Source organism: Ambystoma mexicanum, chromosome 7p (assembly GCF_040938575.1).
Source record: "Ambystoma mexicanum isolate Mex_15411 chromosome 7p, UKY_AmexF1_1, whole genome shotgun sequence".
Taxonomy (NCBI): domain Eukaryota; kingdom Metazoa; phylum Chordata; class Amphibia; order Caudata; family Ambystomatidae; genus Ambystoma; species Ambystoma mexicanum.
Window position 1 is genome coordinate 794,352,765 of NC_090939.1, and position 144,179 is coordinate 794,496,943.

The window sequence follows — 144,179 nt, forward strand, 5'->3', positions numbered from 1 at the left end:
CATGGGGTCTTGGATCAAAGACTGTGTGCCGGAGACAGCAACATGTTCTACTAACATAGTGGCAACAAGTATGTTACAGTTTGAGGGGCTGCAAGGCCTGAGAATGAGAGAGTTGCCAAGATGACAGGTTTCATGGAGAAGTTTTTTGCCACAGGGGGTTGGTTTCACATTTTCTGCTGATTATGCAGATGGGGGTCTTCAATGGGATGCACTCATTATGTCACTAAAATTCTTCTACCCAATAAAACATGATAATGTATGTTGTGTTTAGGAACTGATATGGGTGGGAGCCAATGGGGATGAAGGGATTATACTACAACTGATATTTTGTAATGTATGTTAATCTTGTAGTTTTTGTCTTTACATTCTGTAATGTGAGCATGTCGAGTTTTCAGTTTTTCAGTTCCACATAACTGACTGACTCTCCTGGCCATGCATTAAAACTGATTTCCTTGCAACCCGTGCCTCTCAGTTTTGTTTCCTTGGATTGATATTTAGGGTGTTAAACCACATTTCTAGTGATCCTGACATGATCTCCAGTCCTCCTGAAGGAAATCGGGGTTGCTCCTGTCACCCTCCTTCGACTGGGATACCCCACCTCCTGAGAGGAGTTTGAGTAGACAACCAATGGAGAGGTGAGCAGACACTGTGTTTGTCTAAACATCTATCTTATCCCTGGAGGGGTACCGCCAGCCTGGGCTGTGCAGGTGCTTTGAGGGTGCCACAGCATCAAGGGGACTCGGAGCACATAGTAAGTTGAGAACACGCTCTTTCTGGAAATATGCTATTTTTCATTTGCTGTTTTGCAGTTTTTCTTGTTGCTATTCTCTTGATTGCTAAGCTATATGGTGATTTTGATATTTTAATGAATTAATGAGCAGGATTGGAATTCTCCTCTAAAAGCGGAAAGAAAAAGCTGTGAAAACTGATAACTGGGTTAGCCCTCAGTTCTAGAGAGAAGGCAACTTGGGGGTGTTTTGAGTACCCTCGTCCTGAGGTAAGGGGACATGGGAAGAATCTAAATTATTGTGTATATACATGCATATTTTATGGTGTGAAGGCAGAGGGGTGAACATTGTGTAAATATATGTGTTTGCTTGCAGGATTTAATTCAGGCCACTGCATAAATACAAATGTTTATTTACCTCTTTTTCTTCTCTCCTCTATCTCTTTCCCTGTCCCTGCAGGTGTCGTTAGTAATATTGTATATACAAGTTGTTTTGTTATCAGCTTTGCCGCCCAGAGTTTAGATAACTATTGTTGGCCATTGTGGATATAGGTGACTCTAGCAGTTGTGCAAGTGCCAGAGTTTGATTATACAGCATTGTGATGAGGTGAAAGCCAAAAGTGGCTGGTGTTGTAAATTGTTGACAGGTGTGAAGAGAGCAACCCCTAAGTGGAGGGGGAACTTTGGTGGAGGTTACTGTGTTTTTATTTAATTTTTATTTTTTTAGAATGGCCACAGAGACTGAGCTATTGATACTTTATTTTTGAAGATTTTTCTGCTCAAACTATTGTGGTAATATAGACACACCATTAGAGCATATGTGTAAAGCGTTACCAGAGTAGAAGGAAATAATTTTAAAATGTAATCGTGAGTGGGTTCAAGGAACTACAGGGAGAATGTTTTCACCATGGCCCGAAGAGGGCACCTATGATAAGAGTACATTGGAACATTTGCATAGCTATGTATTGTCAATGTATAAGGGAAAGCAACTGAAAAAGCTTCAGAGTATCTTAGATCTATGGTAAGTGTTTGTAGAAGAAGGGAATGTCTCCAAGAATGGGAGAGAGGGGCCTGCCACCACAAGTACACAAGCCATTGCCACTCCGACCATTATGAGTGCTTCCCATTGCAGCCCACAGTTTGATACTGTAATGGTGCAGAATAAGGACTCTGACAAAAAGGTGGCATATATGGGGCTATAGACTTGTATTAGTAACATAAAGCAAGAGGAAACCTATCTTTCCTTGTCTCTTTGAGGGATTTCCCTGCCTCAACTAAAGATCTAAGTTGCCTGTCAGGATGTCGTTTGAAGTGAAAGTGTCCACTGTCCTGTGTGAAGAAAACCCTACTTCTGCCCTCACACTATACACTAATAAGGAAAGCAGCATTGTGCCGATCGCAGGAGATTGCCTCCCTTCTCTTGGGTTATACTCAAAGTTCCAAACAATGTCTCCTTGGTGAGCCAGGAAAATGATTCCCTTCTACTGGTGTTCAGTCTCAAGCTACCTGGTGGAATGACTTACCCAGATCACCAAATTTCCAAATAAAGTTCCAAATAATAGGCCTGGTCAGACAAATACCTTCCTCAGGTCACAAAGCTCCAAATAATAGACAATGCATCCTTGTTGGGCTAGGAGAATGCCTCCCTTCTCTTGGCATTTAGTCTCAGTCTCAAATTAGCCCTGGGGAATGACTACCTTCCCCAGGATTGTTGGACCTTCCTCCCAGTCCATGTGACCAGGAGAATGACTCCCTTCTCCTGGTCAACTCCTGATTAGATTTCACACTTACAAATCCCAACTCTGAGTCTTGTGAGGGTCCACAATCCTCATTTCTCTCTTCCTCTTTGGTTTGGCACACTTGGTCCACTTCACTGAAAAGTACTGCCACAAGGAAGATAACTTGTATTGTTCTCTTGGGTCATTGACACTTGTCTCTCTTCTTCTTTGGTTTGGCCCACTTGGTTCACTTCGCTGTCAAGTACTGCCACAGGAATGTTACTCGTATCACTCTCCTGGGCCATCAACCTTGTTTTCCCGGCCCTCTCTTTATGTTCCATTGACTGCCTCGCTTGCCAAGTACTGACAAAAGTAAAATAGTCCTTCTTGTGATCGCGGTACAGGATTTGTGCCTCCCATACCTTTTGACCCCTACTGGTCCCTGAGCCTCTGCTGTTAACTTGTCTGCACCTGGGCTCTGTGGTCGCTGCATCATGGGCTCCTTCTCCTGCTTGGAGTGATGAACATGCTTCTTTGCATCCCATTTCCTTTGCCATGTCAACCTCCTGCCCGGCCCTTAGAGTGGTGGCTGCTTCTTGTATTCACATCACTATCTACAAACCTCCTGTTACTCTCTGGATGCTGGCGGATTAAGGAGTCCCCTTGTCCTCTTGACTCCAGGAGCAGAGTGCTCTCGGCTCCATCCTGGCCTTCTGTGTGTGTCCTTCATGGTTCCTGGGCTTCACGTTCTCTCATTCTGGTTGGCTGTGTCTCTCCAATAGACAGTCCGTCTTTGGTCTTCATCACATAAGCAGGACCACACCTCCGCGGGAGTTTATACCACTGCAGTTCCTTTTTAGTATTGTTCTTTATTGCTCCTGTGTCCCACCTCATCCCAATATTTGGATTTGCTAAGTTCCTGATCTTGTTCTTTGTCTCAGTTCTTTCCAGGATGTTTAGGTAGTCTACCTTACGACAGAATAAAGGCCTAGTGTGATGAATCTGCTGGAGTCATCAGTGACCTACCGGGGGTAATCTCCTGTCATGTGGCCAGGGGATGGCAGCCACTACCTGATCCTCACCTTGGGGGTGGCAATATAAGGGAGGATCACATGGGAGGTGACGACCTCCAGGGAGATGATAGGACTCCACCTGGAGAGGCATATTTTCCAAAAAGGAACCAGCCCATGCCTGAAATCCTCATGGATTATTGCCATGTTTCCACTCCCTTTCCCATGAAGATCAGGAAACTCCCTTTTACTATAATATCTGAAACCTCCTTGTCATTCTGGTGAAATTTCCTTTTTCAATTCCACTTATCAATCCATCAAAATGGATTTACCATGAAAACTTTTATTTTACTGATGTAGAATCCCGAAATCAACCACTGGACATCTATTCCCTGAGTGCATCAAGTACTGAGACAAGGAAGAAGAGAGATTGAGCAATGTGAAAGAGGAAAGACTTTGAACCTATGGAGAATTCTAGTGTTCCCGGACACACACCTGTGCACAGAAAATGTAAGTATCCCAGACTGAGAATGAGGGGGAGCTGCTGTGGCGACTGGCGAGAGACCATTGCATGTCCCTGTATGGTGCAGAGAGAGAGAAGACAGAACCGGTGGTGGAGCGAAGCGTTGCCCCTCCGGAGGAAGAAGAAACTGCTAAACTCTGAAATGCTGTGAGAATGCCATGAGCTGGTAAAGACCTGCAAAAGGCAAAGAACAGTCTTCTACTGACCAGAACTGAGAGAAGAGTAGGCAAACCAGGTGTTAGGTACAGAGGTCTGCCGAACGAAGGAAAGCAGACCATGAGAGAAAAACTGAAGAGATCCCTGTACCGGCCTACCATGGGAGAAGAAACCAACACCGCCAGGTCAGAGAAAACAATTGAATGTTACTTACATAAGGAAAAGCAGGATTGTGGACATATTGAGAAATAAAGGTATTTGTATCAAAAATAAACCCTTTTCTTTGTGTATTGTAAATGTACGCAGTGCTGATACGAAGCCAGCAGAACAAGGATTATACATCGGAAGGATACATGATCAAATCATATATATAAAGATCTTTTGGATTGGGCAAGAAACCCGAATAAACAGATGTCCTAGCAGAGGATTATACTAGGCAGTCACAAGTGTGTGGACATTAGATGTCCAAGCAGGAGAGTATACCAGGCAGTCTCAAGTGTGGAAAGCAGAAGCCGTGGCAGTAGAGTTCACCAGGCAATCTCAAGTGTGGAAAGCATAAGCCTTGACAGCAGAATATTCCAGGCAGTATTATTTGTTTGAAACAAAAGTCCTGTTAGGGAAGTGTTACAGGCAATTGGGAAAAGGATTATGTGAAATAAAGAACTGTTCGGAAAGAAGCCAACATTGTGAAGCCAACAAAGGTCCACGTGGAAGTATTGAATTTGGTCAAGAGAGACCCAAAGGAGTGGTTATGAAAGAAACAATCATTGTTAAAACCAAACAAATTTTGATTTGTAAATTGTATCCTTGGCACAGGAAAACCAAAGGAATTATGTGGAGAGAAATTGCAATTGTGAAGTTCAACAGTTTATATGCAAGTGTTGTGCTTGGCCAAGAGAGGCCCAAAGAACCGTTTTGTAGAGAAACCAAGATTGTGAAACCAGACAGTTTTTGTAGAAGTATTATACCTGTGCAAGAGCGGGCCCAAACAACTGTTATGTGTTAAAACACCTCAAGGAGTAAAAGAAGAATGCAGGTGAAGGGATATACCCTCTGGAGTCAAAGAAATTGAGTTTTGAAGAACCATTTGTTTGAGATATGTTTCCTTTATGAAAACGTTTTCAAACCACTGAAGGTTAAAGACATTTCCCCTTTTGCGTGAGGGTCAGAATAGAAGTTTGTACACTGGACAGGTTTTGTTTTGACACCCTGCTGCAGACAGATCCTTTTGTTTGTAGTCTTGGGTAGGGAAAATCCTCTTAGTGCAGGGACAGAGAGGTCTTTTCTGAACCCCATTTCTTTTAATGAAAGCATTTATTCCCAAATTATGGGTGCCTTGTGGCCGTCTCTCATTTCTGATATCTCACACTAGTGTCTACAACGAGATTAGCAGAGGAAGAAGGGACTAGAATGTGTGGGTTTATGATGTTCCTTTAAGGGCTACACCCTAGTTGGTTATCTTTCTCCCTAGGAGAGGAGTTGACCCCAATGAGATCCTCCCTCATTATACTATGCCCAAGGGGACTATCGGGTAGCAGCCTCACCTCCCTGGCCTAATGAGAAAGGGTTCCCTCTTGGGAGAAGTGACGATATCTAATGGCTTATCACAATACACAAACCCAAAGTGTTCTCCCCTGGAGGAAAGGATAGGGAAGCCAGGAAAGTCACAAGGTGCCCCCGAGGAGGCAGCAATCCTAGCCATTGGGAGCAGTGCATACAGGCAGGTATAGGAAGCATTACAGGAAGCGGAACTGGAATTAAGTGAAACATTGCAGAATGACAGCAACAGTCAAAAGCACAATACACCCATGGGGACCGACAAATGTAGAGTGGGCAGATATTCTTTAAAATAGACATTCAGTCAGGTGGTCCAAGTCCCTCTAATAGGGACAGGGAGAGTCAGGATGAGGTCCATACAAACAAGGACAGAGGGGACGGATGTGAGGAAGAGGGCAGTGAGGAGGAGTCAGATGGCTCGGGGAAGCTTACCCTTTAGAGCAACAGACCATGGTGAGGGCAACTAGCTTTAGCTAAAACCAAGAGACTAAGAAGAGCATTACAATCTAGAAAGCGATGAACACAGTTCCCACTGCTAAAGAAGGTTGGGGGGCACTACAGTCTGCAGTCTGACCCCAAAAGGATTGGACATTCTAATGAACACCTTGACCTCTGTGAGGGGTCCAAAATGAGAGACCGACACAAAGATGTATCATTTTAAACATCATATATTTTCCTTTCAAAATGGGCCAATTTTGCCTCCTCTCTCCTGATTTCTTCCTCTAAAAACCTCCTTCTGGGTGACTTCAACATCGATCTGGATTCTTCAGTCAAGGCCTCCATTCTCTTCCATGACCGCTGAACATGTCTCTCCCTCTCTATTCTCCCCTCTGGTCCTACCCACTCGGAAGGACACACTCTCTTTGCCTTCCTCCATATTGATCTTTTGTTCGCTACCCCTCTCTCCAACCCACTCTCCTGGTCTGACCACCCCCTCCTCTCCTCCCACCTGGGACCTCTAGGTCTTCTGACTCTACCTTCAATGACTCTGCCAGTCTCCTTTGCGGGCATCTGACCGATGACATTAGTGTCATTTGCTGCATTTGCTTCCACCTTCATCTCCGCCCTCCTCCCAATGCCGACTGAACTATTGACTCTGCTCTAAAAAATGTCCATCTCACTATCACTAACACTAAAGACAATCTTCCTCCGTCATGAGGATCCGCCTGAAACCCGTCACCAATCGTAACACTTGGTATGATTCTGATCTAGCAACCCTGAAACACAAGTGCCGAGCTGCTTAACACAAGTGGCAGACCTCAAGCTCATCCTCTAATAAACTGGCCTATCGCCTTCTCCAAGGGCAATATGGTCTCTCTATTCGTTCCACAAAGGGGGCTCACATCCAGGCCCAAGTCTTGGGAGCTTGTAACAACGTGACTGAACTCTTTAAAATATGCACACAACTAGCCAACCCATCTGCAGTCTCTACATCGCCTCTTCCTTCCCAGGCCCTCTGCACTGCACAGACCACCCACTAAACTGTTAAAACTCAGGACTCAGGACAATCCTGAGTTCTCTATCTTTCACCCCCTCCCTCCTCCCATCCCCCTGACATCTTCACCCCCTCTTTCTCCCTCATCCACTCTTATCTCCTTCTCTCCTATCACATTGGGAAAGGTTACCAGAGTTGTCTGCTCTATGAAGGTCTCTTCCAAACAGGTCTCCCCCTGCTCTTACAGAACTATTAAGGACAACATCAGCTCCCTTGATCCTGCACTCACTGATTTATGTAATCACTCTCTTGCTACTGGGTCTTTCCCCTCTTCCCTCAAACTCTCCCTTGTGCACCCCCTAATGATAAATCCTTCTGCCAACCCCTTTTCCTGGAAACTAGTGCCCTATCTCTATCACTCCCTTCTTTGGGAAACTCCTGGAGAAGTCAATCTTGACCTAACTGACCCAGCATACTGAGATTGTTGGTTGCCTGCAAAACCATCAATCTGTATTCTGAGCATCCAGCGGCATGGAAACTGCTCTCCTGAACACCCGTGAAGAATTGCTCACATCTCTTGACTCTTACTCACCCACTGTTCGCATTCTACTCGATCTCTCCACTGCTTATCACATGGTCAACCACTCCATCCTCATAAAGCAGCTCTGTGATACCCTTGGTATCTCGGAGCAGGCACTGGAGTGGTTAACCACCTTCTTCACTGACCATCCCTCTGAGGTTATCCTGGTGTGTTTCTCCTCACCCACCTCTAACTCCACTTGTGGCATTCTCCAGGGCTCCACTCTTTCACCATGGCTCTTTAACATCTATCTTGCCCCTCTTGCTTACCTTATCTCCACTTTCTCCCCACTCTTCCAGTGTTATGCAGATGACAACCAATCTTCTTCAGACTTCCCTCTGCATCTCTTCTGACTCCCTAAGTCATTCCTGATTGCTTGTCCTCCATCCAGTCTTGGTGCACTTCCAATGATCTCTGTTTCAATGCTGGAAAGACTGAGATCCTTCCTATCGGGACTCCGGTTTCTTCTTTTCTCCCTTCACTCTGGCCACCCTCTATGGGCTCTCCACCCTCTCTATCCCTGAAACCAGAAACCTAGGAGTTATCTTGAACTGCTACATCTCTTTCATTCCTCACATCTTGGACCTTGCCAAGAAGGCCCATTTCCAACTCTACCTCCTCAGAGGCATCCTCCCTTTTCCTCACTTTTCCCCAGAAGCTTAATGTATTAAGAGCACTGTTACTCTCCAGGCCGGACTATTGCACAGCTTCTTCCTGTAAAAATACTCACACAAGCTGTAACACCCATGCTCTCAAGAAACAGTGATGATCTGGTATGGATCAGATGTGGAGTAGCCCAGTATGGGCCTTGTCTGAGAGGGTGACCTTCCCTATGAAATACCAACCTGCCCGAGCATATAAGGTACAGACAGGATAGAGGTTCATCTGGAAGAGGGAAAAATACCACCAGGTATTCAAAAGGCTGAAAAGAAATGAAGGAGAGGAGAAGAATAGGATGAGGTAAAAATAACAGGGAAGTTAAAAAAAGAAACTAACCGGAATATGCTGAGAATAGACTTTAAATGAAAGATCAGGTAGATGTGGTAAAAGGGTTCTTATTAATGATGTTTTTTTATAGGATTCCTGCATTAGGGTAGTAGCAAAACAATAAGTATAATAAGTGGAGGCAGGGCAAATGGAGGGAGTAGTTAATTTGGTTAGTAAGGACCTTATTTCCCACACAGAACAAGGGCGTGCTAATGGAAAATAGAGAAACAGTGATTATAGCAAAGCGTCCAAAGTTCACAGCTCTCTGTAGATAGAAAGGTAAGTAATCCAGTAAGAAATCTGTTGTGCAAAAATGTGTCAAAATCCAGGTAATCAGCAAGTAAGCAAGTACAAAAGGGAAATCCAAAATCAGGGTTATTTTACCATAGCCAGAGTCTAAGTGCCACAGAAGAATTCCAATATCAGAAGGTGTTAGGAAAGATTTCAAAATTGTGGGTAATTTTCCTTCCATGTGGCAACCCCTAAACTTTTTGCTGTTGTTTTCACCATGATCTAGACTTTTCCAGAGAAGTGCGGCCTTCTGCCGCACTCCTCTGGGCTTTCGCTCCATTCTTACGGGGAAACTGACATGCCCTTAAGACAGTCAGTACCGGGAAACGCTGTTTTCCGTAGTTTCTTTATCATGTTGCGGCTTTCGTGCAACATGACACAAGAGGGCACTGTAAGCTAAGTTACTGCTCTCTTGGGTCTCTAGCCTTCTACAGACCCTAGATACTCTTTTTGGATTGTAACTGATCGGTGCAAGTGAATCACGGACGGGAATGGTGGCAGCGATCGTTTCTTGTGTTTTGAGCTCCTTTTGGCATTTTAAGCGCGTTTCTCGCGCTTAGCCCAAAATGGTGGCCTGGCTCCCAAAATGGCCAGACCACGAGACTCCATTGTCCTGTCCGCTGACCGTCTTGCTCCCTTCACCTTCCCCAGGTCGAGCCAACCCAGGGACTTCCTTATTTGGGCATGTACTTTCCCGCGAAACACGGATGCTTTCGCTGGCTTCTACAGGCCTTGTGTGTGCCTCCAGGATGTGGGCTGGGATGTCTGTTCCCAATACACATCCTGGGTGCCAGAGAGTCTAGGGTGGTGTGAATGCCTGGGACCACCGTGGTCCGTGACAGGTCCACGTATGGTGTGAGTGTTGATGAGCGGATCTCCCATTGGGTCCCCTCCGTTTTGGCGCGAAAGGAACTGTGGATAAGATGGGGCTGGAAACGCCACTACCATGTCGATCTCCTGAGTTCTCACGAACGAAGGAATACAGGAGCCAAGTATCCTGCAACCACGAGGCTGAACCGAGGAATCGCTGGTGACCCGCTGAAGGACTGCTCCTCTGCACTGCTGTCGCCTTGTGAAACCCTTTTTACCTCTGATCGAACCAGAAGGCCTGTACTGGTACTTCGACCCTTGGAATAGCGGGGACAGCTATTCTCGGCATCTTCACCATCTCCTGCACGTAAGCCTTCGGAAGTGTCTCTGGGCCATCCAGCAGACTGACCAGCCTACACAGGAGTCTTGCTCTGTAACCGCCGCCAGGTTGTGTTGTATTTCGAGTCCTTGTCACTCTCACACGATTCGTACACTAGGCATTCCCAGGTCTGAAGTGAGTAGTGCACATTTGGCTGAGATACACACGGCCGCTCCGTTGCCCTGCTGTGGTAGCAAACTGTGCGGGTTCACTTCGTTTGGGACATCTTTAACTCAACTCTGCCGCTGCAGAATCTACACGACGACGAGACATCCCCTGCTCTCCTGAACCTGCCAGCACTGAAACTGACGCGGAGAAGCCTGGGTCTGCTTGCATCGGGGACCGGTGAGTAGCATAGCTAGGAACTGGTCGCCCTCCTGCAGGAACCCATAGCTTTTCCCCGCTTTGTCAAAACAGCACGCCTTTCCGTACACGCGCTCTGCTTCTGCCCACAGTGGAGGCTGCGCTTGAGTCACGGAACTCTGTTCTTCTTCATTTGTGCACTAAACTGAACTGCCTGTTTCCTTCGAAGAGACTCCCCTTTTTGCCCGTTGGCACCAGCGTGTGCAGGTACTTTTGAGCACAAGGCTCCACTCTTCGTAGGGCTCGGACTTCCTTTTAGTTAGGTGCCTCTGAAGGCGGACTGGGTCTAAGCATTATTTTGCACTGCCTGTTTTCCTTCCCTTCTAGGTGGACTACACATTTCGTGCATCTAACGCTTTAGACTCGTTTGTATTTGTATATATATTGTATTGATTTAGTATGTGTTGGTTTACTAGAGTTGTATTGTGATTTCTCGCTACGGTCATTGTTTTAAAGGCCTTGGAATAAATGTGTATATATTTTTAATATAACACCTGTTTGGAGTAGTTTGTAAGTGTCCTTGCTTTGTGTGCTCATTGCGGGCTTTCAGTCACCCTCACCCCTCTTGAGACCTAGTCTTGACCGCCGCGATCGCTACCCTGATTGGTCTGGCTTGTCCAGAGGTTACCCTGTTCCAAGTAATTAGGTTGGCCTTCTGAACTTCTGCGCCGCCAGGACAGAGTTCAGAAATCCGTCTTAACAAATTGGTGTACAGCGGTGGGATACGACTGAAGGTATCCAGTGTTGCGCACGAATTAAGGCATTTCAAGTTATTCCTACCAGGACACGTAGTGAATTGTTATAGTATAACTTTAAAAAGGCCATAGTCCTATCTAGCAGTATGGAAACAAATACCTTGTTAACTTTAAATGCTTGCAAATCAGAAACATTGAAAAAGATGTGTGCGGAGAGAGGTGTTTCCTCCCAAGGCACGAAATTGGATTGGATCCAAAGAATCGTGGCGTGGCAAGAAGCGCAGCTTGACGCTATAACTTCTGAGGACAGTGCGGAAGGAGGTGGGGCTGCTCTCACTGGTAGAACTGACGGTTCTGCCACTGCACTGATCCACCGCGTCCACGAGGACAGGGAGGATGAGATGTCTAATGTTTCCTCTGCCAGTGCTGATGGGGAGGCTATGCTTGAATTCAAGAAGCAAGAGCTGCGGTTTAGGCAGAAGGAGCTTGAGTTCAGCATAGCCAAACTAAAAATCGAACAGGCGGAAAAACAGAAAGACAGGGATCACCAGTTGGAACTGGCCAAGCTTCAGGTTGCAAATGGGTCCAAGGGTCCTGGACATGGGTCTGGGGCCTCCTCTCATCAACGGTTTCCGAAAGATCTGCTCAGTGTGTATGAGGAAAGGAATGACATTATGGACTGGCTGAATACGTTTGAGTATGCATGTGAAGTTCAAGAAGTTGACAATGCTGATAAGATTGCCTGGTTACTCAGCAGACTGCCCCATTCTGGCTGTAGTGCCATTATGGAATGCCGAAGGCTGAGCGAGCTGATTTCGCAATGTTAAAGCAAACCCTCATTTTAAAGTTTGGAAAGACTCCGGCCCAATATTTAAAACGATTCCGAGAGTACAAGAAAAAAGAAGGTGGTACTTGGGTATCTTATGTAACCGAATCCTTAAAAAACTTGACTGGCTGGGTCGAAGGTTATAAGGTTTCTACCTTTGAAGGCATGATAAATCTTGTCATGCTGGAACACATTTTTGCATCTTCTTCCCCGGAGCTTAAGCAGCATTTGGCCGATTCGAAGGAGATAGATCCTAAGAAGCTGGCCATTGCAGCTGACTTATGGGTGTCACACCGAGTGTCCCATAAGGACAAAACTCATCCTGGTAAGCAGGAGGAAGGGAAAAAATCCAAAGATAAGGAGGGTGGAGAATCTGATAAATCTTCTTCTCAAAAGGGCCACAAAAAGAAAAATAAGGGCAAGACACAAGAGAACTCACAGGGTAGTGGAGGTCAGCCTCCGAAACAGAACTCTGGTTACAATAAGCCTCCCTATGTAAACAGACCCAATGGATCTTGTTTTGCTTGTGGAGCAACTGACCACGTGAAGGGGGATCCCCGGTGTAAGGTTAAACCTTTGGGGGTCCACTCCGCTAATCTGGCCTTCTCCTCCTACGAGGAAGAAGAGATTACAGGAGCATCCTTCTCCTCAGACTCATTTCCCAGCGGGATAGAAGCTGAGGTAGTTTTAGTTTCCCTGGGTTCCTGGGAGCCTAAAGTCGCAGAGGCTTATGCTAGGATTCCAGATAATACCAAGCACTACTTTAAAGACAGTGTGCTGATCAATGGAGTAGATACTACAGCTCTTAAGGATAGTGGGTGCAGTCGAACTGTAGTGGATTCTACCTTGGTAGACTCAAAGGAAGTTGCCAGAGCTACTCTGATGCCCACTAAGTTGGCTGACGGCCCACTCTGTATGTTCCCAGTAATACCTGTAAATCTTACTTTAAATGGTATAGCAGTCAGGATTCCAGTGAGCATTCAGAGAAACGTCCCAGGAAAGGTCTTGTTAGGTAATGATCTCAGAGCTTTAGGGCTCGTAGGAGACACTGCCGAAAGACCCTACACACGGTCTCAAGCACGGGCAGCATTGGCCAAGACCAATACGCCGCCCCAGCCGATGGGGAAACCCAAGGCGAAAGGAGTAAACAAGTCAAGACGAGGGAAAGAGAACATTCCCCCGAGCTCGCCTACCACTGCGGTGGAGGAAGTTGGTCAATCGCCCGGGCCTGACGAGGAGTTGGCGATGCCTGAAGTATTTGACCCCAACGACCATCCTGAACTAAAAGACTTGTTAGTAGAAGGTGGTCCTGATAGGGACGAATTCAGTAAAGGCCAACGTGAGTGCCCATCTCTGGAAGGCCTAAGGAGACAGGCCTGCTCCCAGCTTGAGGGTGAACCTCCTGGGACGCATCGGATTTATTGGGAAGGTGGACTCCTGTATAGTGAGCCCACAGAGTCTACAGAAGGAGACCATAGGAGGTTGGTGGTTCCCCTTGCTGTAAGACCCTTCCCCCTGCAGTTGGCGCATGAAGTCCCCCTTGCTGGTCACCTTGGTATTAAGAGGACCAAGCAAAGGTTATCCAGGCACTTCTACTGGCCCAAGATGGGGGTGAAAGTAGAAAGTCACTGCAGGAGTTGTGCCTCCTGCCAGTTATCTGGGAAGGTTGGCTCGACAATCCAAGCTCCATTGGTACCACTCCCAGTTGTGGGAATACCATTCGAAAGGGTAGTGATCGACATCGTTGGTCCCCTTGACCCACAAACATCCTCAGGCAATAGGTTTATCCTGGTACTGGTCGACCATGCAACCAGATATCCTGAGGCCATCCCATTGAAAACTGCAACTGCCAAGTCAGTTGCAAAAGCGTTACTTGGCATATTTACTAGGGTTGGCTTCCCTAAAGAAGTTGTGTCAGATCGTGGCAGCAACTTTATGTCGAAGTATATGCAGGCTATGCGGAAAGAATGTGGGGTCACCTACAAGTTCTCTTCTGCATACCACCCCCAGACCAATGGTCTGGTGGAACGTTTCAACAGAACGCTAAAGAGCATGATTGGGGCTCTGGAAGAACCTCAGAGAAGAAAATGGGATCTTCTTTTACCATGCTTACTGTTTGCCTACCAAGAGGTACTACAGGAGGGTGTTGGCTTCTGCCCCTTCGAACTTCTGTTCGGTCATCCTGTACGGGGACCCTTAGCCATAGTCAAAGAGGGATGGGAGATGCCCACTCCCCCTGTTACTACCAATGTAGTAGATTATGTGCTGGGGCTCAGAAAACGGATGGTACTTCTGATGGGCTTGCCTAGTGATAAATTGAAGGCAGGACAAGCGCTGGTGAAACATTGGTATGACCAGAAAGCTTCCCTCATCAACTTTACACCTAGTCAGCAAGTCCCGATCATGAATCCCATAAGGCCTCGAGCTTTACAGGACAAATGGTCAGGCCCTTACACAGTGGTGGAGCCCCTGGGTGAGGTTAACTATTTAGTGGACCTTGGAAGGCTTGGACAGGCTCCAAAAGTGTTCCACGTAAATAGGCTGAAGGCTTTCGTCCCAAGAGTCGAAATCGCAGCACTGCTACTGGCTTCAGATGTTGAGGAAGAGGAGTCTGAACCTCTCCCCGACCTGTTCCAAAGCGGTCCTTCAGATAGCTCCTTTGAGGGTGTCCGAGTGGCCCCTCACCTGACTTCTGATCAGCAGGCTGAGGTGAAAAGTTTGCTTAGGCAGTTTTCCCCCCTGTTTTCACAGTTGCCTGGTTTGACACCTTGGTGCAAACATAACATAGACACAGGAGACAGTGTACCTACCAAAAGTAGGGGATACAGGATGTCAGACAAAGTACGGTCTTATATTAAGACTGAGGTCAACAAGATGTTAGACCTTGGGGTGATTGAACCCTCTAGTAGTCCTTGGTCCAGCCATGTGGTTTTGGTTCCAAAGGCAGGCACTTCTGAATTGAGGTTCTGCGTGGATTACAGGGCTCTGAATGCTGTCACCAAGACAGATGCACACCCCTTGCCTCGAACAGATGAGCTGGTGGATACTTTGGGTGCCTCCAAGTACCTCAGCACGTTTCACCTCACTGCTGGCTATTGGCAAATAGCTTTAGCAGAACATGCCAAGGAGAAGACAGCGTTTTCTACTCCAGACGGCCTTTACCAATTCAGGGTAATGCCGTTCGGGTTGAAAAATGCACCTGCCACTTTCCAGAGGCTTGTGAATCATGTTTTGAATGGGTTGGACGAATTCTGTCTTGCATATCTGGACGATATAGCAGTTTTCAGTGCCACCTGGGAAGACCATGTGAAACACCTCAGGATTGTGCTCCAGGCTCTTCAGAAAGCACAGTTGACCATAAAGGCTAGTAAATGCCAGATTGGACAAGGCTCAGTGGTTTACCTTGGACATGAAGTAGGTGGAGGGAGGATACAGCCTCTTCCCAGTAAAGTACAAGCAATACAAGACTGGCCTACCCCCACTACACAAACCCAAGTGAGAGCCTTCTTAGGACTCACGGGGTATTACCGCAACTTTGTGGCAGACTATGGCACCATAGCTGCCCCTCTGACTGCCCTCACCACTCTGAAGAAACCCAAGAAGGTAACTTGGACCGACGAGTAGGAGAAGGCCTTCAATGGCTTAAAAGACTCCTTGTGCCAGGCCCCTGTCCTCAGGGCCCCTGATTATCAAAGACCTTTTATTGTGCAGACGGACGCCTCTGACACTGGGATAAGAGCTGTACTATCGCAAGTAGATGAGAAGGGTAAGGAACACCCTATTGGTTTTATTAGTCGCCAGCTTAAGGACCGAGAGCTCAGATGGTCCACAGTGGAGAAAGAATGTTTCTCTGTTGTGTGGGCCCTACGGAAGCTGAGGCCCTACCTCTATGGGACCCACTTCACTGTGCAAACTGACCATAAGCCCTTAAAGTGGCTAATGAACATGAAGGGGGAGAATCCAAAGTTGCTTAGGTGGTCCATAAGTCTTCAAGGCTTCGACTTCACTATTGAGCATAGGCCAGGTGTCCAACATAGCAATGCTGATGGGTTGTCCAGAATGTTTAACCGACCTGAACAAGAGACTCATCCAGGGGTGGATTAGTTCCCCCTGTCCATAGTCTGGGAGGGGCGAGTGTTAGGAAAGATTTCGTAATTGTGGGTAATTTTCCTTCCATGTGGCAACCCCTAAACTTTTTGCTGTTGTTTTCACCATGATCTAGACTTTGCCAGAGAAGTGCAGCCTTCTGCCGCACTCCTCTGGGCTTTCGCTCCATTCTTACGGGGAAACTGAAATGCCCTTAAGACAGTCAGTACCGGGAAACGCTGTTTTCCGTAGTTTCTTTATCATGTTGCGGCTTTCGTGCAACATGACACAAGAGGGCACTGTAAGCTAAGTTACTGCTCTCTTGGGTCTCTAGCCTTCTACAGGCCCTAGATACTCTTTTTGGATTGTAACTGATCGGTGCAAGTGAATCACGGACGGGAATGGTGGCAGCGATCGTTTCTTGTGTTTTGAGCTCCTTTTGGCGTTTTAAGCACGTTTCTCGCGCTTAGCCCAAAATGGTGGCCTGGCTCCCAAAATGGCCAGACCACGAGGTTCCTTTGTCCTGTCCGCTGACCGTCTTGCTCCCTTCACCTTCCCCAGTTCGAGCCGACCCGGGGCCTTCCTTATTTGGGCATGTACTTTCTCGCGAAACACGGATGCTTTCGCAGGCTTCTACAGGCCTTGTGTGTGCCTCCAGGATGTGGGCTGGGATGTCTGGTCCCAATACACATCCTGGGTGCCAGAGAGTCTAGGGTGGTGTGAATGCCTGGGACCACCGTGGTCCGTGATAGGTCCACGTATGGTGTGAGTGTTGATGAGCGGATCTCCCATTGGGTCCCCTCCGTTTTGGCGCGAAGGGAACCGTGGATAAGAGGGGGCTGGAAACGCCACTACCATGTCGATCTCCTGAGTTCTCACGAACGAAGGAATACAGGAGCCAAGTATCCTGCAACCATGAGGCTGAACCGAGGAATCGCTGGTGACCCGCTGAAGAACTGCTCCTCTGCACTGCTGTCGCCTTGTGAAACCCTTTTTACCTCTGATCGAACCAGAAGGCCTGTACTGGTACTTCGACCCTTGGAATAGCGGGGACAGCTATTGTCAGCATCTTCACCATCTCCTGCACGTAAGCCTTCGGAAGTGTCTCTGGGCCATCCAGCAGACTGACCAGCCTACACAGGAGTCTTGCTCTGTAACCGCCGCCAGGTTGTGTTGTATTTCGAGTCCTTGTCACTCTCACACGATTCGTACACTTGGCATTCCCAGGTCTGAAGTGAGCAGTGCACATTTGGCTGATATACACACGGCCGCTCCGTTGCCCTGCTGTGGTAACAAACTGTGCGGGTTCACTTCGTTTGGGACATCTTTAACTCAACTCTGCCGCTGCAGAATCTACACGACGACGAGACGTCCCCTGCTCTCCTGAACCTGCCAGCACTGAAACTGACGCGGAGAAGCCTGGGTCTGCTTGCATCGGGGACCGGTGAGTAGCATAGCTAGGAACTGTTCGCCCTCCTGCAGGAGCCCATAGCTTTTCCCCGCTGTGTCAAAACAGCACGCCTTTCCGTACTCGCGCTCTACTTCTGCCCACAGTGGAGGCTGCGCTTGAGTCGCAGAACTCTGTTCTTCTTCATTTGTGCACTAAACTGAACTGCCTGATTCCCTCGAAGAGACTCCCCTTTTTGCCCGTTGGCACCAGCGTGTGCAGGTACTTTTGAGCACAAGGCTCCACTCTTCGTAGGGCTCGGACTTCCTTTTAGTTAGGTGCCTCTGAAGGCGGACTGGGTCTAAGCATTATTTCGCACTGCCTGTTTTCCTTCCCTTGTAGGTGGACTACACATTTCGTGCATCTAATGCTTTAGACTCGTTTGTATTTGTATATATATTGTATTGATTTGGTATGTGTTGGTTTACTAGAGTTGTATTGTGATTTCTCGCTACGGTCATTGTTTTAAAGGCCTTGGAATAAATGTGTATATATTTTAACATAACACCTGTTTGGAGTAGTTTGTAAGTGTCCTTGCTTTGTGTGCTCATTGCGGGATTTCAGTCACCCTCACCCCTCTTGAGACCTAGTCTTGACCGCCGCGATAGCTACCCTGATTGGTCTGGCTTGTCCAGAGGTTACCCTGTTCCAAATAATTAGGTTGGCCTTCTGAACTTCTGCGCCGCCAGGACAGAGTTCAGAAATCCGTCTTAACAGAAGGCAAGTCACAGCACTGCAGGAAGTTGGCAACCATGAAACAGAAAGCAGAACATTGAAGAACGAAGAAGCAAGAAGCGTGGAAGTAACTTCAATCAGAAACACTTGCTGAGTGAAATGCATGCATTCTTATGCTTTCGGGCTGAGTGCCTCCTTTGATTACATCGGTACATGTGCGAGGTTGGAGAGCATCACGTGACAATGGCAATCGAAAAAGGGCGTGATTGTTTTGGAAAGTTGGGCAACGACGGTCCTGCAAGAGCCATGACAACTGCCAGGAGCGTCTAACGCATATCACGTGTGTCTTCCATTTCAGCAGACGGTGGCGAGAAAGGCTAGGAACCTCCTTCTTCTCTCTGCCCCCTCAGCTAATCCAGAATAGGGCTGCAAGACTTATCCTTGGCATCAAGCTCATGGACGTATCTCTCCACCCCTAAAATGTCTCCACTGGCTCCCGGGGACCACGCTATCTGCAACTTGCTCTCAGAAAATATTCACCTTCCAGATCCCTCAGATCCTCTGGATTTAACTCTCTGCTTGTCAAGTGCTTCTCTAAGCATAGCGCGGGTGGCCATTCTCTTTCCTCAGCTGGATCCCTCTTCTGTAATAGCCTCCCTCTCTCTGTCTCTGTCTTGAGCTGGATCTCCTCAAGTTCCACAAGCACCTCAAGACTTTCCTCTTCTCCTCCTCCTTCCCTCTCTCCCTCCCATGCTAAGCCCCACAGTTGCTGAGATTGGTGGTCTGGACCGTTATGTATCCTTCTGGGTCCTGGCCTTCTGTCCAATCTCCTGCAGCATCCACCCTCCCCTGGACTTGGCTTCGGACACTAACTAGCCTGCAATTTCTCACAGGCCTGCACTTATTGTATTTGCTACTGATCCCTCTTCTGCCAAGTTTCGGGAGGATAGCTCAGGGGCAGCACACTACCATTGGATTCAAGATGACATGGAGCAATACAGGTTTGATCCCCGGGTCCACGCTTAGAAATCTCTGGGTATTAACTGCGTTTAAATAATCAGTGGTCACTACCTGCACTTGCCTGTTGCCTTTGCAACTGGCTCGCTGGCACTCCACTTTAGGGAACCTCTAGCATTTACCCCTTACTCTCTCCCTTCTCTTTCTCTGCACCTATATGCTATGAATAATCACAAGACCTACTAGGACCGCTTTTGTTTTTTGATCATCATTGTTATTTTATTCCATTGTCTTCCATTGTTCCTGTGTTCCCTTCCCTTTGCTCCGTGGGCACTTTGAAATACAATTTCTTGATCTATAAGCTCCTTACAAATGCCCAATAAATATATACATCTTTATTGAAATAAAAGAGGTTGAATGAAGGCATTTCTGTCCCTATCGAAAAGAGAGTTACCCTACCTAGGAAACTAAAACTAAAGATCAGTCTCTGCCTTGTCATCAACATTATACTAGGCATCCCTGTGTCCAAAAGGTTTCTGACCCTCACACTGTAAATTAACAATTAAAGGTGTGTGGCAAAGGTTTCTGTTTGTACTGAGTAAAAAGTGAAAAAATCAAATATAAAAATTCAACAAATAGTCTCTGCATTCACTTTCCCTGGACTATTTCAAGAAGGATGGTGAGCATTTCTCTCTCAGTCAATGAATCTTGAGAATAAATGAAATGTGTTTTCCTTAATGATTCATTCTTCAGGATGGCAAAAATATATCTCACTGAGCTTGTAAGAGAAGGTGAACTGTCTCTTTCCTAATGATTCTTTATTCAGGATGGCAAAAGAATATCCCATTGAGCTTTTAAGAACACATTAAATGTCTCTTTCTTAATGAGTCTTCTTCTTCCACAAAGTTTGAAACTCCTAGTATGATCCCCTGCCAGGAAATCCCTTTATGGGTCTTGTAGATACCCTGGTATACTCTCCTGTCAGCCATTGTTTCACCAAAAGGAGTTTTCCTGATGGTCCTTTTCACCAGAACTTCCAACAATGTTCACAATATTTTCCTCCCCTTCTGGATTTTGTAGATCCCTGGTTTACTCCCCTGCCAGGTATGGATTCCCAGAAGTATATGTTTGCCCCATGGTTCCTCTCACTAGGACTTTTTAGAATGTTTACCTTCCTTCTTGGTACAATACAGTTATTACTTTTCACAGTACCAACCATTTTCGCTAGTAAATTACTTTTTCCAATCTTCTTCAAACTGACCCCTAAGTAGGGAGGCTTGTACAAATTCTTCCCATCAACTTCCTTCTCAATGTTCATATGAATACACTTTAGCTTGTGACAATGCTTGTTCCAGTCTTCTCCAAACTGACCTTGCATGTAAGGTGATTTGTGCAAATGTGTCACTTTTATTTCCTTCTCAAGTTTATCTTCGATGAATAACATTTACTTGCTCTGTATTGAAAAGTTTCATGTGTTTGTCCATATGCCTGTCCACATGCCCTTGGGTCCCCAGCACCTTTGGGCAGATTCACTGGTGTTGACTGGTATCTCTGGACCTCGGTACACTGCTGCAGTGAAGCAGAAACTTCCAGAGGGCTCCCTAGGCCTTGCTGACCCTAGTTTGGTTCCAACATCTGCTCCACGTTCGTTTGTCAGTGAAAGTGATGGTATTTTGCCACACTGCACCTACACCAGCCTTTCGATTGCTGCTGCACACCCATTGGGTCCCTTTGAGCATCTGCAGCAGCTCACCCGGTCTCGTGTCTCTTCAGGTAAGTGGGCTTCCAAGAAAATGCTTCGAAGCATTTGCTTTGCCAAAACACAATTCACTTCTTCATGTGCTCTTTTGGTGCCTGCACTGCTTCTCGCTCTGCTCGCTCTGCATCCAGCTTCTCCTTTCCTCACCTGAAGATGCTCAGCAGGTTTAAATGTCCCGCACAGCTGAGTTCCTTCACAAAAACTAGTCTGCACATTTGGATTAAGGTATCCTTTATACCTCACAAACTCCTTCCTCTTCCTCATCTCAGTACTTGAGGGCTTTTGGGATTTGAAGTACCTAGTGGTGTTATGCTCTTTAAAGTTGGATTGCTTCAAAATATGAAGACCATTAGAAGTAGGAAATGTAAAATGTATGTTAGGTAAAATTGTATTTTGTTCATTTTAGCAGCATGCCATTAGTTAGAGGATATACCTTCAGTACGGGAGAAGAAATATTGTGTCTTTTCCAGTGGATAAATCACTTCCCCCTGATGTGTGTCCCCTCCCACATGATTGTCCATCATAATACCACCAAGAATCAGGTAGCGGCTGCCGTTCCCAGGCCATATGAGAGGAGACTATCCCCTGGGAATCAGCAATGACTCTGTAGGATTCATCATACCTCCATCTCAGCAGGTGCGGATAAGTGGATCTATATCCTAGAAAAACTCACAGGAGTCACATTAACGGTGGAGGATATGAATAGCTTGCTCACTTCCCTGCCCGGGGAGCAGGCAGACAAGATTTGGAGAAAGGTATGTTTCAAGAGAGTGAACCTGCATGACACTGCACACAATGGCACTCTCTTTGGCAACTGTCGAACACATGTGTGGAGGGTGTTGATGGATATATACCCTGACAGCACAGATATGAACTTTATTATGGCCCAAACAAGGAAGGCAGGGGAGGACCCTGAAGCTTACATACAACAGATTCAAGAGCTGTGTGATTAGAGACTGGGGAATTGTGGGACAAAAAAATACTCATTTTCTATCACCTGTTAAGTAAGGGTCTCCCCACAGAAGTACAAGCATATCTGAGTATGGTGGTTGGGATAGAAGTAAAACCATGGGCTGAGATACAGGAACACATTGTACGCCATTGTCTACAGAAGAAGGAAAAGAATAAGGATCAGGCAGAACAGACACAGAGGGCAGAAGCAAAGTTAGAATAGAATTATGCAGTAATAATCACCACCACGGATGGACAACCAGAGCCCACCCCTGGACACGGAGGGCACCAGGACTTAGAATGGACATGGGAGGATTTCAGATAGTACAAGGATGTTTTCAGAGGGGTAGAGTGGGAGGGCTTGCAGGGAGGGGATCATTAGTGTCTCAGCAATGTTGGGCATGTGGGAAGATGGGCCATTTTGCATGACAATGCAGGAGCAGTCCAACCAAGCCCTTTAACCTTTATGCCACAACATATTATCCTGTCTACCATCCCCAGAAGAAGGACAATGCCCCAACCCCTTTACCCTGGCACTACTCCAACAAGTGCATCCCCAGCAATTGCAGCCATAGCAAATGCAGCCCCATAAAATGCAGCCCCAGGCTCAGACTTTCACCCTGGCACCCACACCAGTATGCAACAAGAACACTCTTGGGTGAGGGTGTCAGTGGGCAACCCTTTCCAGTTCCCAGGGTCTGCCACCACTGCACAATCGGACAGCCCACAGAGTGCTTTAGCATGCTCAGTGTTTTCTGTAACTGCCGATCCGGAAGAGGAACCCTGAGTGAGAGTGAAGATTGGGAATAGAAAATGTTATTTTCTGGTCAACACAGGGGCCACAAAATCTTGCATTAGGGAGGAGTTGTGCTTGCGGTCAAGCAAGATAATGGGCACACAGGGATTCTCTGGGGATATTACCGTGGTTCCTTTCATAGAAGATTTACCGATCACCATAGGCACACATTACATGTCAGATCCACTGCTGTACTCATGAGACACACTATTAAATCTCCTGGGCAGGGATATCATGAGTAAGCTAAACATGACCATTTTGTTTACAAAAGAGGGAATAATGTGCTCCACACCAGGCACATACTACACCAGTGTGGTTGCAGTTCTCCAGGTGTTGTGTGCACACAGCACTCTGAGAGGGATGCCACTTCACCCAGAGATATTCCGCTGTAGCGTAACAGTACTGCTAGTGAAGGTGCCAGGGATTAGAGGAAATATTTGTATGCATACCCTCTAAATTAGTATTTATACCAGCAGTTCAAAAAGAAAGAGAAACAGGTTCCGCTGGTATGCTGCATTTAGCAACAGTTATCAGCAGGGCTGGCCATGTAATTGCATGTGGTACCGGAGAGGATTACCTTGAGTGGCACAACATCATCTGCATTGATCCCACACAAAGGCTGAGGGATGTGTCTGATGAACACCTGTATGAAGACACCCAGGGGGAAGGGGAAATAATGTTCGAGACAGGTATATTTTGCCAGATACGGGTGGAAAAAAGGCAAGTGTTCCTCACCTTGCTTCTAGACAGCGATCTACCATTGCACTTACAGGAGGATTTGGAGAGAGTACCTAGCTATCTGTGGACCAGTGGCCCTCCTGATATTAGACTATTGAAGAGCACAGGAGTAGTGTGCATCTGGTTAAAGCCAGACACAGTCCTACCCCAAGTAAAACAGTACCCCATGTCAAAGAAAGCAGAGGAAGGCATCTACCCTACCATTGAAGCCTTTTGTCAGCAAGGGGTCATGCAGTTATAAGAGTCCCCATGTAACACAGCTGTGTACCCAGTTTAAAAAGCAAAAGGATCATCTTGGAGGGTCGCTAAAGATGTGCGCCTGTTGAACAACATTGTAGAAGCAGAATTCCCATTGGTGCCCAATCCCACCAACATCCTTTGCAATCTTCCCACTGAAGCAACTCACTTCACAATGGTAAACTTTAAGAATGCATTCTTCTCTATTGCACTGCACCCCGACTCCCAGCCCCTTATTGCATTCACCTACAGATGCCAGAGATTCCAACACACTTGTTTGCCTCAAGGGTACAGTGAATCCCCAAGCATCTTTAACAGGGTCCAACAGATGGGCATATGAAACATACAAACACAGAGCATAGTAATACAAAATGAAGATGACATTTTAGTGTGCAGAACCACAGAGGAGCAGCGCAGAAATGACTCATGAAGCTCTTGACATTACTGGCAGAAAAGCGCAATACGGTGGACAAGGAGAAGTTGAAGTACTGTCAAAAGGAGGTAGTACACCTGAGACAGATAATATTATCAACAGGGAAAATAGTAACACAGGAGAAAGCCACAGCAGTAGAAAGCACATCAACACCTATCACGATAAAGTAGTTGCAACAGTTTTCACATTTATGCAATTAATGCCGAGCATGGGATTTGATTATTCATTGTACACCAAACCACTGCTGCAATGCTTAAAGAAGCACAGAAGGTAAAAGGGTCAATGGTATGGACAGAAAAAATGACAGAGGCATTATAGGAACTAAAAAAGCAATCAGTAATGCCCCTGTTCTAGCCACACCAGATTACAAAAAGCAATTCTATGTATTCTCACATTCAAATGGACAGGTAATGATGGCAGCTTTCACACAGAATACATCAATGGGACACATGCCCCTAGATTATTACAGTGGTCTACCGGACCCCATCATGCAAACTCTAGCACCCACAGCTTTCACCATAGAGAAATCAGACACCATCACTATGGTATGCCCAGTGACACTCTATGTATAACAGGCTGTTTTGCAATACTAGAAAGATCAAAATCCACACTCAAGCATGTCAGGATATGAAGTCATTTTGATAAACACCTCCATACAAATAGTGAGATATCACACTTTCAATCCACCTACATTCATTGCAGAACCAGAACAAGAGAACAACATGGGCAATGCTACAGACAAGGACACCACGAACGACATGGCCCATGCAAGTGAGGACCCACTTGAGGAAGGCATGGTACTCTTCAAAGAAGGGTAATCAACAGTAGACCAGAACTCAGGAGTGAGGCACAAGGTAGCAGCGGTAGTAAGCTTGGAGGATGGGGAGTGCCATTTGGAAGCCAGAGTTCCACTGCCTCACTATGATTTATTCTAATTCTGCATAAGTTACCTCTAAGGTACACTGAAGCCTTTCTAGATGGCACAGGAGGGAGTCCAGAAAATCAGATGGCAGACAGGTATAGCGCACAGAATTACTCTGCCACTTGAAGACATGTTGCACTTCCCCACAGCAGCAGCTGTGGTATAGCACATACACAAGCAGCCAACACAGACCCACTAGCAGAGGGAAACCTCAGAGCAAATTTAGCAGCCAAAGAGCTGCATATTTAGATAATAAATCTGACATGGCGTCACATGTACTGCTTTCAGAACATGCAGATGTAGCAGTACCCTACAATGCACTTTCCCATGTACAACTCATTGAGTTATAAGCACAAACGACAAGCAAAAATAAGAGTTAAAGATTGAGAGGGCATGATCCATATGCCCAAAAGACCATGTCTGGAGACAGATTATTTCAGGGACGTCCATTATGCTCAAAGCATTGCTCACCATGTCCCTTGATCAGTTGCATCATCTTGCACATGCCTCCAAATTCAGTATTGCTGCCAACTTGGGGGAAGATTGTTTTTTCCTAATGTGCAAGAACTTGTTGATGAATATGATAACAATTGCTTCACTTGCAAGCCTTGGCCACACACTCAAAACACATAAGGGAACTTTGTCATGCCCTGAAGGGCCCTTCAAACACCTACACATAGATTATGTGGATATGGTTAACAAGTGTAACAATTATCATTACCTAATTGTTGTTTGTTCATTCTCACACTGGATAGAGACTGGACCATGTGTCCATCATGATGCAAAGAGTGCTGCAAGGTTCCTGGTGCGGGAAGTGTTTCCCTGCTGGGAAATATGTGACATCATAACATCCAATAACAGAAGCCATTTTGACAACAGTCTTTTAAATAAGGGGTATCATTGCTATGTCTAAAGCATGAACTGTGCAGAGTTTACCACCCTCAGAAAAAACAGGATGGTATAATGCATCAATGGTATATTTAAGCAAACACTTGCCAGGTTATTCAATACACTGAAAAAGAGTTGGCTACATTGCCTACCCTGGCTCTCTTTGCTTTAAGAATCAACCATGCTCTGACCATCATTTGACACCCCATGAGATAGTGACTGGCAGAAGGATGCATACATCTTTCAAACCTGACCACACAGCATCTGATGTCCACACAGCTGCACAGGTTGTAGGGGCATTTCAGGGGTACCTTAGTGACCTATTCAAATATATTATATTCATATCTTGCTAGATTGGGACCCGCCAGCAACAGAGCCTTCAATGGCAGAATGACTCATCACAGCACCAACAGGAACACCAGCACTTCTCAGGTGAGCAAGTGTTTGTCCGCAATTTTGTCTGAAAATGTAAAGAACTGAGCTTCACTGGACCCCATCAAGTGATCTACACCACGCCCACAACTGCCAACATAGCTGACCACAAGCAGTGGATATACATACAATATGATATGATATGATATGTTATTTATAATGCGCTTAATACCCAGAGGTTTCTAAGCGCAGAACCCGGGATCAAACCTGTGGTGCTCTATGTCATGTTGCTTCCAAGGCGAGCATGTTGCTGTTGAGCTATCCTCCCGAGATATGTGCAACATCCAGAGAAACACCAGCTTCCTGTGCAACCTCTTCCCCCCACATCAGCAGACAAATGTCTAGGGGGGAATGGAGAGAAGGCGGAGTATCAGTGTTTATGAACACAATACAGCCATTTGGGGACAAGGATAAGACTTCATCTCAGGCGCAAGAAGACCAAGATTTAATGGAAAGATGTATGCCCTGTGCTGTTTTACTCTTTTGTTTTTTCTGGCTCTCTTTCTTCATGGTCAAGGTTATATATTTTCTTTTGGGGACAGGAGGGTACAGCGGCCATAACATTTCAGATGTAGCAGAAAATATTAGTGTCTCTATGGTTAGAGTGATGAGGGCTATCACTACCCCGAGTGTTCTGCCAGATATAGTGATGTGCATCACAATGTAGACAATAATTTGTGACATATGACAATGGTTGGAAGGGAAAATTCGAGTTAGCCCAGCTGTGTATGTTCATTGATCCTCCAAGCGAAAGCCAAACCCAGACTGTTTCTACCACATGAAATTACACCAAATGGAAGCACAATATTTAGTGTAGCTAATGTTATGCAAGTTGCAAGGTATGGTCCAGGGACAATCACTAACCATTGAGAGGGTGGGAGCTGACACTTTTATATATGAGGACACCTATGTGAAGATCAAGGGGATGACTGAGGAAGTGACTATGAACAAAATGATATTAAAGCTTCCAGGAAAGGGGGGGTCTGACTTTGGGGAGATAGGAGCTAGGAAGAATTAGGTTGCTTTCAAGGCGCTACCCACTGATCACTGTTCTAATAGTATAGAGAGTGGCCAGCCTCAGTGTGACAGACCTAGGTTAGCGGTTTTCTTTAAAGATAATGGGCTATACGCCTGATTTGGTGCAGATAAGTGATGGCAGGGCTTCATAAAGGGATAGTATTAGAAATTAATTTAACGTTTCCTTGCATTTAGAATAAGTACAAACCCATTAAAGTAATGGACATTCTTCAATTCTCTCTATGTTCAAAGGCAGTGGCAATATATTTCTGGGAAAGAATAAGAACGGTGGCAAGACTTCTAGCATCCCCAACCTCCAAACTGTGGCCACATCCATTGGAACTGTGGGGGATTGGCCTATGTGCAGTTAACGCTGTCTTTGGGAGTTATATGTTAGTTGGCAACTCTACAATCCTCGATACTGGTGGTCACAGACGTCAACCTTAGAAGTATCCACGAGCACCCCATGACAAAACCAGTTCACCAGACACATCAGCGTGCCCATGGTTCAATGGGCCTGCAGCGTCACCGCTGAGGCAACTACTTGTCAGAAAAATCCAGCAAAAAAATTAGAAGAGATGCCAACTGAGTACAGCCTGTTCAGCAAGGCACACATTGTTTTTGCTTAAATCTTTGTACCAGCAATACAAACAGCAGCAAATGCAAAATGACTCCAGATCAGCGGATAGGAGCTCATGCAGATGACCAGGGCTTAAACGCCATTAAGGAGGAGCTCACGGAAATTGGAATAGCGACTCTTCAGAATAGGTATGTGTTGGACCTACCTACAGCCATGAAAGGCAGGGTGTGTTCCAATAAGAAAACGTGAATTTCTCATATGCTCCGCTACAGCAGTATGTTGGAGAACTGTTGCATGTTGACAGTTCCCAGGACAATACAGCTGCAGAGGAATGAGATCAACAGACACTTTTGAGCCCAGCGAGCCAGGCACCTGGGTACTCACTGGGAAGTGTAGAGAATAAAAAATGAAATGAAGGTGAATAAAACTCAAACCATGGTGGGGTACGCTGTTTAAAATCGCCCCTTGGCAGATGGGCCTGGGAAGAGTGCTGTGCGGTGAGGGAGTTAGCCAGGGGGGAACAATCACAAGGATAGTTTGTGTGTCCCTAGGGTGCAACAGTGTTTTGTGTTCTTGCTGATGTCCGTGGGGCACCTAATTGGTCAGATGCTGTGTGAATGTCTCCCCTTTGCCAAGCTCAGGTTGTCTTGTGTGCTCGACGAGAACTGACCAATGGCAGATGAATACATTTCCAGTGGTCAGCATAATCACTTAATGCATTGGGACATATTTGTGGGCGGTGTGGGAAGGCTTGTAATGTCACAATAGGTGGTGTGAGATGATGGGGGTCAGGATAGTGTTGAGCAATTACAACTACTCAATGTATGCCTGGATATAGGAGACTTACAACGTCCCATCAATCAGCTATTGTAAAGTGTATTAACAAATGTTTCAAGCTATGTTCATGCAAATTATGTTTATGTGTATAAAGGTTTTGGCCACAGTGGGGGTGTTGACAGCTCTCTTCACACAGTTCTGGTCCACCTCGCTTTTTGAACCATGCTCTCACAGATGATTCTGGGCCTATAAAAAATCTGTGTTACTTGCTGCTTGGCGTACGCTCTTTTTAGGATTACATTGGTGGTCCAGTCGTTACTTGCCTTGGAGGACCCCTGATACACAGCCGTCAGCTGATCATGGGATGCGGTAATAAAATAGTTGTTAAGGTCATGCCCATGATGCCACTTGCACTGCAACCAATTATAGATACACCTCTCTTGAAGGATGTTGAAACACAAGCAGGGAGTACTGGTGAGGTCAAGCCTGACAAGCATCGCATGGCTATAGTAGAGCTGCCAACTGAGCAACTAGGCACACTTTTTGATCATCCACTTTATATTAAGAATTGTAAAGATACATATGTAGACTGTGCAGGAGATGGGGATTGCTTTTTCTTGCCATCCAGCCCAGAGGAGAATACATGAGATCCCAAAATTGTTAGGAAGGTATGGGTGTCCGTTGATCCTTTTCCTGAAGTAAGAGATAAGTGTAGAGTAGTTGATAAATCAACTAAAGTGGGGAATGTATAAATGGGGATGCACAATCAACACAACAGACATAACAGGAAGCATAGGCTCAGGGAAGTCTATCTGCATGAGGAACTCTGAAAAGCTGACTGATGTTAGGCTATTTTACTTAACCAGGTCAGTCTTGCTTTTCTTAACACCACCAAGTATACCAATCTGTCAGATTAGGCCTAATGTATAACACTAAGATGACAGGGCCTCCTGTCTGCTGCTTTAGATGCAGTTAATGACATTAGGGGGATAGGTTTTGCCATTCACAACCCTAGGTCAATTTTATATATGTTTTGTCATTTACTAAAATGAAAACAGCAGTCCTGCTTCACTTCAGAGACAACCAGGATTCCAGAGCCCATAGTGTATTGGCAGGACACACACACTATCTATTGTTTTGGGATTAAGGCCCTAACTTCCCCTTCTCATGAAGCTGTTCCCAGGACATTTGAGCATCCCACAAAGTAATAGTTTCCATCCTTGGCGCAGAGTAGAGAAACAAGAATTATTAAAGGACATTTTTCTAACATGAATAAATACGTTGTCTAGAGATAATGGCAAAACACAAAATCAGGAAACTGGTTCTACTGCCCCCTACCGATTCTTAGGACTGCTTGATACATGGTAGGGTGGCTTAGAAACACACATAAATATGAAGAATGAATTCTACAAGTGCAGTGCAGCAGTTAAACATCTCATGAGGCCACTTTCTTCCCAAGAGATATGGGACCTGATTTACAAAGGTGTTTTCCAATGGGAAATCCCAATGAAACATGTTTTGTAAATCAGGCCCATGGGGTATTGGCATGAAGTATGTTTCAGTTTGAGGGGTTGCAAAGCCTGAGAATGAGGGGTTTTGCCAAGATGACAGTTTCCAGGGAAGAGAAGCTCACTTTTTCAAGTTTCCTGCCACAGGGGGTTGGTTTAATGTTTTCTGATGAATATGCAATTAGGGCAGCTGCAGGGGGGTGCACTCACTACATAACTAGGATTCTACTAACAAATAAAACATGGTAATGTATGTTGTGTTTAGGTACCCATGTATGTGGGAGCCACTGTGGATGAAGGGATCATACTACACCTGATCTTTTGTATTGCATGTTAATATTGTGTTAAATTCTGTTACCCAATGTGGGCCCGTCAGTTTTTCAGTTTTTTAGTTCTACTTAGCTGACTGACTCTCCTGACCATTTGTTTAATGCATACATTAAAGCTGATTTCCTTGCAACCCGTGCCTCTCATCATTGTTTCCTTGGATTGAGCGTTTGGGTCTAAACCACACAAGAAAGACTAATGCAATACTAGGCTTTTCCAGAGCAGTTGGCCACAATATTTCATCCCTTTCATTGGAGATTTATAGAGCCCAGTCCTTGGCAGCAGCCTTATTTGGAGATGAACGATGGACCCACTCCCAATTTACCAGCTTGAAAGTCTCTGAAAATAATGTTTTCAAAAGATTGCTGCATCTCACAGCCATCACTTCAAATGTACCTATATTGATGGAACTGTGTGTAACATCTATTCAAGATCAACTAACCCTCAAAACATTACTTTACTGGGTGCACATATGGTTATGTGACTGTCTGTCTGAATATAGGAATGCCCTACTGGATTTGCAGCAAAACCAGGGAGCTAGTTCTCTTTCTTGGTTGAAGAACATTAAACGATCTTTGAGGATGTTAAATTGAGAGATTTATGGGAGAACTCAACTGGTATTTCAAAGTGCTGCAGACAATGTGTCATTGACGTACATCAGCAATGGGCTCTAAGTTGAAAAATGGATAGGTGCCTGCCTTTATCGACAGTATTGTGATTTATTATTTATACAAAGGAATGTGTAATGGAAATGTATCTGTTCTTCATTACTAAATCATTCAAGAGAAACCCTTATGCTCAAGAGAGAAGAGCCACTTTACACATTGCTTCTTTTAAGGCTCCTTGTTTCAATCTGACTACAGATGATTGTCAATTTCGGCGCTGGGTTCATTGAACCTATGTAGAACTTTCTTTTTGTGTGCCCTAAGTATGATGTCATAAGTCATACAAATCTCTTACCTTGTTTGAATAATTATGATGTCCGAACATTGCAAACGGCAGAAGATCTAAGTACATTTTCCCAGTTAACTGATGTGATCCACACTGTATCAATGCATTTAGGTTCAACTTGGGCAATGAAAAATAGGATTTTTTTAATCCTTGACTCCTCTGAGAACATATTTTATTTTTCATTTTACAAGTTTTGTCAAAATTTTAAATTGCGTGGTAACATTATAAATTCTCATCTATCTTCTGGGGGTCTTGGATAAATAAATGGTTGATGTGTTATTTGCTTTAAAGGGTGTTCTTCGACGTGCCATTTCCCCACTGGAATTTTATCTAATTTATTAATAGTATTCATCATGTGTATAGCTGCATTTATTTATATCTGTCTACCTATGCAATCTACCTTTATGGTTATCTGAATAAAAAAAAATGTTGATTAATTGATTTACGTAAAATAAATGCTTTGATCTGTAGCATCCTTTGCCATACATCCATACTTCAGAGCTCAACAAAACTGGCAAGCAACTGATCTGGTCAAATCTGAACACACAAAGTTTAAATAAATTGTTTAGAGACATCTGTCGTTTACATAGGACTTTCCATGGAGTCAGAAAAATCTGACTTTGAGCCACATTATCTCAAATTTGTCTGTCTTGATTTGCAAGATTTTTGAAACACACTGCAGACGTAGGCCGAAGTCATCAATGCCATGTATATTTTGAAAATGTCCTCAACTACAATCAAAATATTCATACTTTAATTATAATATGTGTATATATGTTAAAAAAATAGGCAGTTGGTGTCAAGGGTCAACAGTAATGAGGTTCATACTGCGTAACACAAAGAAACAAACTCACATAGTCAACACAACATGGTGCACATACAGGGCCATGTTAAACACTTCTGGGGCCCTGGGCACAGACATCTTTGGGGCCCCCCTCCAACAAATCAAATGAATTAAGGGATCAAGACTACTGGTCGCGCCCCCCACCCCCACCCGTTGCACTCACAACCTATAAGTTGATATGCTGTCTTGCAACATAATAAGCATGTTTACTCCCTTTATGTCCCCTTACCCTCTTCATTCAGAATGATAAACAAGTAGCATTTGAAGACCAACATTAGCAGTCTATGAAGAGGTTACTGTTCTAGTACATACAGGATACTTTTTATCAATAACATCCAGGAAGGTATGCAGCCTGCAGTATTAATGCAGGAACGTATGTAAAAGGTACACATAACCCATAATAGCAAGGGAACTCACATTAGCTGCCTCACATAATGCAAAAGTGCTCATGCATGGATAGAAATCACCAGTTGGAAGGAAGGAGAATGCTACATATACCATAGCATGGATAGTAGAGCCAGATTAGGAGCTACCAGCAAGGTGTCTTTATCCAGATAGACTGTGATTAGAAGTGAGATATGGTTTTCAAATAGTGTTGCCATGAGATATCAAAGGAACACATGCCTGTGGTGTGCAATATAAATATGCTCACTATTAACACAGTGAAACCATGAATAAGGCTTTTATGAAGATCATACCATGAGAAGGAAATCACTCTGAAGGGCTGACAATTTTGAGAGGTTAAGGGACTGGCTATATTGAGAGTTTAGGCAATACAAGATTAAATGAGATGCCCAGGATCACACATTGGTTAAGGGGTGAAGCGGTGAAGCTGGGATTTTCACCAAAAACAGACTTGGAAAGTACACAAATCACATTACCAAACATGACCATTTTTAAACAAAATATTATAGAAGGGTGTTCTGTAAAATAGGAATTATTCTAGTTCCATTCTCTCCATCATCAAGGAAAGTATATAAGAACCAGCGTACCAATCAATGTGATATAACTAATTTAATCTGGGTTTGTCTTTTGTATTTTAAAGCTTTAAATACTTCCAAAACAATTGCTTGTGACATTCTCATTTAAAAGCATGCATACAAATCTTTGACTTTTACCACAAAGCAAACCGTTTTTTGTGTCAAAGAAGCAGACCTTACAATATGCTTGCCTGAGGCCTGCAACATATGGTCACTCTCTTCTGTCTACCATCCCATCTACCAAAATGGCCTACATAAGAAGAAAGATCAAGCAATGGGCTAAATGATACTAGCAGCATGCAAGAAGGCAAACCTCACAGAAGACAGCACAGTAATGTAAGATATATTCGATGATTTCACCAGGATCACTGTATCGTCTGCTGGCAAATCCAGGAAACAAGCATGAATGCTTTTGTTCCATAGTCTTGAATTTGGATACTTACTCACCTCTTGGACTAACAGTTTATGCCAGGTTTTACAACACCCCATCTGAACAAACCAATTTCCAGACCTTCACCATACAGGTGTTATGTTAGTTTTTATAGCAAACCCTATCTGGTGCAGGTACATTGCTGATAATAGCAGATGTTGTTCTGCAAAACCAAGTACATATGCAGGCAGGTTTATAAACTTCAGACATAGGAAAGGCTCAGCCAGCCTTGTTGGAATGTGATATTCTAATTTTGCATGTGAACACATATCTCTGCAATGGGTGCTTCACACACTGAGCTAACTTCTGAACCATTGTGGCACTCAGTTTTTTCCAATATGCTTTTCACCATTGCCTATTGCACATGATCAATATAATTCCCACAGGAATGAAAGAATGCTAAAGAGTTGTGCAGTAAGGAACACACAAACTATGTATAGCACAGTGAACACAGAAAGCAATACATGATGAATTGATCAAGGCAGAATGTGTACTTGTCAAAACAGAAAGGAAATTAGATTAGAACCTTAGCAGCACCTCATAAAATATCCTGATGTGTGCTATTTGAGGCTGGTGAACAATTGAATCTTCTTCAGATCAGCTAGCCTTGTGGGCCCCCCCCTCCAAAGGGTGTTGGGGCACTGGGCAAGTGCCCATTTTGCCTCCCATAAAAACGTCTCTGTGAACATACACATACTATTTTTAAAAGATTAACAAAGGTAACTTTATATCGGCCGACATTTAAACCACCTGCAAACAATACACCCACCTGGGAACAAAATCAAATAAAGTATATACTGCAAAGTACACATGAGCATCTGAAGCACACTGAAAATGGCATGCATGTGCATTAAGCCAGGGCAATGGGAAGTAAGAGGTAAATTGCCAAACATACACAATTATCCTCCCACACACACACACACACACACACACACACACACACACGTTCACACATGTATTATTATATAACACTGAATCTCAGTGTTTGCTTTTCTAATTAGCATACATTTTTTCAGGGATTATGTAACAAGAAGTGGCAACGCCAATAATTTTGGCTCATGCACAGATTTTCTATTTTTTTTATTTGACTTTTTACAATTTACAAAAAATGTTTACAAGAAAAGTAAAAATTGAAGAGAATACTGTTCTCAACTCCTCTCCCTCCCTCCAAGTTTCTCGTCTGACAGTTGTGTATGAAGACCAGGTAAGCTGATCTTTCAAAGTTTTTTTTTCTTTTTAGTTTATTTTTACGTCTTTTGCATCCCCCGGCCTGGTCCCAATTATGGTCTTGAAGCTTCAGGTTCATGAAGAACTGAGAGACCGCTATTACGTTGGAGACGTTGTCCCCCTCTATTAAGCGGTTCCACCAATCCTCTTCGTCGCAGGTTCTTGACTCCTTGAATAGATGTCCCAAGTGTGCCATTCTCATACTTGACAAAGAAGAACAAGTCAATAGTAGATGTCGAAGTGACTCTGTATGGGTCTTGGTTTTACAGAACCAACAGCTAGTGTTTTGGGTTAATTTCCTTATAGTTCTGATCTCATTCGTAGGCAGGAGATTCATTCGCACTCGTAAGAAGGTGTCTCGAAGTATCTTACTTGGGAATTTTTTTAGGTAATTCGGTAAGTCATTTAAGCCTCTTGTTGTTGGTGGCAAATGGCTTACCAATTTGCTTCTCTGTTCCAGAGATGTCGTCTGTATCCATTCTTGTTCCTGCAGTTTTTGTTTTACTTTGTTCGGGTTTTGAATGAGTTCTTCTTCAGAACTATTTAGTTTTACTAAGGTTTTTTTGATGTTCTTTCATCCAACACGTCAGAATTTTGCTTTTCAGTTCTATCGTTTCTGTGCGAATGATAGACATTACATTTAAACAGGTGGTGATCAAAGACTTCCTGTATAACATTAATGAATTTCTGACTACCATTGATTCCAGTGATTGTAGGCAAAGTTCATGGCGTATAGTCTTTGTTGGTGTTGACTGCGGTAAATTCAATGTGTTTTTCCAGAACACACCTTCTAGATGTTTCCAGAAGTCTTGCGGTATAGTTGGCATTGCTTCCGCTCCATAAATCAAAGAGGGAACACATTTTGGCTCATGCACAGATTTTAGATTGCCACTTCCCACAACTTTGACAGATATTTGGTGAGCATTTCCATCATAAACAGAGCTACTCAACCCATGTTCCATATGTTGCCATCCTATGGCCAAGAACTACCATCAATTGCCATATATCTTATCACCTACGTGAGGTTGTCGAGGGAGTAGAGCATGCTTCAGAACCTCTGCTATCCAAAAGGTGTAGGGAACTGGGCAATTCATGGCAATACTTAGTAAATGTGTGAGCACTTGGTCATATGATCAGGATGTTTTCAAGAGTATGGAAAATTCAGTGACCTAAGATGGGGTGAGCTAGGCTGAGTTAAGGTGTGGTGGGGTAGGTGGACATGGGTGAACTAAGGTGGTGGAGGCAGAGCTACAGTGGGTTGGGGTAATATATGGACAATGGAAATAATGTTTGCCAGCTGGCATGGAAATCTGTCAAAGTTTCAAAATGATTGGTCACCGTTTGCCAGGTTTTGTTCACACATGCTGATTATACCCATAGACATCATTTGTTTAAATCTGTATCTCTGTTGTAACCTGATTGTAGAAATAACTGATTGTGGAATCAAAGCAATGTTTCTTTTTGCCATATTCTCTTGAATCTACAGCACAAACTGTCAGGGTGCGCTAAACAGCATTCTGGCGCACTGCGTATTCATGGAATATCAAAGCCATTTTGAGCGCTGGCACAGAGAACATCCCGCAGCGCCAGTTACGCCCCCAAGAACGCCCCTTACGCAAGGATAAGGCATTGAAATCCCCAACCCTGCACCAGTTCACAGGGCCGGGACAGTGCATTTAGGGGGTGCGCGGGAAGTTTCACACGCGATAGGTGTTGGGCGAGTGGGGTACATGTATTTCGGGGGTGCGCGTAAAGTATCACATACGATAGGCCTTGTGCAAGCAGGGTACCTGTATTCCGAGGGGTGTGTGGGGAGAATCACACGCGATAGGCCTTGTGCTAGCGGGGTATGTGTATTTCGGGGGTGCGCGTGAAGTATCACACGCGATAGGGCATGCGCTAGCGAGTACGTGTATTCTGAGGGGTGCGCGGGGAGAATCACACGTGAAAGGCCTTGTGTGAGCGGGGTACATATATTGCGAGCGGTGCGCGGGAAGACTCACACACGATAGGCCTTGTGCTAGCGGGGTATGTGTATTTCGGGGGTGCGCGTGAAGTAACACACGTGATAGGGTTTGTGTGTGCGAGCGGGGCACGTGTATTCCGAGGGGTGCGCAGGGAGAATCACACGTGATAGGCCTTGTGCTAGTGGGGTCCGTGTATTTCGGGGGTGCGTGTGAAGTAAGACATGCGATAGGGCTTGTGCGAGCAGGGAACGTGTATTCCGAGGGGTGCGCAGGGGGAATCACACGTGATAGGCCTTCTTCTAGCGGGGTATGTGTATTTCAGGGGTGCGCATGAAGTAACACACGCGATAGGGCTTGGGCTAGCGGGGTACATGTTTTCCAAGGGATGGGTGGGGAGAATCACATGCGATAGGCCTTGGGGAGTGGGGTATGTGTATTCCGAAGGGTGCCTGGGGAGAATCACACGCGATAGGCCTTGGGGAGCGGGGTACGTGTATTTCGGGGGTGCGCGTCAAGTAACACACGCAATAGGGTTTGGGCTAGCGGGGTACATGTATTCCGAAGGGTGTGTGGGGAGAATCACACGCGATAGGCCTTGGGGAGCGGGGAACGTGTATTCCGAGGGGTGCGTGGGGAGAATCACACGCGATAGGCCTTGAGGAGCGAGGTACGTGTATTCCGAGGGGTGCGCGGGGAGAATCACATGGGACAGGCCTTGGGGAGTGGGGTACATATATTCCGAGGGGTGCGTGGGGAGAATCACACGCGATAGGCCTTGGGGAGCGGGGTACGTGTATTTCGGGGGTGTGCATGAAGTAACACGTGATAGGGCTTGGGCTAGCGGGGTACGTGTATTCCGAGGGGTGCACAGGGAAAATCACACGCGATAGGCCTTGGGGAGTGGGGTACGTGTATTTCAGGGGTGCGCGTCAAGTAACACACACAATAGGCCTTGGGGAGCGGGGTACGCGTATTTCGGGGGTCAGTGGGGAGTTTTACATGCGTTTTCGCTGCCACTGGAGGGGTACGTGTACTCCTGGTGTGCCCCAACGCGAATTGGCAGTGTGTGTCCTCCCAGGTGTGCCCTCTCACCCCTCCCCAGGCCCTGCAGGCAGCCCACAACACAGGGAACTACCCTGCACCCCTGGCCATGCCCCGCAGGCAGCCCTTCCACCCTGGCCATGCCCCCCAGCCACCCCACATGTCACCATGCACAAGTGAGCACTGACACATGTCCCCCTATACCCTCACCCACCCAGCAGTGACAGGCACCTGCCAGCAGGCCCTGACTCATGTCCCCCTGCACCCGCCCAGCAGTGACAGGCACCTGCCAGCAAGCCCCGACTCATGTCACCCTGCACCCCCACCCACCCAGCAGTGACAGGCACTTGCCAGCAGGCCCCGACTCATGTCCCCCTGCACCCCCACCCAACCAGCAGTGACAGGCACCCGCCAGTAGGCCCCGACTCATGTCTCCCTGCACCCCCACCCACCCAGCAGTGACAGGCACCTGCCAGCAGGCCCCGACTCATGTCCCCCTGCAACCCCACCCACCCAGAAGTGACAGGCACCTGCCAGCAGGCCCCGACTCATGTCCCCCCATCCACCCACCCACCCAGCAGTGACAGGCACCTGCCAGCAGGCCTCAACTCATGTCCCTTCCCACCCTACAGTGACAGACACCTGCCAGCAGGCCCCGACTCATGTCCCCCCACCCACCCAGCAGGACAGGCACTTGCAGGCCCCAACTCATGTCCCCCCAACACCTCATGACAATCCACAATCATGGGCCTTATGGCCACCCAAATCACACCCCACGCCACCACAGTCCAAACACACAACCAGGTATTACATCCACCCCACAATGAAATCCCCATCACATGATACATCCCAAATGGCAAGTATGCACATCAACATATTTCCGTCACACCCACACAATGGGTGCATGTGATTGAGAAAACACACATTGTGACATGCATGAAACCAAAGTGAGAATAGCACACATTGAAGTAGGAAATAAAAATGTATTAAACATAAAAGCAAGGGAATTAAATGAAACACACAAAAATGGAAATAAATAATGTTAAGCTGCATGTCCAAAATATAAACCAAAAATGCATCATAGCAAAATCCAAAGCAATCCAAAAGCACGTGTCCAAAGTGCCAGTCCGGCAAAACAAATCCAATGTGCCAAAATAATAATAAACCATTGATCCATGGAAAAAAATTAATAAGAAGCCAAATTAATTGTCGAACTATATACAAAGTACAAATCCAGGGTCCATGTGCCCAATCATTGAAATGAAACCTATAAAAAAAAAAACCCTACCTAAAGAAGAAGTATATACAAAAACGTGGGGCATTGTCCAAGCACCCCAAAATAAATAAAAACAGAAAGGAAACCTAACACTAACTAACTATATACAATGGCAGCGGGCAAGTTCTACGACTCACTCTGTGATGTCCCGGGCCAGGGCATCATTGAACTCCATGTCGATGTCCCGGAGGCGGGCCTCTGCCCTGGCCGGAGGTCACGCAGGGATGCAGTCATGGCCTGTTCCAACTCCCTGAGAGTTGCCTCGAGACACTCAGCCCGCCTCAACGCCGGCGCATGGAGAACTCCGCCCTGACCATGGTGAGCCGCGCCTCTTCCCCCCTGTCGCCGCTCTGCATCTATCTGCTGGCCCAACCGCTGCCACACGGAAGACACTCCCATTCCAGGGTCCTCCTGCCCTCCAGCCCATGCCTGCCCCTCTGATGTTGATGGCCCTGAGCCATCATCGCTCCCACCTTGAGCTGCTGCTGCTGTCCATGTGCCCTGCCCGATGATGCCGGAACATCCTCCATCTTCTGGTCTCCAGTTGGTGGGGTGTCCACCCCTGCTGGACCTCCGACTCCCGACTGGGGCAGGGATGGGAGCTCCACCAAACTGGCTGCATTGGTCGGGCCAGGTCCACAGGGGGCCCTGGTGAAATCTGGGCCGGAAGACGGCAGGGAGAATGACTGGCGCATAGTCTCCACAGAGGAGGAGAGGGCCGCCAGAGTGCTCAACACATGTAGGAACCCTCCAACCAGGGCCCCTCCCAACTGTGCCATGTTGCCATGCAGCTCTTCGTGATGGCATGCGTGGTCCCCCCAGGAAGCATGCACGTCATCACGAATGACACAAGTGCGCAACGCGACACAAATCAGGACGGAACCCATACGGTCAGGGGTCTCCTCGTCCACAGGTAGTGGAGTGCCAGATGACGTGGGCATCCCCCCTACCTGTGGATGGGCCTGGGACGGGGCATCCCTGCTGGTGCATGGTGGTGCAGTCACAGGGTCAGGGACAGTGACATGCACAGGCCCCTCCGCGGCAACCTGTGCTGCCTCCTGCCCCCGGCTCTGGACTGCACCACTTGTACCAGTGGTACTACCCCCACCAGGCCCCATGTGCGGCTCAGTAGCGGCCTCCTCCTCCTCCTCTGTGGAGACCACCAACGTGGATTTCTCTGCACCGTCTTCTGCCATCGCAAGCCCCTGTGGGGGCTCACCCAGCCCTTCCACTACAGCCGTAGTGGCAGATGCGGCACCAGTCCCCTCGCTCCCAGATGATGGCAATTCCTGGGAGGGTGGCTGGGCCTTGCATCGCCGCCCGGTGGAGGCATCCCTGCCACTTTGCTCCACAGCGCCGTCTCCGTCCTCTTCTTCACTCGACGCTGCGTAGAGGGAGACATAGAACACAAGCATCAGGGTACTGTACAATTGTCCCCTAGACAGGAAGCAATAACACATTAGTGGCACTGTCAAACGTCACTTCCATCCTGTCCCTCCACAACACATGGGTCAATGCAGGCAACACACATGCAGAAACAGGTACGGTGCATGCAATCAACATCAGCATCCATGTACAAGGGCTTCTATTGACAGAAATGTTGGCTTCAAACTCACATGCATCATGGCTCATACTGATCCCATGCACACACATCACCAAAGGGTCATGCATCAGGGCTTGTACACCACAGACACAGTGGATACAAGGATGACTAGACCACATAAGTGAATCAACACATCGTCACGGACATGTGTCATGCATCCATGGTGTTTCAAAGTCACACACATGCTACTCAGACACACAGACATGTACACCATGCATGTACATGAGAGCAGCACCCATCTCTCACACCCCGTCCATGTCCAAGAACAGAGACAGGCATGCATTCATGTGTGCATTCCGCATGCTGCTCTCCATGTTGCATTGGAACACATGCACCATCCATGTGGTTCATGCATGACTGGTCTCACATACATTACCATGATGTCCCTGCACACACACACATCCATACATGGCCTATGTCACACATGCAGGCAATTAGCTGACTACCTGCAAACTGCAACTGGCCCTGTTTCACACCGCAATGCATTGCCACTTACCGCTCAATTCCAGACGGGTCTGCCTCTGAAGGATCAGGACGTGGAGCGCTGGGCTTATGCGTTCCAGGACCCTCATCTCGATGTTGGTCAGGCTGACCCGGCACCCCTCTGCATCCTCTGCCTTCAAGAGGCACCGGGCCTTGTTGAGGGTCCTGGACCTGAAGTCCTCCCAGCGCTTCCGGACGTGTTTGATGTCGCGGGTTGCCACCCTCTCCGTGTTGATGGCAACCACTACGTCCTCCCAGATCCTCCTCTATCCTTCCTTGTTGGTGCACGATGGTGGGAAGAGGACATCATAATGCCCCAGAACTTGCTCCACCAGGGTACCAACTTCCTTATCGGTGAAGCTGGTAGCCCTCTGTCTCTCTGGCTGGGGGTCGCCAGTGGTCTCGGATGGTGCCCCGACATGGCGACCCACGAGGCAGGTGTGGATGGGCAAATGGGTCCTGGGGCTGGGCTGTGGAGCGATGATATCCCAGTCGGGAGTCTTCTGTTCCAGCAGGGGTGGACACAGCAACTGGACCCCTGCAGATGACTGACGTGCAGGCACCAAATAGCAGGGCACGTGGGCAGCAGGCAGGCAGCAGCAGATGGCTGGTGGGAGCATGCTCGGGGCTCTGGGGGGCAGGAAAATGGCCTTTTGGGCAGGAGCGTGGTCTTCCATGTGTTGTCGCGTGGCCAGCTTGATACAGAGTGATTTGGCACGTGAAAAAATTGCACGTCAGCATGTAATATGAGGAAAGGCCCTTAGCGCATAAGCGCATCTGTGACGTAACGCGCACAGGCGTTTCCCTCAACACGGGTGCATAGTGAATCAGCACGTGAAAAAACAACACATCAGCCTGTGATTCAAGGAAAGGCCCTTAGCGCGTAAGCACGTCTGTGACATGACGCGCAAGGGCATTGCCCTCAACACGGGTGCATGTTCATTGTACACGTGCAATAACTGCACATCCATGTGTCACTGCGTGCAATTGGAGGAAAGGGCCTTAGCGCATACGCGCCTAAGTGATGTTGCACGTGTGGGCTGGCTCAAAAGGCACGCGTATGACGCTATTTTCTCGTATGTGATTTTTGTGGAGAGTGAGCGGGTGATTCTTGTACTTCTTGTCGGATCACACGTGATTACTTCACAACGGTTCCAGTTCATACTCCTTGCTTACTCAGACAGCGTTCAATTCTTCTTTTGGCGGGGGTGTTGCCAACGTGCACACGTGCGTCTTTTTCACATTCTTTTTCCAGGCAGACGATGAGTTGCGCACGTATTTTCCAACTGTGCCCCCGTGTGTCGCGTACCCCTTCAGAGGTCATTGTAGGCTGCGTGTATCACGCGTACGCTTATTTTTGTGTTTCTGGGTGCCACAGCGTAGTGCGGGTTCATTTTTCCATGCACGTGGTCTACCAGGTGTTGCGTGCACGTTTAATATTGTTTTTGCGGTGCCTGTGCGTTGACCCGTCATCTTCCCCCAGGGGTCACAGACAGCCTTGCTAGAGCACTAGGGTACGAATTCCATCTAGTACACTACCCCTTTCACCCCAATTGCCCAGGACAATTGTTAACTGCAACTCCCATATGCACAACAACATCAGTGTCATGGTTGGGAGGCGACCAAGCAGTAAGGGAGGCAAAGGTGGCCGAGCTCAAAGAGGTGGGCGTGGTAGGGGACGTGGCCAGGATGTGCAGGGTGACCCAAGAGGCCAGTGTGTGGAGGACCAATCAGGGACACCTATGCCCCCCCAATGGTTGGGGGAAATGTAGCTGACACTATCCCAGTTCATCCCTTGTTAAATTGGCCCATATTGTCAACTGAACCGGCACAGGATGACTCCCAGGCTGACTTCTGTGTCACCAAGTCTAAGCCATGTGTGTCAGTGAAAGTTGCTGTCATCAGGCCACGTGGATTTGGGGCAGCAATATCATCTGCTGCCCCAAGTAGCCAGGGTGAGGAGGCTGCAGGGGCAGCTGCAGCTCAATCCACCCCAGCTCCGAGTCTCCCAGCCGGGACAGTGTTGGTCCAAGTCTATCAAACCGAGGTTGGTCCTGCCAACATCACCCTGCAGCCAATGCCTGCAGTGAGACCTTTGGTCGTTGTGCCTTTGGAAACTTCCAGTGCCCAGTCCACCTGTGCTTCTGCCCCTACCAACCAGATTGGTGTAAGCCACTCATGGTCCGCACCACCTTCCAAGAAGAAGAAGGGTGCTCTTGCAGTACAGGCTGGGACCCCAGACACGCTCCGGCACGTCAAAGAAGCCTAGTTTTAATGACGCAGAACTAGATGCACTTGTGTTGGCACATAGCTGCGAAATGGTGGTGACTGCGGGGTGCAAGACTACGCCTGCTCAACGTAGGGCGTACTGGCAGACCATCGTGGACCGCATTAGTTCCCTTGGATTTGTGAAGCGCACAGCTGATGATTGCTCTAAGCAGTGGAATGACCTGAAATGCAGAGCAAAGAACAAGCTAGCTTCCAATCATGCCTCTAGTCTGGTGACTGGTGGTGGGTCTCCACCAGAGGATGACCAACTCACTGAACATGAGTCTGTTGCACAGAGGATCAGATGGGAGTGGGAGACCTACCAGATCTTGAAGCATTGTCCGGTGAGTGCCCATGCATGTGTGTGCAATCCATGTGTATGTTGCTTGGGTGATGTGTTCTGATTGAGTGCCAGGTGAGGCTGTGTAGTCATGACTGGTATGGGTCACCCATGTGGTCCCTCCGAACCATTCCCCGGCCTTGGGTTTGGGTATGGCAATATCCCTTCTTACCACAGTTGCCAATTTGCACCAGATTACTGCAGTAGCCCTTCAACTGTCATCTTGCAACAACATTTTTCAAAATGTTTTCCTGTTCATTTAGCCTGATTGTTTTAATCCTTGCCATTTTTACCAGGCATTATTTTGCCGTACTGCCACAAATGTAACATAGTTCTGTCATAGATTACACCCCTCAATGGCCCACATTTATTACCTTGTTATGGGAATGATTTAACCATTCAGGCTGATTGAGTAATGGCCTGCACACAATCATTTTTGGGCTCTGTTTGAATGTTGAACATGACTGTTGTCTTCTGTCATGTTGAAGTGACCAACCATTTATGTATCTATCTTCCTGCCATCACTGCATCAGTGAACACTGGATTTGTTGCAGCGTGTGGCACATGCATGTTTTGTCACACTATTTTGCATGTTTTATCTCATGATGTCCATCTCACATGGATGGGTGAAAGTACTTATTTCCTACCATATGGCTGTACTTGTTAAATGTACCATGGCTATGCTACGTGCCATCTGTGTGCCAGCATGTGTCATGTATGTGTATTGGACATGCCACTCACAGGCTAATGCGTGATGCCAGTGCTATCCAGCATGCACCACATGTGTTGCTTTTCCATCTTGGAGTCCTCAGTGTCTGCTTTTTGCCTCCCCTTCCAACTCATTGACAGTGTATGCATGCCAGGGTTATTGTCATGTGGGACATGTGTAATTTATGTACTGGATCTCTTCCTCGTCAGGCCTATCTGTGTGTGCTATGGTGCTCATACCTGTTTCCATTTGTTATCTTTCATGTTTTTGCAGGTGATGAGGCACTTGATGCTGTTGAGGAGGAGGAGATGATGCAGATCCAGGAGGAATCATAGCCACAACCGGGCACCACTGGAGGACGTGGGGTGGTGGTGGGTGAAAACCCCTTTGTCCTACAGACCATGCTGTCCATGGGTGTCTCTGGGTACACCTCCAGAGACCTCTATGAATCAGGTGCTGAATCGGACATTGAGACATATGTGCCGTCGCAGGTGAGTGTTCCTGGCATGGATGCTGTTCTGTCTAACCCACCTGCACCGGGGGTAGACCCCTCTATGGGGATTTCAGTGTTGGAAAGTCTGCCTGTGGCGGTTACGGATGCAGGGTCACGCTCCAAAATATTTGCTCCTGTTCCTGGGCCAGCAAATCAAAGGAGGAATGCAGTCCTGCAGCCTCAGGCAGTGCCAGCACAGCAAGGTGCACATCGCCTTGCCCCAAACAAGTGTGGTGCCCGCCAACGCGGTGGCCGTGCGCCACCAGGTAATACTGTGTGGGAGAACTCCATGTACACTATAGCAGCACAACAGGGGGCACCGTATGAAATGATGGCTCAGGCAACGGATAGTGTGGCCACTTTCATTCTCCCCCCTGAAAGGCAGCTGGAGCTCCAGCAGCAGGCAACAGACTCCATTTGCCACTCACACAGGGAGGACATGTTGGCATCCAACAGGGACCGACGGGCTGGACTGGAGACGCTGCACACAACCATATCTGTAGAGTCACAGGTCCACAGGGCAGCCCTGAGGTTAGAACACAGCTCCCTCAGAAATACTTTGGGTGAACTTGAGGTGTCCCAGAGTACAAGGGCAGAACAGCAGCTGGAGCAGCTGACACGTACACTGTCAGCTGAGCTCTAGGCAACAAGTCAGGTGATCCGGGCATCACGTGAGGCCATGCAGGCAGAAATGCGTGCTACCTGTGAGGTGCTGCATGGGGATCTCCATAAAATTATCCTCCAGAAACAAACCTTCCACACCCACATGCTTGCTGCCATGGAGGACCATACCAGGGCTTTGCGTGGTCTGCCTCCCATATCACGGCCACCTCCTGATGTAGCAGCAGAGGGTGATGACAGCGACGACAGTTCTCCCACTGTAGCGTAGCCGTGCAGGCCATGAGCCCATTGAGGTTTTTTTTTGTTTCTCTCAACATCCACACATGTTGGTGTTGGGGTGCACCCTGTACCTCCTCCCTCCTGGGTGCCCCCGCCCCTTCCACAGATGGCCATTTTTTTTTTTTTTTTTACAGTGTGTTGCTTTGTGTGGTTCCCGTAGGCATCCACTGTGTATTCCAGCTGGGCACATGCAGGCTTTTCCTGTCTTTGGGTTAGATACTTAGGTTCTTGGCACACACACCCCTCCTGCTTCCCCTTTCCATGGGCTTGCAAAGGGTGTGACCAAGTGACAGTAACTTACACAGTGACATTGGCTCCCATGGGTTGTGTGGCCAGTCTGTAGTCAAAACTGTGTGTACATCCCTAGTGGGGATTGTTGTTCGATTCTCCACTGCATGGTGGATTGATATTTGCTTGTGCAACCATGTCTTTATCCTTATATACATGTAGCATTTTCATGTCTTAACAAGCCCATCTCCTTTGCAGATGCAGTTCATGTTGTATGCAGTACACTGACACATTTGCCTGACAGCAACACTCTGCAGTTGGAAGGGGTCGATGTGCTGCCTTAGTCCGGTTGTGACACTTGCAGTACTTTAATTTTTTACTGTCATATATTGCCACTGTTCATCCTGTACTGATGTTTTGTGTTGCTGGTAAGTATTTGTTCATATGTGCTGTTTCTTATTGATTACTGAGAGCATATTGTCTGTGGCCTGTTTACATTAGGGACAGTGCACTTTGTGACACTTGTGTCATGTGTTGTGCATTCATTTGGTTGCTTTCACATTTCATGCCATGCCATGGTGTGTTAGGTAGCTGAGATGGGGAGAGGTTGGGTGACATGGCACTATTTTGGTGTGGTATTTTGCAAAGGGGTAGTCATTCATGCTGCATGAATGTGTGCCTTTTTGTGACACAGCATTGGGTGTCTTTAAGTAGCTAGGGATGCACACAATGTTACACTTCTCAGGCTTGTATGGTTGTGACAGTTGACTGTCCCTTTTGTCTTCATCATTGATTGTCAGCTGGTATGTGCCAGGGCTGTGTGCACTCCGCAGGGGTGGGATTTTAGGTGAAGTAATTGGCGACCAGCTGGGTACGGGCTGCCTCACCATGTGCCCTTTCACCTCCCATGTGCAGCGGCCATGCATGTGGTTGGGTATGTGAGGGCACCACCATGTCCACTGGCACGCCTCGGCGGGTTGTAACGTTGTGCAGGACACATGCTGCCACTATGATCCTGCACACTACTGGGGGCGCATATAGCAGCTGCCCACCAGAGTGGTCAAGGGAGAGAAAGCGTGACTTGAGCACTCCAAATGTGCGCTCCACTATGCCCCGGGTTGCAACATGGGCTGTGTTGTATCTTACCTCGGCGGTGTGGTGGGGTTCCGAATTGGCATCATCATGTAGGTGCTCAGAGGGTAGGCACTGTCCCCTGGGGAGGTGATGATGGCTATCATTAGTGGGGTTTTCACATTACTCAGTATCTGACATGCATGCATGTGCAGAGGCATTTATACTCACTAATGAGCCATGTTTCGCAATGCCGCCCAGCTTCAAGGTCCCAGTTTAGGGGTGACATTCTGAAAATGAAACTATCATGGCTTGACCCTGGATAATTGGCATATACTGAAGTGATGATTCCCTTGGCATCACATACTACCTGCACGTTGAATGAATGCCAGTGCTTGCGGTTTTGATATACGTGCTCAATGGCCCTGGGAGGACTTAGAGCCACATGGGTGCAATCAATGGCACCTAGCACTTTGGGGAAGTGTGCCACCCCGTAAAAGTGCTGGACCACGGCCTGCCTTTCTGCAGGTGTTCTGGGCATGCATATGTGCCTGTGGACTGAGGGGCGTGCAGTAATGATGGCCAACACCTGGTGTAGGCAGCGTGACTGCGTGGCCTGTGACACATGCCCCACCATGGCACTTGTCCGCTGAAATGAACCAGTAGCCAAGAAATGCAGTATATTGAGCACCTTTTCCAAGGGGCTCAGTGCTTGCGAGCACAGGGTGGGTGATGTGAGGTCATCCTCCCACTCACTCACCAAGTCTGGGATCATGTGTGGTGGAAACCTGTACCTCCCATACACCTGGTCATCAGTCATCCCAAAAAGGCTGGTCCTGTGTTAATAAATGCGGGGCTTGGCTATCCTCCTCCTCCTGCGGTGTCCCACGACCACTGCTGCGAGGAACGGTGTATTCATCGTAGCGTCTGAGCTTGTTTGTTGTTTGCGCGCACTTTTATGCTGCGTGGGGCCGCTTACGCCTGCTTCCTGCTGGCGTACATGTTTCCGGATTAGCACGTCTTTTTTGGCGCACGCCTTTCCCCTGTTCGATTCCATGAATGCGTGTGGGCTTTGCGAGCGTTTACCTCCTGTACTTCCCCACACGTCCGCATGCGCCACCCACAATTCTAGCACACATCCCAGGATTTACACGCGCACTGAATTCCATGAATCGATGTGCGCGGCTTTGGCATACGTGCGCTGCGATTTTCACGCTTGCGCTGTGATTTTCACGCTTGCGCTTCCCTTTTCGGCACACATTTATTCCATGAATTGGCCCCTGTGTTTCTCAAAAATGAAATTAAATAAAGTTGGGAAAAAATAAGTTTTAATAGTCTGGACATGATGCACGGGTGCAAATGGCCTTTATGGCTGCTTCACAGGACTTTACAGGAGGATAGGGGCCCTTACACAATTGTAGAGTCCCTAACGTGGCGCAGGCCTATCAGATCCAGCTTCGAGGCCATTCCCTGATATACACATAAGTGTGATTGTGGAGCTGACATTGAGACTACTTTATCTATTTTTTTTTATGCACACTTTTGCAAGACAAGATGTGGAATTAGGACCCAGAACACTGACACAAATCTAATATGCAGCAACTTTACATCCTTCATTACAGCTACATTTAAGTCTTCAAAATTTCAACATGGGTGACTTAGACACATCTTCTAAGTTCTGTGATTTGCAGCAACTACATTTACCTTTCTGTGCCTCAGTCTGCTAATCAGTCAACATTTTGAGGGCATAAAAAGTGGGTGATATATAAACACAATGTTTTTTATGAAAAAAATGCTTTGCCATTTTTTCTGAAAATGTTTAGTGGCCATTTATCTTTTCAATGTTACGCTCACTTATATACAGCAAGGGTTGTACTTAATGTATCAGAGATACTAAGGCCCTGATTCGTGGAATTATTTGCATGTAAAACAGAGATTTGTGTGCTATTTTGCCCGCACATCCCCATCCGTCAAACATTTTACACGCAAATAATTCCATGACCAGGGCCTAAGTGTGCATGGCTAGAGGTTCCAAACTCTGAACAGGGTGCATGTCTGGGATCCCTAATACCACAAAACATAACAAAACATACATTGAAAGAGGATTAGACCATGACATATCTCGTACTCAGCTTTTTCTTCTTTTCCACATCTTTCTGATCAATCGTAAAGCACCAACAATTCTCTTCTGTCTTTTCTCACTGTGTTCCTTCCTTCTACACTCTCCAACCAGAAACCAGTGGTAGTGACAGCTTTTGGTACTGTCAACCAGTGTCCTCTGATGGGAAAATGGCATTGTAAATGATTCAAGACGGCAAGGGAATATCTTTTATGGAGGCGCTACCATCTCACAATTAGCATGAGCGACCAACCATAGCAAGGGAGATATAGGTTCAGGAGTTTCTCCTCTATAGATAATAATTTAAATATTGTGTTCAAATGGAGCTTTGTAAAGCACAATGTTTAAAATAAATATACAGAAAAAAAGCCACAAAATGTACGAGTGTCTAGGGTAACAAGAAAAAACCTAACACATTTCATGTCACCAACAGTCATTGCAACATTTTCACGATGCCTGTATCAACATCACATCCCAGAACTCCATTGTAAGTCACATTTATGAAGCTGTTGCTACACTCTATGTATGTCAGTAATGGTCACTGTAAATCACTTCAATGAAGCTGAGCCCACACTAGAACAGCAGCAGTGATCATTGAAGTATAAACCACCTTACAAACACTTGTGCACCACACAAACAGACTCAGCCGCTCTCTCGCTCAAACCCACACTGGCATAGACGAAGACACTCTAATACACACACACACACACACACACACACACAAACACACACACAAACAGAACAATTTAGACTCACTGTGCATGCACTCATCGGAGGATCATAACATGGAAATATCTTGCATGCATTTTTTATTTATTTGTTTTTCCCAAATAAAGCACCAAGGCATCCTGCAGGAGACAGGGAGGTGCATCAGCCATAAGGGAAGAGGTTGAAGGGGAGGAAACACCCTCCCTACCCCCTTTACACCCGACCCGTTCCGCCATTGGGCAAAGTGTATAAAAACCAGAGAAACTGTTCACTATACAAAAGGCAAACTATGGACTTTGGCAATGCCTGTTAAAAAGCCCCACTCACACCATGATCACACATTGAAGGGAGGATGCCTGAGAGGGAGTGTTACCTGCAGTTTAGAGCATGTAGAATATGCCCATTGAGAGGTCTCTTGTATACCTTGCACCGCCTATATTTCCAAGACAGCAGCACTTTGAAATAAATAGAGAAAGGAAGTGTTACACTGAGGTAGAATTCGAGTTACACCCATGGGACACTGCTGCCTCTTGTGGCAGCATTACAAATTACTTATGTTCAGATGAAATGTAATATAAAATTCCAAAAGGTACACTCATCGATTACCAGACACTTTAAGCAATCGCCTACTTTGTATAAGTTAAAAAAAAAGAGTAAAGGTGATATTATACCAAAGAACATCTGACAGCAGTGAGATTCAAACCCACAACTCTGTAAAGACTGGATTCATAATCCAGCGCCTTAGACCGCTCGGCCACAAAAACACACTAAATGAAAAGTAAGACAAAAAGAACAATTCTGCTCTGTGGGTAATCAACAACTTTAAGTGGAGTTTTATAGCAAGAGGATATGTACTCTGCCAAGAGCTATATAGTGTGCGAAGGAGAAAGAAAGGAGAAAAATTCTTGGGTGAGGATTCCCATGTATGCACTGAGTGCTGTTTATTGCGGACAAGGGATATAATTGGGTAAGAACGTGACCGTTTTGGTTATATAGGAATAATTAAATGGTGGGACTGTGTGAAGAAAGGAGGAAGAGAAAACGAAAACATGTGGGTTTTTTTTGTTGAGTCATCCTTTAAAAATATCTTAGGCGACTGAATTTGAAATAAAAAGTAGACGAGTATGATTAGTAAATGGAAAAAAATGTTGCCACCAAAAGTAGCAAAAAATTAGCAAATGTTTACACAACACAGTCCAAAATGGCCCTAAAAGGCTAATCGCTATGCAGATGGGAATTGGAAAGCCCAGACTACTTGCTTCTTACAAAGTTGCTGATTGGAGCACATCTTGTTAGGGAGCTCCTCATTTGGTAATGCAGCAAAGAGGTTTGGAAAAATAAAAGTTAGCAAGTTGGCCTTTTCATTCCGTGGCATTGCTGGTTGCTTGCAATGGCAACCAGATTTTCTCAGTTCAGAATCTCATTCCCTCTTGTATTATGTATTTGTATTTTATTGGTCTTTTATATAGTGCTTTAAAACAAAGCGCTGTACAATACAAATTAGAACACAGTAAAATAAAATTTGATAGACAATTGAGGCCAGATTACAATCACTTAAGGGTGTAGAAGTAAGTGTGTTTTGAGAGAACCACTGAAGACAGAGTAGGCAGTAATAGAGCAGAGTGAAAGTGGAATAGCATTCCAATGGAGAGGAAAAAGACTTTCAAAACATCGGAAATGAGACTGAGCGCAGGTTGGGCAAGGAAACAAAAGTCTAAACTGTGCAGAAGACCGCAGAGAAAGAGATGGGGTATAGAAAGATAAGAGTTCACTAAGATAGTTGGGAGCAAGACCATAAAGAGATTTAAAAACAAGACAAAGAAAATTGAACTTAATTTAAGAGTGAAAAGGTAGCTGATGAAGTGTTGCAAGAGACGAGGAGATAGAGTCGGAGTGGGAAACAAGACATGGTTGACGAATTGAAGAATTAAAGACTGGGTTTAGTGGGGCCAGGCGAGACATGGAAAGATCAAACAAGGTGGAAGAACAGTAGAATAGAATTTGAGAGGAGATTAGAAGTTTAGACGCTTTAACGTGAGGAATTGGCACGCTTTACGGATGTTGTTAAGGTGAAAACAGCAAGAACGCGAAGTAAGAGAGATATGGTGAGAGAAACCAAGGTTGAGAGTTGTAGTTGAGATTGAAAGCTGAGAGGGTGGAAAAGACAGAAATGGAGGCCAAAAATGAGTGGGAATGGTGTTAGCAGGAAATAACATAACCTCCGTTTTCACAGTGTTAAGAGTGAGAAAATGAGAAGACATCCAAGCCTTTCTGCATAGAAATGGTGTGATAGACCGAAAGAAGAGATAATAGCAGCAAGATGTGAGGTGAATAAAGAAAAAAGGAAGGGGCCTAGAACTGACCCTAGGGGCACCCCATGGTCAAGCAAAAAGGGTGGGGAGGACTTGCGAGCCCAAGAGAGTGAGAAAGTTCTGTTAGAGGGCTTGAAACAAGACAGAACAGAACCTTGAATGCAAAATGATGAAAGTGATGTCAGGAGTAAAGTGTGATCCACCATTTCGAAAGCAGCTGAAAGATCTAAGAGAATAAGAAAGGAAGACTGCTTGGAGTAGCAAGCCGAAAGAAGAGAGTGTCGAACAGAGATCAAGGCAGTTTCAGTAGAGTGAAGAGGACGAAAGCCAGATTGAAATCGAGGGAGTAGAGGAGAATCGGTGACAAAAACAGAAATTTGAGTGTAAACAAGATGCTCTAAGAGTTTAGAAAGATAGGATAGAAGAGAAATAGGACGGAAATTAGAGGTGATCAATGGGTTAGCTGACAGTTTTTTTTTTTTAAAATGGGAATGATCGATGCATGTTTAAATGAGGTGGGAAAAGTGGACGTATTGAGACAGATGTTAAAGAAAGAAACAAGATAAGGTATAAGAAGAGGATAGACCTTAGGAATGAGTGCATAGGGAAGGAAGTGGATCAGAAGGAGAAGCTGTAGTGCGAGTTTTAGATAGTAGAGGGATATCAGGGTTAGAAACAGAGGCAAAGTGAGAAATAGAAGTTTGAGGTGTGGGAGGTGAGGTGTTGGATGGAAGTGAGGCCTCTCTCTGCTCTAGAGAATGTGTGACTTGCTCCACAAAGGTTTGCCAGAACCAAAAAGGCAATGCTTATATGGATAGTTAAGTGGCTTGCAAATCCAGTTACATAATAGGTATCTGACCTACCTTTTCAGAATGGCACCTTAAAAAGTTATAGAGTGAACATCGAAATCTCACTAAAAAAGAAAACTATTTCACTCATCACTACTTCCCTTGTATTCAATTTTATTTAAATGGGACAAATGTATTATACATTCACATACCTTGCATTTCTCTTAATGTAAACATATTTATCATATTCGTTTTCATTCATGATTCAAACATTTATTTCACGTCTACCATATTTCGAATCATGTACCGAGACTAAAAACCAAGATATTATATATATATAGTAGCATTGACATTTGATAGTGTCCACAATATCAATATATTTAATACAAGTACTCTCCTCTTTACCTCCTCGTTCCCTTCTTCTCTCCCCTGCTAATCCCACAGATTCTGCAATTGGTATCCTGGGCCCTTATGCATCCTTGGGGCCCTGACCTCCTGCACCCAATCGGCCCAGTTCCCGTCTATCCTCTGCACTTGCACTTACACCCTCTGCCCTGGAGGCCTGCACTTACACCCCTCGCGGTTCTAGGCCATGTAGCGCTCAATATTCTTCGCTCTTCATCTGTGGCTCACTCATGAGCACAGACTCGCCAGCACTTACCCACCTGCCCTCTTCCTTGCTGCACTTGCACGTTTTGAATACTATCAAAGCATAGTATGTTCGTCTTCTTTTCCTTCCCCCTTGCTGCTCTTAAATATTGTGTTTTTTTATGTATTTTAATGTAGTTACCACTCCTGCTCCCTCCTTTGCCCTGTGGGCACTTTGAAACAGCATTTCTTATTGTATAAGCGCCAAACAAGCAAACAATAAATACATAAATAAATGTAGGACAATGTCATGTGATTCACACAAACCCTCACATTTGTTTAAAGCACATGAGAAACATTCCAGTTTATAAATGTGGCTTAATCAAAACAATATGCAAAACTCATGTGAACTTGAAAAGGTATGTTAAGCGTGAAACACTTATTGGTCGATCCCAAAGTAAAAGTAATGTTGGAATTGTTATACATATCTGAATCTTCCATCATTTGAAAATGTGAACAAAGCACTCTACCTAATGTTCCAGTCAGTAACAAGAAATCTCATTTGCCTAACCTTCAGACAGGTTAAACATGCCGCTCAGAGTAATTTACCACTATCAAAGATAACATTGTATGTGCAGTACATAATCACTGAGGCAAAATGACACAGCAATGCAATTTTGCCTGTACAGTGTTATTTCGCACAAACCAGGGGCCGATTCCGAGGAGCATGCAAAAATAGAAAAGTGTTCTCCCATGAAGGAAGAACCCTTTTTCTAAAAGGCACTATATTCTGTTAAAGTATGAATGTGGAGGCCTGGCCTCCTAGCCTCAAAGTTTGCATGTGCCTAATTTTACGGACTGGCAACCAGTCTAGCAAACATCAATAATGCAGGGCAGGCATTAAAAGGAGATTCTTCTTGCAAAACCCTGGTTTTGTATATAAAAAGGCTTAAAATACGGCACCTATGTGGAACCATTAACATTGTGATTAAATGATTTCTGACCCATAGGAGTATAAGGATTGGATAGTGGCTAAACTGGCTACACAGCCCTCCCAGCCCTCACAGCCATCATGCTTCTACATAAAAGGTGATCCCAATCATAAAAGTGAAACAGGCACTATGCCCTCTGTGGTAATGTGGGCAGAGGGCAGGCTCTATTCTCAAGAGGGCTGTAAATGTGACCCAGTAGCACCCCAAACAGCAAAGTACAATAGTCTAAAATAAAAGGAATGTCCAATCAATGTCTCTTGAATATATGAGCTTTGAAAAAAAAAAAGAAAAACGTACGCAAAAATAACCAAATAATATACACTAAAAAACCCATCCGATGGAAAGAAAACACAATATGCAAAGACAGAAAGATGAAACACTTTAGGTAATGAAAACAGGATGTAAGACAATAGAAACCACCAATGTTCATGAAATGATATGTCCTTGTGTGAAAAGCAGTTTACATGAGACCTAACCAGTCTCTAGGCCTCAAAGATGGACCAGAGGGGCAGTTAGCAGTACATAATACATTTCCACAGTTCTTGGTGGTTCGAAAGACTTGAAGTGTCTTCAAGGTAGGGTGGTGGTTTGAACAGGCTCGAATGTGGCAGTTGCATTGTTCGAGATGGAGAGCAGGTGTTGAGCCGAGGTTCAGCTGAATTATTCTGCAGTTCGAAGCAGCATTTGAAGAAGTGCAGATCGTGAGGGCCACCAGGGTCAGTTCAACAGTCGGATTGATGACAAAGGTGCTGGAGACAAGATGCACAGTCTGAAATGGGTGGTTTGATGCAGAGTTTTGAGGGTTGTGGTTAGATGGGGCCACCAGGGTTGTTTTGAGCATTAATTTAGATTGGCAACAAAGAGGCTGACAGTTCAAAAACTGGTTCAAACATGGCAGTTGCAGTGATGAGCTTTTAGTTCGAGCTGTGGCAATGATGCACTTGGCTTGTGTGGTGCAGCCGCAAACTGTTTCAAATGTGCAGTACAGCAGCTCAAAGATAAAGCAAGTGCCAAAGGCAACACCAGACGGTCCTGTTGGTTCAACTGTGTTGAATGAATTTGAAACTCGGCTCAATGTGGTTCTGTGGCAAAAACACAAAGATACCGGCTGTTCTGTGAGTGCTATTGAGAGGCTAAAGGACAAGACAATTCCCTGTTCTTGTTCACCCAAACATGGAGGAGGCTGGCAAACACCTGCAGGAGTCATTCAGTGAAGTCCTGGATACCAGTGTAGCTGGAAGAGAGGCAGGCCATGCTCCATCAGCAGGTCAAACCGAAGAAAATGTCTTCTAATAGCTGGGGTGCAGAGCGGTCCTCTGTCTTGGAAATTGGATCTTCACTTCAATGCTGCTCAACTCTCCTAAAAAAAGGCCACATGAATTCTTCCTTCTGCGGGGATGATCCAAAAGTGAATCAAAAAGGAGTCAGCAACCCCCTCTTTCATAGGCAAAGGCCCACAGTTGATTGGACAAAAGCAAGCAAGCTTTAATTGGTCCAATCTCCGCCCTTAAGAAAGGAAGGGGAAGAAAAGGAAGGAAAGGGAGGTACAGAAGGAAAGAGAGCTACAGAGAGAAAAATGATGGTGGAGCCCTTTCCCACTTGTGCTGAGCTCCCTCTGTCTACACGAACCCCTCTTCCTTCTCAGGTCCTAGCATCAAATACCTTTGATATGTAACACCCTGGTGTGAGGCTAGTCCTTTTGTGTAGGACGTCGTTTTTTACATTTGTTTCCAAGGACATACCCTACTATGGTCTCCCTGCTGATAGGTGTTAAGTAAACTTGCAGGGAATCAAAAGATAGGCAAAGTCATTGAGTCCCTGTGGTAGGGCAAAGCTGTTTGACCAGAATACACACAATCCTTTCAAAGCCGGACTGGGTCAATAGTGTTGACACATGTATGAGAGAAGTCAGTTGTGGTATCGTATAGTTAGGTGGATTACTATCCACCATACCTTAAACTCAGGTATGACTTTATGTTTAAAGATTAAACTGCCACCAGAATTGTAATTACTTATAGCTATGTGGGTTTGGAACAAAGGTGCAGTTTACATATTACCTCTGTGCTGCAGTGACTTGGCTGTCACAGCAGTTATTAAAGGGGCACCTGTGGCCCCTGAGTCTGCCCTGTGCCACTGGAGAGCATGCACTGCAGATCAGGAGAATGATGCAGTAGGCCACATGTCTTATGCTTTTGGCATGGTGTTTATGAACGGGGTTCTAGTTAGCAGATCACCCTCTCTGAGGTGGAATTACCTGCATCATATTATTAATTCATAAATATCGAAAAGGCCAGGCATTTTACACCCTGGTCATATGGCAATTATTCATAAAAATCTATTGCACCCATGTTGTCTTTATTAGAAAGGCAATGTAGAGACAGCAGCACCACTTTCCTGATTTATAGCTGAAGGAGACTGTCAGAAATCACAAACGTGGCAGACTTTATAGAAATCTTTGTAGTGACACTAGTGCACATGCTGCCACATTAACTGTAGAGTTTAGCAGCTTTTGCTGCTGAAAAACACAATTGCTCCCCTATAATCCTTCCACCCACCTCAGAATGGTGGTGCAGAAAACTGGAGTTGAGAATGTCGCTTTTTAACACAACTTTTCTTATGAGCTCAGATTTGGGACCGCAGTTTAGTTCATACGATTTTGCCACTGAGTGTGGCTTGACGGTGGGAATGGAAACACAACACACTTTGGGCCTGATCACAACTTTGGCGGTAACGCCGGCTGTATTACTGCCGACGGTATTAGCCCTACCGCCGAACTCCCCGGCGCTAATAGCACCGGATCACGAGTTCGGCGGTAATGTAATTCCCCATTCCCCATTGAGCCCATTCCCCATTGGGCTCAATGGGGAAAATTTGCGCTCTTACCGCCGGTGGATTTCCCGCCGGCGGTAATAGCGTACATTTTTGGCAGAATTCCCCCCAGCTAAGAGCTGGGGCAAAATCCGCCGAAGTCCTGATTTGGCGGACCCTTAAATCCGGCGGTATCAGCGCTACCGCCGGATTTAAGGGTTACCGCCAAAGTCTTGATCAGGCCCTTTATCTGGCAAATGAATTTCTTATTTCCCTTTCAGGGGCTGATTTTGAGCTCATGCTAAATATAGCGTGGAAAGCTGACATTCTCCCCTCCAGTTTCCAGCACCATCATTCTGAGGTGGGTGGAAATATTGGAGGGGAAATGTACTTTTCAGCAACAACAACTGCTAAAACCTCTCCTTATACGGGGAACATGAGCTCAAGTGGCATTGCAAGCATTTTTTAAAAGACTGCCACTTTGCTAATTTAAGAAAGTTTTCTTAAACTTCCATTAAACTAGAAAAGTGGTGCTGTAGTCTAAGAAATGCTTTATTTATAATGGGAAAAGTGTGTAGTGGAGTTTAACAGCACCTCCCTAGGTACTGTTATTGAACGCCTCTTTAGGCTAGTGCAGAAAGGGTGTTCTGGCTTTGGAATACAATCCCTGCCAGACACTAACGCATGAAGTGGTTGGCAATGACTTTGCTAGGCTGTAAATCACGGCTTTCCAGGAATGGCAGGCTTGATTTATTAATGCCACTCTCGGGTTACCTCAGAATCCTTTCATCATAGTAAAGTGTGTTTCTGCGGAGACACTGGACTTTTCTTATTTATCGCGCACCTCGGAATAAGTAGATCAGTCTAGGGTCAATGGGCCTCATTATAAATTTGGCGGTCTGGGAACTACGGTACCGGTAAGTTTGCCGGTACCGTAGTTCCCGGACCGGCAAACTACGAGTTCTGCTCGCGGGTGCCTTTCTGCCCGCCAGGTCGGACCTGGCGGGCAGAGCGGCACCCGCGAGCACAGCATGTCGGATGCATCGGCACCGTTATAAACGGTGTCGGTGCATCCGACCTCCCCATTCCCATTCGAATGAGAATGGGGAGCATCTTTTTTCCGGCGCTCATGAATGGGCAAATACCGGGCCGGCGGGCCAGAATGCCCCGGTAATTGCACATTTGCAGGCGCCGGAAAGTTTGGCGGCAGCCTGGCGGTTTTACCGGCAAGGCTACTGCCAAACTTATAATGAGGCCCAATGTGTGCTATTATTGACCATGCTAAGCAGAGATAACAAGTAGACAATGTTAACCAGTGTAATTCACCACGAGTGTGTGAAACATTAACCGGTGCTATATAATATCACTGTTGGAAAAAAGCACTCGGAAACAATATAGTAAAATAACCTTCATCTTCACCACCGAGTGCAGTTGGTGTGAAATGATCGTGTGCTATTTTGCACCATGGTCCACACCATAGAGAAACACATTTAAGAGTTGATTTTGAAGAAAAAAGGGAAACATTAAAGATTCAAATTGTGAAACCCATTTCTAAGCAGATTGGCCGACTTCAGATTTATACAATTTCAAATGTGTCATTGCTCGCGAATCAACCGCCAGGTTTAGATAGATAAACACTAATAAATGATCCTGTGCATTGTTACCTGAAACGTTATTGCACCCATTGCAGCTATGGTAAGCATGCAAGCTACAACAGAATGCTTTCCAAAAGTGAAAAAGGATACAGAGACTTAACCTTGAAGCCTAAGAAGAACCACACATATGTACAGAGGGTTCCTATGCCAGTTCGACCAAACATAGCATTAATCAGTCGTTTCCTTTGAAATCCAGGGATGTTATCTGATTTCGTCGAATAAGGTACATTTCTCGCTATTAAGTCCTCCTACGACAATGACACTTGCTGTTGGTGTTATTGGCGGGTTTTGTTGGCTTAATTATTGAGAATCTTTCAAGCCACCACCTGTTATCATTTGCACACCAACCTGCCAGTTGTAGGAGGTTGTTTTTCTGGCATGCAACTTCTACAGTTCGGCAAGGAAGGGAATTTTTGTAAAAGGTAGCATTTGACATTAGTGAACAAAGAGTAATTTAATTATTTTTAGTTGAGAGGAAAACAGTTTGTGTGTCACTTACCACAGATGTGCGCTGTTATTAAAATATATGCTGACATTTATTTGGCATAGAAAGCTTTAAAACGAGTGCAGCCAGCATGCACAAAAACACAACACGAATGTTCGTTTAGTTAATTGGTTTATTTATTTTGAGTACATTGATGATGCATTTGACTCAGAAGGACCTACGTTTTCTATTACTTTATAATAATCAATATGAGATTCTATTTGAACAGTGTGAAGGGTTAACATCCTGCATTAGGTCTGAATCTACATGGAAACGAGCCTGTTCTGTGATGTAACTTGTTTTCTGACTATATCATATTTTATATGTATTTTATGAGCATCCACCTCTGAGCCCAGCAGGTATTACTAGTTGGGCAGAAGAGGAAAAGCATTAGGAGATCAACTAACAGGTCAATGTAAACTTTCTATAAAATCTGCTGAAAGAACAAGTAAGTAATCAGACGGGTGATAGTGAAGGTTCTAGGTGTGCCTGAGAGAAAGAAGAAACAATGAACATTTAGGGTAAATGAATACTCCAGGCACAGAGCGGCAACGAGGAGATGGTAACACACGAATAATGTGGCAGCAAGGTAAAGCAAGCATTGACAAAGCTAATAGTTAGTGGTGGGTTTGAAAGAGGTTGATGGGTCTTGGTACACGGGTGAGGAGGTGTAGAGGTGTGATGGTTGTGTAGAGCTGTGGAGTGGTGATGTAGCATAGTGGTGCAGTGATGTGGCGGCATAGGGGAGTTCAGTTGTAGTGGTGTGAAGGTGGAGGTGTTTGGGGGTGATGTTGTGGTGGTCTGGAGTGGTTTAGTGGTGGTTGGTGTTGTAGGTAGTGGTATAGTGAAACAGAATGATGAAGTGGAGTAGCGGTGAAAAGTGGTGGTCTGGAGTGGTAGTGTAAAAGGTTGTGTCTCTGAATATGACCAGCTAGCTGAATCTTTGGAGTATTTTTCTTTCTGGCTTCCACAGTGTGTGGTGTGGTACTTATACTACACCAGAACAGGCACACTTGAGGACCCCAGGGACTGGTTCTCTGCATCATAAGACAGCTTCAACATCTTTACCTGGTGCAAGTGCAGCACACTAATAAACACCTTAGGTAGGAAATGCTCTGGGACCAGACAGACACAATGAAGAGCAGAAGACAAGGAGGGACCCAGCACTAAGCAACAAGAGCTGAAAAGGAAGAGGCAGGCAAGTTGGCAAGAGAAAGCAAAGAGAACTGGCCAGAAAGAAGACCAGAAACAGAGGAGTATACTAAAGGGGGGATCAACAGGCAAGCAGAGAAGAAGAAGGGGTACAAAACGAGCAGCCAACTGGAGAAAAAAAAGGAAGGAAGCCAGGCAGCATCAAAGGGCAGGCAGGAGCTGGAGACAAGGGGGAGCGTGGCAACATGAACCGACACAAACATGTTAAGACACATGTTCTTATTGTAAGAGATTTAAATACCATGCCACAGTGGGAAGTAGGTGTGACTCTGCCATTGAAGCCATCAAAGCAATGGAGGACACTCTCTGCATGGAACATATACAAAGGCTTAATTCGGTCCTCCACACCCGTCGACGGGAGTACTCTGAGACTCACCTGCCTCGAAGCAGCTGTGGCATTCTTTTAGTCTGATGGGATTGATGAGAAACCTGGGCTGAGAACCTTTGACTGAAAGGTGTCATCAGGAGTATGACTGGCTGCAGGAACCAGATGGGACAGCCCCCACACGTAACACACTTCGCCCTCCCCAAGGCGTGCTGGGCACCAGGCTTCCAAAGAAAGTTACAGAAGAAGTGTGGGACCAACTGGGATGAATGGAATTGGACTGCAGGCTCCAAGTACTCATCAGAAGCAGCATATCCCTTTTAGATGACGAGGACATATAGACAGCTTCTCCATATACAGGAATCACATACGGCCCTTACTTCATATTTAGGTTGATTGTCCACAAGTATAGGCAAATGTTTCCATAAACGTAATCCTTATAGGGTTTGAGTAAGAAGACGTGAAATACTGAATGTATGGAACAATCCGCTGACAGCTGAAGGAGGAAAGCCACCTGGCACAGATACTTAATGGGGTGCAAATTCTGTAGGGATGTTGCTCAGTGACAGATTCTTTGCCAAGAGCCAGATCCTGTCACCAATCTGATACAAGGATTCTTGTGTGCTCTTTACATCAGTGCTAGCCTTTTGCCGGTGAGCATTTTGCTGAACTAGTGAGTGCACATTCCGGGGCACATCCTTCATCCACTGCACCATAGCATCAGCTGAGTGTATTGTACTGTTAGCTATGGATTATAAGGGCATTGGGTGTAGAGCATACATGCAGAAGAACAGCGTTTTATTAATGGTATTAATGGAAGTGTTAAGAGGTTGTTGTAAGCTACTTTGGTTGAGTCCAAGAAGTAGTATGAGTTGTTTTGGAGTATATTTCCAAGGTCTGATTGGTTCTCTCGATCTGTACATTGCTTTGTGGGTGTTACCCATAGCTCCATGCCCAGTGTATGATGATGTGATTATGGAGAACAGTCCAAAAGGACAATTTAACTGTCCAAAAATATATTTTAAGGGAGGCCATGTAATGTGTAGATCTCGTGGGAAAAGGCAGAGGTGATCTGAGGTGCTGTGGTTAGACATGGAAGTGGTATGACCTGATGCAGGTATTGCCTTGTGGGCACAAAGGTTCCATTATGAAATCAGTAGCTATGGAATGCCATGGAGATGGGGTTTCTCCAATGATTGTAGCCACCCCACTGACCAGCTTCGACTGGTCTTGTTCCGGGCACACACAGGACACATAACAACATAGAACTTCACTTGGTGTAGCAGGTCTGCAAAACAACTTTGGAAGTATCTGGTTAAACAGGAAAGGACAGTCCAGTTGAAAGAACAATATACAAAATATATTATGCTCTACACATAATAAAACACTTCCAGACAGTGGATCTGAAAAATATATATTTATATATCAAAATTTGAAAAAAGGCCAATTAACACTAAAATGTGTATACATACAATACCTACTACATTAATCTCAGAAGTAAATCACCGTGAAGCACATGAGTCAAACTTACGGTAACTGAAAACATTCAAACTAACACAAATAACCCATCACCAAGTGAGAAAAGTGAACAAATTTAAATGTATCACCACAAACCACATGTATATCATGACAATACTTATGTAAGAAAAACAATTTTACAAATATTAATTTATGTTCCTATGCCCAACATGTTTCTGCTCCTTATATGTCATGGAAAATTCTTAAGGGGCACATTTCTAATTTAATTTAATTTTCTGTGGCATTGAATGTCCCAAAATGTAGACGCCGAACTGCTCAATCTTCTTTCCAAATATTGATGATGGAAAAATGCTCATGTGCCTCCATTTCTTGTTTCCTGTTTACACATTTTACCAGCTGGTGTTTTAGCCCAATTCACTTCCGAGCACACTCTTGGTTTGAAGAATGTTGCTCAAGACGCCTCTGAATGCAGAGCAAATACACATCGCATGCCTAGAAGCATATCGAATTGGTGGTAGATCTCTCTCTTCGGGTGGGGCCTCCCTCTGAACAGCTTCCCTGCCTCCCTGAAACTTGAGGAGAACCATCTTTGGTTCCGGAAGCACCTTAACACCTTCCTCTTTGCTTCTGCTTTCTCTCCCCCTCTCCCCTGCTGAATTCCTGGCTGATACTGATACTGCACTGGTTACCTGGCCACCCATCTGATCTCGGGCCCAAGCCCTGCCAGTTGCACGCCTGCACTGCCTCCCTGGCAACCCATGCACCTGGGGACTGTTTTCTATATACATGCAGCTGGTCAAGTGACACAACGAGTAGAGCGCTCGCTTTGACATCCGTGCAGAGCCTGCTAACACAGGTTGGAATCCCGGCGGGGCCAAACTCAGCCTTTCATCCTTACGAGGTCAATAAATGAGCACCACACACCGCGGGTAATAATAAGCAGCGCTCAGATACCTGAGGGTTTGTAGCACTATATAAATGCCAAATTGTTATTATTACAGTCCCCCCACCAGCACTTATATCTGCATTTACCCTGCACTTACCACCAGCTGGCCGCTCTTTTATTTATCTTATTTTATTATCCCATGTACTGCACTTTTCCCTCCCCCTCCCCACCCGCACTTTCCTTTTCCCCTTTCCCTTGTACTTGCGCGATCTGAATGACACCGGGCCTAGTAAGATTGTTGTCTGTCTTCCCTCTGTTCCCCCTCCCTTGCCTCATCCCGCCTTGAAACACTTGTGTATAGGCGTGTTATAAATGTCATATCATATCATATCATATTGCTTTTTTCATATTCAAACGTAGTAGACCTTTAAAGCTGAATCACTGATTTTGTGAGCCTGGAATATAAGTGATATAGATATCGAACCCACTGTTACTGCAGTTTATATCTCATTGGTATTGCAGGTTCCAATGATCGATGTGAACTTTGACCTAAAATGCCCATCCCAATAGGTGATGTCACCATTCCTGGAATTCTTCTTTGATCGCCAATAACTCCCTTTGAATTATAGAATACATGACTTCATAAGAAGTTAGCTTTCTAGAGTAGTGTGCAACAGGATGTTCGAGTTTCTTTCGAAGGAGAACGTCCCTGATTGCTTTTTCAGAGTTTTCAGCTTCGAAAATAAAGGGACTCACTTCATCCAGGTGTTTTAACAGCACGACTGTAGTGAAGCCAGATGTATAGGTGGTGAAGGCTTTTTCTGCAATGATGTCCTATTGGAATGCTCGTACTGAAAACTCAACAGGCGAGTTATGTCTGTAGTCAATTGAACATAACCAGGGGGCATCATCCTTTATTCACCCTCAATTACAGTCCCTTGTGGGTGTACAAGCCCCAATTAAAAAAGAATAAGACCCTTAGTCTTGCAAAAACAACCATGATGGTATTTAAATTGTTAGTGTCATTCTCCATTTAGGTCAACTGGTTTCTGTGACACATCATAATTTCAAGTCACATACCTGAGGACCAAATTTTGATAATTTGGTACAATAGGTTTTAGTCATACTGCCTGCAAATAACGAGTACGTGATTTTAGCCATTCCTTCTTAGAAGTTCTGCTTATCGTGATCAATACTACATTATTTCGGTATTGAGGTACTTTTGTGGAGTTTCAAGAGTTCTTTCGCAACTGTCATTTTCTTAATCACTCGTCAAATAGTCCTTGGGCGAGCCTCTTATTCGGCCTGTTCCTATGCTCTATGTTTCTGTTTCAGAAACAGAAACAGAAAAAGAGTCTGTAACTGAGGGTGAATAAAGGAAGATGACTAACTTCAGATCCTGTTTTACAAATTCAATATATTTTCTGTTCTAAACAATTCTTGTACTTGTCCGTGTATCAAAGTCTCTTCATATTTTTAATTCACTTTGCAATTTACTATCGTTTGTTCATAAAAAATACATCGCTTCGACCCTTTAAACTCTGCTAACGTCATAAATAAGATGCACGTATGTACGTAGGTGAACATTGCTAACTGTAGTGCTTCTTCTTTTTCTATCCTCTTTCCTAGATAGGTGTCACATTACCTTCCGCAAGGGAAATGCACTCTCTCTAGGAATAGTTAGCGTTTCACAACTGCTTTGGTTGGAGTAAGCCTCTATGTGTTAGAAAATAGCCTCAAAAAAGCTGCTCCTGTTTGAATGTATGTGGGTTTCCTGTCCACTTTTGCTAAATATGCAAACTTGATAATTGAAAGTATAACATCCAGAAACAATTACTTTATAGCTATATCATTTAACATAACATAAGATGATAAAATATTATAAGCAGTCAGCAGCATATTTTATTATGTTATGCTCAATTTAATTAATGACACAAAATGGTCATTTACAAAGGGAAAAAACACACGTGGTATGTACAAAATATATTTTTGGTACTATGACGTTTTTGGAAAATATGAAGAAAACTGAACAAAGAAGGCAGGTGTCAGCAAATTAATCATAGAATTGTGTCTAAAATTAAACAATGCATCATTATTTGAAAACATGGAGCTTTGATATCATTCCTCTATGCTCTTTAGTGCTGCGCAGCCGACAATCCCCTCAGCAGGGTTATGGCTGGAACAGAATGGTAATGTGCTCAATAATGACATTATTACAGCAGCTGCTACTGCTAAACAACCAGACAATTAGCCACTCAATGCAATGCTTGTTTTTGGTTTTGGCACGTTTGGTGTCACATGGCGATACTTTAGCACTACCTTTGTGCCTAAACATTGCTACTGAGTGGAGAGAGATGAAAATGAGCATTAAGAAGCAGAACAATTGTAGTCATGATGATTAGAATTGCTACGGATATGGACTGGCCACAAGAAAACATTTTTTTTTTTTTATTATACTTGTCTACAATCAAAAGAAAATTTTTGATTTTTACAAGAAGTCACGTCCCATATCTCAGATGTGAATGTTAATGTCAAAATCTCAGATGTGAATGTCAAAACTGTTAAATTGCAGAACAGATAAGGACCATTGGAAAATAAAGGAGAAGAAGAAGAAAAAGAAAACAGTGCAACATAAGGAGAGAAAAGATGAAATGTTGAACTACATCGTGGAGGTTTTGTTAAATGGGACCAAGTGCGGACCCACGCTCTGATGCTCGCTTAAGAGCTGCCTCCAAAATGTTTACAGCCGTGGTTGCCCATTTAGTTTTTTCGCCTGCAACTAGTCTGCACCACCATGTATCTTCTTCTCGGAGTGACGCATCATGCATTAATGGTGACAAAAAAGCTTCGCGCAAATATGCTGTTTCTGCACAGTCTAAAAGTAAATGCTTTACAGTTTCCTCCTCTTGAGACTCTGGGCATAGTCTGCATGTTTTTATGCTAGATTTTGATCGGATGGCTTTAATTTCCTGGGTTAGCATGAGATTTAGCCTCAGTTTCATAAAATTCTTTCGTAGGCTTTTGTCAGGGAATTTTTATACAGTAATTCAGAGGTCTATTCAGCTTGTTAGTAGTTGGCGGCAAATGGGCAAGTAATTTATTTGCTGTTGCTGCTTCGCATGTTTGTATCCAGTCCTCCTGGGCTATTTTTCTCTTTAGCTTTACAGGATTGTGGATTAGATCTTCTGATGTACAAGCCAAATTAGCCAGAATTTCCTGTAGTTCTTGCTCCCATTTCTTCAGGGCGATGCAGTGGCCTTGGATAAGTTCCTTCTGAATAGCTTTGAATACAGGTAAAGCATCAGGAGAAGTTATTTTACACAGGAGTTTCATTTGGCTTTGCTTGACTGACGCTTTCATCGATAAGAGGCCCAGTTCACGCCTGATAGCTGAGATAGATGTTGATTTTGGAAGGCCCAGTACTGCCTTCCACAAAAAGCCCTCCAATTTCGGCCATAACGAGTCTTGGATGTTTAGTGCTGAGTCCATTGCGTAGATCATTGATGGGACCACCTTTTGTTTATAAAATTGTATCGCCGGTAGGAGAGAAAATTTTCCGTATTTCCGGTCAACAAGTTTGGTCTGAGCGGTTAATGATTTTATTTTCAGCCACAAGGCTAAACGTGTGGCTTTTTCTGACCGCGTTGCGTCGAACATTATTCCTAAGTATTTTATACTAGGAACTGTTTCAATCTTCTTGTTGTTCAGGAACCAGCGGTCATTGCTACGTGTAGATGAACCAGTTTTCCCCATGATCAGAATCTTAGATTTGGCGATGTTTATTTCCAAATCATTCTCCTCAACGTATTTGGCCAGGTTGTTAATTTGACGCTGGAGCCCAATTTGTGTCTGATCCATAAGGATTAGGTCATCCGCGTAGAGTAGTCTAGGTATTGCAATGTTTCCTACTTTTGGTGGAAAGACTCTTAACGACATTTGGGTGTGTTGGAAGTCACCCAGAAATGCTATAAAGAGGGCTGGAGCAAGCGGGCATCCCTGCTTCACGCCTCGTTCCGATGGAAATTGCGCTGATAGCAGTCCTTGTTTATTGAGACGTACTCTCAGCTTTGTGTTCGTATGAAGAGCGATCATCGGTCCTAAGATTTCTTCCGGGCAATTCCAGTTCGATAATTTTGACCAGAGCTTCCGTCGCCCAATTCTGTCAAAAGCCTGCGTCAGATCAACGAACGCTATGAATACTTTCGGTGCACCGTTCTTCACATTTTCTTTTATGATGTTTAATATCATAATGTTTATACTTGTACTCGCGTTTTTCACAAAGACTGTTTGAAGTTTGTCGAGGCATGGTGCAGTTCTTGCCCACCCGTGAAAGCGCGAGAGAAGAAGAGTTGCGAAAATCTTGCCCATGATGTCTAGCAGGGCTATTGGTCTATAATTCGCTGGATTGTCTCTACTTCCCTTTTTAAAGATGGGCACTATAAGTGCTTCTGTCCATGTTCTGGGGATCTGTTTCTTTACCTGGCATTCGTTGAAGATTTTAGATATTAAAAGGGACCATTCTTTGGGATGTTGCTTTAAGTCCATATTTGTTAAGCCATCGGGGCCCGGTGCCCTAGATGTTTTCAGCTTGAGAATTGTGTTCAAAATTTCGTCTCGATCTGCAAGATCTGCCCATGTGGTCATTATCGGAAGAGCAGAAGATTCTGATGATTCAGGCAGAGATGCAAATTGAGCAGAAAAGAAGGACGTCCAGGTCAATTCTGGTATAACATTAGATAGTTGGTTAGCTTTCTCATTGCTTTTGTTTTTAATCAGTGCCCAGAAAACATTTTCTTTTTTGTGTCCTTTGTGAGGAGTCAGGAATGAAACTCGGAAACAGTGGGTTCATGATTTTGACTGTAGACTTTTATTAAACAATAATGGGTTTGGGAAATGCCTCTCTGTCCCTGCTCTAAGAGTTATTTTCCCTATGGAAACAAAGGTAATGGGTCGGTCCTTTGTCAGAATGTCCGAAACAAGCAGTCCTATGTCCAACGTCCTATTCTAACCGTCACATTTTAAAATCAACTCTGAGGTGAAAGGGAAATGTCTCTGGCCTTGAAAAGTGATACAATGTTCACAAAAAGAAATGTTTAACGCCAACACAAACGTTACAGGTAGATACAGTTAAAAATTGAAACAGTTGATTCGCTTTCCCTGGATTTCACTCAATAGAGTCCCTTGAGTTTCTTTGAATCAACATAATTAGTATACAAAGTAACTGGATTGATAATCTGAATCTCAGTGGACTGCCTGGTGTACTCTCCTGCCAGGCTTCTTCCACTCCTGGATACGTTTCACTCAAAATCCTTGGTTATCTAGTACTATATCTCTGTCAGGATTTTCTCATGCAGTCTTTCGTCATATATGATCCAGCTTGATCTAGCTGGCACTATCTTGACAGGACTGGTCTTATATGTAAACACTTGTGACTTGTGAATGCCTGGTATACTTCTCCAGCCAGGGCTGTATTTGTATGCAAACCACCTATTCTCATAATCTGTTTTTCATACAGTTGTGACTTGAAATGCCTGTTATACTCCCTTGACATGGCTATATGTACGTGCAAAACACCTGTTCTTATATACTTCTTTTCATAAACTTGTAACTTGAAATACCTGGTATACTCTCCTGCCAGGACTTTCTTTATGTACAAAACACTTGTTCTCATATATTTGGTTCCATAAACCCATAAAGGCCTGCTATACTCCCCTGCCCGGACTTTTCATAATATGCATACTGCACACACTTTAACACTTCAGAGACTTTTACTATTATATTGTTCTGTTTCTTTAAGACATACGGCACCCTTGGTTCCATCGTTCATATCATTTAGATCTGTTTACTCTTTGTACCATGGTCAGTATACCCGGTGTCCCCTCTTCGTTTGGGTGGACTAACCAGGTTACTGTAGCAGGGATTGGCTGTCCCGCTGTGAACTTGCAGCAGCATGTTATCATCCAGCTTGCATATTTCGGGTTTGCTGCCTCTATCTTGTGGCTCCTGTCCTCCTTGCAGCTCTTGCTCGTCTACTGCGCATTTCCCTAGGCTCCAGTAGTGCACAGGCTGCTCTCCGGTATAGCTGCATGCCAGAAATCTGTCCTTCCTGCTCTGGCATTCCCATGGCTTACCAGACTCTGCAGTCTTCCTCGATCGGTTCTTTTCATGTGCCGGTTGGCTCCAAGGACCTCGTTTGCACCTAGCAGTCTATCAGTCCGCACAGAGCAGACAGGAGTTCTCCAGGCAGGCTCTGCTCATCAACTGTTTTCCTTGTGGAAAGTTCCCACCTGCCATTACACACTCACAGCAACTAGCACACAGCAGGAGGTCCAGGTCTTTTGTGATCTTCATAACTCGGCTCCTCTTCCTTGTGTCAATATTTCCAGCATTAGAAAAAAGAAAAGTAAATTAGGGATAACTTACAGGTAGAGTCTGTAAAAGTATCTTCAGTGGCTTTAGATAGAAAACTTGATGACTTATATGCAGAGATTGCAATGGTATTCCCAGTGGTTTTAAATGGCATGTTTGGTAACTTATGTACAGAATTGGAAAAACCATTTTGAGTAGTTAGAAATGGCAGGTTAGGTTTTATATAATTCGGTGGAGATGGACATCAAGTTACCTGGGGAGTAATCCTCACTGCTCCCTGCCTCTTCCTCATCTTAGTGGCCTGCATATTCTCCCTAGTGGGCGTTTGGAGTTTAGACATACAAACTCTACACTGAGGTGGCAAATGAGGGTAGCAACATGCCATTAAGGCATGGCAACTGGGGAAGCACCCTTTAAAGAAACAGAGAATATGTGATTTCCCCCACTAATGTCATTGGGTCCCCCCAGGTGGTCCACCAATATATAGCCACCCCCAGGGTCAGGATCAGGGAGCTGCTGCTGTCTCCTGTCCCTATAGCGTGGGTCCCTGCAAGGAAAGAAATGATGAAATCCTTGGATTCAGCACACCTTCCAATCACCATACTTTCTTACAGTCCTTCATCATAAGCCTTCCCCTTCCTCACACTCCTACTCCTTCATTATAGTCACTCTCTTTCATCCTTCTACATTGGCATTGCCCTTCCTCTTCATCAATCTCTTTTATCATGGTGCTTCCCCTTCCTCACACTCCTACTGCTTCATTATAGTCACTCTCTTTCATCCTTCTACATTGGCATTGCCCTTCTTCTTCATCAATCTCCTTTATCATGCTGCTTCCTTACAGTTCTTCTCCTTTGTCATACTCCATTGTCCTAGCCCTTCTCCATCATTCCAGTCCTTCTCCTTCTTCAGAGTCGTTTTGCCCAGTCCTTCTCCTTCCTCAGAGTCTTTCACCTTCACCATAGTTAGTTAACAGGGTTCTTCTCATTTGTCCAGTTTTTTCCTCTTCATCATTGTCCTTCTCCTTCACCATAGTCCTTCATCCAGGTCTTTCATCATCGTCCTTTATCCAAGCCCTTAGTCATAGCCCTTTACCTTCATTACAGTCTTTTGTCACAATCATCCTTTATCATAGTACACTGTCACAGTCTATTCTAGTTTCCAGGACAGTTTTCTTGAAGTCCAACTAAGGGCTTAGTAAAAACATTCAACTGAGAAAGTACAAGTCTCCACTCTTAGTATAAGGCTGTACCACCTGAGATCATGGTAGCAGAGACATAGCAGCCAGGCATATGTTAGGATGGAGAGCGGGCTGTACAATCAGTACAAATTAAATTGTAATACAAATCGTCCAAAGAACCGCTGAAACACTATGTATGTAAAAATAACTTATTTATTTAAATACAAGTAAACCCAGATAAATCTAGGGGTAAATAAGTACTATCACACATTAAATATAATCACATTTATAAAAACACATCACTATGCTTGAAGTTTCACAGACCAAAGCATAAACCTTATTTGAAACAACTAACAGTAGTTCTAGGGAAGTCAAACCTTTTCATACACATTCAGTATACATCACACCTGTTCTTGTGGAGTAAACAACCAATGGCTACTTTCACAATTACACTCAGTAAACCTTAACAGTTGTACAGTGACTCTCAGTACAAATCACATAATCAGTCATCTGGACAATATACTTTTTGTGAATAGTGGAACACTTATTCCAGGCACAGTAAACACCTACAACTACTTTTGTGATAACCCACAGTTATACTAGGTGAGTAAAACCTAAGGCTGTAATATTGAATTACAGGGGCTTTTGAGATCAGTGAAACACAGATTGATATAAGAAGTAACTCTTGTAACTTATTTTTGGATGGCACACAGCTAGCTCAAGGTAAGTAAAACCCATATACTTTTTTAACCTCACAATGAAGTCCTTGTTAGATTTTTCCCAGCTATACAAGTAACTTATGTATAACTTATGAGGGACAGTTAAAACCAAAAACTCTTCTTATGTCTGTCTACAAAAGTACAGGGAAAGCAAAACCCAATTTTATACTGTACTGAATGACTCAAACTTATTCCAGGTAGATAAAAACCTAATACAGGTGTATTCTGGACAGGCCAACAGCAAATCACGGGAAGCAAGACCGAGTTGGGGGACACTCACACAATTATCCTAAATTGAATAATCTGGTGATCCCAACAGTTGGGGGGCACCCATACAATTATCCTAACAGGAATAATCTGGTGAAACCAACACATTACTTTTGCGAAGAGGCACAACCTAACCACAGGAGAGTAATATACGTTCATGTCTACTTTTTATTAGAAGGGCAAAACTGTTTCTAAGGAAAGAAAGATGTTAACCATATGTTTACGAATAGTGCATCACACATCCAAGGTAAGTAAGAACTTGTGTAACTGTTCACTCTTAGAATTACAGTTACCAACCGACTCTTTTACAAGTAAGTAACTTTTAAATACTTATTTTCTTTCTAGGCGAAAGTCCCAATCCCGTAAAACTCTTTCCCTTATTCTTGGCGCATGAGTTTTCTCAGTGGCTGAAGGGGGGTCACTAGGATCTAGTGACCAACAGACAATGTCAGAATAGGTTCCCAAGTTGCAAAGGTCAGAGTTCCTTAGGTAGACTTGTCAAACAGGTGAGTACTTTACTTCTAGAGTTAAAAGAGGGTCCAGAGGCTTCACAGAAGGCACCCTAGCAGGATTCTAGCAGTGGGACTGGGTGCACTGGATGAGAGGCATTCCCATCAAAGAAAACACCCCACAGCTACACAGAAATCCTAAGAGACTTAAGGTAAGTACATACCCAAGCCAACACAGTACCTCAGCATTGAAGAACATTTTGTAGCAGGACTTCAGGATCTGCAGCCAAATACCCAGTTAGTGGATTCCTTGTCATGGTGACTAAAAACGAGACCTCAGAAGGAATGTTGCAGCACGGATCAATGAAGAAGTCTCTAGGCAAGGTTTTCCTTGTGGCTGAATGCGGTTCTGCAGATTTGGCACCTTTTACAGGAGCACAGAAGAAGACAAAAAATCACTGTTGAATTCTCGTCATTATAAAGGTCCAGCACTCTGGTGAGGAGACTGTTTAGACTTGGTTTGTGTCTTTGGAGATCCACCAGGATATCCACAAAGTTTTAGCGAGATTCAGTATTCGGAAGACCATGCAACACAAAAAGGCTTGAGCTTCCAGGTTATTGGAGTATTGCCACAGTGCAAGGTTTCAGCCATGCGTGGGATGGCTCAAAATGCAGGTCTTCTTGAGTCTAGTGTGTCACACAAGGCTCTGGGTCAGGGTAATAGTTTTCGGAGTCCCCAGGTTGATTGGAAGGAAGGACTACAGCAGGCTCCAGTTACACAGCAGGCTCTCCAGTCGCTGAAAATGGTTTCAGCCACTTTTCCTTGATCATCCTCTTTGGTTTCCATTCTAGTGGTCGACTTTTTCTTCAGCTTCCAGGTTTTCAGTATTTAACAGGAACCACAACACAACCTTTGCATTCTCTCCCTGCATTTTACAACAAGGGGCAGTCTTGTTGTCCAATCAGGACAGTCAGCCCCCCACTGGGATGTGTCCCCATTCGGGCAAGGAGGAAGACAAAGGGCTGCAAAGTTTTGGACTCCTCTCTTGCTTCCAGCCTCCACATACAGACTGGAGCCTGGGCAGGGAGTCCAGGGGGCACCCACCAAAGATAAACATCACACAAAGGAATTTCCCACCTTGGATGACAGGGGAACGAACAAGAAAGGACATGAAACACTAAAATGGCAAAAAAAGAAGAGAGGGGCCATTTTGGTAAAATTAGCACCCCTGGGTGCCTTTACTGCAGCTGTGATCACAGCCTATGGTTAAGGAGCACCAACTTAATACAAGGTATCACTGCCACCAACCATTGAAGGTAAGCTTGTCCCTGTAACAGAATTGTTAAGTTTTAATGTGAAAGGGGATACATTGTATCTCCCCAGCACTCCAACCACTCCAATCTTTTCTTGCCCCCCATATGTTCATTGTTGTCCCACTGTATCTCTCTGTTTGTCTCTGTCTCCCTTTCTCTCCTTTTTGCTCGTCCTCTTTCTCTCTTCCTCTCACTAGTTCATGCGGTGCTGATTTGAGTAGAAATGGTGCAGGAAAAGAAGAAGAAATAATTAACTGATGCATTGATATTTAATAAGAAGGCTGGCCACAGAAAAGTTAACTTTAGAAACAGTCCACAAACACGTTCCTCTGTTATGCTGGAAAACCAGCCCCCAAGCATGTATATAGGTCTGCATATGGTATTCCTTCATCTCCGGATACTGCTTGGTTTGGGGGTTTGAGATATGCATGAAACCTAAGCATTGTTACTAAGCATGACATTTACAGGCAATGTCTGAGTAGAATATCTGCTTCAGCTGTCTGAGAGATGGCATGTAAGATCGAAAGAATGCTGATATGTTTATAAGCAAAAATGACATATGGCCTTCAAACTATTGGTTCTGCCTTGCATCAGTTATACCTAGAATATTTAAATGACGGCTGATGCCCTATGTAGATGGCTGGAAAAGTGGTGCTGGGTCTTGGAAAATAACCCCTTTCTCATATGTTTGCAAATATGTATCAAGCAGTACATGTTCATGTTGTCGTCCACACGGCCTCATTTATCATTTCTGTCTGTTTTTCATTTCAGAGTGGTATATTTGTAGCTGTTGTTGGACATCTTTTATGGCCTTGATAACTGAGATTTCAAGCCTTGTTTTAACATTACTGATGATTCCACGCTGGATAGTCTACAGATTAAGCGCATTTTGTGGGCCTATGTAGCTAGCTGAATAAGGTGCAGGCCAATTTAAAATGTTAGAGGTATTTAATTAGCCAGCAGAGGTCAATAGCTGGTGTAATAATAGTCTCACGATGACAGGCCGTTTAGCTCACATGTTCTTTGAGGGGAGGTCATACTTTATGGAGCAAACACAAATTCAGGCCTATACATATGAAATACAAGGAACAACAGTAAAAGGCCAAACTATTGAACAGTTTTAAACATATTTAACACGATTTTGCAGGGATAAGAGAACATATAGCATTTGTTTCTTCTTTATCATAACGAGCTGCAGTGTGGGGTCTGTGCAAACCGTCATTGCTTACCGAGCTCAGGACCACAATCTTAAGCCAATTTCTAATTTGAAGAGCATGACTGCATTGCAACAACCAGAGGCAAACCACATCATGTATGTGTAAATCATGTATATGCAAATCACATCATGTATGAGCTGTACTCAGATATTGCATTATAATTATTTTTTTAACAACAGTTTCATTTCAGCTTTAACTTTGCCTAGATAGCCTTACTTTGTCCAATAATTTAAACATATCAACGCTCCTCGTGATGCAACCCACGTGCACTTACCTGCCTGCCCACATCTGTTCTCTAAGTGCCTGCACCCCTGTCATCTTCTTTAAACAGAGAAAACCTGGAAGGTACTTTTCTTTTTTACTGGAGGTTTGCCATCAATGCATATTCCTTGCAATGCTAATTAAACACATCGTGTTATGTGCCTAACACAAAGGATGAATCGTTTCATAATAATCCAATTAGATTGATCTGATCTCTCTAAAGGGTTCATCATACTTCCTCACTGAACTGGGCCTGCTTTGTTCAGTTTTTATCGCTAAAATAAAAGCAACTACAGCAAACATCTTTGCCTCAAAGGTCTGTATGTATCAAGAGCTTGAACAAAGTCTTTGCCAGGAAGCACACAATATCACTGTGTTGTTCCTTAAGTGCAGATGTACGTTTGGAGAACATATTTTCTAAGGTATCTCTTCACACATTCCCGCCTCGCTTTGTATCAGACTTCAGGGTTCAGCACGTCCCTAGTGTTAGGTAGATGCGCAGCTTATTCACAATAAACTGCACTTTATCTCATTGATATAATCTCAGATTCGTTGCCGTGCTTTTGCCCATTAAGAAAACGCTGGACAAACAATACCAACAGACAACATTCCTATGCACACGTTCGTTTGTAAGATGTCTGAACGCATTGGAAGTTAACATAGTCATACGTTCATTATTTAGCTTTTCCCACATTTGTAAAAGAGTTCACAGTTGGCATTTTGACAACAAGGTAGCAATGTTGTAATGCACTCTACTTGGAGAAAGGATTGCAAATTGTTAGGCTGGCTGCATTATCTACATTCCATGGCACTGATCCGCTATCCTGCATCTCACCTACAAACTAATTGCAACTGATGCTACTCACCAAAATACATCACCATATATCTCCTCCCTCCACAGCCCACCCACACTCCCACTAGGGTTTGAATGGCCAAGGGCCATGGGCAGCCTCGACAGGCTTCCCTAGCGAACCTCATCTATATGGCTCTTGCCCCATCCAACACCCACAGACCACATGCACACACCCTCTTATGTTGATCAATGCTCATTCAGCAGTCACACACACATCAGAGATCGCTGACCTCATCTCATACAACAAACTTGATACCCTGTTCATCACTGAACAATGGTTTACTCCATGCTCCCTGCATGTTTTTTCGATGTCCTCCTCCCCCATGGCTACTGCATCCAACATGCCAACCGAAAAAGAAGGGCTTGAGGTGAAGTGGCAATCAATCACAAGAAAAATTGGCTATGTTCCATCATCCCATCTCCCAGAACAAGCTCTTTCCAATCACTCACCTGTCGGTACTCTCTATCGCACAAGGAATCAATCACAGCAGACATCTCCAACTTACTCTCCTCTGCCAAATTAGCACATTTAAATAATGTCTTTCACTGTGATTTTAATGTACCCAAGTCACAGACTGAAAACCACACTTGAAGCATGCCATTCGTACTGACTGCTTTGTTGAAACATAAGTAAATTGTGCTCTCCCCCATGCGTAACAGTGGCAACACCTTAGACTTAGTCTTCGCATGATCCCGCTCCATCACCTGTGCAGACCCTATCCCACTTGACTAGCCTGACCACACTGGCATTCCATTATTAGTCACCCACTCGAATATGTCTCACAAAGGTCAGGCTAAACACCCACTCACTCAACGCCGCTCATTCAAAATATTCCCGGTCAACAATTTAGAAACAAACTTTGCAAACCGTCCTACCAGAGGGAATGCCTCAGGCCTCCTGGAACTATTCAGCAACTCTGCTATGAAACTGGTGGTCACTCATGCCCCCCCTTAAATCCATGTGGGCTAAGACCAAACCATCTGCCCCATAGTAGACCCCTGAGCTAGCTTCCAACAAACACTGAATCAGGGCCCTTAGAGAAATGCACCCAAACCGTAGGATTCTGATTACTGAATCCAAAGTTGATTACTACTTCGCCACCATTGCAGCAGCCACTAACAGGAGCAAATCCCCCTTTGAAGTAGTAATGCATTGTAACAAACCCTCACCCTACCCGAGATACCAGCAACTCAGGAAATATGTGACAGAATCAACATATTTTGTATTGAAATAATAGACAAAAATCTGAGAGTCCATTGAGATGTCTAATGATTGCCTCCTTAAACCTACTTCTTCCTCTGACAATATCATTTTGGCGCCCATCATTAAACAATTGGCAGGCCCGGTGCTCAATACATACCTCAGCATCATCAATGCCTCCCTTGCAGAAGGATCATTCCCGTACACCCTCAAGACTGGGGTCATACAACCTCTTGAACTCGGAGGTCCTTTAAGATGAAGTAACAGTATCTAGGATGGATGGGGGTGCAGATCTTACTCATACATCAATAATCAGACAGACTCAGGAAGTTTGGCAAAAACATGGCAGTTTTAATAACACTTGTTAAAACAGGGAGTACAACAGGCATCAACCGACACCGTACAGCATTGTCTCTCAAGGGGTCTCAAAGCATTTCATGAATAAACACAACTTTATACAAAAAATGTGTCATAAGGGATGTCATAATACGTGGCAAAATAAGAAAACCTATGGGTGTTTTTGATAGGCTTAAAGAGTACATCTAAGTATACTTTCTATAAGGGTGGGGATCGGGATTGTGTCTCTAAGGTCAGATGTACAACTAAGTCCAACCCAAATGCAAGTCATCTTCCGTGTCATAAAAATACACAGTGTTCCATTGGTTTCTCAAACTATAGGGCTCCTTGCTGCCCGGCCCTCTCTAATTGGTTGGCACGCTTTGTACCCTTCTGGAATATTTGAGACTCTAGCAGCACACAATCTGGTACCGGAGGTGCTGGTGGGTTGGCCTGGTCATGCCTCCCCACCCAATTAGCCCAACATCCATCATCTCTCCTACGGTCTGCCATTCAATTAATTGTCTTTCAACTTGGCCTTGCAGGGCTCACTGTGCTTGAGTGAAGGCATGGTCTTATCTTCTGCTCTCGGTGTAGCTCGCCCCAAAGTCTATTTTCATCTGACCATGTGACTTGAGACCACATTTTTAGATCCTTCATTGCATTTAATGCTATTAAATGAAGACAAACAGTCACTTCCAGTGTTTTTCCATTACACCTCAAACAGGAGCTCAGCCAATTTCTCACATTCATTGTATCACCTTGAATAGTTAACCAGGCTCTTGGCTGCCCCGACTCTTGACACTGGGCCAGGCAAGCCTTCTTGAATCTTCCTTTGCAGTCAGCTGTTATATTCTGCTGCGCAACACTTCCAACCCTTTCATTCATGGGGTCCAAGTTTACTAAAATGTGCCGCAGAACATCTAGATTCTATACACACCCATGTATATATATTGGCAGCACCACCTTCAATCTATTCACTTCGTATAGCGAGCATTATGATTACTTTGTCTACTTGCATTATTGTGTCTGTACATTTACAAAACAACCTTGCATTTTCTTCAGTACTTCTCTGCACATGCAATCTTGATTCCGCACATGAAACGTTGCTCAATTCTTTACTTTGTCATCAGATTATATAAGGTCTATATTCTTTCGTCATTGGCACCTCTTTTTGGCATCTCTTTTTGGTGCGTCACTTCTGCTTCATGTGACGTCACCAATCTTCTCTTTCACCCATCTTCACACTTCTTCCAGAACTTGCTTCAGAAGACCGTCATTTCTTCGAAGATACATGTAGGGGTTTCTCAATGGATACCTTGTTTCAAGGACTCTTCGTGGTACAGGTACCATTACTGGCGTTGTGCATGTCGCAATTTCCAGATCCCAACATATAGGCAGAATGGGGGCGGGAATTCCAGTAGAGGTACTTGGCTCCTCCTCTACACTCTTTAAAAAAAAACAACCCTAGATCCATTCGATCTAGCCAACTACAGGCACATAATGAACCTCTTGTTTTTAGGTAAAATCTTGGAAAAGGTAATTGCTACACAACTACTCTCCAGAATCGAACAACTCCACCTCTGAAATTACTATCGGTCAGGGTTCTGACCAAGGTGTAGCATCAAGACAGCCACCATCCAGGTGGTGGATGATGCTCTCCAGATCATGTATAAGGGCAACTTATGCCTCGTCGTTCTCCTTGACCTCTGTTGGGTATTTTGTGAGGTTTCCTAGCTTGCTACAAAACACAAGGCTAGGCCTACATTGGGATAATTTACTGAAACCAAAAGTAGGACTTAGTGCTACACCAGGTACACAATTTCTCTACCTGAGTTATATATAAGTAATTACCCAGCACAGTATTACCAAGTTACTTGTAACATGAGGTATTCACAACATGGGGAATAAGCTTGCAATGATACTCACTCAATCCGGGCCTCTTGAAGAGAGACGCAGATTCTGACACAATGCTGGACATGTAACATCTTTATAATGGAAATATACTCATAATGAACAGCCACACATGTTGAAACTGTGCCCTTTGACGTTTATTTATATTTTCTCAAAATATGGACAATGCAGAAATGCAGTTTACAAAGGTCCATTAGAAATACAGAGAGAAAGACATTAAGCAGGAAAAAAAGTCAATTCATATTTCACACGTTCTGCATTCCACATAGCTCAATAAGAATGAGAATATTCTGAAACAAGTTTTTACAAAGCTTATCACCAGAAGTTTGGCAGGTGAACACAGAATTATCTGTGGATCTTTGACCTACTTTCAGTGCTTTCGCAAGCTTTCAATTGGCCATCCACACGCAACAATCACCCCACAATATTCTATCACACACAAACACAATGTAATGTCTTCACTTGGTTACTTATATGCTTACCTAGGTGGCCGAAGGATCTGTGCTTGCAGAGCCAGTGAAGGGAAGGCTCTGTGCCTTTGGTCTCAGCACAGCTACAAATTCCCCCTCTGGCTCCCTTCTTTTCACTTCTGCAGGAAAGGCATCTCTACCATGGTCAGCCCTGGTCTGTCTGCCTCCTCTTTCTGCAATTTTCCTTCTCACTCTTTCTAAAAGCAAAAAGTCCCCCTTTTTTCTCTGTATCTTTTTTTTTAAGCCTCCTTTTCACCTGCCTGCTTCATGTATATTCCCCTTCACAAAGTGGAAGAGCTGCCTGCCATGGATAGCAACATTTCCTGGAACAATCCAGAAGTCCATATTTTATTCTACTGTCATCTCTTTGATCAGAGTTTTTGTTCAATGAACCCCGGAATCAATGAATTACATTTCTTATTCACATTCCAAGTTCTCTAACCCACACATCTCCCGTTGCAAGAACAGCTTTCAGTTTTACATGTATTTCATAAGCAGCATTTCAGAGTCTGTGTCTGCAGTCCCAACTACATCGCAGTTTGCACCCTAAGTTTGCACCACTGATTTGCACAATGTGCTATGGACTCAGCTGTCCCATTCTAAACACTAATTGTATTAATGGTTCACAGGTTAAAATTAGTAATTATTCATGTTAGATGTTAGTAATTAGTCCCTAAATTACCTGAACATGTGCACCGCCTGACAGGGTAAATCCCAATTTACCCCTACATTCTGGTTTGTATGAATTCTCAATGCTATCCCACACCAGTGTGTCCCATACCCCTCTAAGTTATGATTCTTGGCCTATAGAAATGTACAACATCTGAACATTTGTACCACCTAACCTAAATTTACAAATATGTCCCTTTTTGTTTCTGTATAGCCTCTAAGGACGTTTGCGGGAAAAAACAAAACAAACAAAAAAAACCTGGCTACACCATACATCGCACCATATGATCTTGGGCACATTTTACCAGAATATAAGCATTATCATGCCTTACAATAAAAATCATAATTGTTCACATGTTTCATTCATGAATTTTCATGTCATTAGATATCACACCATTTGTTTGTTTGTTTATTTTATTTATGTAGCGCGCCTGACCCAGATGTATCTGGACGCTTTAGGTAAAGGAAGTAGTTAGATGATAAAATGATACAGTAGTTACATAATACAATTATGAAGGATATCACATCATTAGTTTGTTTGTTTATTTTATTTATATAGCGCGCCTGACCCAGATGTATCTGGACGCTTTAGGTAAAGGAAGAATTTACATGATAAAATTATACAGTAGTTACATAACACGATTATGAAAGACAGATTACAGATAATGAGATCAAATAACAAATGAAAAAGCGAGGGTAGGAGGGGAGCAAGGGAGGGTGTGTGAAAGAATGGGAGAGAAGTATACATAAGGTAAGGGGGAGTAAAGAGTAGTTACAGAAGTAAGGTAAGTGGTGTTAGTTTTTATTCAGTAACCATGTGATGACGTGACTTCTGAATTTTTGAAAGGTTTGAATAGTTTTGATGTCCTGTGGAAGAGTGTTCCATAATTGGGCGGCTAGAACAGGGAAACTGGTTCCGCCAGCTCTTTAAAGGTTGTACCTGGGCACCACCAGGCAAAATGTGTTAAAGATCTTGTGAATCTGGCTGCCAATTTCATGGTGAATTTGTCTGCAAGATATGGAGGGGCTTGGTGGTTCAAAGCTTTGTAGGTAAGGCACATGGTTTTTAAGTCAATTTGTTCTTGTATGGAGAGCCATTTGTATAGCTTTCTGGTTGCTGATATGTGCTCTCTTATAGGTATGTTTAGCGCTGCTCTGAGCACATTATTTTGCAGCACCTGTAGTTTATTAATTATGGATTTGTTGGCACCTAAGTATAGGCCATTGCAGTAGTCCAGCGTGGACTGTATAAGTGCTCTGGCCAGTATGAGGCAACTGTTAGGAGACAGTAGGGGTCTACAAGCCCTGATCAGCTTGCCCGTGTAAGCGGTGGCTGAGGTAGTCATATTAACCTTTTTGGTTAGATTGGTGTTGGCATTGAGGTAGAAACCCAGGGTTTTTACATCTTTGGCAATGGGTATCTTATTCCCATCGATGAGGATGCTATTGTAGTTAGGACTGAGTTTCTGAAGGTTATTGGGTGAGCTGACCAGGAGAAGCTCAGTCTTATCGTCATTCAGGCAGAGGCCATGTGTGGCCATCCATGCCTGAATGATAGAGTAGACTTCATTAGTCCTACAAACATCTGTGTTGTAGGTGCCTGATAGTGTTAGGAGTATCTGGGTGTCATCTGCATAGTTAGTGTAGGTGACACCCAGACGGTCCAATTTGTCGAATAGGGGCTTTGTAAAGATATTGTACAAAGTGGGCTATAGACAGGAGCCTTGTGGGACACCACAGATGATGGGGATCAGATCAGCCGCATCTGTGGGTGAAAAGACCCTCATGGTTCTTTTTGCGAGGAAAGATTGAATCCACGTGACAGCAGAGTTGGAGAAATGAGCTGCCGATGACAGGTGGTCGCATAGGATTTTATGATCAACCATATCAAACGCTGCCACTAAGTCTAAGAGTAGTAGGATGGCAATTATACCTTTGTCTTTCATTTCATTAATCTGTCTTTTGAGGTCAACAAGGGCAGTTTATGTTCCATGTCGGAGTCTAAAGCCAGATTGACGGGTTCCAAGTAGTTGGTTATTCTCCGGATAGTCTTGAATTTGCGAGTATTCAACTCTATCTAAGATTTCAGTAAGAAAGGGGCTGTGGTAATCGCTCTATAATTAGTAGGTATACGCGGATCCTAAGTTTGGTTCTTGAGTAATGGGAGAACCCAAGATTGTTTCAGGTTGCTTGGGACTGAGTTTCTGATGAATGAAGCATTTATTAGTTTGGTAATAAAAGAAGACAAATCTCTGGCTCCATCTTTTATAATCTGAGCTGGGCAACTGTTACTGTTACAGTTAGATGGTTTTAGTGATGCTATAATCCTTTGAACCTCAGGTATGGATACATTGTTAAATTTGAATCCTTGTTTGAGGTGTGCGGTCAAGGGCAGGATTGGGCCGGTGAGATTGTCGGGAGTAAGTTGGAGACATTTGTCAGAAATTTTGGCCTGGAGCCCTGTGATTTTGTTGGAGAGAGCATTTTGAATGCTAGTGCACCAGGGTTTATCATTGGTGCAGGTATCTACCGGTGGATTAGGGTTGTCCATTTCTTTTAGGATGTTGAATAATTCTTTAGTACTGGATCCTGCCTGGTTTATTCTGACGTTGAAGGTTTCTATTTTGGTGCGGAGTATCTCGCTTTTATTAGTGGCAGTGATATTAGTTAGGTTCATTTTATTTTCCGAAGTGTCTCAAGTTTTTTTTTTTTTCGTAATAATTTAAGTTCTGGGGTGAACCAGGAGTTCAAATGTGCTCTAGGTTTACGTTTGCGCAGTTTTAGCGGGGAAATGGTGTCTATGGCTTTGGTCATAGAGTCATTGTAGGTGTCAACCAACAGATTCAGGTCATTGGTGGCAGGTAGTGCATAAACAATGGGAATTACCAGAGGTATTATGGCTTCAGCTGTAATGTTGTGTTTGTTCCTGGTCAGACAAGGAGGTGCAGCAGCGGGTTTCTTAGGCTCTGGGTTGTTGACATTAATTTCAAGGGATAGGAGATGATGATCAGTCCATAGGAGTGATGAGGAGTCCTTAAGGGTAATGTTACAGTTGAGGTCTGCTACCCAATCAAGTGTCCTACCTTTCTCATGAGTGTGATGGGTACTTATTTGTATAAAGCCTTGTTCTGGAGGTGGCTGGAAGGTCATTGGCGTCGTTATAACCAAGGTTGAAGTCACCTAGGATAATATTTTTTGCCTTGGGTTTAGTATTCTCAGCTACTGATATGATATGATATGGCATTTGTAACGCGCCTATACACAAGTGTTTCAAGGCGCGACGAGGCAGGGGAGGGAACAAGGGGAAGACAGACAACGATCCTACTAGGCCAGGTGTCATTCAGATTGCACAAGTGCAGGGGTGGGGGGAAGGGAAAAGTGCAAGGGGAAGGGGAGGGGGGGAAGTGCAGTACAAGGTAAGTAGCGTAAAAAATAATAAATAAGGCCAGCTGGTGGCAAGTGCAAGGTAGATGCAGAACAAGTGCTGGGAAGGGGGGGCTGTAAGGATACAGTGACAGTCCCGCAGTGCAGGGGGCTGCCAGGGAGGCAGTGCAAGTGGAGAGTGGCTGGGCCCTGGACCGAGGTCACTGAGAGTGGCCCAGTTGCAGATTCAGAGCAGATTAAGTGAAGAATTAAAGCTGTTCAGCAGGGGAGAGGGAGAGAGAAAGCAGAAGCAAAGAGGAAGGTTTTGAGGTGCTTCCGGAACCGGAGGTGGTTCTCCTCAAGTTTCAGGGAGGCAGGAAGGCTGTTCCAGAGGGAGGCCCCTGCTGCAGAGAGAGATCTACCCCCAGCTCGTTGCTTCGAGAAGCGGCTGACCCTGAGGGAGTTGGAGACGGATGAGTGAATGGCTCGGGAAGGAAGATATTTAGGAAGAGAGAGTTGAAGGTATTTGGGCCCCAGGCCCCAGAAGGCCTTGTGGACAATGCAGAGGGTTTTGAACTTAATCATCGCAGCCACTGGGAGCCAGTGTAGAGATTTCAGTCCTGGAGAGATACGGTCCCTGGGCTTGAGGCCAAGGACAAGTCTCGCAGTTCTGTTCTGGATGAGTTGCAGAGGGCGGAGAGTGGAGGCAGGCAGATTAAGATAGAGGCTGTTACAGTAGTCCAGCTTTGAGAGAACCAGGGCTCGGGAGACAGTGAGCTTCTGGGGGAAGGAGAGGAAGGGAAGAATACCTCTGAGGAGGTGCAGCTGGTAGTGTGACTTCTTAAAGACGTCTGATATATGAGGAGAGAAGGAGAGTGTGGAGTCGAAGATGACCCAGAGGTTTTTTGCCTTGCAGGTAGGAGCAGGAAGGGGGCCAAGGGAGGCAGGCCAGAGAGCTGCAGGGAAGGAGGGAGTGGGTGTGCCGATAAGTAGAATCTCAATCTTACTGGCTTTAAGGCAAAGGTCATTGGCGGCACACCATTCCTGGATAGCAGACAGACAGTCAGAGATGAGGGAAGGAGAGGAGGAGGCCGAGGGTAGCCTGAAAATGAGCTGGGTATCGTCCACATAGCACTGGAAGTTGGGGCAGAGAGCAGCAATGCGGAGGGCAAGGAGTGCCAGATACTGGTTGAAAAGCCAGGGAGAGAGGTTAGATCCCTGGGGAACACCACAGGAGGAGAAAAAGATGTCAGAGAGGAAGGACCCCAGTTGGACCTGGGAGGGTCGATTGGAAAGGAAAGAGGTCAGCCACGCCAGAGCCTGACCAGTGATACCCAGGTTATCACGGAGACGGTTGAGCAGGATGGCATGGTTGACAGTGTCAAAGGCAGAGGAGAGATCGAGTAGAATGAGAATACTAGTGAAGTAATGTCTTCATTGAATGATCCGGGAGGACCTGGGGCCTATATATTAGGTGGATAGTGACAGTATTTTTAGGGGTTGTTTGGATCTTGACTGAAAGGAGTTCACAGGATGTCAGAGAAGAAGAGGTGGCTAGTCTCATGTCAAGGGTAGATTTAAAGATGATGGCTATTCCACCTCCGCGAGCGTTGGTCTGTCAGCTCTGAGGATGGAATAGTTATTGCAATTATGTTTTTTTGAGTATGATTTGGTTTTGATTTAACATTTACAAAATAAATGATCAAAATGCAAATATATCAAGTCCTTTTGCTGAAACGAAGAGTCAAAATATTTAAATCTTGCAATGTTTGTCCATGTTGTAAATATTTGCTGTATTTTCTAGGATTGAATGACCACAGCATTAGTCCAAACCTAGAGTTATTTACATTGAAACCAATGTTTGTGTTGAAAATGTCTCACTCCAAAAGTACATTTTCACACTTAAATTCTTTGTGAGAATCAGATAGATAAAGGTATTGATAAGATGATAACTTGCTTAAATTGGTGGTGGCGAATCCATCACAAGGCCTAACGGATGCCCGAGTCAATGCCACGGATTTCCTTAGTGTGGAAGCAAGTTTTCATCCACTGCATTTGGGGTTTCCTTCAGGCTTTCCAGTCACTCATCTTTTACCCCTTCTTCGGTCTAGGGGTTTTTGGTCCAAGGGACTCCAGTTCATCCAGGTGCTTCCTCCGGGAATCCAGAGGTCCAGGGACGCTGGCGAGGCAAGTAGTTAGTATCTAGATCAAAAGAGAAATGGACAGATTAAGTATTGAGTACACCCAACTCATTAATTTCCTTTATTTTTGGGGTTCACCGAAAAGAAAGATGTGGATTATGCAATAAAATTAAACAATTTTCTCACCACACGTGTACTATACATGAACATTTTAGAACAACCTGTAAATAAACATGTGTATCAAACAAACAGAAAATATGTAACCATAACATTTCCTCTTATAACTTGCTGGAAATAAACACACAGCTTGCCCAGATAAATATGCAATCATAGCATCTTCTTTTATAACATTCAGCATGACCATGAGAATGTAACATCTATTTGGAACACCTAGCAATCTGGTTCTACTTCTACTCTTTGTTTTGTCTCACATTCACATACCTTGCACTCATATTTCCACACACTTACACTCAGCTTTTTATCCCAACCTTTTCCACTCTTATCTTAATATTTACCTTCACACCTAATTACCTGCTATGGCAAATCCCTCCATAGAAAATGCCATCTGTTTTCCTGCTTTGACTTCAATGGACCAAATACATCGTTCATCACCTATTGGCTTCGTGAGCTTGCTACAGCCTTTTCACCTTGTGCTTTGGATGAAATGGCTTGAGTTGGTTAACACTGACAAATTGTTCCACCACCACATCTCCTTCTTTTAACATGATTCTGCACACCAGAGGTGATATTTTGTTGACAATTTTGTATGGACCGCACCAGGATGTGAGACATTTTGCATTCCTCTGTTTACCTTTCCAAACATCAAATTTAAACACCTGAACTCCTACTTCATACACCGTCACAGATTTCTTCTTATTATAGTATGATTTTGCACTTTCAGCTGATTTTTCCATATTCCGCTGTGACAACACAAATGAATACTGCATTTGCTTTCTCAGCTCTTCCAGATATTCGTGAATCATGGCTGCATTTACCAGAACCTGTTTGTTGGTCCGGTATAATGTTGTGCCAAAACCATCTTACTGCCTGTTTGAATCTCATGTGGACTGAGGTTTGTGGATCTGCAGGCTTTGGACGTAATAACCATCAGCACCAGAGAGAGTAGCACATCCCAACAGTATCCAGCCTCAGCTACAAACCTTTTCTAAATATGAATGATTGATCTGTTGCAACGTTCTACACCTCCAGAAGAAGAAGGGCGATGCGAACAGTGCAGTTTTCTTTTCACTCCCACAATTTGCCACATCCTTGACATCATTGCACAGGTGAAAAACTCCCATGGTCTGATTCTATCCTTTGGGGCAAACCACACCTAGAGAAAATATGGCTCAATAACAATGTGGCTGCTCTTTGCACACTGCAATAAGGTGCTGAATGCATTCCAGCTACTTGGACATTAAACAAGTCACCGTTAACATATATCTGGTTGCTCATTATGATCATTGCACAGGACCTATAAAGTTGATTTGTAAATCTGGCCATGGAAGTGTCAGACCTTTTTTCATTAGTGGCACCCTGTGTGTTGGGGAAGAAGAATGAAACTGTGTACACACCAAACACCCCCTTGCATACAATTCTACATCTTGAGACATGTGTAGCCAATAAGCATATTCTTTTAAGATTTCCAATGTTTTTTGGGATCGTCTTTGACTGCAGTTATGGCATTATGGGCATGATGATGCATCAGTCCTCAAAATGACAAAGGTATCAACCATTGAATTTGGCCTGACACAGATTCACGAATCATCAGTCCATCCTGTAATCAAATTCTCTTGTTGTTCTTTAATAACAGTTCTTCTTTCCCCTTCTTTCAGAGGATTTTGTTCTGCATCTAGAACATGGTTATATAATCAGCTTTAAATGGGGTCTTCTTTTTGTGCCTTGACCAAGTCCTGATCAGGGGTATACAAATTCCACTGTACCACCATCTGATCAACTATTCTCTGAGATTGTAAGTGTGTTATTGCATCCACCTGGATTTCACCAAGTAGGTGCATAATAGGAAACAACTCCCCCATCACAGCTCCAATTATGGCTAACTGATATGCCTTGTCATTCCCTTCCTTGCCTTCCCCTGGTGTTTTCAGATGGCCTTGTATTTTTCTCCAGTGAATGATCATGTCATTTTCTGAAACACGTTTATCTATGGCTTGAATCATCTTGCCAAGTTTGAGTGGTTTCTTGTTATAAGTGACCATTCCTCTCACTTTCCACCCGGGAAAGTATTCCACAAAACTATTTCAGGGATAGTCAGAATCAGTGACTAAAACTATTTATTTTAATTTATTTTCTACCGCTGTGGCTATTACTTTATAAATGGCAGCCAGTTATGCAACTTAGCTGATTTTGGGGCCCAATCTCATGGTTACTCTTGGAACACCATCACACTTGACCCACCCATTTACCATTCCTGCCACTTATTCTTTTTCAGAATCACCTCCTATGTGCTATGCACATCCATCCCATACAATGTTGGGATATTCTTACATGTCTCTTCATTAAATGCCTTGTGTGGAGATTGTTCAAATTCGGTTAAATTTGTTTCCAACACTGTGTCATCAGATGCACCGGCAGCTGCACAGTCAGGTAAATCTGCCAGCCCCTGAGCAACTGGGCTCTTTTATTCTGTCCAATTCTGACTTCCACCAAGAATTCCTGCAATGCCAATGTCCATGAGGTGATTCTTGACTGGGCCGAACTCCATATCTGATCCTTTTACTCTGTAAAATGTGTAGAGGTTGATGACTTGTTTCAACAATCATCCACTCCCCGTGATCAATATGGTGGAAATGTTGTAATGCCCAGACAGTGATCAAAGGTGCTTTTTCACATTCGTAAAATTGTGTTTCTACCTGTTAAAATGCTTTACTCGTGTATGCAATGGTTTGGTTATTCGCATCATGTTTTTGGTACCAGACTGCTGACATACCTTGATCTCTGAATCTTATCTTTATGAAGAAATCCTGATTGTTTATTGGATAAGCTCATCAAATAGTCCTTTAATTTGGCCACAGCTTCACTTTGTTTCTTTCCCCATGTCAAAGGTTGTGTGATTTCTACATAATCTTTAATTAATTTCCTGTTGTAAGTTGTGATTCCTAACAAACTCTTCAGGGCTTTCAAGTTGGTGCGATCTTTTAGTTTTTTAATAGCTTTCCCCCTTTTTTTTTTTTTAAATTCAAAATGTATTGATTTTATACAGATTCAACAATCACTTACATACATAATTTGTCAATAAGATATTAGAAAAAGCATGTAAGGTGAATACCGTCTTCGTATGGCATGTGTAATAATTCTTAAGAATCGAACAGTATAGCAAATAAGATCTGTAAAACCCAGTCTCACTCTTCCCCTCCCCTCCCCCCCTCTAATACCTCCAAGTACGGGATTGAAAAACAACATGAAACAGCGAGACAACACCAGAAAGCATCGAGTACAGATCTGATATCCGACCAGGATACATAACATGGCCCAAGGAACCGCCACAACGAGAATCATCGTTCATTATCAATATTGACACAGGTCACAACAATATTCTGCACACATTGTCTTTACAAGGCATGTTTGGCTCTGAACTCAGACCAGGCACTTTCGACATCAGTAAGATCTCCGTGTGTAAGGCGGCAGTCAGGCATTCCATTCTATAGAGAGTTTGGGTGACCCCAAGCCACTCGGTTTTACTAGGGAGCTTGGGCCTCTTCCATACCATAGTGAGACAGGCTCGTGCAGCCATCAATAGACCGTATACCATTCTAGGTGCTTTTACGACTTTGTCTCCCGTTTCGATCAAACCAAACAGGATAAACATTGGCTGCTGCACCCTTCCTTCATTGTCCAAGTCCCTGATCCAGCTAAGAACCTCCGACCAGTAAGTCTGGACCACTGCACACCCCCACCACATGTGCCAATAATCAGCCCGCATCCCACAACCCCTCCAACAGTATGGGCTAACCCCCTGATACATCTTGGCGAGCCTGATCGGATCGTACTGCCATCTGTACAATAACTTTATAGCATGCAGTTTATACTGGCAGGATATAGAGGATTTTGCAGTTCGTCTGCAGATTTGTAGCCACAGTTTTTGCGAGATTTGTCTGCCCATATCTGCTTCCCATCTGCTCTTAAGCGCCAAGGAGGGGGAAATATCGGCCTCGATCAGAGCCGAGTACATAGCACTTATCAGGCCACTGGAGCCCGTACATCGATCAAGGATCGTTTCAAATGGGGTAAGATCTCTCTGCAATTGGTCCTTCCAGATTGACCTTGTCATTACCCCTTTGAGTCTCAAATACAGGAAGACTGAAAGCGAGCCTATACCGAGCGCCTCCTGGAGCTCCTGTATGGTTATAAAGGTTTTGTTGCGCCATAGTTGGCCCGCCCTTTCCAGCCCTGCTTGATACCATGTTTCATAGCTTCCCAGTTCTGGGATTGCATCTCGGATTCCTGGTGACCAAAGGTGTCCCAAGGGAGATGGCCATGTCGTGACGCCCACCATTTTCCTGCCGGGTTTCCATACTGCCCACAGTGTACCCAAGATAGGGTGGGATCTGATTCTCTCACGCAATTGAGATCTGGGGACCCATAGCCATTCGGACACAATAAAAGGACGAAGGTGATAGTTATCCAGCGCTATCCACTGGGGCTCCGAACGTTGCCTAAAGTGCGGGACAAGAACCCTAAGTTGCGTCGCCCTATAATATGTCTCCATATCCGGGAGGCCTACCCCTGCGTTATCTTTGCGGAGCTGGAGCAAGGATCTCGGAATCCGTGGTCTCTGGCCTTGCCACAAGAAAGTCAAAAACAGTTTTCTCACTTCCATGAAGTATTCCGGGGGCATCTTAACGGGGAGCATCTGAAACAAATATAATATTTTAGGGAGAAAGACCATCTTTATGGCATTTAAGCGGCCCATCCAGGAGATAGTGAGCTTAGACCACCGTTGGCTATCTTTCTGTAGGGCGAGTGACAGTGGTGGGAAGTTGGCTCCATATAAGGAGTCAAGATCGCGGGTGACATTGATGCCCAAGTATCGGAGGGTAGTAAGGCTGACTTGAACTCCTAGGGGGGCAAAGCGTACGATCTCAGAGTCTCTATTTTTATCAATCGGGAGGAGGACTGACTTCCCTGTGTTGATCTTTAGGCCGGCCAGTGCACCGTATTCCTCAATTATGTTAAGCGCAGCCGGGATCGAGTCTAAGGGGTCCGTCAGATGAAGCAAGATGTCATCCGCATATAGTCCCAGTTTGTACTCCCTGTCTCCCACCGTGATGCCCTTAACTCTACCGTCACTCCTCAATTTCTGCGCTAATGGTTCGAGGGACATCACAAACAATATTGCTGACAGTGGGCAACCCTGTCTCGTTCCTCTTTCAAGGGGAAACCAGCGTGAGTATCCACCATTCACTGCTACCGACGTCGTGGGAGAGGTGTAAAATGATTTAATGGCGCGGCAGAGTTTCGGTCCCAGCCCATTTGACACCAATACTCTTTCTAAAAAGTCCCATGACACCCTGTCAAAAGCCTTCTCGGCATCTAACGAGAGAAGAGATGGATCCCCCTTCATTCCCTGTGCTTCATGCAGTAGGTGAAGCGTTTTCCGCATGGTATCTGCGCCCTGCCTGCCAAGAACAAAGCCAACCTGATCGGAATGTATCAGTCTGGGAAGATATGTTTCGAGCCGAGCTGCAATGACTCTAGCATACACCTTGGCATCGATGTTAAGAAGCGAGATGGGTCGATAAGAGCTACAGAATTTGGGGTCTCGACCTTCCTTACGAATTACAGCCAGGAGGGCCTGAGAGAAGGACGGGGGGGCTTGACCCGTATCAAAGATATGGTTAAACAGGGACGCCAGGAAAGGGGCAAGAAGGGTGGAGAATGCTTTGTAGAAACCTGGGGTAAATCTGTCATCCCCCGGGGCTTTCCCTATTTTCAGCCTCTTAATGGCACTCGCAACTTCATCCTCAGTGACCGGTGCATCTAGGGATTCGGCCTCCACACCTGTGAGTGTGGGAAGACGCGCTCCCTCAAGATATGCGTCTATGCTTCCTATCGGGGGAGGGGGGTCACACATATATAGGTCTTCGTAGAAGTAGGCGAATGCCTCTTGTATGTCCTCCGGGGACGTGACAGTCGTATCTATAAGAGTGCCGTCAGTCCTCTCAATTTGATCGACCCATCTTTCCGCCTTCTGTGCACGAAGGCGAGCTGCTAGCAGAGCATCTGCTTTGTCCCCCTTCTCATAATATTTTTGCTTAAGATACTGTAAGGTCTGGGCTGTTTTGCCAGCAATAAGTATCCTCAATTCTTCTCTGAGTTGTTTGGCTTCAATTAGGTACCTAGGTCTATCAGCCGGGGAGGATTGCGCCAGGTTCTGAGCCACGTTAAGCCTTTCCCCGATGTCCTTCTCTATTAAGGTGCGTTCCCTTTTCTTTCGGGCCCCTTCCCTTATAAGGACTCCCCTCCAAGTAGCTTTGGCTGCTTCCCACACAGTTACCTTCCCTACTTCTCCTGTATCATTAGTGGAAAAGAATTGCTCGATTTCGGTTTCAAAGGTTTCCCTAAAGACCGGGTCAGCCCAGAGGGATTCATTACACCTCCATTTGGTGTTCCGGGGTGCCAGCTCATTCCAAGATACATCAATTGCAACCATGTTGTGGTCTGACCATGCGGAGGGATATACAGTGGCAGCCTGTAGCACGCGCAGGAGATCGTTGGAGAGAAAAATATAGTCGATGCGTGTGAGTGTGTCGTGGGGGAGGGAGTGAAAGGTAAAACCTCTGTCCAACGGATGCAGGTATCGCCAGCTATCAACAAGGCCATATAGGTCAAGGGTAGACTTGATGTCAGCCTCAGTTCGAGTATTGGGCGGATCTAATGCGTCGGCCCTGGTCTGTCTGTCAATAGAACTGTCCATCCATGTATTAAAGTCCCCACCCAGGACCGTGTGCCCCTTAGCCATAGTAAAGACCTTTTCGGAGATTTTGTGGAGGAACCGATTTTGTCCCTGATTGGGTGCGTAAAGCGTAGCCAGAGTAATCGTTGTGCCCCCTATGTTGCCCACAATCGTGAGGGCCCTACCCTCAGTGTCCGTCCATATGTCAAGAACTGTCATCCGAAGGCTTTTGCGAACCAGAATCCCCACCCCAGCCTTTTTCAGTATACCTGAGCTCCAATAAGCGAGTCCAATCTCCCGTGACGGGATGGCCCTCTCCTCACCCCTCCGATATCTCGTTTCTTGAAGGAACAAGATGTCTATATTCGATCTCCTAAATTCCCTGGCCACCATTGATCGTTTCGTGGGAGAGTTCAAGCCTTTGACGTTAAGTGTGCAGATGCGTAATGTGTCCCTACGGGGTGTAAGTGCCATCATAAGTATGTTCCGAGGTCGTGGGCGGCCATTCCATTTGTGTCATAACACACATCCCGTTGGCCATTGCAATGTGTGGGTCAGTGTTATAACAGCGGATCCCAGAAAATTCTGTGGAGGCCGACGACCGGGTCGTTCGGCGCGTACAATAGACCTCAGTGTGTCCAAGGTGCATCTGCGCATCTGTTGGATCAAGATTAATGCAAACTGTGTGTTCTTCAATCACCCCCTTCCCCACCCCCCTCCCCATCCCCAACGCATTCGGCGCCCGATTTGCCCAGGTTGACATCACCCAGCCGAACTCGGACCACCAGTGAAGACCGCAAAACAGGCGGTCCTACCATAATAAAGTCACATATATCAGTGAGCCCCCAACTTTCATGTGCACTTAACGCGAACAATAATTCAACAACAGTGTCATCAACCCTCCCCCAGAAGCTGACGCAATGTGAGTATTACTCCATATCACATTCCGAGCGTCTGAGGCACACAGAGCTACGTATACCTTGCACGTGGAGAAAGTGACCTCTCACAATTTGGCCCGCAGGCCATCTATGGAAGTCGCGAAGCAGGAGGTTTATTTCTGTGCATGAGCCCATAACCTCCTCGGCAGAATAACTCGATCAATTCTCACATTGTTAGTGTTCCATGTCCTGGGAGGTGTTCATCTTTCTGTATTTCCTAGAGCCTGGAATCTTTTTCCGCCGGTGAGTCTTGGTTTTCCATTCGCCACCAGATTTCCCTTGATCTTCATGAGAAGAGGCACCTTCCGGCGGGCCTATCAAATCCGATATGCAGTCAACAATATCTTTCTCCGAGACAAGTCTTAATGTCGAGCCTTCCCATTCGAAGGTGAGGGAGAATGGGTACCCCCATCGGTACCTGACACCCCTGTCCTTCAACATTTTCGTGATCGGAGAGCACTTTTTCCTCATTGCTAGTGTGAGGGATGACAGGTCTTGGTAGAGAGAGATGACGGAGTCCTCCAAGGACAATTGTGGGGCGTTTCTGGCCTTATCCAAGACTCGTGCTCTGTCCGCATAGTTATGGAATCGGGCCAGAACCGATCTCGGGCCCCCCGGTCTACCTCCAGCCCTATGGATTCGGTCAATTTTAGGTGCATCAATCGAGTCGTCGTTATAGAGGAGCTTCTGGATAGCGTGTAATGAGTGTTTCAGGTCCAGCTCGGTTTCACCCTCTTTCTCAGGAACACCAAAGACTCGATTGTTGTTGCGACGCTCCCTGTTTTCAAGGTCGTCGACCTTAAGACGCAATTCGTGTTCTCTGTTCGATATGTCTGCAATGCGATGATCCATCTGCGCTTCTAGTACATTCAAAGATGTTTGGTTGTGCTCAACCTGCTCGAGCCTGTCATCCATTCTGTCTATCCTTTGTGTGATCTTATCTATCCTATTGCCAATGTCTGCTCGCATGCCCTTCATTTCAGCGAGCAAATCAGCTACGTCTGCCTTGGTCGCAGCAGCCTCGGAGCTTGCTGTTGACATCATAGAAGTCGAGAAGGGCCTTGGGGATCTAGCAATTGGTGTGAACGTATACTTCGCCAACTTGGTTCTAGGGTCCATGGGGGGTGGCACCCCGAAGCACCCAGCAGGGTAAAAAGCGTCCTAGCGATCTTCTATCGATGTAACTTAGAGATATTCATATAAGATTGCGCAGCAGGGGAAGTCGAGTATGGACCTTCCAGATGGGGGGACAGCAGTCCAGTGACAGTACACGGGAGCCACTGACCATTCGCTTTCAAGCAGATTGATCCAGGGAAAGAAACAAGTATGTGTCGGCGTGTCCAGCAAATACGGTGAGGTATGTGTAGAGGACTTGTGGAGGGCACATGCCCCAACAGACAGAGGCCCAGCTCCCAATCCCACGTCAGCCAGAGGAGATCCGCGGGCCTGCTGCCAACGCGTGGCGTAGATTTTCGTGAAGAGTCCTCGTGATGTTAACTGCTTGGTATGCGGGGGTACTTGAGGAGGCACACGCCCCAACCCTTTGGGGGCCCAACCCTCAGTCTCGGTGATCCTCTGGAGTAGAGGTGGATGCGTCACGAAACCGCGTACTGCAGAAGAAATGGCGGCAGAAGATATAGTCCAGGCCGAGGGACCACCATCCACGGTGTTGCCCAAAGTGCAGGGTGTCTGAATATAGCCACGTTCGCCGGGGAGGAGATAACATAGGGCACTCCGGAGCCCCACGTCCCCGCAAGCTGTCCCCTCTTCTCCAGTCAAAATGTGCGGGTCTTCCTCCAACCCTCCTCCCTAGTCATGCAGCCTGAGCGTGTCGCCTCTCAGGCAGCGAGTGCCGTTTCCGCGACACCGGAGAGGGCTCCTTTGGAGGGTAGGTAAGGGGGAGGATTAGGGCCCGCCGCGCCACCAGGCCGAGGGCAGGCCAGCAGAGACCGGCAATGGAGGGGACAGCCGCCCCGTGGTGTAGGGGGGGAGGAGGGATCCACTCACCGTGCCGCAGTGGGGGCGTCGGCGAGCCCCAAGAGGGGGGCTCCTAGTCACACAGAGCAGCAGTGCACAGCGGGTTCCGCGCGGGGCTCCAGGAACCACGCCGAGTCAATCACAGAAGGCGGCTCTCCCCGCGTATGCTCAGGCCTGCACTGGAGGATCTACAGCTCGCACGCCGCGTCAGAGGCTTCAGCGCGCCAAAGTTGATTTCACCACGATGCCACCTCCGATTTTCTCTGGGTTTTCTCCCAGGTGGGGGGGACACCGTCCCACGCTTCTCGACCGAAAATCAGCTCTGGGGGGGGTCTCAAAGTGGGGGCTCACTGCCACTTTTCGGACCCTGTGTCCGGAGCTCACACGGAGAGGCGACTCATCCGTGCGCCCCCTGGTGGCCGACCGCAGCTTTCCCCTTTTTTGTGTGAATTTAACCCATACACTTTTTCCACACCACTGAAATTTCTGTAAAGATACTTTTGCCCCAGCCTTTTGTAACTGACCTAGCACATGTCTAATTTCATTGAAGTGACTTTTTAAGTCTTCATTCTAGATTAGCACATCATCCACATAAATCACAGTTCCTCTCTCTGCTGGATCTGGGAGTGCCTTACTTAGGAATATCCCAAATTCACTTCCACTATTGATATGATATACTATGATATGATTTGGCATTTATACAGCACCTGTACACAAGTGTTTCTAGGCACGATTGATATAGCTAAAGGGGGTAAACCCATGCATACTGTACTCAGTTAAAGGAGAAGGCAAATAGATTGTGTCTGCCTTCAGATAGTGACACATACCATTACCCTGCTGTAAGATCCAAAGTGGTAGATACCTTTGACCCTTGCACTTGTGCAAGGCCTTGATCAATAAATGGAAGTGGCCAACTTGAAACAGGAACTCTCTTGTTTAATTCTCTCAAATCTGCACACAAGCGCCATTGGCCATTGGGCTTTAGCACACCTAATATGGGTGTATTTGAAGTTCAGTGTGTAGGCCTAATTATTCCTCTGGACTCTACATTTTTAATTATTTCCACTAAGGTCTTCGGACAGGCCAAGGGTAACCTAGATTGTCACACAAATACTGGCTCCCTACCATACCATTCTGGTAATGTGGCAACATGAAAATCGGTAAGCTCACAATCATAGGCGTCTTTAGAAAATCCCACCTTGAATTTCGTAAAGATTCTTCTAAATTGGTATTTTTCCCCTTCATTTGTGCAAGCACCTGCAGCTTGAATTTGCTCCTCTACCATTTTAGAGAATACATGGAAGTCCTCCAAGGAGGTACTTCTGCACGTTCCTATAGCTGTGTGGCAGTGTCTCTTTGGAGAGTCACCACAATCAGGTATCTTGGCACATCAACCTCCATTTCAACTTGCTGCATTTCACCGTACTGTTCTTCTTTTTCATCTTTGGTTTAGAATCCATTGACTCAGGCAATTCACCATATGATGTTATATAGCTTTCAGGGATGATGACAATCACTGGGTTGTTTAAATCAGCAATGCAGTGGGATTCCTGTATTGCCATCTCTAATGCTTTATTTACTTCCAAATGAATGTTCAGGCATCCCTTGTTATTCAGCAGTATTCGAAAGGGGCAATAATCAATCTCTACTAGTTGTGTATATTCACATTCTAGCCCTTTCTGTTCCATGGACTTATTGAGGCACACAAATGCATACACCCCTTTCATCTGTTGTCCATTTCTGTACTTAAATGCTATTGCAAATAGTATGGTGTAGGAAGGAATAGTGAATTCCTTCTTTACCTAATGCTCGACTGCATATTGCATCATTTGAGCATAATGATAGACTTGTCTTTTGTGTTCAAATTCAAGTGCCGCTCCACCCAGCCTTGACCAAACCTTTCCATTCAAGAAATCTAAAACCATACACATTCTGTGCATGATGTAATTTCCAAAATAGAATTTATTTTGGGGTTCACTTACAATCCAAACATTGTGGTGAATGTTTTTGGAGCCAATTGTGATTCTCAACATGCACCTTCCCACAATTATTTGCCCCAATTCAGGGTTCGCTAAACCAAACATGTGTTGATTTATTATTTTAAAACTTGACGTTTTGTCTCTGTCAAGCATTTGTTTAAACACATTTTCATTAATGAAACTATTCTCCCGCTTAGGGCCAGCACTGCTTCAATCATTTATGAATTCCAACTCACATGCACCAGGATCCAGGTCTGCCTGTCTTCAACATGTATTCCTGCAATTGTTGAAATGTATGTTTCCTCTTCTGACTATGTAGAAACATTTGGTCTGCAATGTTCATCATTTAGATAAAAACGTCATGTGTTTTCATCTATCTGTGCCTGACAATTTTTCTTGGGGTCCAGATGATTGCTTTTCCTTTTCTCCTTGCATTTCACCCTGACACATGAGGATGGCATGGATACTTGACACACAGCCATTTTGAAGATGAACTTCCACTGCACTTTCCGATCTAGCAATGGTATGAAATTCTTTTGCACTGTTACTCTGGCTCATTGACTTTTTAGGTTTCAGGTTTTTTTTGGACTACAGACCCCAATACCCCATGTACTCCATCAATAAGAGGTGACAGTCTCCTGAGGCAATTTGTTCCTATAAGGAATAATATCTCTTCAATGCGTTTGACCACCACTTCCTGTCTCATTCTATGTCTCCATATCTTAATGTTAACTTCAGTGACACCATCCACTGATATTTCTCCCCCAGTGAAATTATGCGCGGGGAACTACTTCTGCCTCTATATCAGCATGCCCTGTGGGGATTTTCCCTCATTTATGCTTTGCATTACTTTCTTTGCCATCAATGTTGCCTGGGCACCTGTGGCAATTATTGCAAACATGTTGCACCTCTCTTCAATAGTAAAAAGGGCATATTATCTATACTCGCATTCTTCAAGTATACATAAGACATGTTACTGATTTCAGGGCTTACTTTTCTTAGGCCTGCCTGACTTCTTGCTAGGCAAAGGAGCATATGAAATCACATTTTACCCCCCCTTTTGCCCATTTATCTTTGTATCACTTTGTTCATTTTTTTGGACTCAGAACCCTGTGCTCTAAGCCGCTAGTGGTTGAATTCACCCTGATCTGGCCTGTTCTTGTACCTTTTAGGATACTGTGTTTGTGTTTCCCCTGAACTCCTGTGAAAACAGAGGTGGGGAGTGTGCGGTGACCATCCTTTGACCATGGTCAACCTGGGGTGAGGACTGACTAAATTGGCGGGGTGCATAGTTCACATTCTGTCTTTTATTTGGCTGAAATTGTTTCCTCTGTTGAACCTATCTACATATCCTGGTCTCACTTGATTTCCATATACCATTGGGTCAAGGTCAAACCTCTTCTGGGCATCAATGCCAGAAATGGCCGTTATATGCCTGATTCTGTGTTTTATTTAGCCCTGGTATATCATAGTGAAACCCCACCTTGGGAGACTTACCAATATATTGAGGACTAATCTATGTATTTCTGTCACTGGGATCTATGGATTGGAACACAGGTGTCCTCTGTGAGGCCTCACCCTCTGATTGTGTGTTGTGTCATTCCTTATTTTAGTTGGAGCTGTCTCTAATGGCATATTTCCAGATTTCACTTCTAGAATTGTGGGTGTAGATTCTGTTGGTTATTGCCTGGATTCCTTACCCTTTGTCTCTTCCTTCTCATGGCAGATTATTTCATAAATCTTAGTGGCTAGTTCAATGATCCATTCAAGGGGTCTAACCCAGTTAAATTCAGGCACCAACTGAGACATGATATCTAGCTGCTGCCCATAAAAATAAGCTGTCTTAAATTCTGTTGAGTGAGGGTCATAGACCACATTAAAAACATGAGAATGCCCTCTTTACATTTTGTAGGAACTGGCAGGGAGACTCATTTGGCTGGGCTGGCAGGCTGTAAGCAGCCTTCTTTGCCTCTTTAATATAATGATATGGTGAGAACTGCCATCTGATCTCTTTCTCAAAATCTTCCCAACACAGATTCTCTTGATAATGTAGACCTCGAATAACACTGGCAGAGGCCAGATCCAGGGAAAGATGCAAATAACAGCCATATTGTGCACTAGGGATGGAAAGCATTTGAACAATTTCAGTTGCAGCCTCAAGGTGGTCTTCTATGTAACTATCTGACCCTTTTTTGAATGGTTTGACCAAAGCCTTGATAGACTTCATTACCTTCAGTGCATTGTGTGGTGTACTGCCCATTGTCGTGCTTTTAACAACCTTACTCTGTGCTGGGCTAGCAGATTCAGCCTCCAGCATTTGAGAGCAGCTGGTTCCTGCTAGCTGAATAACGGCTGGCCCTTTCCTAGAAAGTGACTGCATTCAGTCTCAGCAAAAGTAATGTCCTTTTTCTTACAGGGATTCGATAACAACTCTGTACTGTATCACCCCTGACACTGAATTTTCTTATTACCACCCTGCACTGGGATTAGAGATCCTGAGTTTTACTGTAAAGGGCAGAATTCTCGCTTTTCAACTGAACAACTTCTCCCCTGCATTTCAGTAACCCGCATTTTTTAATGATCAACTGCCTGGACTTTTCTATCATTCTCGTCCACAAGTCTAAATATGTTATTTTCCAATGCTTGCAATTCCTTGGCTTTTTCACTACCACTCTTTCTGAATGTCTGAATTTCTGCAATTACTATGTCCATATCTTTCCAGACACCATCTAAAACAGTTTTTAAATGCATTCATTCTTGACTGTCTAAAAATTGTTTGTCTTTCTGAATGAACTGTACACTGACATTGTCATATTTAGCTCACTGTTGTGCATTGAGCTCTTTCTGTTTCAACTCTGCTTCCATTTGTAACAGTCATTTGCGCTCTGCAGCCAAGCCACACAGTAATTCAGCAATTACATCAGAATCTTTTTCTCGCAACTTAATAAGTTTGTGTAATGAAAACCAAATCTTGGCACACCAGCGACTGAGACAGCAAACCTCTTTTTTCTGGTTCCCTGCCTGGAATAGATGGGTAACACATGTGTGTGCAAATATTTTACTAAAGACTTCCTTTTCAATCTAAGCATTAATTATTTCTCATCAATTTGATATTGTATCGGATGACCATGTTGCCAAAGCGAATAATTTTGTCCCTGAATAATTACACAGTTCATCAAATCCAACATTATTCTCTGTTATATTTGAACCCATTTCCAGCAAAATAATATAAAGAGAAACACAACGTGCAGTCAACGCAATCACTCGTACCTCCCCATGCAATGCACTTCTTGCAGGGAAGAACAAAGTGAACAAAATTGAAAGTGCACCTACCGCAACACAATATAGCAATGCTATGCAAAGCCACACCCAGCAATTGCTTTATAGATTATGCTCCCAGCCAATGCAGCATACATTTGTTGGGTATTTTGTGGATGTTTCCTAGCTTGCAACAAAACACAGGGCTAGATATACATTGGGATAATTTGCTGAAACCAAAAGCAGGACTTAGTGCTCTCCAGGTACATCATTTCTCCACCTTACTTATATTGGATTGCTAAGTATTTACTCAGCACTGTATTACCAAGTTAATTGTAAAATGAGGTATTTATAACATGGGGAATCAGCTTGCAATTATACTCACTCTATCTGGGGCCTCTTGGAGAGAGATTCAGGTTCTGACACAGTGCTGGTTATGTAACATTTTTATCATGGAAATATGATCATAACGAACAGCCACACATTTTGCTTTTTAAAACCGTGCCCTTCGTGTTTATCTATGTTTTCTCAAAATATGGACAATGCACAAATGCAGTTTACAAATGGTCATTAATAATACTGAGAGAAAGACATTTAGCACAAATTCAATTCATATTTCACAGGATGTCATCTGCATTCCACAAGGCTTAATAAGAGAGACAGTATTCTGTAACCCCTTTTTTGCAAAGCCTCCCACCAGAAGTTTGGCAGGCGAACACAGAATTATCGGTTTAAGTTTGGCCTACTTTCAGTGCTTTTGTCAGCCTGCAATGGGCCACCCACACGCAGCACCCACCCCATAATATTCTATCAGACACAAACACAATGGAATGTCCTCACTTGGCTGCTTATATGCTTACCCAAGTGCCTGAAGGATATGCGATTGCAGAGCCAGAGAAGGACAGGGTCTGTGCCTTTGGTCTCTGAATTCCCCCTCTGTCTCCCTCCTTTTCTCTTCTGCAGGAAAGGCCTCTTTACCATGGTCAGCCCTGGTCTGTCTGCTTTCTATTGTTCCAATTAACCTCCTCTTTCTGCAATTTTCCTTATCCCTCTTTCTACAGCCAAAAGCACAAAAAAAACTATTTTTTTCTGTGTGTCTTCTTTTTAAAGCCTCCTTTCCACCTTCACACTTCATGTATATTCCACTACAGAATGTGTAAGAGCTGCCTGCACATGACTCTGATATCATATGTCAATCAGACACCTCATTTCTATAGCCAATCCTCCTGGAAATATCCAGAAGTCCCTATTCTATTCTACTGTCACATGTGAGAAAAGTTTTAGATCAATGAACACCAGAATCAATGAGTTACATTTCTTATTCTGACTTCCTGCACTAGCACACGGACAATGGACCTACTTTGAGCAACATGATTTTGCACATTGCAAGTTCTCTAACCCTCACATCTCACATTGCAAAAGCAGATTTAATTCTTGCATGTATTTCCTAAGCAGCATTTCAGAGTCTTTGTCTGCAGTCCCAACTGCATTGCAGTTTGCACCCTAGGTTTGCACCACTGATTTGCACAAACTACTATGGACTCTGCTGTCCTATTCTAAACACTAAGAGCATTAATGGAATGTGGGGTAAAATTACTAATTAAACATGTTATAATTTAGTAATTAGTCCCTACACTACCTGAAAATGTGCACCGCACTGACAGGGTAAATCCCAAAAAAACCCTACATTCTGGTTTGAATGAATTATCAATGCTATCTGACATCAGTATCTTCCCCTCTAAGTTATGTTTCCTGGCATATTGAAATTTGCACCATCTGAACATTTGCACCACCTAAATCTCCTACACCTCTCAGCTGCATTCGACACTGTCGACCACAGCATCCTTTTCTCCCTCCTTGCTGACAGGATGGGATTCTCTGGCGCTGTCCTGAGTTGTTTTACTTCCTATCTCTCAGGCAGACACCAGGCTGTCCAGAGGAGCTTTCTGCATTCTAACAGACACCAGATCTCTTACGGAGCACCCCAAAACTCCATCCTCTGACCAATCCTTTTTAACCTTTACATGGAGTCTCTGAGCACTCTCCTCAAAGGTCCCAATATAGCCATCCACCAATATGTAGTAAATACTCAGTTGTACATAAGAGTACATAGCGTGTAGGACATCATTCGGCTCTGCGATTACATAGCCATCATGATGACTGCTGACCTCAAACTAAACCCATCCACGGCTGAATAGGTACTCCCGCTAAAAAAAACTTGTCCAACAATGGCTTAATGTTATGCATTTAGAAGGATTTGATCTACAACTCTCAGACTCAGCAAAATCCTTATGCTCCACCATTGACAGCAATCTATCCTTACAGAAACACATTGCCATGAAGGGGCAATTGGCCTTAATCAGAATCTCTACCCTTTGAAAAATCAAACCCTTCATCCTGCCACAGGACATCTGGACCATAGTGCAGGCTCTTGTGGTCTCGCACATCGATCGGCGAAATTCTCTACTGACCGGGCGTCCAGATGTTCTCTTGCATCCCACCATGCTGCAGTATTTCTTACGCACAGAAATTTGCCTGACACACCCACCCTATGTAAACTTCAATGGCTTCCACTCCAAGCAAGGATACTGTTCAAAACTGTATGTATCACCTACAAAGCAATCACGAGTTGCACCCCAGCATGCCCGGTGGCTAAACTCCACATATCTGGTGGCACACACTCCTCGGGCAGCAAATCAACCAACCAGCTTGAATCACAACTCGTCCGCAAAGAGGCATCTGCAAATAATCCTTCTCTTATCATGCACCCACCCTCTGGAACTTGATCCCGGTGTCGGCTCAGAATACCCCACAATTCTACAATATTGCAAATCTCTCAAAACATGGTTCTTTCAACAACTCCTGACAAGGACTAATTCCAATGAATGCACATACCGATGCACAGACCTCACAGTACTGCACTACTGTTAAAAGATGCCAGTCCAAATGCCAGTTACCAACACTCTGTGCAAGTGCTCCACTGCTCTTGAGCTAGGTCTGCACTTTAAACAAAAAAATTAAATATTAAAATAAGTAACCCATTTTGGCTATCAGCATGGAAAAAAGTAAACAGGCTTCAAAAAGTTTTAGGTATTTTGCTGTATCTTCTTGTGATTGTGTGAGTGTTGACTGTTAAGGGTGGGCAAATACCCCCAATAAGAGACCTGCAAATATTTTTGGGCCACTGATTTAAAGATTTGGTGACCTGAAGTATTCACATGTTACCAATTGTGAAATAGTCCCCACTGGACTCCCTGTCCAGTGAACGTCAGAAACCTGAGACTATGTTCTCGTTTCCCATACCGTCAGACTTTTACCAGGCCTGACTCACAACCCCAACCACCCAAAATCATACCTGCCCAGCCAACCACCGCAGAGTTAAGACTATGGAAGCCTCTGAAATACCTACCCCCTCACCACTCTTCGCTCAGCCCCGGGCGGTTCCTCTCCCGTCTTGGCCTACCATCAGAAGAGCTCTCATAATTGTTCTGTCTATGGTCGCCCACACACTTTACATTGCTGACCTTATCACTGCCAATGGTCTGGACTTCCTTGCTATTACTGAAATCTGGTTACACCAAGCAGCAGGCCCAGCACTATCATTAGCCATCTGAGAGGGCTACTCAATAATCATGACAGACAGAGACACTGGCAAAGGAGGCAGAGTTGCATTCACAGTCAAAACTCTCCTGGGCCTTAGAGCCACCTCCCTTGCCAGCCTCCCTTCGGCAGAACTCTTGTCAGTTAAGCTCCCACTCTCAGCTATCCAAGCGATCCTCATGCATCTCATCTACCGACCACCGGGTCCCATCTCCTCCTTTGAGGAAGACATCACTGACCTACTAACTAATAATACCAAAACAGGATCACAAATGATCCTGCTGGGAGATTTCAATAAAGGTCTCCACGATCCCAATGACCCTAACGCCACAGCTCTGGAAAACTCCATCTCCCCGCTTGGCTTTAACCACCATATCACAGCACCTATGAATATATAGGTCGAACACTGGACTGGCTGGGAGATCTTAATTGTTCCACCACCATCCTCCAGAACGAGCCTACTGCCTGGTCAGACCATCACTACATCTCCTTTGCATCCAAGGGAATTCACTCCATAACTTAAGTCCAACCATTGCCCCCAAATCTTCTCCAGAAATAATCGAAACATAAAACTCTAAAGCTTATGTCCCCTGATCCAGAACATCCTAGACCCAACTAACTACAACGATCTAGATTCTAAAAAGCTTGTTGACCTTTATAATAACACACTTGACTCAACCAAAACATTATTGCCCCTATTAAACTAAAAAAAGCCAAACCAATAGCCCATTTTAACAAATGGTTCACTCCTGAACTAAAGATTCTCTGGGATGCCAAAAGAGCAGCAGAATCCACATGGAAAAAATCACCTACCACTATCAACAAGGAGCTTTTCACCACGGCCGCCTCTCCTTACAAAACTGCTATACATAACACTAAGAAGGAGTCCTCTAACAATAGAATCCTTAACACCAAATTTAGGATCAAGGAGCTAATTAGTATCCTTAGGGAACTTTAGTCTCGTACCCCACCTTCTGAAACCTGTGTGAAAGACGCAGACTGGTGCGCTAAAATGCAAAAAGCTCTCTCTGATATAATCAGACTGCTCCAACCTAAAATTGAAACAACAAAGAATAGCCTAGCCAAGAAAGCCAACACTACCCCTTCACATACGTTCATCACACCACCATGCCCGCCTTTCTTCTTCTGACTCGTTTCACCTAAAGAAGTCGAAAACATCATCAAAGGACTCAAACCCTCAAGGTGCTAAGGAGATATCTACCCTGCACAATCATTCAGAAATACGCCAAGGACTTGGCCCCCTTCATTACCTCCCTGATCAACTCCTCTTTCGAAACCAGCACAGTCCCGAGCAACCTTATGGAGGCCTGGGTTATGCCGCTATTAAAAAACCTAACCTTGACCCGAATATACCTTCCAACTATGGGCCTATCACTACTGTCCCATACCTCTTAAAGGTATTAGACAGCGTGGCCTATTTACAAATCCAGAAACATCTGGAGGATAATAACCTACTTGGCCTTAGACAATCGGGCTTTAGGCCAAGACATGGCACAGAAACAGCCCTCTGGGACCTAAAAATAAAAATGGACGAGGCTAAGGACAATTGTAAGCTGGCTATGCTCCTGCTGTTAGACCTATCGGCAGCATTTGATCTAGTTGATCACCTAATCCTCACTGATCACCGGTCCACAGCAGCTGCCTTCTCTAGCAATGCCTCTTCTTGGATTCAATCATTCCTGTCCAATCGCACCACCAGGGTCTTCGCTCCCTCTTCCTCAGCTGACCCAATTCCCATCTACTAAGGTGTTCCACAAGGCTCTTGTGTCTCGCTAACACTTTACAACATCTTCACAAAGTTCCTCTTCGACCGTCTTGACTACCTGGGCATCATATACACGAACTACCCCGATGACACCCAGGTTCTCATTACGCTGTCAGGATGCTATGAAGATGACTCCAAACTAATTAATGACATATATTTGGAGATCCAGGCATGGATGGCAGACCATAGCTTATGCCTCAATGATGAGAAGACTGAGCTACTAATTGTCGGATCCCAAATATGCATAATCAAACTGGACCCACGCCACACATCCGTCAGCATTGATGGAAATCTAATTAAAGTGGCCAAGGAAATCAAAACTCTGGGGGTCTACTTAGAATCCACCCTCTCACTCAAGAAGCAAGTGAACGTCACTGCGTCCACTACTGCCTATACCAACAGGCTGAACAACGCGTGCAAATAATTCCTCTCACCTAACAGCTGCATTACTTTAGCGAGGGCCCTAATACTGCCAAAAATCGACTATTGCAATATCCTCTTCTTAGGCACATCGGAACAGAACCTCAAAAAACTCCCGGTTTTACAAAATAATGCCCTAAGATTTGCATTAAACATTCCTAGATCCAACCATATTACCAGCCAAAGACAGGATGCCCACTGGCTCCTGGTACGTGATAGAATATCCTTCTGTACTCTAGTCATAACCCACACATTTCTGACAAATTCCACCCCTATTACTTATCAGACAAATTCAACAAACACCAATCAGCTAGACCTACTAGAGCCCTGTATTCACATTGCCTGACCATCCCAAGGTTTAATCTAAAAATAGCTGGAGGAGCTAGCTTCCCTGTTCTAGCTGCTAAAAATTAGAACGCCCTCCCCCTCACCATCAGAATGGAACCCTCATTCTGGACCTTCATAGCCAAAGTAAAGAGTTGGCTCTTCGATAAGAAACACTAACCGTCATCTAACATTTGGCCAACCAGCTTTCCAAAACGTATGAGCCTGCTTACTGTATGTCCATATGTAAAATTATCAGCCTGGTAGTTTCACCTCTACTGTAACCCCTGGCAATTTGTCCTCTGGCATACTTGTACTCTTTCCCGTATTGTATCTACCATTTGTTTGTTGTAAACTCTGTTATTTGCCTGTAACGATTGTCTGAGCTTTGGCGCCCAGTTACCTCAGGGTTCGGTCCGCATTATAAATAAACTAAACTGATCCCCATGGCTTTGACCCAGAACCTAAACAACAATTTAAAGTTGTTCTTCTTTTCAGTACAAGCGTGTTGAAATAGGAAAGAAATATAGCATGCCCAATTGCCCTACAAGAGCTTACATGGCCATATAGATAGTGATATTCCCTGAGGGAGACAACATCAAGGGGTGGCCCATCCATAATGGACAACGGGCGTCGACCCACTGCTCATTATGGACGAGGCAATCTATCCCAGTGCAAACAAAGAGCACTCCCTCTGCTACCAGAATCAGTTAAGGGAGTGCTCCTGGGCAGGCTTTAACTGAACTTTCAAAGTGAATTGTGGTATCGCTTTGTCATTTCAGTAGTATCCCATTGCGCATGCCCAATGAGCAATGCAAGGCCGTGGGCATTATGGGATACAGGCTAGGGTAGCAGGGCTGAATTTGCAGATGGGTGCTCTTGTGCCTCCCTGAACAGCTAGGGGTAGCGTTTTGGAGGCATTCCAGTGCCACTGCACATATGCAGCAACCAGGAATCACTCTCTCCTTAGTGGTTCCTGTGTAATGCTGTATGGGAGCCAGGGGGACCTTTCTTGCAGCAGGCAGTGCATGGCCGAGTCCACTTGAATCCAGAGTTGTATGTATGTGTAAGTGCAGACGAGGTTGTGTGTTTTTAAGTGCATGCATGAATGAGAGAATGTATGACATTTGGGTGTATTTGAAGGAGAGAGTGTGTGAATACTGTATGGGTGCACGGGTATGAGAGTTAGTGACAAATGACTGCTGATGCATGTGAATGTGAAAGTACATGAAGAATGAATGCTGTATGGAAGCCAATGCGTGTGCTTGAATGTAAAAGTGAATGCCATTTGAATGCTGCTGTGTGTGTGAACATGTGAGAGTAATTGAAGAATGAATGATGCTGTGTGAATGCTGTTGCATGTGTTTCTGGCTCAGGAGCAAGCCTCTGATTGGAGGGTGGCTGAGACGGCAACCAGGAGGACAAACGTTATTACTGTGGCAAGATATTTCTTCCTGCAGATCACTGTAAAAAGGCATGATATGATATGATGGTTTATTTATATAGCGCCTATGCACAATGTGTTTCAAAGCGCTACACGACAAGGGAGGGAACAAGGGGGAAATAAAAAACAATCTTGCAGGCCATGAACAGCAAGAATGTGAACAAAAACTATCATACTCAGCCTAGCGACAATTCAGGTGCTAAAGACACAAATAGAAAGGAAATGGGATACAGACAGGCGTCTGCCGTACTATGCCTGAAGACATTTCTGGTAGAGCCAGAGAATAACACAAGGTGAGGGAGAGGGGAGGAGAAGGGGGAGAGGAGCACAACAAGTGGCTATTGTAGTAGGCGTGATGACATTTCAGATAGTGCTGAAGTCGGAGGGGAATGAGTATTCAATTGTGGCACTGGCCAAACATTGGTGGGCCATAGTAGGGTGGACATATTTCTTTATTGTGGCATTGCATTAATAACTCAGCATCAATGGTGAGGTCAGCATGATGACTGTTCCTATGTGGTACTGTCCGATGTTGGTGGGCAAGTACTCTGGACATATTTCTCAAGTGTGGCGTGGCATTTTATAATGGGCATCAAGGATAAAGGCAGTATGATGAATGGTACTATGGAGTATTGGCACACATGAGTGGGCTAGTACTCTGAACAAGAAAAGAAGAGAAGGTTCAACTTATGAATCCTCCCGTCCCCTGCACACTGTCTTGTGTTGGATAAACCAACTACGACTGCTATGGTCTATAAATTAAATCTAATAAGTTTTATCCGATAATAATGACTTCCACACAAATATATTGTAAAACAATAATTTAAAAGTATATTTTCACAAAGTACAATTTCAGAAAGAGAAACAATTGAGATGAAAATGTATAGAAAAAACATCAACAGTGGTCCGTTTTCAGTGGCGACGCCTTTCGAGGAGAAAGTCCTCTTCTTCATAGGCCTAAAACGGACTGTAAAAGAAATTTAGTCGAACATAATGTTAGGCAGAATCATATGCAGTGCCCTTAGGGACCACTGCACACAATTAGGACTACAAGTGGCAATACAAGTTCACCTTTGGTACAAGCCTGTACTACACAGAAAGAGTGGTAGCAATGGCTGAGCAGCCAGACTTATCTCAAGAGCAAATGAGCAGTAGTAGAGATTACACAAAGGACTACAATTACTGTAACTGAAGCAAATACTGACTCAAGGTTTCTGGTTAAAAATATAAGTACATTTATTTTTAAACCATCTGTTGACAAAACACTTCACTTCTAGTAAAATAAAACCAAACTTCAAATATTCTACACACCACCAATTCCCCTTGTGCAGAACAATTCAAGGTAAGGTCCTTAGGATTTGACAGACCGGTGTTGGGAAACAAAGACATTACCGGGAGTACATATACGATCACTTTTTGACAGTAATGACAGTTCGGTCTTGCTAAGGATAAGCGTACCCGCGGGAACAAATTTAACCGTAGTCAAACACACTTAGCACATGAATATACACAAGAAAATTGGGGATAAAAATCATAGGCAATACTTTTGTCAAGGCAGTGTCAAGTGGAACAGGGTTCCTGTTGCCGAGGATCACACGGTTAGTACAGTTCACGATTCGAGATTGCCAGGAGTACTTAGATATTGTCACAAAGGGAAGCAAAAGTTATAAGAGGGAAGGAAGAAAAGGACAAGCCTTTGGTGAGGAAGAAGGGTTCACCCCAATTCCTCGAAGTCGGACACAGTACCTTGTTCGTTGAAGAAAGCTGGTGCCACGGCAGTTGTTCCTGGTAGTTTCCTACAGATTCACGATTCCTGGCGCTTCAGTCGTGGGGACAAGAAGGAGGACATCTGGAGCGATCTGCACTACCCAGGGATGAAGCCAGCAGTAGCGAAGCAACAGTGAATAAAAGGTGCGCTCCTTTAAACCAGGAGAGGCTCTTCAGATGGCTATCCGGTCCACTACAGCTGTGTGCAGCGATTTCGACCAAGAAGAGGATCCTATGGCTGTGGAGGGTGAGCTGGTTGATCCCACCAGGCTCAAGAAAAGAAGACTCCAGACTGGATCTTCTCTTGTCGTTAAAGGGTAGATATTTCAGGACTGCAGCAGGGCTTCACCGGGACTTGGGAGTTGCAGCAGCCATCTTATTCTCCGCTTTTCTTTGGTTCCTTGCAGTTCCAGTGGCGACTCTGACTTCCAGCCCAAGAGTCCTGCCTTTTATGCCAAAATCCCCCATTCACACAGCCTGGCTGTCAATCACTCAGCAGGGGGGTTGTCAGGCCCAGACAACCACCTCAGCCAATCGACACAAAGTGCGACTTGGATCTCCAAGGAGACCCTGTGCAGAGGGTGACTAAACTCCTCCCTCACATTCAGCCCACCTAGACACCCAGATGCCAAAGGAGGGCTTCTGGACAGAAGCCTGCCAAAGGTCAGCGAACAAAGAAGGCAAACCTGGTTTGGCAGGAAAAGTAAAACACAAGAAGGACCTTAACAAAAAGAAATGGTGACTAAACCCGACCGGAGCCAAAATAAAAAGTATTTGGTCAAGCGGGTTGATGTTCGAGGCTAATACAATAGCCTAAACCAGTACCACGTTTACATAGTATAATAGAGGAAGAAAGTTTAGGGTAGATACCACTGCCACCAGCCAAGTCTAAATGTTAAACGAGCAAAACAAAGCTACAAGAGGCACAGACAAAAAGGGGTAGGAATTAACCCTTTCCAATACTCCATGTAAGATGGGGTGTACTGGGTCTGTAATTCAAAAAGACTATATAAAGTCAATGGCAACTTTTCATGTTTCTGGGGGACAGTAGTCAGCCCCAGAAAAATGGAGTCAGTGGGAAGTCTCGAAGACAACCCCTTGTCACTGCATTGAAGGTGCTGTGTAACACACACATAAGTGGGCCTCTAGTGGGGCTCATGGAGTGGTGTGGCTCCAGAACCCAAGATCACTCATAAAGTAGAAATACACATGGCGAAACACATGAAAGAGTGAGAAAAAGGTTCACACTCTTACCAGGTGGAAAAAATAAACCCCTGAAATCCAGCAAAACTTCTGAGGGACTCACTAGGTGAGGGAAACAGCCATTTATGAGAATTCTCCCTAACACTGCCCCTCCTCCCCCAGACTAAGGGATGGACAGGAGGATCTAATCCACTCCTGGATGGATCTCATACCTCTAGTCGTTTATAAACATCCTAGAGAGACCTTCAGCATTTTGGTGGTGACTTCCTGCTCTGTGCTCAATGGTAAAATCAAACCCTTGCAGGCAGATTGACCATCTTAGTAGTTTAGGGTTTTCCCCTTTCATTTGCCTCAGCCATCTCAGGGGTTGGTGGTCAGTCTGAATAACAAAAGTAGATCCATACAAGAATGGTCTAAACTTCTTCAGTGCCCACACAGTAGCAAAGCATTCACGTTCTATTGTTGCCCACCTTGGCTCAGGATCCTTTAACTTCCTGCGGATGAAACAAATGGGATGTTCCCTACCTTTCTCATCCAATTGACTAAGGACTGCACCTATACCTGCATTTGAAGCATCAGTTTGCACAATGAAGGGTTGGTGGCAATCAGGAGCTCTTATGACTGGAGCTTGACAAATGGCTTTTTTCAGGCCTTCAAAGGCTTGAGTGCACTTCTCATGCCATTTGACTTTTTTAGGAAATTCTGGAGAGGAGATTACATTCAAGGGAGAAGCTATGGTCCCATAGTTCTCTATGAAGTTCCTGTAATACCCAGTAAGACCTAGGAAGGCTCTCACTTGGGTTTTAGTAGTAGGGGGACCCAGTTTTGTACAGCCTGTACTTTGCTAGGCAATGGTCTTATTTCACCCCCTCCTACCTCATGTCCAAGGTAGACCACTTTGCTCTGACCAATTTTACATTTACTTGCCTTTATGGTCAGATGGGCCTGTTCAAGAGCCTGCAAAACATATCCTAGCTGATTGATATATGTTCTTTCCATGTAGGGCTGAACATTGCAATGTCATCCAAGTATGCCATGCAGAAGTCCTCCATCCCATTCAGAACTTGATTGACCATCCTCCGAAATGTAGCAGGTGCATGCTTTAGTAGAAAAAGCATTACCTTAAATTGGTAGAGGCCAGCTTTGGTGGAGAATGCAGTCTTCTCCTTGGCATGGTCTGTCAGGGCTATTTGCCAATAGCCTGACGTTAGGTCAAATGTGCTGAGGTACTTGGCTGCACCAAGTTTGTCCACCAGCTCATTGGTCCTAAGTAAAGGATGGGCATCAGTCTTGGTGACTGCATTTAGAGCTCTATAGTCCACACAGAATCTCATCTCTTTGGATCCTGCCTTTGGTACAAGCACAACTGGGCTAGACCATGGGCTAGTAGAGGGCTCTATTACCCCGAGATCAAGCATCTTGTTGACCTCATTCCTTAAATGGGTTCCTACATTGTCTGACATTCTGTACCCCCTGCTTTTCACATGCAAACAGTCACCAGTGAGGATATCATGCTGGCCCCAAGGCGTCAAGCCTCGTGAAAGTGAGAACAGGGAGGCAAACTGATATAACAGTAATATGCTCTCTTCCTGCTGGTCAGATGTTAGAATGGAAAGGGATTAACTCCTTCCACTTTCTCATCTAAAGGTAAACCTCTGAGGAGGTCAGGTAGAGGTTCACTCTCCTCCTCCTCTTGAGCTGAAGCTAGAAGCAAAGCTCCCATTTCAGCTCTAGAGACATAAGCCTTCAAGCAGTTGGTGTGAAAGACTCTAAGAGCCTCATTAGGATTCCCTAAGTCCACCAAATAGTTCACCTCTCCAAGTTTACCCACAACTTTGAAGGGTCCTATCCATTTGTCCGGCAAGGCCCTCAGCCTTGTGGGCACCATAACAAGAACAAGCTGGTCTTGAGTAAACTCAACCATGTTAGCCTTCTGGTCATGCCAATGCTTCACCAGAGCTTGACCAGCCCTCAAGTTATCACTTGCCTCTGCCATCATGTGTGACATTCTCCCCCGGAGACATATCACATAGTCAGTCACTCTGACTGGCTTGGGGGAAGGAGCACTCTCCAACCCCTCCTTAATCAGGGTCAATGGACCTCTGACTGGATGGCCATAGAGAAGTTCAAAGGGACTGTAACCTACTCCCTCCTGAGGGACTTCTCTATATGCAAAGAGAAGGAATGGCAGTAGAAGGTCCCACTTTCTTTTAAGGGGTTCTTCTAAGGCACCTATCATGCTCTTCATAGTTCTGTTAAACCTCTCCACCAATCCATTGGTTTGTGGGTGGTAGGCAGTAGAGAACTTGTAAGTGACTCCACAGGTTTTCCACATGGCTTGCATGTAGTGGGAGATAACATTTGATCCCCTGTCAGATATCACTTCCTTAGGAAATCCTACTCTGGTAAAAATACCAAGTAGGGCCTTAGCCACAGCCTGAGCTGTAACAGTTCTCATAGGTATTGCTTCAGGATACCTAGTAGCATGGTCTACTACAACCAGGATAAACCTGTTACCTGAAGATGTGGGAGGGTCAAGAGGACCAACAATGTCAATCCCGACCCTCTCAAAAGGAATTTCCACCACTGGGAGAGGCACCAAGGGTGCCACATTCTTGGCTCCACTCTTGCCAGGGGTTTGGCAAGTGTGACAGCTCCTACATAATTTGTCTACTTCTGAACCCATCTTAGGCCAGTAGAAGTAAAGAGAGAGCCTTTCCTTGGTCTTCTTAAAACTTAAGTGACCAGCCAAAGGTATCTTGTGGGCTAACTATAGGAACTGTAGTCGGTTGACTAGAGGTACTACAAGTCTTTTGCAGTCTCCATGGGTTGACTCAGTCGGTTCACTGTAGAAGAGGTCATCTTCCCAGTGCAACCTATACTTCCCAGGCTCTTCCCCATCAAGCTGAGAAGCTGCCTGTAGGTGAAGACCTTCAAGAGTAGGCTACTCTCTTTGTCCTCTGCTGAAGTCTTCCCTGTTGGGTCCACCTTCTTCCAGTAAAGACTGCAGCTCAGGATGTTCAACAGGGTCAAGATCTCCAAACAGAGTAAGATCTTCTTCCAGATCTGAGTCCTCAGTATCTGCTGGAACCACACAGAGTTGAACCTCACACTCAGCCTCAGCTGGTGGAGGAGTTACAGGTGTGACTTTGGACAGTCTTGGGGATGTCCTTGTAGGCACGGGGTGTTTGCTGATTTTCTTGCTGGTAGACTTGGGTTTCCCCTTTGTCTCATTGTGTCTTGCAATAGCAGTAAGTAAGTCCTGTGGACTTGGAGTGATAGCTTCTTCTATCAATTCCCCAGGAGAGCCTCTCAAGGTTCTCTCCCTTGCAGACCTTGTGAGCTCCTGCTTCCTTTTGCTAGGGAGTCTGTGGGTACTAGACACAACTCCAAGAGTTTTCAGGTCATTATCCAACAAAACCCTCCCAGGTACGTCACTTTGCACACTAACAGGCATTCTGACAGTCATGTCATTACACAGGATGAGAGCTGGTAACTGGGGAACCATTTGCACAGGGCCTGCAGCTAACTTGGCTAGGTGTTTCGGTGCCTTAGCAACATTCTCCACCTTGAAAAAGCATTCATCAACCACAGTTATGCTGGCTCCAGTGTCTCTGATGGCAGGTGTCTCCCGACCATTAACGAGAACACTATCTTAATAATACTCTTTAGTATTATCTGGGATTGAGTTATAGACATCTAAGTTTTGTTGTTCCTAAAGACCCAAGGACACTAAAGAAACACTAGCTAAGACTCTCATGGGCTCATCAGCTAGTAACTGAAAGTTTCCACTGGCTATATGTACTTCTTCCACCTGGGAGAAGGCTAAGGAGACAGTGTGGACCCCTGAAGGTTTACCCTTACATCTGGGATCCCCTTTCACATGGTCAGTTGACACACAAGCAAAGCATTTTACATAATGCTTTAATGAATGGGGACTTGTTCTGACCTCCATCTGGTTTGGGAACAGATGGTACACTAGCCTGATTCGGTTTCCCTTCTGGCGTACCCTGGTTATGTTTGGGGCCCTCTTTTGGATGGGAGTTATTGGAATTCTCCTTGTTATCTTTCGTTGGCTGCTTTGCCTCATCCTTCTTTTGAGTTGCCTCAAAGTCCTTGTGAGTAGCCCTGTTGGCAACCCACAAGTGAGCAGCCTTAACTAACTTTTAAGGATCTATCTCCTTTGAATCAGTCAAGTGCTGTCTGAGCTCATGAGAGCAGGCATCATAAAATGACTCCAACATAACAAGATTCCTCAAACCTTCATAAGTGTTCACTTTGTAACCCTTAATCCAACCATCTAAGTTCTTCAAACATTCACAAACCCAGGTAGCCCAAGGGGTACCATCATACTTTTTGAGGGTCCTAAACCTCTTAAGGTACTGGGAAGGGGTCTTCCCAAATCTAGCTATCAAAGCTAGCTTCACACACTCATAATCCTGCTTATCATCCTCCCCCAACTCCATTACAGCATCACCTGCAACAGTGGGAAGGCTAGAGAAAAGGCAATGAATCAACAGATTCCCTGTGATACCCTGAATCCCATGATTACACTCAAACATTGCTAACCAATCCAAAACATCAAGTTTAGTCTCATACATACCAATCATTTCCTTTGGCATACAGGGACTCTTAGGGCTGAAAGACCTAGAAGATTCTGGGAGAGAAGCATTTTCCAAAGACAATGAGCCATCTCCATTTCCCTGAGCCTTAACTCTTGATGTTTCATGGCAGTCTGTGCCTCAATACATTTCACTTCCAATTCAAGTCTCATTTTCTCAAGGGCAATACATTAACGAGTGAGTGTTGGACCTTTTGGGGTCCCTGTGGATAGAAGTTGGGGTTTCTGGGCAGGTAGAAGAGTGGTAGGGCCTTCCAACATAGACTCATCTACTCCTTCTAGTCCAACACTCTCAGAATCAGAAACATCATTATCAACATCTGCTGTAGTGGTAGGCCCTTCTGACCCACTCTCCAGACTTTGTTTTCCCAATAACTTAGCAACCAGTTCAGGTGTTTTTCCTTTACGAGAGAGCCTCTGTTCTCTACACATGGTTCTCAAAACCTCAGCAGTGTAGTTTAAGAGAATCTCTTCACTGTAGTTTTCCATATTTGACATGATGTTTTTAGTTATTATACTATAGTGGTGTTTAGCCTTGTGGTTAGTTGACCTAAGATAATAGCAGCACTCTAAGTGTAATCACTATACTTAAAAATCCCACCGCTGTACACCAGTGTTAGGCAGAATCATATGCAGTGCCCTTAGAGACCACTGCACACAATTAAGACTACAAGTGTCAATACAAGTTCACCTTTGCTACAAGCCTGTACTACATAGAAAGAATGGTAGCAATGGCTGAGCAGCCAGACTTATCTCAAGAGCAAATGAGCAGTAGTAGAGATTACACAAATGACTACAATTACTGCGACTCAAGCAAACACTGACTCAAGCTTTCTGGTTAAAAATATAAGTACATCTATTTTAAAACCATCTGTTCACAAAACACTTCACTTCTAGGAAAATAAAACCACACTTCAAATATACTACACACAACCAATTCCCCCTGTGCAGAACAATTCAAGGTAAGTACCTTAGGATTTGACAGACCAGTGTTGGGAAACAAAGACGTTACCGGGAGTACATGTGCGATCACTTTTTGACAGTAATGACAATTCAGTCTTACTAAGGATAAGCGTACCCGCAAGGAGAAATGTAACCCTAGTCAAACACACTTAGCACATGAATTCACACAAGAAAATTGGGGATAAAAATCATAGGCAATACTTTTGTCAAGGCAGATAGAATCAGAGGACACTTTCCTACAAGTGAGTAAAAGTCAATAGGCCTGAGCCATTGTCAAGTGGAATAGGGTTCCTGTTGCCGAGGATCACACGATTAGTACAGTTCACGATTCAAGATTGCCAGGAGTACTTAGATATTGTCACAAAGAGAAGCAACATTTATGAGAGGGAAGGAAGAAAAGGACAAGCCTTTGGTGAGAAAGAAGGGTTCACCCCAATTCCTCGAAGTCGCACACAGTACCTTATTCGTTGAAGAAAGCTGTTCCTGGTAGTTTACTTCAGACTCAGGGTTCCTGGAGCTTCAGTCGTGGGGACAAGAAGGAGGACATCTGGAGCGATCTGCACTACCCAGGTATAAGGCCAGCAGTAGCGAAGCAACGGTGAATAAAAGGTGCGCTCCTTTAAAACAGGACAGGCTCTTCAGATGGCTATCCAGACCACTACAGCTGTGTGCAGCAATTTCAACCAAGAAGAGGATCCTCTGGCTGTGGAGGATGAGCTGGTTGATCCCACCAGGTTCAAGGGAAGAAGACTCCGGACTGGATCTTCTCTTGTCGTTGAAGGGTAGATAGCTCAGAACTGCAGCAGGGTTTCACCGGGAGTCAGGAGTTGCAGCAGCCATCTTCTTCTCCGCTTCTCTTTGGTTCTTTGCAGTTCCAGTGGCGACTCTGACTTCCAGCCCAAGAGTCTGGCCTTTTATGCCAAAATCCCCCATTCACACAGCCTGGCTGTCAATCACTCAGCAGGGGGATTGTCTGGCCCGGTCAACCACCTCAGCCAATCGACACAAAGTGAGACTTGGGTCTCCAAGGAGACCCTGTGCAGGGGGTGACTAAACCCCTCCCTCACATTCAGCCCACCTAGACACCCAGATGCCAAAGAAGGGCTTCTGGACAGAAGGCCGCCAAAGGTCGGCGAACAAAGAAGGCAAACCTGGTTTGGCAGGAAAAGTAAAACACAAGAAGGACCTTAACAAATAGAAATGGCGACTAAACACGACCAGAGACAAAATTAAAAGTACTTGGTCAAGCGGGTTTATGTTCGAGGCTAATACAATAGCCTAAAACAGTACCACGTTTATATAATATAATTGCGGTAGAAAGTTAGGGTAGATACCACTGCCACCAGCCAAGTCTAAATGTAAAGAGAGCAAAACAAAGCTCCAAGAGGCACAGACAAAAAGGGTTAGCAATTAACCCTTTCCAATACTCCATGTAAGATGGGGTGTACTGGGTCTGTAATTCAAAAAGACTACATAAAGTCAACGGCAACTTTACATGTGCCTGGGGGACAGTAGTCAGCCCCAGGAAAATGGAGTCAGTGAGAAGTCTCGAAGACAACCCTATGTCACTGCACTGAAGGTGCTGTCTAACACACACAAAAGTGGGGCTCATGGAGTGGTGTGGTTCTAGAGCCCAAGATCCCACAAAAAGTAGAAATACACATGGCAAAACACATGTAAGAGTGGGAAAAAGTCTCACACTCTTACCAGGTGGAAAAGATAAACCCCTGAAATCCAGCAAAGCTGCTGAGGGACTCACTAGTTGAGGGAAATTAGTCATAAATGAGAATTCTCCCCAACACATAAGCAAAGTTGTATCATACAATACTTATAACATGCTAGATTGTCCATATATTGTTAAGCAACTAGTTGTAGGTGGTTTGCAATAACCCTAAACATTTCTTATATAGATTTAACCCAGAAAAGAAAGAGGATTCTATTTAACAATAAGTTGAGCAGAAAATGTGCCTAACTTTTTCAGTTTGTTCATACAATGGTCAAAAAACATCTTAATCCATTCACAGACATGTGTAAAGTGTGTTTTACAGTCAAGAGTAATGGGCAGCACACAGTCCTGTTTGGTTGTGCCTCTTAAATATCAAGGACAGCCCTATATTTTGGTTAAGAACAATCAATCTGAAAATCAGAAAAAACGCTAATTACCTAGTTAAGGAGTAAGGTGAATCAACGTGGTGGAAACAAAACTTTGGAATCACAATGGTACTGGTCCTGGCTTGGCAAAGTGAAGGACAAAGCTGAAAGATGGCAAAGGTGGTTCCACTCTTGTGGGTAAGTATTGGTAGCTGAAGTACTGTATCTGTAGAAAAACGTAGTATAGAAAAGCACCAACGTGAGGTGAGGTGAGTGACATTTGAATTAAGCAAGGACAATGAAGAGATTTGGGGGAAGGTATAGAGTCAATATAAATGTCACCTGGCAGTAAAGAATCCAAAAGTAGCTGAACGATAAAGAACTAGAGTCACAAGAAAGCGCAAGCCAAGTAAATGAAAGGAGTGAGGTTTATGAAGATTCGCAAGAAAAGTAGCTCACTTATAGATATTCTTAACAATAAGTGGTATCTTCTTCAACTAGAGATGCAGTGCGGAAATGTGCCGAGATCTCGTTGTGTCACGGGAATCGGTAATAAATTAGACAAACTGTAGAGCGGAAGTAAAGATATCCAAAGATACAAGTTACGGTCGAACAATAGAAAACAGAGTGGAAAACAGTGATGAATGCAAAAGGGTGCTGATAAGACAGCAACATACCTCAAAGGTTATTATTCAAGCATCAGGGACATGTAGTCGGCAAAATCGAGTTCAATGTTAACAAATTCGAAAGTGAAGTACACAGGATTTTCACTTCCACACGTGGAGCCTCAAATGGACATCAGAGTCAAAAAGATTTAATCTATCGCGGAGGCTAGGAAAAGATAAAGGAACGAAATTCAGACAAAGTATGGAGCACTTTGTAGAAGGTCCCTAGCGTAGAAATAACAAGCGAGGGAGCCTACCTGAAGCTGAGTTCTGCAGAGTGCAAGTAGGTATTGAGTTGTACGCTTGTACGCATCGGCATCCGTCACCACGGTAATGCTGGGTGCCATTTTGGGACAGGTTTAAGAATGAAAAGCATGTGACGCCATTTCTGTTGGCGATACGACTGAATTAGGAACGGAAATGGAAAAGGGACTAACAATGACTCGCTACAAATCGAGCGGGTGCCATATTGTAGTGGAACAAAAATAGGTATATGAAAATAGGGTTTGAAGGGGTTGTAAAAAAATCCAGTGAGTTTACCAAGGAGGACCATAACCTATGTGTAATAATAAAAAATATCATTATAGGAGGTAAAAAGGAAAATAATAAAGACATAGCCCAAAAGAGCGCATGTCCTCATTTTATGGTGGGTTGTCTTGGATACCAAGGGGCTACAATCAAAATAGATTCCAGCCCGCGGCATGCGCGTGCGGGGGCTGGCGTAGCTGGAGTAGGCCGCACGGCCTGTGGCGCAGCTCCAGCGGGAGCCGCAATGACACACACACACACGCTTGGATGGTCTGCCCCGGAACTGCCTCCCGAGCGTGGGGGCAGGGCTTTTATTAAGGATGCCCTGCGTCACCGCATAGCGGGATGCAGGGCGGAACGTAACATTCCTCCTTTATTATAAAACAAACAAACATAACACTAAATGCCATCAACTGGAAGTTCAACATCTGTTCACGTTTTTAACAAATAACTACCCTGCCATTATTGTTCGTGGTCCGGGTGCATTAACTACCACATATAGTCATTTAGCTTGGCTGGCGGTCTTGTGGCAGTTCTCAGACCGTATCGCCCTTCTCGGGGACTACACCCCCCCCCGGCTCATGATCTGGCTCACCTTCGCTGTTCGGGTCCTCGAGGCCGGGTGCATCCAGCTGTTCCCAAGTTCCATCCCCCGCTCCTGTCTCATCCGGGATGGACCCAGGCTCTTCTTCGCTGGGCTGAGCGTCCTCGTCTTCCCGGTGGCACTCACTGTCAGTCCACAGGTTGCGTGGCACCGCCTTGAACCACGACGAATTCCTCGTCACTTGACGGCGTCCTCGAGTCACAGTCACCATGGTTCCGGGCCGGTCACTGACGGTCCATGGAAGTTCCTTGTATCTGGTATCGAGTTTTGACTTGGTGGGGTTGCGTAGCATGACGACTTGGTCCCCCACTTGATGATGGGACGGTCTCGCTCTCCTCTTGCCACTCATGTGGGCATTGGCACTCCTTCTCCTCATTTCCGTGCGTTCTTCGTTGACCACATCCGGGTTCCTACTTGGATGATGCGGAATCGAGGAACTGATGACTGTGCCAAACATGAGGTCCGCCGGCGGTATGCCGGTTGTGCTGTGGGGGGTGACCCGATAGTTCCGGAGGAAGCGGTAGAGGTCAACTTTCCATGGGCTGGCGTTCGCCTTGGATACCCTTAGCACCTTGTTAATGGTTCTCATGAACCGTTCTACGTCCCCGTTTGCCTGGGGCCATCTCGGCATGATGTGATGATACTTTATATTGAGGTCCTGCAGATAGTTTTTGAATTCCTCCCCTGTAAACGGTGGCCCATTGTCACTTTTGATGGAGGTAGGTAGTCCGTGAGTTGCGAACATTTTCTCTATGGCCGGAATGACCACTTCCGCTGCTGTGGATTTGACTATTTCAACTTCAGGATATCGGGAGTGGTCATCAAAGGCCACCAAAAGGTGGAGGTCTTCTCGTAGCTTATAGAAGTCAATGCTGATGGCCTCCCAATGAGAGCGGCCGCGTTCTGCCGATAGAATTGGATCCGGTTCTGGCGGGGCCCCCATTATCTGACAGGATAGGCACATGCTAATGAGTGTTTCGACCCGCTCCTTGATCTGGGGAAACCATACCCTGTGCCTTATGCGGGCTTTTGTCCTTGCCAGTCCTTGGTGTCCTTCATGCGCTAGGGCCACTATCCTGTCTTGTATTCTGAGAGGGATTACGATACGGTTTCCTCTTAGTATCAATCCGCCTTCTGTGATCGACAAATCTTGCCGGACGGTGAACATGCCGGACAGAAACCCTTTCGCTTCTGCTGTTCTGTTGTGTGTGTGTCTCATGAAAGTCTTCCAGTCACTTGAGATAATGGCATCTTTCACTAAGTTGCAACAAGGATCCTTGTGAGTTTCTGACTCGATGTCCTCGATGCTCACAGCCTTTGGTCTCATTGCGCGTACCACTTGGCATATATGTTCCTCAGTCTTTTCGGCCACTTGGATTTCTTGTTGGGTTGCTGCTCGCGGATGCCTCGAGGGAAAATCTGCGGGGTTTCCACTGCCTGGTTGGTAGATAAGATCAAAGTCGTATTGCTGAAGATGTAGTAGCCATTTGGTGATTTGTGCCAGAGGGTGTGACGACGTTCCCATAAAAATGGGTAGTAGGGGTTTGTGGTCAGTGATTGTCATGAACTGACGCCCATATAAGTAGAGATGAAAGTGCCTGCACCCCCACAGCACGGCGATGGCCTCCTTTTCAATGTGGGAGTACCTCTGTTCGGTTTCCGTGATGGCTCTCGAGGCGTATGCTATCGGCCTTTTCTCCCCTTCCCTCGTTACCTGCATTAAGATGGCTCCGAGCCCAACGGGGCTTGCATCCACGAACAGTTCTGTGGGCAGCTCGGTGTTATAATACGCCATTTTGGTGTCAACGGACAGAGATTCTTTGATGCTTTCGAACGAGTCCTGGCACTTCTGCCCCCAGTCCCACTTGATGTTTGCTTTCGTCAGTTCCCGTAATGGCTCAGATAGGGTGGCCAGGTTTCGGATAAACCTCCCGCAGTAGGTAGCCATGCCTAGGAAGCTGCGTACTTCTGTGGGGGTCATCGGTGGGCTTGCAGCCTGAATGTCTGCGACCTTCTGGGGATCAGGTGAGATGCCCGTGCTGCCGAACTTGTAACCAAAGAAAGTGATTTCAGATCTGAGGAACTCACACCTCTCCCTGTGTATGGTAAACCCAGCTTCTTGTAGCCTGCCCAGTAGAGTTTGAAGCCTCTTGATATGCTCTTTCTTGTCGGGGGCGTGAATCAGAATGTCGTCGCTCACATTGAGGACACCAGGGATACCCCTGATGACCTCTTGGATGGTTTGCTGGAATACCTCAGCAGCGGACGATATCCCGAAACTCAGGCGTTTGTATCTCCGCAACCCCAAATGCGTCGAGAATGTTGTGATCTAGCGAGAGTCTCTTTGGAGTTTGAGTTGGTGATACCCCGCCTTCAAATCAACTTTTGAGAATACACAAGACCCCGTGAGGTCAGCCACGATTTCGTCGATCGTTGGTGTGATGTGGCATTCTCTTTTAATGGCAGTGTTAGGGAGATGCATGTCTATACAAATCCGGACTTTTCCAGGCTGTTTATTCTTTCGGGTTACAACCATTGGAGAGACCCATGGTGTGGGCCCTGTGACTTCCTCTATGATGCCGGCTTCTTCCAGTGCCTTGAGTTCCTGCTCCACTTGTTCTCTCATGTGGAATGGTGTTCTCCGATGCCTTACGGCTTTCGGCTGTACTGTTTCATCAATGTGCAGTCTGATGGTTTTGCCCTTCAAGCAGCCTATTCCATCTTGCAACTTGGGGTATTGACTCAACATCTTCTCCACCTCCTCGGCTTCATCGACATGGCAGATGAATTTCACCACTCCCAGATCTTCTGCTGCGTCCCCACTCAGGAGGCTTTCAATTCCTGCCTTCACGACATAGACTTTTGACCATAGTCTGTTTTCACCGTGTTCCAGCGTAGTGCGGAACCTGCCAATAACTGGTAGGGGCTTCCGGCTGCCGTATGCATACAACAGCGTGTCTGTGCTTTTCAGATCTGGTTGAGGGTTTAGAGTCTGGAATATGCTTGTGGGCATGACATTCACGGAGGCGCCTGTGTCAATGGTCATGAGAATGCGCTGGTTTTGGACGGTGACCATGCACTTGCGCCTTCGGACAGATTTTCTTTGTGGTTCTTGACCTTGGCTTAATGCAGACACCAGGTATACCTTCCTCCCTTTCCTATTGTTGTCCTTACTGGGATCCTGCTGCATTTCCGAGACATCATCCCTTTCTTCCTCCGTGGAAGAGTTGGCCACTGCGACCCTCCTTGCACTGGCTTGCTTCTTTTTCTTGGTCGCGTTCTTCTCCGGAAGGTTCTGTGGGGGCTGCGTGGAGGTGCCCGCTGATCTGCATACCTTTGCATAATGATCCTTCCTGCCGCATGCTCCACATGTGGTGCCTTGTGCAGGACAGTTGCGGCGGCCATGTCGTGTGCCACCACACCAGCCGCACTCTGTGGGCCCAAGAATGCGCGGTTGCCACCTGTTTTGGCCATAGCCCCCACTGTAGTCGTCCCTCGAGGATTGTCTGTTGGTGATCTAGGCCACCATGGCTGTGTTGAGAGCAGGTTGCAATCTGTGTAGCGTGGCCTCCATGTTGGCCGCTCTGGTGTGAGCTAGTTCCCTTTGTCGTCCAAGTTCAAGGATCCGTTGTAGGGGAATACCTTTCTCGCTGAGTATCAGGCGTCTTAGTTTTTCTGAGTGTACGCCGTTGATAATTTGCCTCCTGATCTCCCTCTCAACATTTGTGAACTTGCAGGACATGGCCAATTTTCTCAGCCGAGTGTGATAGGCATCAAGGGTTTCGTCCGCTGCCTGTATAGTGGTGCAGAAGATAAATGATGAGCCGTGAGGGCATCTTTTGCGCTTTGGTATGCATCTTGGCCATCGTCAACATTCAAGGAGTTGAAGATGCGCAGTACCTCGTCACCCACACTGAGCAGTAGGTGTGCCTTCATCTTCCTGGCCGACGTTATATCTTTGCACTCCATCGCCATCTCAAATTTCTGGATCCACAGCTGCCATCTGGGTCCATTTGATGATGGGTCCGTGAAGGGGTCAAAAGGCTGGACCAGTGTCGACGAACCTCCTTGTGTGCGAGGCTGTGGTGATGTCATCGACAGATTTGCCGCAATTCTGGACGGCGTGGTGGGCCCAGGGGTGGACGTACCGGCCGCCATGTTGACGTGTACCTGGTCGGTGTTGGCGTGAGCTCTTCGGACGACCACCAACGCCGTGAAGTTGGGCCTTCCCTGGAAGTACTGCGGTTTCCAGACACTGTGAAGGAAAGTTCAGGAACTGGTGCTTCCACGTTGTTTTGATGCCATTTCGTGTTGCTGCCCTCTAGTGTGGGAGGCCAGATACCAGATGGCTCCACAATGCCCAGCAGGAGCGTAGAGGGTGAAGGAGAAAAAAAAAACCAAATTATTATTATTATTTTTTTTTTTCTGGGGTGGGGGGGTCACGTGTGCGATCCCCCCCCCACCGGGTGTCCAAAAATTTCGCTGCGATGGCTGCGGGCCATCTATATGCTGTCAAACGCCGAGCGCGTGTTAGTATTCGCTCCACCTCATCGCCATTGTTAAGGTCCAGCCCGCGGCATGCGCGCGCGGGGGCTGGCGTAGCTGGAGTAGGCCGCACGGCCTGCGGCGCAGCTCCAGCGGGAGCCGCAATGACACACACACACACGCTTGGATGGTCTGCCCCGGAACTGCCTCCCGAGCGCGGGGCTTTTATTAAGGACGCCCTGCGTCACCGCGTAGCGGGACGCAGGGCGGAACGTAACACATACCTATTCAAAAAATGTTATTTACATCAAAGTGGTGACAATATTCGTCAACGAATGGGCTAGTGCTCTGGACATGTTTCTTTACTGTATCAAGGTATTTTTTACTGAGCGTCAATGGGGAAAGCAGCATGATGAGTGTTGGGTCCTGGACCACATTGGTGGGCCAGTCTGAACAAATGTGTTTGCTCTGGCAGGGCATTTATTATTGAGCAGCAAGGTTGAAGGCAACATGCTGTATGTTCCTAACGGGTAATATCCCAAATCGGTGAGCTATTCTTGCCATATTTCTTTACTGTAGCATGGCTTTCTTTACTCACCCTCAAGACTGAAGTTATCAGGGTGAGTGCTTCTACATGCTACAGGCCCACATTGGTGGATCAGCCTTGACATATTTGGTTGCTGTAGCATGCCATTTTTTAGTGGGAATCAATTGCAAAAGCAGCATCATGAATGTTCCTACGCTGTAAGGGCCCACATTGGTCAGCCAGTATGAACATATTTCTTTACTGTGACATGGCATTTTATGCTGGACATCAAGGGAAAAGGCAACATGATGAGTAGTCCTATGTGGTACTGACCAACATCTGGGGGCCATTCTGGTCTTATTTCTTTACTTTGGCAAGCCATGTATTACTCAGCATCAACAATGACAGTAGCATGATGACTTTTTCTATCTGTTACAGGCCCATATTTGTGGGCTAGTCTGAACATATTTCTTTATTGTGGCATGGCATTTTTACTGGGCATCAAGGGTGAAGGCAGCATGAGAGGTTTTCCTACATGGCACTAGCCAACATTGGTGGCCCGTCTGGACATATTTCTTTACAGTTGCAAGGCATTTGTTACGGGGCATCAAGGGTGAAGACAGCATGTTGAGTGTTCCTACGTGGCACTAGCCAACATTGGTGGGCCAATTTGAATATATTCACTGTGGCATGGAAGTTTTAATTGAGAATCAAGGGTGGAGGCAGCATGATGAGTCTTCCAACGCTGAACTGTCCCACATTGGTGGGCCAGTCTGGACATATTTCTTTACTTTGGCCTCGCACTGTTTACTCAGCATGAAGTGTGATGGTCACATCAGTTTTTCTACATGTTACAGGGTCACATTGATTGGCCTGTTTTGATATAATTACTACATGTGGAAAGTTATTTTTTACTGGGCATCAAGTTTGAAGGCAGCAAGTGGCATTAGCCATTTGTGGGCCAGACTGAACATATTTATTCACTGTGGCATGCCATTTTTTATTGAGAATTAAGGATGAAGGCAGAATGATTAGTGTTCCTAGATTGAAATATCCCACATTGGTGGGCCATTGGAAACATATATTTTTTTTTTTTTTTTTTTTTTTTTTTATTGTTATTGTTGATAAATCAACTTTTCAATAATACATTCATACAAAGAACATCAAAATTTTGATTTAACAATTAAAAAGAAAAGAAAGCAAATACATATTCATTTCACTAACGAATTACCTAACATCATCTTTTATCTAAAAGGTTACACAGAAGAAACCACATGAGCATGCTAAAATAAACCATCACTTTGTTTCTCCAGCCAGTCCATTGACAGGATTTTTGAGTGGATAAAAATCAATTCATCTGTAAATACATTCAATGACCATCATTCGCCTCAGCATAATTATTCACATCTGTTAATTTCAGGGCCAGTAAAAAGTTAACTACTGCAATTCTTACTTTTGTTAACCTTGTGTTATATATATACCACCACAGTGATTCTTTTGTTATCAATTTGTAACCTTCAAAGTGTGGTTTAAAGAACCTAGTTCTTACTTCTACCAATAACGGACAGGTCACAACTAGATGATGTAATGTTTCCTTCATTTCATTGTTCTTACAAAATCTACAAAAATTCATTTTCTTAGGTATTAACTTCCTTTTCGCCAAGATTTCCCTAGTATGCCAAATGTTTAATCTGAATCTCAAGAACATATTCCTATATTTGGATTCAGGGAATTTTAATAAATAAGTCTCAGTCATTCTTAACTTTTTTATCTCAACCTTAAATTCAGATCCATGTTTGCTGTTTACACATTTATCATAAGTATTACACAAATCCCATATCAGGATTTTCTTTTTGGCCTTCATTGGATTATTCATTAACATATCATCAGACACATCTGCATTTACTAAGAAATCTTGAACCTTGTCCCTCCATCTGGCCATATCCAAATGATTAGTTGTCATTATATATGTCGAAAGTATCCGCACAATCGAATTCACTTCCATTTTCAGTAAGCATTTGCGATATATGCAGCATAACTTCCACATATACATTGAGTAAAGTGAAGACAAACCCAACTCATAACGCACTAAACAGATTGAAACTGATTTTGGTAGTTTCAGAATTGCTTTCCAAAAAGCACCCTCCAATATGGACCAATAAGATTCATCTCTCCAAGATCTCGTTTCTGCGCCATATATCACTGTTGGGATAGCTTTCTGGCAGTAGAAAATGATTATTGGCTTCAAGGAAAACATTCCGTATTTATAATTCAACAAGGAGGCCTGAGCAGTGGCGGTCTTCATTTTCCCTCGTATTTCATTATAATATGGAGTGTCAGATTCAAAAGCATTCATATTGAGTCCTAAGTACTTGTATTCGGTCACATTTTCAAGACGTTGAGACTGCAAGTACCAGGACAAACATACCTCTTTTTTATTGCATCTCATGCCAATCTTCATGGTCTTTGATTTCGACAGGTTTACACTCAGTTCATTATTTTCCACATATTTACCCAACACATTTAGCAGTCCCTGCAACCCCCTCGCTGTTTTAGCTAGCAAAACTAAGTCGTCAGCATAGAACAGCCATGGGATTGCAGCTGTCATCAATCGTGGTGCATCTGAGACAACACTCCTAAATTCATCCGCCAGATCTGCTATATAGAAGTTAAACAGCGAGGAAGCCATTCGGCAACCTTGCTTCAACCCTCTATAAGTATGTATACAACGGGTTAAAGCACCATCCAATGTTATTCTGACCTGTATCGAAGTATCTGTATGAAATTCCTGAATCCAGAATTTCAAATGTTCAGGGCAGTTTTTATTGGTCAATTTCTGAAACAATAGCTGTCTGGATATCGAATCAAATGCGGTTTCCAGATCTATAAAGGCCATGTATAATTTTTGTTTTACCTGTAATTCATGTTTTTTAATGGCATGAATTACCTGTAAGTTAACCGCCGTTCCTAACCCTGGTCGAAAACCCGTCTGGAGGGGGTCATTAATTGCATATTCGTCCGTCCATTGGTTAAATTCATCCAATAAAAATCTGGCGAATAACTTCCCTGGTGCATCTAACAGAGCCACTGGTCTATAGTTCCTTGGGTCCGTCCTATCCCCTTTTTTATAGATGGGAACTATGATCGATTTTTTCCACGATTTCGGAAGAATTTTTGTATATATTATTTGGTCAAATAATACTCGCAAAATAGCGGCCCATGCCTGTGGATGTTCTCTAAGCATAGAATTGGAGAGTCCATCCGGGCCAATTGCTCTAGATGAGCTTAACTTCTTAATATAATATACAATGTTTTCTTCCGTGATTTTTATCTGAGTTTTTTCCTTAACAATTGGACCTGAAGGTCTGTTAGCCCATACAGCATTTGCATATAAGGATGAATAATAATCAGTCCATACCTCCTCTGGGACCGCATTTACTTGAACAATCGATTGAACAGGTACATATATATTTTTTATTAATCCCCAGATTAAAGCAGAATTTTTTGAAGCCAATGAATGTAACATAATTTTCGCATCTCTTAAAATCAAATGGGCTCTATATTCCTTAAGCCAGTTTTTATAAGAGTTTTTCAATTTATTAGTTGCTTTTTTCCATTCCAATGTGCTACATTCAGGCAGATTACGGATCTCCTTTTTTAGTCTGCTTTTTCTCAGTCGCACCTCGTTATCATTTTCATGCCGATGAGTTTTTTGGTTAATTAAACCTACTTGACCATTTTTTTGCTTGAACAAATGCAATATAGCTACATAGTTGCCATCTTGGTATTCTACATTAGGCTCAAGAATGTCTTTTGGGTATGATATTGCCTTTAAAAGCTTTGACAGCATAGGGGAAGTCCATCTAAACCGGTTCCCTCTTGCAGACATCACCAAGGAATTTATATACATTTGTTTTTGACTCTCACATTCATCATCACTAAACCACTCCCAGTCCAAAGCCAATATACTGTGATCACTCTGTGTAAGTTCAGATATATCCAATGCAGTTAGAAGATTAAACATTTGATTGTCTACGAATATATAATCAATTCGTGATGTTAACTTGCCCCTGTGCCATGTATGCTTAGGCGGGATGTCTCCATTAATGGCACCGTTCACCATATGCAAACCTCTGTCTCTCATCAACCCATTCCATTGTTTTGCTATAGCTGTTAATTTCGCCTGTTCGACCTCCATGCAATTCATATTCAAATCACCGGCTACAACAATATGTTTTATCGACACATCTTTAGCTATCAAATCTAGACAGTGTCCCATATCCTTTAAAAATATATTTTCTTTTATATCCAAATGGTTCCAGTATAAATTTACACAAGCAATAACTTTAGTATTGCATGTGATCTTGACTAATTGAATATGCTTGTTTGGAGAGTACCACGGCGATAGCTTCCACCCAGTGCCCGTTTTTACTATTACCATTAAACCTCCCTTAGGCCTACCTCTGCTTTTGGTGGTTGCAGCTATCAGTTCTATTTGATGATTTTCCCAGGCTGGAGCAGATTCCAACCAAACTTCTTGCAGTAAGAGTATGTCATATAGCTCCAGCTGAGCTTTTGAAGAGGAAGTTAAATGTGCATTTCCTCGGGTGTTCCATGACGCCATTCTAACCACCTGTTTTGGTGTTTTATGTTCTAGCTATCAACTCTCCATCATTGCAGTTATGGCAGGAAAACTTACAGCACGAGGTCTTTCGGCATGTATGGCGGAATAAGAGATCGACATAGGATTTTGTTCCCATGATTTATTTCCATGTGTTCTGAAAATTTTTGGTTGATGTAACTCAATGTTTTGACTTTTCTCTGCCAAATTAATCAACATAAAACCCATGTGATAGATTTCCATTCGTTCTTGCCATATAGCCTCCTTTACCACATTCGAGGACATCCATATCTTTACCACTGATGTATCATATTCATGAATAAATTCAATTTGGGCCAAATCAGAAGACTTCACTCCTTGTAACCTTGTAACATTTCCAAAGATGTTTAACACTGATAATCTATTTAGATCATACATCCCAAATCCCCCTCCTCTACATTGCATAATTAGACTTACATGTGTGTTTTCATTACAACTAGCTTTACCATTCGATCTATCATTCTTTTCGGTTTGTTTTTGGTTAAAGGTTTTCTTAACTTCATGGGTATTCAAGGTTAGAGTATTTTGCTGCAGCCTATTATCGAATTGTTTTGCTACAAATCCTCTACTTGCTTCTAAATTTTCTAAGGACTGTCTTTGGAATTCATTCTTTAAATTCGCTTGAGATAACTTTGGTCTCTCCTCATTTGCCTGTTTTGTTGTCACTACTGGTCTTATCATAAATTGTTTCAAGGATTTTTCGATTTCTTCTCTGCGCTCTTCCAGAGTCATATAGCTGCCTTGATTTGCAGAGTCCAGTTCTACAATTTCTTTTGTTTTTTCCACACCGTCTGCTCCAGCCATAATTCTATTGACCGCTGCAGGTTCCATTTCTTCTTTTTTTTTTATTTCTTGTACCAAGGAATCTAACGGTGCATATTTTAGCTCTTTCTGATCTCTATCCGGGTTTACTATAGTTATAGAATTATCCGTCACAGCTAGATTGGGTTCTTTATTTTGCTCTTTTAATTTAGCCATGGCAACATATTTTCTCACTATAGCAGCACTTTTGTCCTGTACACGTTTATCCGGCAATGTTAAAAGCTTTATAAATTGTCTGGAATTTTTACTTTTTTGAACTTTTGCTATTTTTTGATTCTTATCTTTCTTGAGAATATTCGTTTTGGTCTTTCTGACACTTTTAGTGCTTTTAGTGCTTTGAGGCTGAGGACCCTGCACTGAAAATATATTGTAGACTGGGTTATTCATTCCCACAGCCTTTTGCTCAGCGTCATTTCTATTTGTCTTTTCCTGTTCATTATCCTTATCTATTTCTGTTATTTCATTGCCCTTTTCCAGCAGAACTGAGCAACCATTCATTTGGTCTTCACATACTTTTCCTTTCATACTTTCAAGTACTACATGTGTTTCCCTGACCCGTTCTTTTCTCTCTGAAAGAAGGGTCGCTCGCACAATCAATTCTATTTGTTTTAGCAATTCTTCGTTTTGATTAGAACCATCTTGTGCTGTAGTCGCCTTTACTGTCTCACTTACTTCATGTGTCAGTCTTGTTTCTACCAGTTCCTTGAGTAGGAAATTTTGATCTGTGAGTCGAGAGTCTAAGGATTCATAGAGTTTAGCTAACGCATATAAAGCTGTATTCATTGCCTGTAGTGTATTGCCTTCCCTCAGTGAATTATTCTGTTCATTGTCATTTTGTTCTATGGCTTTCACCCTAGATTGTCGCGGTGTAGGGTGTGTAAAAGATATAGACAGCACAGAAGACTCGTGCTGTGAGTCAGCAAACAAGACTGGTGATTGTGACAATTGCTCTCTTTCTTCCATATTTATTGATTGCAATTCCTGTATATTCACATTCATTTCCCTAGTTGTAGAAGCTTCATCTACACCCACATCACCTTGCTCATTCTTCCGTGCCTCACCTGTGTCATTCATCACATCATTGTGTTTGTAGTTTTCTATCACGCCACCTATGTTTGTTCCATGTATCTGTACTGTAGCCACCATATTCTTTGTTGGAGTAACAGAAATCTTTTTTACAGGTATCACAAATTCTCCCAACAAATCTTTTTGTGAAAAGGCCATCATCAGGGAGTCAGAAGGGGAACATAAATCAATTGGAGGAGTCGACTCCTCTCCATCTACCGTTGATCCATCTCCCAGTGGTTTCTCAATTATATTAGGAATACCCATTCTAGAACTGGAAACGGCGTTCAATTTCACGCTAGCTGGAGGACATTCGGGATAAAATTTCCTAATATCTACTGTATTAGAAAGCAATCTCGAGCGTGATTCAATCTTTCGTGGTACACTAGGAATTTGAGCACCGCGTTTAGGCGTAATCATCACTAGATCAGTTTCAGTTGATTTACCGACCAAATTAACAACCAACGGCATACCTGTACGTAAAGTATACATTTTTCTTTTTTTTGTACGATCTCCTGACCGGTATCAATATCACTCTTCCCAAGGTGAGATTATGCCAATGGGAGACTAAAAAAATAAATAAAATAAAAATAAATAAAAACAAATAAGTAAAATAAAATAGAATTCCAAATACAATCAATCACTTCATAAATAAAATCGCACTCCCCGCTCACCAGCTCCTCAGCTTAACAGCCGTAACAGCCCTTGCAATGCCCTTACACAAATGCGCGCGCGCGAATGCGCGTGCGCCAGTATTGATAAAGAGAATGCTGGGAGCTTGAGCTCAGAGGCGGAGCCAAAAGTCACTGCAAGATAAATAAACGTTTGTTTAAATCCACCACAACGTTTGTTTCAGTAGAAATGCACACAGTTCTTGCTTCTGGTGTCAACTTTAAGTGCAAGTACCGTGTTTAGCGCTCAGCGCTCAGCGAAAAAACGTCTCAGCACGATCCACAATCCACGATCCACGATCCACGATCCACAGGGAATCCAGCCGTAACAGCCCTTGCAATGCCCTTACACAAATGCGCGCGCGCGAATGCGCGTGCGCCAGTATTGATAAAGAGAATGCTGGGAGCTTGAGCTCAGAGGCGGAGCCAAAAGTCACGTGTTTAGCGCTCAGCGCTCAGCGAAAAAACGTCTCAGCACGATCCACAATCCACGATCCACGATCCACGATCCACGATCCACAGGGAATCCAGCCGTAACAGCCCTTGCAATGCCCTTACACAAATGCGCAACATATTTCTTTGCGTTGCCATGGCAATTTAAGAATCAATGGTGAAGGTAGCATGATGAGTGGCATATTTCCTTACTTTGGCAAGGCATTTTACAGTGGGCATCAAGGGTGAAAGCAGCAGGTTGATTGTGGTGCACTGCCCCACATTGGTGGGCCAGTCCGAAGAAATGTATTTGGGAGGGCATTATTTACTGGGCATCTAGGGTTAAGGCAGCATGATGAGTGTTCCTACTTTAACATGCCAGCATTGGTAGACCATTCTGGACAGTCTGCACACATTTATTTCATGTGGTATGACATCTTTTTTACTGGGCATCAAGGGTGAAGGCAACTTGAAGTTTGTTTCTGCATGGAACTGACCAACACTGATGGGCATAACTGGACATGTGTGTTTACTGTGGCAAGGCATATGTTACCTGGGCATCAAGGGTGAAGGCAGCATGAGGAGTGCTCCTACATGGCACTAGCCAACCTTGATAGGCCAGTCTGAACATATTTCTTCACTGTAGCATGGCATTTCTAATTGACAATCAAGGATGAAGGCAGCATGATGAGCGGTCCAATGTTGAACTGTCCCACATTGGTAGGCCATTTAGGACAGTCTTGACATATGTCTTTAAGGGGCATGGTATTTTGTACTCACCGTGAAGGTAGTATGTGTGGTTCTTCATGTTTCAGGCCCACATTGGTGAGCCAGTCTCAACATAATTCTTTAGTGTGGCATAGTATGTTTTACTACGCATCAAGGGTGAAAGCAGCATGAGTTTTCCTTTGTTCGAATGGCCCACTTGTTCGGGCCAGTCTTATATATGTCTTTACTTTGGTATGGCATATTTTACTGGGCATCATGGGTGAAGGTTGCATGCTGGTTATTCCTGCATGATACTGTTCCACATAAGTGGGCCATTCTGTAAATATTGCTTTGCCATGGCATGGCATTTATTACTCAGCATCAAGAGAGAAGGGAGCATGATGAGTTTTTCTACGTAGTACAGAACCACATTGGTGGCACAGTCAGAACATATTCCCTTACTGTGGCCTAGCATTTTTGTCTAGGGATCAGGGTGAAAGCAGCATGATGAGTGTTCCTGCATTGTAATGGCTGAACGTTCTTCAGCCAGTATTAACATATTTCTTTTCTGTGGCATGGCATTTATTACTCAGCTTTAAGAATGAAGGTAGCATGATGAGTTTTCCTACGTGGTACAGGACCACATTGGTGCGCCAGTCAGAACATATTCCTTTACTGTGGCCTGGCATTTATTACTAGGCATCAGGGTGAATGCAGCATGATGAGTGTTGCTACACGACACTATAAAATGTACATGTGCATTGACCATACATAATTCATTAGGCATGGACACATACAGTAACATGCACCTACATTGGAACATTGGCATCAAAAATCGATTTCAATGTATTTTGAATTCTAATTCAAATGGGTATGAAGAAATCAAAAGAGGAGTAGTATACACAACACTTTTTTTTTATATTGATTATTCCATAAGTCTTAAATAACCATACTCAAAACTAAGGTATGTTTCAATGTCGAGAGGGCGAAAACCTAAATGACTCATGAAAGCATTAACGCCAAGGTGGTACTACAATAATTTGGACTCCTATTGCTGATGTGCCTCTCAAACAGCTTCTTCAGAGTTTCAATATTGTTATACATTCTTCTATATTAAAATGAAAATAAACAAGTCATGGTGGTACTTGCAAAAATTGGTGGGACAGTTTGGAAATATTCCTTTACCTTGTCATGGCATGTTTTACTGAGCATCAAGAGTGAAAGCAGCATGATGAGTGATCCAGCATGGTACTGGCCCACATTTGTAGGCCACTCTGGATGTATTTCATTACTGTAGCATGGCTTTTTTTTTATTGGGAATCAAAGGTGAAGACAGCATGTTGAGTGCTCTGCATTGACTGGCCCACATGGGTTATGACTAAGGCTTCCATTGGTATGGTATTGGGTCCGATTCATGGAACAAACGTGCGCCGAAAATCTTCGCGCAAGCAGGCGCAAGCGCAAAAAAACAGGCGATACATGAAAGTCCCTGCGCGTGTTTTCCTCGGGATGTGCGCCAAACCCGTGCATGGCGCACACGTCACTGCAACATCCCGAAAGACGTGCGCGACGCGCACAGTGAAAGCGCACAACCTCGGCGCATACACTAGAAAGTGGGCCGAACACGGGGCGTAACGCGCGGAATGGGGAACAACTCGCGAAAACAAGGGCGTAACTGGGGATGTACTGCAGGGAAGCAGACGGAACGCCCAAACGCACCCGAACCACACATATTCAGGGAATCGAATAGGGCAAAGCCACGCACAGCGAAAGACACGCACAAGCCGAAACACGTCCGCCAAACGAAGGCAGGCGGTAGCGTCCCTGCGCATTACAAAAGTGGCAACATACAGCAATTGTGCCTGTGCGAGCGGGGCATGTGTATTTCGGGGTTGCGCGGGAAGTAACACATGCGATTGAGCGGGGTACGTGTATTCCGGGGGTTTGCGGGAAGTCACACACGCGATCTAGCCTGGGGGAGCGGGCTACGTGTATTTCAGGGGTTTGCGTGAACATTTTCACGCGATCGGGCCTGGGGGAACGGGCTCCGTGTATTTCAGGGGTTCGCGTGAACTTCTTCACGCGATCGGGCCTGGGGGAGCGGGCTACGTGTATTTCAGGGTGTTCACGCGATCGGGCCTGGGGGAGCGGGCTACATGTATTTCAAGGGTTCGCGTGAACATTTTCACGCGATCGGGCCTGGGGGAGCGGGCTACGTGTATTTCAGGGGTTCGCGTGAACTTCTTCACGCGATCGGGCCTGGGGGAGTGGGCTACGTGTATTTCAGGGGTTCGCGTGAACATTTTCACGCGATCGGGCCTGGGGGAGCGGGCTACGTGTATTTCAGGGGTTCGCGTGAACTTCTTCACGCGTTCGGGCCTGGGGGAGCGGGCTACGTGTATTTCAGGGGTTCGTTTCAACATTTTCACACGATCGGGCCTGGGGGAGCGGGCTACGTGTATTTCAGGGGTTCGCGTGAACATTTTCACGCGATCGGGCCTGGGGGAGCGGGCTACGTGTATTTCAGGGGTTCGCGTGAACTTCTTCACGCGATCGGGCCTGGGGGAGCGGGCTACGTGTATTTCAGGGGTTCGTTTCAACATTTTCACACGATCGGGCCTGGGGGAGCGGGCTACGTGTATTTCAGGGGTTCGTTTCAACATTTTCACACGATCGGGCCTGGGGGAGCGGGCTACGTGTATTTCAGGGGTTCGCGTGAACTTCTTCACGCGATCGGGCCTGGGGGAGCGGGCTACGTGTATTTCAGGGGTTCGTTTCAACATTTTCACACGATCGGGCCTGGGGGAGCGGGCTACGTGTATTTCAGGGGTTCGCGTGAACTTCTTCACGCGATCGGGCCTGGGGGAGCGGGCTACGTGTATTTCAGGGTGTTCACGCGATCGGGCCTGGGGGAGCGGGCTACCTGTATTTCAGGGGTTCGCGTGAACATTTTCACGCGATCGGGCCTGGGGGAGCGGGCTACGTGTATTTCAGGGGTTCGCGTGAACTTCTTCACGCGATCGGGCCTGGGGGAGTGGGCTACGTGTATTTCAGGGGTTCGCGTGAACATTTTCACGCGATCGGGCCTGGGGGAGCGGGCTACGTGTATTTCAGGGGTTCGCGTGAACTTCTTCACGCGATCGGGCCTGGGGGAGCGGGCTACGTGTATTTCAGGGGTTCGCGTGAACTTCTTCACGCGATCGGGCCTGGGGGAGAGGGCTACGTGTATTTCAGGGGTTCGCGTGAACATTTTCACGCGATCGGGCCTGGGGGAGCGGGCTACGTGTATTTCAGGGGTTTGTTTCAACATTTTCACACGATCGGGCCTGGGGGAGCGGGGCACGTGTATTTCGGGGTTGCGCGGGAATTAACACATGCGATTGAGCGGGGTACGTGTATTCCGGGGGTTCGCGGGAAGTCACACACGCGATCTAGCCTGGGGGAGCGGGCTACGTGTATTTCAGGGGTTCGTTTCAACATTTTCACACGATTGTGCCTGTGCGAGCGGGGCACGTGTATTTCGGGGTTGCGCGGGAAGTAACACATGCGATTGAGCGGGGTACGTGTATTCCGTGGGTTCGCGGGAAGTCACACACGCGATCTAGCCTGGGGGAGCGGGCTACGTGTATTTCAGGGGTTCGTTTCAACATTTTCACACGATCGGGCCTGGGGGAGCGGGCTACGTGTATTTCAGGGGTTCGCGTGAACATTTTCACGCGATCGGGCCTGGGGGAGCGGGCTACGTGTATTTCAGGGGTTCGCGTGAACTTCGTCACGCGATCGGGCCTGGGGGAGCGGGCTACGTGTATTTCAGGGGTTCGTTTCAACATTTTCACACGATCGGGCCTGGGGGAGCGGGCTACGTGTATTTCAGGGGTTTGCGTGAACATTTTCACGCGATCGGGCCTGGGGGAGCGGGCTACGTGTATTTCAGGGGTTCGCGTGAACATTTTCACGCGATCGGGCCTGGGGGAGCGGGCTACGTGTATTTCAGGGGTTTGTTTCAACATTTTCACACGATCGGGCCTGGGGGAGCGGGGCACGTGTATTTCGGGGTTGCGCGGGAATTAACACATGCGATTGAGCGGGGTACGTGTATTCCGGGGGTTCGCGGGAAGTCACACACGCGATCTAGCCTGGGGGAGCGGGCTACGTGTATTTCAGGGGTTCGTTTCAACATTTTCACACGATTGTGCCTGTGCGAGCGGGGCACGTGTATTTCGGGGTTGCGCGGGAAGTAACACATGCGATTGAGCGGGGTACGTGTATTCCGTGGGTTCGCGGGAAGTCACACACGCGATCTAGCCTGGGGGAGCGGGCTACGTGTATTTCAGGGGTTCGTTTCAACATTTTCACACGATCGGGCCTGGGGGAGCGGGCTACGTGTATTTCAGGGGTTCGTTTCAACATTTTCACACGATCGGGCCTGGGGGAGCGGGCTACGTGTATTTCAGGGGTTCGCGTGAACTTCTTCACGCGATCGGGCCTGGGGGAGCGGGCTACGTGTATTTCAGGGGTTCGTTTCAACATTTTCACACGATCGGGCCTGGGGGAGCGGGCTACGTGTATTTCAGGGGTTCGTTTCAACATTTTCACATGATCGGGCCTGGGGGAGCGGGCTACGTGTATTTCAGGGGTTCGCGTGAACTTCTTCACGCGATCGGGCCTGGGGGAGCGGGCTACGTGTATTTCAGGGGTTCGTTTCAACATTTTCACACGATCGGGCCTGGGGGAGCGGGCTACGTGTATTTCAGGGGTTCGCGTGAACTTCTTCACGCGATCGGGCCTGGGGGAGCGGGCTACGTGTATTTCAGGGTGTTCACGCGATCGGGCCTGGGGGAGCGGGCTACATGTATTTCAGGGGTTCGCGTGAACATTTTCACGCGATCGGGCCTGGGGGAGCGGGCTACGTGTATTTCAGGGGTTCGCGTGAACTTCTTCACGCGATCGGGCCTGGGGGAGTGGGCTACGTGTATTTCAGGGGTTCGCGTGAACATTTTCACGCGATCGGGCCTGGGGGAGCGGGCTACGTGTATTTCAGGGGTTCGCGTGAACTTCTTCACGCGATCGGGCCTGGGGGAGCGGGCTACGTGTATTTCAGGGGTTCGTTTCAACATTTTCACACGATCGGGCCTGGGGGAGCGGGCCACGTGTATTTCAGGGGTACGCGTGAACTTCTTCACGCGATCGGGCCTGGGAGAGCGGGCTACGTGTATTTCAGGGGTTCGCGTGAACATTTTCACGCGATCGGGCCTGGGGGAGCGGGCTACGTGTATTTCAGGGGTTCGCGTGAACTTCTTCACGCGATCGGGCCTGGGGGAGAGGGCTACGTGTATTTCAGGGGTTCGCGTGAACATTTTCACGCGATCGGGCCTGGGGGAGCGGGCTACGTGTATTTCAGGGGTTTGTTTCAACATTTTCACACGATCGGGCCTGGGGGAGCGGGGCACGTGTATTTCGGGGTTGCGCGGGAATTAACACATGCGATTGAGCGGGGTACGTGTATTCCGGGGGTTCGCGGGAAGTCACACACGCGATCTAGCCTGGGGGAGCGGGCTACGTGTATTTCAGGGGTTCGTTTCAACATTTTCACACGATTGTGCCTGTGCGAGCGGGGCACGTGTATTTCGGGGTTGCGCGGGAAGTAACACATGCGATTGAGCGGGGTACGTGTATTCCGTGGGTTCGCGGGAAGTCACACACGCGATCTAGCCTGGGGGAGCGGGCTACGTGTATTTCAGGGGTTCGTTTCAACATTTTCACACGATCGGGCCTGGGGGAGCGGGCTACGTGTATTTCAGGGGTTCGCGTGAACTTCTTCACGCGATCGGGCCTGGGGGAGCGGGCTACGTGTATTTCAGGGTGTTCACGCGATCGGGCCTGGGGGAGCGGGCTACATGTATTTCAGGGGTTCGCGTGAACATTTTCACGCGATCGGGCCTGGGGGAGCGGGCTACGTGTATTTCAGGGGTTCGCGTGAACTTCTTCACGCGATCGGGCCTGGGGGAGTGGGCTACGTGTATTTCAGGGGTTCGCGTGAACATTTTCACGCGATCGGGCCTGGGGGAGCGGGCTACGTGTATTTCAGGGGTTCGCGTGAACTTCTTCACGCGATCGGGCCTGGGGGAGCGGGCTACGTGTATTTCAGGGGTTCGTTTCAACATTTTCACACGATCGGGCCTGGGGGAGCGGGCCACGTGTATTTCAGGGGTACGCGTGAACATTTTCACGCGATCGGGCCTGGGGGAGCGGGCTACGTGTATTTCAGGGGTTCGCGTGAACTTCTTCACGCGATCGGGCCTGGGGGAGAGGGCTACGTGTATTTCAGGGGTTCGCGTGAACATTTTCACGCGATCGGGCCTGGGGGAGCGGGCTACGTGTATTTCAGGGGTTTGTTTCAACATTTTCACACGATCGGGCCTGGGGGAGCGGGGCACGTGTATTTCGGGGTTGCGCGGGAATTAACACATGCGATTGAGCGGGGTACGTGTATTCCGGGGGTTCGCGGGAAGTCACACACGCGATCTAGCCTGGGGGAGCGGGCTACGTGTATTTCAGGGGTTCGTTTCAACATTTTCACACGATTGTGCCTGTGCGAGCGGGGCACGTGTATTTCGGGGTTGCGCGGGAAGTAACACATGCGATTGAGCGGGGTACGTGTATTCCGTGGGTTCGCGGGAAGTCACACACGCGATCTAGCCTGGGGGAGCGGGCTACGTGTATTTCAGGGGTTCGTTTCAACATTTTCACACGATCGGGCCTGGGGGAGCGGGCTACGTGTATTTCAGGGGTTCGCGTGAACATTTTCACGCGATCGGGCCTGGGGGAGCGGGCTACGTGTATTTCAGGGGTTCGCGTGAACTTCGTCACGCGATCGGGCCTGGGGGAGCGGGCTACGTGTATTTCAGGGGTTCGTTTCAACATTTTCACACGATCGGGCCTGGGGGAGCGGGCTACGTGTATTTCAGGGGTTTGCGTGAACATTTTCACGCGATCGGGCCTGGGGGAGCGGGCTACGTGTATTTCAGGGGTTCGCGTGAACATTTTCACGCGATCGGGCCTGGGGGAGCGGGCTACGTGTATTTCAGGGGTTTGTTTCAACATTTTCACACGATCGGGCCTGGGGGAGCGGGGCACGTGTATTTCGGGGTTGCGCGGGAATTAACACATGCGATTGAGCGGGGTACGTGTATTCCGGGGGTTCGCGGGAAGTCACACACGCGATCTAGCCTGGGGGAGCGGGCTACGTGTATTTCAGGGGTTCGTTTCAACATTTTCACACGATTGTGCCTGTGCGAGCGGGGCACGTGTATTTCGGGGTTGCGCGGGAAGTAACACATGCGATTGAGCGGGGTACGTGTATTCCGTGGGTTCGCGGGAAGTCACACACGCGATCTAGCCTGGGGGAGCGGGCTACGTGTATTTCAGGGGTTCGTTTCAACATTTTCACACGATCGGGCCTGGGGGAGCGGGCTACGTGTATTTCAGGGGTTCGTTTCAACATTTTCACACGATCGGGCCTGGGGGAGCGGGCTACGTGTATTTCAGGGGTTCGCGTGAACTTCTTCACGCGATCGGGCCTGGGGGAGCGGGCTACGTGTATTTCAGGGGTTCGTTTCAACATTTTCACACGATCGGGCCTGGGGGAGCGGGCTACGTGTATTTCAGGGGTTCGTTTCAACATTTTCACACGATCGGGCCTGGGGGAGCGGGCTACGTGTATTTCAGGGGTTCGTGTGAACTTCTTCACGCGATCGGGCCTGGGGGAGCGGGCTACGTGTATTTCAGGGGTTCGTTTCAACATTTTCACACGATCGGGCCTGGGGGAGCGGGCTACGTGTATTTCAGGGGTTCGCGTGAACTTCTTCACGCGATCGGGCCTGGGGGAGCGGGCTACGTGTATTTCAGGGTGTTCACGCGATCGGGCCTGGGGGAGCGGGCTACATGTATTTCAGGGGTTCGCGTGAACATTTTCACGCGATCGGGCCTGGGGGAGCGGGCTACGTGTATTTCAGGGGTTCGCGTGAACATTTTCACGCGATCGGGCCTGGGGGAGCGGGCTACGTGTATTTCAGGGGTTTGTTTCAACATTTTCACACGATCGGGCCTGGGGGAGCGGGGCACGTGTATTTCGGGGTTGCGCGGGAATTAACACATGCGATTGAGCGGGGTACGTGTATTCCGGGGGTTCGCGGGAAGTCACACACGCGATCTAGCCTGGGGGAGCGGGCTACGTGTATTTCAGGGGTTCGTTTCAACATTTTCACACGATTGTGCCTGTGCGAGCGGGGCACGTGTATTTCGGGGTTGCGCGGGAAGTAACACATGCGATTGAGCGGGGTACGTGTATTCCGTGGGTTCGCGGGAAGTCACACATGCGATCTAGCCTGGGGGAGCGGGCTACGTGTATTTCAGGGGTTCGTTTCAACATTTTCACACGATCGGGCCTGGGGGAGCGGGCTACGTGTATTTCAGGGGTTCGTTTCAACATTTTCACACGATCGGGCCTGGGGGAGCGGGCTACGTGTATTTCAGGGGTTCGCGTGAACTTCTTCACGCGATCGGGCCTGGGGGAGCGGGCTACGTGTATTTCAGGGGTTCGTTTCAACATTTTCACACGATCGGGCCTGGGGGAGCGGGCTACGTGTATTTCAGGGGTTCGTTTCAACATTTTCACACGATCGGGCCTGGGGGAGCGGGCTACGTGTATTTCAGGGGTTCGCGTGAACTTCTTCACGCGATCGGGCCTGGGGGAGCGGGCTACGTGTATTTCAGGGGTTCGTTTCAACATTTTCACACGATCGGGCCTGGGGGAGCGGGCTACGTGTATTTCAGGGGTTCGCGTGAACTTCTTCACGCGATCGGGCCTGGGGGAGCGGGCTACGTGTATTTCAGGGTGTTCACGCGATCGGGCCTGGGGGAGCGGGCTACATGTATTTCAGGGGTTCGCGTGAACATTTTCACGCGATCGGGCCTGGGGGAGCGGGCTACGTGTATTTCAGGGGTTCGCGTGAACTTCTTCACGCGATCGGGCCTGGGGGAGTGGGCTACGTGTATTTCAGGGGTTCGCGTGAACATTTTCACGCGATCGGGCCTGGGGGAGCGGGCTACGTGTATTTCAGGGGTTCGCGTGAACTTCTTCACGCGATCGGGCCTGGGGGAGCGGGCTACGTGTATTTCAGGGGTTCGTTTCAACATTTTCACACGATCGGGCCTGGGGGAGCGGGCCACGTGTATTTCAGGGGTACG